Consider the following 144179-nt stretch of genomic DNA (forward strand, 5'->3'; position numbering starts at 1 on the left):
ACAATTGAATGCCAAGGATGATCCTGGATGGCATCTGAGGATGGAGGACAGGAGGCTCAAAGGGATGCAGTTGAAACATAAGGAAAAAAAAGAGGAAATATAGAATGTAAGCTTTGTATCAATGTTGAATTTCTTGAACTTCTTAGCTGTGCTTAATAGGATTGCATAAAAGAATGTTCTTGTTCATGGGAATTGTATACGTGAATTATAGTGTTTTTTCAAGGATGTGTGCAGCTTGCTCTCATATGTTCAGAAGACAGAACAATAGATGATGCATGATAGGGAGGGAGGGAGGGAAAGAAATAAATGGTGGTGTGACAGGATGTTAAATTTGGTGGATTGGGGTATCAGGGGAGGGGGGACAGGGTATGCTGGAATTCTGTGTAAGGGGTTTGTATCATTTTTGCAACTGTTCCTATAGCTTTGAATTTATTTCAAAATAAAATTAAAAAAATAAAAGGAGTGCTACATGCTGATAAGAAAAGCAGGAGAAAGAAGTTTGGAGGAAGAGTGTAGAAATGAAGATTATCAGGTAGGGTAAAAACAGAGAGAGGTAAAAATAAGACATGGCATATAAAATACAAAAGACAAAATGATAGAAGAAAGTACTGCCCTTACAGTAATAACATAAAATGCTAATGGATTAAACTCCTCAATAAAAAGACACAGACTAGCAGAATGGAGTAAAAAATAGGACCTATCTATGCTGTCTACAAGAAACCCATCTTAGACACAAGGACAAAAACCAGCTGAAAGTGAAATGTTGACAAAAGATATTTCATCCAAACAGCAACCTGAAAAAGCAGGAGTAGCTATATTAATATCAGACAATGTAGACTTCAAAAGTAAAACAATCAAAAGAGAACTTTGTCTATTAATAAAAGGGTCAATTCATCAAGAAAACATAGCAATCATAAACATTTATGCACCAAGTCAGGGTGCCTCCAAATTCATGGGGCAGACACTGGGAACACTGAAAGGAGAAGTAGATAATGCCACAATAATAATTGGAGACTTCAATACACAGCTTCCATCCATGGATAGAACACCTAGACAGAAGACCAACAAGGAAACAGAAATATTGAACTTTGTGATAAATGAACTAGACTTGACAGACATTTATAGAACACTAAAGCCCATAACAGAAGGATACACATTCTACTCAAGTGCTCATGAATGTTTTCTAGGATAGACCGCATGCTGGGTCACAAAGCAAGCCTCAACAAATCTAAAATACTGATATTATAAAAAACAAGATCATAATACAATGAAGTTTGAAAAAAATAACAGGCAGAAGACTGAAAAATTCACAAATGTATGGAGACTAAACAACACATTCTTAAAAAACAAGTGGGTAAAGGAAAAATTACAAGAGAAATTAGTAAATACATCAAGGCAACTGACACTGAAAACACAACATATCAAAACTTATGGGATGCAGCAAAGGCAGTACTGAAGGGGAAATTTATTGCCTTAAATGTCTATATTAAAAGAGAAGAGAGAGAGAAAAAATTGAGGAATTAACTGTCCACCTGGAAGAACTAGAGAAAGAACAGCAAGGTAACCCAAAGCAAACAGAAGGAAAGAAATAACAAAGATCAGAGCAGAAATAAATGAAACTGACATCAGGAAAACAATAGAGAGAATCAACAAAACCAGAAGCTGGTTCTTCTTGAAAATCAACAAAATTGATGGACCCCTAGCTAGGCTAACAACAACAACAACAACAACAACAACAACAACAAAAAAAAAAAAAAAAAAAAAAAGGAAGTGGATGCAAATAAATGCAATCAGAAATGGAAAAGGAAACATAACCACTGACCCTGCAGAAATAAGGAGATAATGAGAAGATACTATGAACAACTATATGCTAATAAAATGGACAACTTACATGAAGTGGACAACTTCCTAGAAAAACATAAACAACCAACATTGACCTGAGAAGAAATAGAGGACCTCCACAAACCAATCACAAACAAAGAGATTGAGTCAGTCACAAAATCTCCCAAAAAAGAAAAGCCCAGGACCAGATGTCTTCACACATGAATTTACCAAGCATACAAGAAAGAATTAATTCCAATCCTGCTCAAACTCTTCAAAAAAAATTGAAGAGGAGGGAAAACACCCAACAGATTCTATGAAGCCAACATCATCCTAATACCAAAATCATACTTACTACAAAAAAAAATAAAATTGTAGACCAATCTCTTTAATGAAGACAGATGCAAAAATCCTCAACAAAATATTCACAAATTCAATCCAGAAGGACAATAAAAGAATTATCCACCACAACCAAGTGGGGTTATTTCCAAGCATGCAATTCTTGTTCAACATAAGAAAATCAGTGAATATAATACACCACATCAATAAATCAAAACAAAAGAAACATGATCATTTCAATCAATGTGGAAAAGGCATTTGACAAAATTCAAAATCCTTTCTTTATGAAAACACTTCAAAGGATAGGAATAGAAAGGAATTTTCTCAAGATGATAAAGGCAGTATATGAAAAACCCACAACTAACATCATACTCAATGGGGAGAGACAGAAAGCTTTCCCTCTAAGATTTGGAACAAGACAGGGATGCCCACTGTCACCATTGTTATTCAACATTGTGCTGGAAGTTCTAGCTATAGCAATCAGACAAGAAAAAGAAATGAAAGACATCCAAATTGGAGAGGAAGAAGTAAATCTTTCACTGTTTGCAGATGACATGATTCCATACATTAAAAATCCAGAAAAATCTATAGCAAAGCTATTAGAGCTAATCAATGAATACAGTAAAGTGGCAGGCTACAAAATCAACATGGAAAAATCTGTAGTGTTCTTATGCACAAGTAATGTGCAACAAGAGGAAGAAATTTTTATAAAATCCATTTACAATAGCAACCAAAAGAATCAAGTATTAAGGAATAAACTTAACCAAGGACACAAGACACCTATAAAAAGAAAATTACAAGAAACTGCTAAAAGAAATTAAGGAGGACCTAAAAAATGGAAGAACATACTGTGTTCATGGGTTGGAAGACTAAATATAATTAAAATGTCAACTCTACCTAAACTGATTTATAGATTCAATGCAATACCAATTAAAATCTCAACAACTTACTTTGAAGGAATAGAAAAACCAATAAACAAATTTATTTGGCAAGACAAGGTGCCCTGAATAGCCAAAAGTATCTTGAGAAAAGGGAATGAAGAGGGAGGTCTCACACTACCTGACTTTGAAGCATATTACAAAGCTACAGTGCTCAAAACAGCATGGTACTTGCAATAAGGACAGAGATACCAACAAATGGAATTGAACTGAAAGTTCAGAAATAGACTCTCACATCTACAATTGATCTTTGATAAGGCAGTCAAGCCAAAGCAACTGGGAAAGAGCAGCCTCTTCAATAAATGGTGTTTAGAATTGGATATCCATTTCCAAAAGAACGAAAGAGGACTCCTACCTCACACCTTATACAAAAAGTAACTCTAATTGCATCAAAGACCTAAACATAAGCACTAAGACCATAAGACTCTTCGAAGAAAATGTAGGGCGCTATCTTAAAGATCTTGTGATACGAGATGGTTTCCTAGACCTTACACCTAAAGGGCAAGCAACCAAAGAACAAATAGACAAATGGGATCACTTCAAAATAAAACACTTTTGCACATAAAAGAACTTCATTAGAAAAGTAAAAAGGCAGCCTACACAGTGGGAGACAATATTTGGGAACCACATATCAAACAAGGGTTTAATATTCCAAATATATAAAGCAATCCTACAACTCAACAATGGGAAGACAAACAACCCAATTCAAATATGTGCAAAAGACATGGACACACACTTTTCCGAAGAGGAAATGCAAATGGCTCAAAAACATAGAAAAAATTCTCAATTTCACTGGCTATTAGGGAAATGCAAATCAAAACCACAATGAGGTACCATCTCACAACTACCAGAATAGCCATTATCCAAAAAACAGAAAATGACAAGTGCTGGAGAGGATGTGGAGAAAGAGCCACACTTTTTCATTGCTGATGGGAATGTGGAATGGTGCAACACCTCTGGAAAACAGTGTGGAATTTCCTCAGGATGCTAAGTATAGATTTGCCATGTGACCCAGCTACTCAATTGTTAGATATATAGTCAAAGGAACTGAAAGCTAAGACACAAATGGACATATTTAAACTGATGTTTTTGCAGCATTATTCACAATTGCCAAGAGATGGAAGCAGCCCAAATGTCTATCAGCAGACAGGTGGATAAACAAACTGTGGTATATAAACATGATGGAATATTATGCAGCTGTAAGACAGAACAAAGACAAGGAACATATAATAACATATATGAACCTTGAGGATTATGTTGAGTGAAGTTAGCCAGAAACAAAGGAAAAATACTATCAGTTTCCCTAATATGAACTAACATTAGTGAGTAAACTTGAGAGTTAAAAGCTGATAACACAGGCTACCAGGAGATAGAAAGTAGGTAGGGATCAGGCATTTGATGCTGAAGGACTACAGAAATGTTCAGCAGGATTGATGGTATAGATCCAGAAATAAATAGCATAATACTGTGTAATAGTAGCACAATATCATAAGTACATGGAACAAAGATGTTTGTGAGTAAGGCTAAAAGAGGTGGGATAGGGGAATGTATGACAGAGGTAAAGATAGATGGATGATGAAGCCTGGGACTGTATAACTGGGCAAAAACTGGAGTGGCCAATGACTGTTGCTAAATGTACAGATAAAAAAAACATTCTCACAAGTGGGAGAACACATGAATGTCAACCATGCAGAAGATTGAAAAAAGGATGGTATTTGGGAAAAAAATATAATCAGCACAAACTGGAGTCTATAGTTAACAGTAACATTCCAATATGCTTCCATTAAATGTAACAAAGGCAATAACACAAAGTTAAATGTGTGTGAGAGAGGGGTATAAGGGAGAGATATGGGATTCTTGGTAGTGGTATTGTTTTTTTTGTCCTTACTATTATATTGTATTGTGTGACACTTTTATTTTTCTTTTTATTATCCTTTTTATTATTCACACACAAAAAAAACGCTTTTTCATAATATGTTCAAGTGCTGACTGTGGTGATAAATGTACAACTATATTATGATGCTGTGAAGAACTGATTGTACATTTTGGATGACTGTATGTTATGTGAATATTTCTCTACATAAGATTGTAAGAAAAAATACAAATAGGGGTAAAAGTGCTGGAGAAAACATGGAGAGAGGGATGTACCTATTTACTGTTGAGGAGGCAGAATGGTGTAACCTTTCTGGAGGTCACTGTGGTGGCTCCACCAAAAGTTTAGTATGTGGGGCAATAAGGTACTACAACCTCATTATGGGGTATGTATTTGGAAGATCTGAGAGCAGAGACATGAATGGACACTTGCACACTGGTGTTTATGGAGACAGTACTCATGATTTGCAAAGGATAGAGGTCGCCTAAGGGTACACTGACTGAGGAACAGAATGGTGAACTGTGGTGTATGCATGCAATAGAATATTGAACAACTATGAGTAGGAGTGAAGCTGTGAGACAGGCAATGAGGTGAATGGATACCGTAGAGAGCATGTTGAGTGGCATATGCCAGAAACCAAGGGAAACACTATAATGTCTCAACAATATGGGCTAACTACAATGTGTAAACTCAGCTTAACAAGGAAATGATTATTGTAATGGTCCCTAGATTGCAAGCTCTTACAGCAGTCAAATCTAACCCTGAATTGTAATGGCTGTCTCCAAACTCTGAGATGTTGATCCCGTAATGTATAACCTGATTGGTCTCTGGAACACTAGGTATCTGTGTTTCACCTGAAACTCAGAGCTAGAGTTCAGCAAATATGAATATCAGTATTAATGCATACAGCAACTGTTAAAGAAAAAGCTGAAATGGATTCCAGACTTCAATTAGAGATATGAATAAAGCACATCTGGTTAAGACTAGAGCAAATTGGGCCAAAGGGTAAAGGTTGAAACTGACTGTACACACTTCAACTTTCATGTGAGACCAAGGGAAGAGATGTTTATTTGATGTAGGATCTATATCTTCTAAACAATATAAATTCTACAATCAGTTTGTTCAAACACTACAATTACAAAGTTATGGAACTTTGAATAGCAAGTGAGGTATGTTAGGTCTGTATAGATAAGAATGAAATAGCAACACACCCTAAAGTAATTTGGGTGGAGAATAAAATTATATATTTGGGGCCCCCTTGAAGAGCTGGGGGAGAATGCAGAGGTGTTGGACTTCATCACCTGGATTGCTGCTGATATTCTCACAAACATTGGGGACTGATGGCTTGATGTGCTCAGCCCTCTGTCTTGCGGGTGGCCCCTATGAACCTTGTTGCTGCAAGGAGAGGCTAAATCTGCTTATAATTGTGCCTAAGAGTCTGCCTCTGGGGGCCTCTTTGTTGCTCAGATGTGGCTCTCTCTCTAAGCCACCTTGGTGGGTGCTCTTTCTGCCCTCCCCCCTACCTGGGACCTGATTCCCAGGGGTGTAAATCTCCCTTGCAATGCAGGATATGACTCCTGGGGATGAATCCAGACCTGCCATCATGGGATTGAGAACATCTATTTGACCAAAGAGGGGGGGCATGTGAAATGAAATGAAATAAAGCTTCAGTGGCTGAGAGATTTCAAATGGAGTGGAGAGATCACTCTGGTTGACATTCTTATGCATTATATAGATAGCAATTTTTAGGTTTTAATATATTGGAATAGTTAGAAGCAAATACCTGAAAATTACTAAACTCCTACCCAGTAGCCTTGACTCTTGAAGATGATTGTATAACAATGTAGCTTACAAGGAGTGACAGTGTGATTGTGAAAACCTTGCAGATTGCACTCTCTTTATCCAGTGTATGGATGGATGAGTAGAAAATTGGGGAAAAGGCTAAATGAAAAATAGGGTGGGATAGTGGGGTCATTTGGGTGTTCTTTTAATTTTTTTTTTTTCTGATTCTAATTATTTATGGTGAAAGGAAAATGTTCAAAAATAGTTTGGGGTGGTACAATTCTACAGTCTATTTGTTCAAACACCACAGTTGAATGGAACTTTGAATAGGAAGTGAGATACGGTACGTTAGTATAGGCTGGAGTGAAATAGTGACACATCCCAGAGTAATTTGGGCAGATAATAAAAAATATATTTACAGCCTCCCCCTCCCCAGCCCCAAGGATCTGGGGGAAGGTGCAGATGTGTTGAACATCCTCACCTGGACTGGTGGTTTTTTTTTTTTTTTTTTTTAATCTTCATTTTATTGAGATATATTCACATACCACGCAGTCATACAAAACAAATCATACTTTCGATTGTTTACAGTACCATTACATAGTGGTACATTCATCACCCAAATCAATCCCTGGCACCTTAATTAGCACACACACAAAAATAACAAGAATAAAAATTAGAGTGAAAAAGAGCAATTGAAGTAAAAAAGAACACTGGGTACCTTTGTCTGTTTGTTTCCTTCCCCTATTTTTCTACTCATCCATCCATAAACTAGACAAAGTGGAGTGTGGTCCTTATGGCTTTCCCAATCCCATTGTCACCCCTCATAAGCTACATTTTTATACAACTGTCTTCGAGATTCATGGGTTCTGGGTTGTAGTTTGATAGTTTCAGGTATCCACCACCAGCTACCCCAATTCTTTAGAACCTAAAAAGGGTAGTCTAAAGTGTGCATAAGAGTGCCCACCAGAGTGACCTCTCGGCTCCTTTTGGAATCTCTCTGCCACTGAAGCTTATTTCATTTCCTTTCACATCCCCCTTTTGGTCAAGAAGATGTTCTCCGTCCCACGATGTCAGGTCTACATTCCTCCCCCGGAGTCATATTCCATGTTGCCAGGGAGATTCACTCCCCTGGGTGTCTGATCCCACGTAGGGGGGAGGGCAGTGATTTCACCTTTCAAGTTGGCTTAGCTAGAGAGACAGGGCCACATCTAAGCAACAAAGAGGCATTCAGGAGGAGGCTCTTAGGCACAACCATAGGGAGGCCTAGCCTCTCCTTTGCAGCAAAGTTCTTCCCAAGGGTAAAACCTGTGGTAGAGGGCTCAACCCAGCAAACCACCAGTCCCCTATGTCTGTGGTCATGTTAGCAACCATGGAGGTGGGGTAGGCGAATACCCCTGCATTCTCCACAGGCTCCTCAAGGGGGCACTACATCTTTTTTTTTTCCTTGTTTTTCTTTTTTTCTTTTTTTTTTTTTAACTTTCCCTTCTTTTTTAAATCAACTGTATGAAAAAAAAAGTTAAAAAGAAAACAAACATACAATAAAAGAACATTTCAAAGAGACCATAACAAGGCAGTAAGAAAAAGACAACTAACCTAAGATAACTGCTTAACTTCCAACATGTTCCTACTTTACCCCAAGAAAGTTCCCTAATATAGCAACATTTCTGTGAACTTGCTCCTACTATATCCATCAGAAATTAACAGACCATAGTCATTCCTGGGCATCCCCAGAATGTAAAATAGCTTATCTGTTCTTCTTGGATTATTGTTCCCCCTTCCTTAATTGCTCTCTATTGCTAGTTCCCCTACATTCTACATTATAAACCATTTGTTTTACATTTTTCAAAGTTCACATTAGCGGTAGCATATAATATTTCTCTTTTTGTGCCTGGCTTATTTCACTCAGCATTATGTCTTCAAGGTTCATCCATGTTGTCATATGTTTCACGAGATCGTTCCTTCTTACTGCCGTGTAGTATTCCATCGTGTGTATATACCACATTTTATTTATCCACTCATCTATTGAAGGACATTTGGGTTGTTTCCATCTCTTGGCAATTGTGAATAATGCTGCTATGAACATTGGCGTGCAGATATCTGTTCATGTCACTGCTTTCCGATCTTCCGGGTATATACCGAGAAGTGCAATCGCTGGATCGAATGGTAACTCTATATCTAGTTTTCTAAGGAACTGCCAGACTGACTTCCAGAGTGGCTGAACCATTATACAGTCCCACCAACAATGAAAAAGAGTTCCAATTTCTCCACATCCCCTCCAGCATTTGTAGTTTCCTGTTTGTTTAATGGCAGCCATTCTAACCAGTGTTAGATGGTATCTCATTGTGGTCTTAATTTGCATCTCTCTAATAGCTAGTGAAGCTGAACATTTTTTCATGTGTTTCTTGGCCATTTGTATTTCCTCTTCAGAGAACTGTCTTTTCATATCTTTTGCCCATTTTATAATTGGGCCGACTGTACTATTGTCATTGAGTTGTAGGATTTCTTTATATATGCAAGATATCAGTCTTTTGTCAGATACATGGTTTCCAAAAATTTTTTCCCATTGAGTTGGCTGCCTCTTTACCTTTTTGAGAAATTCCTTTGAGGTGCAGAAACTTCTAAGCTTGAGGAGTTCCCATTTATCTATTTTCTCTTTTGTTGCTTGTGCTTTGGGTGTAAAGTCTAGGAAGTGGCCGCCTAATACAAGGTCTTGAAGATGTTTTCCTACATTATCTTCTAGGAGTTTTATGGTACTTTCTTTTATATTGAGATCTTTGGTCCATTTTGAGTTAATTTTTGTGTAGGGGGTGAGGTAGGGGTCCTCTTTCATTCTTTTGGATATGGATATCCAACTCTCCCAGCCCCATTTGTTGAAAAGACCATTATGACTCAGTTCAGTGACTTTGGGGGCCTTATCAAAGATCAGTCGGCCATAGATCTGAGGGTCTATCTCTGAATTCTCAATTCAATTCCATTGATCTATATGTCTATCTTTGTGCCAGTACCATGCTGTTTTGGCAACTGTGACTTTATAGTAAGCTTCAAGGTCAGGGGGTGTAAGTCCTCCCACTTCGTTTTTCTTTTTTAGAGTGTCTTTAGCAATTCGAGGCATCTTCCCTTTCCAAATAAATTTGATAACTAGCTTTTCCAAGTCTGCAAAGTAGGTTGTTGAAATTTTGATTGGGATTGCATTGAATCTGTAGATGAGTTTGGGTAGAATTCACATCTTAATGACATTTAGCCTTCCTATGAACATGGAATATTTTTCCATCTTTTAAGGTCCCCTTCTATTTCTTTTAGTAGAGTTATGTAGTTTTCTTTGTATAGGTCTTTTACATCTTTGGTTAAGTTTATTCCTAGGTACTTGATTTTTTTAGTTGCTATTGAAAATGGTATCTTTTTCTTGAGTGTCTCTTCAGTTTGTTCATTTCTAGCATATAGAAACATTACTGACTTATGTGCATTAACCTTGTATCCCGCTACTTTGCTAAATTTGTTTATTAGCTCTAGTAGCTGTATCGTTGATTTCTCAGGGTTTTCCAGATATAAGATCATATCATCTGCAAACAATGACAGTTTTACTTCTTCTTTTCCAATTTGGATGCCTTTTATTTCTTTGTCTTGCCGGATTGCCCTGGCTAGCACTTCCAGCACAATGTTGAATAACAGTGGTGACAGCGGGCATCCTTGTCTTGTTCCTGATCTTAGAGGGAAGGCTTTCAGTCTCTCACCATTGAGTACTATGCTGGCTGTGGGTTGTTCATATATGCTCTTTATCATGTTGAGGAAGTTTCCTTCAATTCCTACCTTTTGAAGTGTTTTTATCAAAAACGGATTTTGGATTTTGTCAAATGCTTTTTCAGCATCTATTGAGATGATCAATTGATTTTTCCCTTTTGACTTGTTAATGTGTTGTAATACATTGATTGATTTTCTTATGTTAAACCATCCTTGCATGCCTGGAATAAACCCTACTTGGTCATGGTGTATGATTTTTTAATCTGTCTTTGGATTCAATTTGCAAGTATTTTGTTGAGGATTTTTGCATCTATATTCATTAGGGAGATTGGCCAGTAGTTTTCCTTTTTTGTAGCATCTTTGCCTGGTTTTGGTATTAGATTGATGTTAGCTTCATAGAATGAGTTAGGTAGTGTTCCATTTTCTTCAATGTTTTGAAAGAGTTTGAGTAAGATTGGTGTCAGTTCCTTGTGGAAAGTTTGGTAGAATTCCCCTGTGAAGCTATCTGTCCCTGGGCATTTATTTGTGGAAGATTTTTGATGACTGATTGGATCTCTTTGCTTGTGATGGGTTGGTTGAGGTCTTGTATTTCTTCTCTGGTCAGTCTAGGTTGTTCATATGTTTCCAGGAAATTGTCCATTTCTTCTACATTATCCAGTTTGTTGCCATACAGTTGTTCATAGTATCCTCTTATAATTTTTTTAATTTCTTCAGGATCTGCAGTTATGTCAACTTTTTCATTCATTATTTTGTTTATATGGGTCTTCTCTCTTTTTGATTTTGTCAGTCTAGCTAGGGGCTTGTCAATCTTGTTGATCTTCTCAAAGAACCAACTTTTGGTGATATTTATCCTCTCTATTGTTTTTTTGTTCTCTATGACATTTATTTCTGCTTTAATCCTTGTCATTTCTTTTCTTCTACTTGGTTTAGGATTGGTTTGCTGTTCATTTTCTAGCTTCCTCAGTTGGTCCATTAGTTCTTTGATTTTGGCTCTTTCTTCCTTTTTAATATATGCATTTAGTGCTATAAATTTCCCCCTTAGCACTGCTTTTGCTGCATCCCATAGGTTTTGGTATGTTGTGTTCTCATTTTCATTCGTCTCTATATATTTAGCAATTTCTCTTGCTATTTCTTCTTTAACCCACTGATTGTTTAGGAGTGTGTTGTTTAACCTCCAGGTATTTGTGAATTTTCTAAGTCTCTGATGGTTATTGACTTCTAATTGTATTCCATTGTGGTCAGAGAATGTGCTTTGAATAATTTCAATCGTTTTAAATTTATTGAGGCTTGTTTTATGTCCCAGCATATGATCTATTCTGGAGAAATTTCCATGAGCACTAGAAAAGTATGTGTATCCTGGTGATTTGGGATGTAATGTCCTGTATATGTCTGTTAAATCTAATTCATTTATTAGATTGTTTAGGTTTTCAATTTCCATATTGGTCTTCTGTCTGGTTGATCTATCTATAGGAGAGAGTGACGTGTTGAAGTCTCCCACAATTATTGTGGAAACATCAATTGCTTCCTTTATTTTTGCCAGTGTTTCTCTCATGTATTTTGTGGCACCTTGATTGGGTGCATAGACATTTATGATTGTTATTTCTTCTTGCTGAATTGCCCCTTTTATTAGTATGTAGTGGTCTTCTTTGTCTCTCAAAACATCCCTGCATTTAAAGTCTATTTTATCTGAGATTAATATTGCTACACCTGCTTTCTTTTGGCTGTAGCTTGCATGAAATATTTTTTTCCATCCTTTCACTTTCAGTTTCTTTGTGTCCCTGTGTCTAAGATGAGTCTCTTGTATGCAACATATTGATGGTTCATTGTTTTTGATCCATTCTGCGAATCTATATCTTTTAATTGGGGAGTTTAATCCATTTACATTCAACGTTATAACCATGAAGGCATTTCTTGAATCAGCCATCTTATCCTTTGGTTTATGTTTGTCATATTTTTCCCCTCTGTCTATTAATATCCTTTATTGTACCCATACTGAATCTCTTTAGTACTGAACCTTTCTCCAAGTCTCTCTGTTCTTTCTTTGTTTCTCTGTCTGTAGGGCTCCCTTTAGTATCTCCAGTAGGGCAGGTCTCTTGTTAGCAAATTCTCTCAGCATTTGTTTGTTTGTGAAAAAATTAAGCTCTCCCTCAAATTTGAAGGAGAGCTTTGCTGGATAAAGTATTCTTGGCTGGAAATTTTTCTCACTCAGAATTTTAAATATATCGTGCCACTGCCTTCTCGCCTCCATGGTGGCTGCTGAGTAGTCACTACTTAGTCTTATGCTGTTTCCTTTGTATGTGGTGAATTGCTTTTCTCTTGCTGCTTTCAGAACTTCCTCCTTCTCTTCTGTGTTTGACAGTGTGATCAGTATATGTCTCAGAGTGGGTTTATTTGGATTTATTCTATTTGGAGTTCGCTGAGCATTTATGATTTGTGTATTTATGTTGTTTAGAAGATTTGGGAAGTTTTCCCCAACAATTTCTTTGAATACTCTTCCTAGACCTTAACCTTTTCTTCCCCTTCTGGGACACCAATGAGTCTTATATTTGGACGTTTCATATTATCTATCATATCCCTGAGGTCCATTTTGATTTATTCAATTTTTTTCCTCATTCTTTCTTTTATGCTTTCATTTTCTATTCTGTCATCTTCTAGGTCACTGATTCGTTGTTCAACTTCCTCTAGTCTTGTACTATGAGTGTCCAGAATCTTTTTAATTTGGTCAACAGTTTCTTTAATTTCCATAAGATCATCCATTTTTTTTATTTAGTCTTGCAATGTCTTCTTTATGCTCTTCTAGGGTCTTCTTGATTTCCTTTGTCTCCTGTACTATGGTCTCATTGTTCATCTTTAGTTCTTTGAGTAGCTGCTCTAGGTGCTGTGTCTCTTCTGATCTTTTGATTTGGGTGCTTGGGCTTGGGTTATCCATATCGTCTGGTTTTTTCATATGTTTTATAATTTTCTGTTGTTTTTGGCCTCGTGGCATTTGCTGAACTTGATAGGGTTCTTTTAGGATTTGTAGACCAATTGAAGTCCTTATCTCTAATTTATCAGATCTACAGTTTCGTGGAGTACACTTTCTCTAACTAACCAGCAGGTGGCGTCCATGAGCCACCTGTTCTCCACAAGCCAGTTCTCCCCTGCTTAGCTTTTTTGGTGAGTGGGGGAGTGAGTCTTGTGGGGTCCAATTGGTGTACCAAGCTTGTGTGTGTAGTTGGTGTTGCCTGCCCTGTATATGGGGCGTGTTTCTGGGCAGTCAGGGAGGGGGGGTGGCTCTAACAATCAAATCTCCCTGGTGATCCTATAGTTTTAAGTCTGCTGCAATAGTCTAATCCTTCAGTTCAGTCCTGCCACAGTTTGTCTCTGCCTCTGACCCACAAGTCCTTGGTATTGGCGTATGGCTCCTGAGACTTGCAAGTGGGCCCCTCTTCCAGGCTGTGCACCCCCTGGTCCTCTGTTGAGGGATGACTGTGCTATGTCACAGGTGAGTGCCGTCCCCCCAGAGCAGTTCTGGGCTGCTGGGCTGTGTAGGGAGGCTCCCAGTCTGCTGAAATGATGGCTGATTGTGGCTTTGTTAATTCACACTGCTCTACCTTCCCAACTCTGGGACATTCATCTGAGGTTGCAGGGAAGGCTAATGTCCTTGCCCAGTTTTGTGGTGTGTGCCTGTTATTTGAAGCACTTCCGTCACACAGCGTTGTCTGGGGCAGTTCTGGGCTATGGGGCTGGCGATGGGCAGGAGTGTTTCCTGTCCACCAGGATGATGGCTGTGAGCGGACACCCCCCTTTTCTTGGGAAGTTGTGGTGTTTAGTGAATTTTCTCAGCCACTGGATTATTGTGTTCTGTCTCAGAGCTCTCCTAGTTCTGCTCTTGACTTGATGTGCCCAAATTGAAAGTCTCTGAAGCTTTCTGTATTGGGCTTCTTAGAGTAATTGTTTTAGAAAAAGAAAAAAAGGATTAAAAAAAAAAAACAAAAGGGCCCTCCTCAGAGATCTAATGTGTTATTGAAATGCTAAGAGACAAAGCAACCAGGGCCATTAAGGAAAGGTCCACAGGGCAGAGAGATCAGCTTTTCTTTGGGATTTGCATATGCGCCTCAGGGCCTGAGCTCCAGCCTGAGCTCTGCCCTTCCCCCTTCTATGTTCACCAGAACTCCAAAAATCCTCCGCTTTTATTTTGGAGTTTTTCGTATTGTTTTTTTTCTATGCCTGTCTCCTCTCTGCTGGGCTGTCTGCTCTCAGATTCTCTGGTGTCTGGTCTCAGTCCATCTATGGTTGGAGTTTGGATCAGTAGAATGAGTTTCCGATAAGGGCTGCCACTGCAGTTCTCCCTTCTCCTTCCCGGAGCTGACAGCCCCTCCTCCCACGGGACTGAGCCTGGCAGGGAGGGGCATGGGTCCCCTGGCCGCAAAAACTTACAGATTTCACTGATCTCAGCAGTTCCACGTTTTCATGAGTGTTGTATGAAGTATGCCCAAAGTCAGATTGCTCTGTGGTGTCCAGTCCACGCAGTTCCTGGCTTTGTACCTACTTTCCTGGAGGAGTAACTAAAACATACAGCTCACCAGTCTGCCATCTTGCCCTGCCTCTGGACTGGTGTTAATGTTGTCACAAACATTGGGACTGGTGGTTTGATGTGCTGAGCCCTCGAGCATTGGACTTGCCCTTATGAAGCTCGTTACCACAAAGGAGAGTCTAAACTTGCATGTAATTGTGCCTAAGAGTCTCCCCCTGAGTACCTCTTTGTTGCTCAGATGTGGCCCTCTCTCTCTCTAACTGAGCCATCTCAACAGGTGAACTCACTGCCTTCCCCTCTATGTGGGACCCGACTCCCTGGGCTGTAAATCTCCCTGGCAATGCAGAATATGACTCCCGGGGATGAATATGGACCCAGCATCATGGGACTGAGAGTATCTTCTTGACCAAAAGGGGGATGCAAAATGAGATGAAATAGTTTCAGTGGCTGAGAGATTTCAAACGGAGTTGAGAGGTCACTTTGGTGGACATTCTTATGCACTATATAGATAACACCTCTTAGGTTTTAATGTATTGGAATAGCTAGAAGTAAATACCTGAAACTACCAAACTCCAACCCAGCAGTCTGGACTCCTGAAGACAATTATATAATAATGTAGATTACAAGGGGGGACAGTGTGATTGTGAAGACCGTGTGGATCACACCCCCTTTATCTAGTGTATGGATGAGTAGAAAAATGGGGATAAAAACTAAAGGACAAATGGGGTGGGATGGGGGATGATTTGGGTGTTATTTTTTCACTTTTATTTTTTATTCTTGTTCTGGTTCTTTCTGATGTAAGAAAAATGTTCAGAGATAGATTGTGGTGATGAACGCATAACTATGTTATCCTAGTGTGGACAGTGGATTGTATACCATGGATGATTGTATGGTGTGTAAATGTATTTCAATAAAACTGAATTTAAAAAAGAAAAACAAAAAAAATAGATTGGGGTGATGAATGCACAATTATAAGATGGTACTGTGAACAGGTGATTGTACACCATGGATGATTGTATTGTAAGTGAATATATCTCAATAAAATTGAATTGAAAATAGGGAAGGGCTTGCCACAAGGAGAGAGAAGGAGATGGGGTGGGTTGGGGGTTCCATCATATCTGTCACCCATGCCTCACTCTGCAGGGTTTTCTGAGTCCCAAGCAGCAAACTGAAGTAAACATCCCAAACAGGCAAATGCCCTTCTCTCCATAATGCAGAGAAGCATGGTCTTCCACATTCTGTCTCTCCCATCATCTTAACTGCATTACTACTGATTAAAGGGCACCATGGAGCCTCACAAAGCCCCAGCTCTGAATTCAATTAGCTTAGGAATATATATTTGAATATGATGCAGAGGCCTGGGGTGCAACTGTATCTGCTAAGAAAGCTCAGCAGATGGAACCGTTCAGCTTCTTCTTCTCTCCTTGAATGCCAGTATCAATGTGTCCCACCATAGCCTGTACACAAACAGCAGACACACACATATGAATGAGATGATCACATTTTGTTCTGAGAGGGCAGTGGAGGACACCTCATGTGGTGGTGGGGTAAATCTTTCCCTGAGTTTTCTGGCTAGCCCATGATGGCACCAGGTTGACAGAACCTCACAGCTCCTGAGGGTCCCCAGCCTGGTATTGGGATGTTGTGTACCACTTCTGATGCTGCCAGGGACCCTGAAGGGCCATAAGCTCTGAGATCCCAGCCAATGAACAGACCTACCACAAGCTCCACCCGTATGTGCTGTGGTGGCATTCTGGAATCTGGTGGACATACAGACCCACCTAGGGGGCTTTGGAAAATGTGGAACCCTGAGCCATATCTTTGCCCAATTTGAGTCAGCAGAGTCTGCATGTTTAATAAGACACAGGTAGTCAGCCAGGACTTGGAAGACTTGGAAGTCATTTGTGAAGCACACCTATGCCTGATCTCACCCTTCATATCTCTCACAAACATTATGGTAGGCCAGGTCCCTGCCTGCATGGACAATGGTGGAGCTTGATGAGGTGAAAGGGTTTTCCTAAGGTGATGAGGCTGTCAGCACTGGAGCTGGGGTCTGGACCCATGAGGGCTCTTTGGAGGGTGGCAGGGAAGAATTTGGGAGAAATCTGTCAGCACTGGGGCCAGGGAGAGTGAGCTATTGTAGAGGAGGATATGGGAGGAATGGGCAGAGGGGGAAGCATTTGTCTGCCTGGGGGCCAGGGGTGGCTGGGGGCAGGGGATCCCCACATGGACTCTGGAAAGACCAAGGGGCTGGGAGAGAGCCTTCCTGGCAGAGGAAGCATGCAGTGGGTGTGAAGCTGATCTGGTGGACAAATAAATGGGTGTTGGCATCTATAGCCACTCTGACTTCCCAGGCTGCTGTGAGGGTGACATGAAATTCATGTCCAATGCTTAGGATATAGTGAATGTTCAGTAAATACCACCAGATATTACTACCATTTGCTAATAGGATTACAAAGGGCTATCTGACTTCTGGGCCCCAAAGTGCTGGGAAACTGCAGCTAAATATTGATGTCTGGGTGACCATGCCCTAAATTTATGAGGGTGGATCACCCTATACTTTGACCACTTTTAAAAACACAAGTTGGTCAGAACAATCTGAGAGTCCTCCTGTAAGATCCTCTCTGCTCCACCCTTGAACCACCTACAAATGATCTGGCTCCTACTTCAAAGAAGATTGGGATACATCCAAGCCCCACCTCCATTCCAGGGCCCTGCACATGGTTGCCTGCTGTAACCTCCTGGTTGGTCGACGCCAGCCACCTCAAGGTCTACAGTCTGTTCTAAATCTAGCAGTCACCATGGTCCTTTGTGACATCAAAAGCTCTTACCATGCCATGGCATAAAACTTGCTATTCCTGTCCCTTCCACACAGAGTAAAAATCAACACTGTGTACTGTCCTTCCAGGCTCACAGGCCATGTCTGACCCTTTTATCTTGTCACCTGCCTTCACTGGCTTGCCTAGGCCAGACTCATGGTCCTGACTGATGTTACTCCAGCTTCCAGGTTCAGGCAGAACTGGGACATGGCCTGTTCTCCAGGAACATGAATTGCTTCTCCCCTCTCCTGCTCCAAGTCTCTGCCCAAATGTCACTTTTGCATTGACCAGTCTAATGACCCCTATTTAATGCTGCAGCCACCTCTATGCTTGGCCCCTACCCAGGCACCCAGAACCTGCTGACAAAATGGATGCTCTCTCATTGGCTTTCTCCATTGTTCACTATCCATCTCTCCTTGCTCAAGCATCACTTCCCCTCCTCCTTGTGAGTCCATTGATGAATCCATGGCATTTACAGCAGTGCCTGGCCCCAAGAATGCATACCATTGACATTTGCTGGATGAGAAAAGGGAAAGGCAGGAGATGGTTAAAGTGACCACAGCTGAGGCCAATGCAAGTGTTTCTTTCCAGCAGGGTGGTGAGTCTGCCTTCTGACCTCAGGGTATACAGGACCAGGGCATGTCCCAGGAAGGCACTGTAAAGGCAAGTCCTGATAGCAACTGTTTGCTGTCTTTTGCCTTGCTCCACTGAGTGTCACCAACAGGGGGCAATTCTGAGATTCAGGCATTCCAAAGAGCTGACATGCTGGTGCCTGGCCAGAAGGCCAAAGGTTCAGCAGATATGTGAGGGGCAGAGCATTGGAGAACCAGCTCTCAAGATCCATCATTGGGGACCTTGAGTTTGATTTGGCTGCTGTGGAGATTTACTGTATTTGTACTGGAGGAACAAGGAACACTCTCTCAACAGCCCCTCAAAGATGAACCTACTCAGGCCACCATCAACACTCCCCAGCACCTTATTTTGTACTCTGGGAACCTGACCAATCCAGGGATGGGCTCTTTGCCCAGGGGTGGCACCCTCATTGGCTGTCCAGGACCAATCCCCAGACCTGATGTAAAGGGCACTGCCAAGCGTGTATCAGAAGTTCAGAGGCCACTAGCAGAGAAGAGCAGGGACAGCAAAGCAAGAGACAGGGAGAGCAAAGCTGTCCAGGACATCCTGGCTCTAAACCCCAGATCACACTGTCCTACAATAGTCCACTCTCCCACTTTCCACTTTTTAAAAGATGGCCACTATCTGTCACTGTTATTTCTTCCTAAGGACAGGCTTTTCCTCATATATGCATGCATGCATCTCTCCATGCATCCATCCATTCTTCCACCCATCTATCCCTTCATCCATCTTCCCTCTCTTCCTTGCTTTTCCCATCCACACATCCCTCCTTCTAAGCATCTATTGATCCTTCTATCTACCCATATATCTCCCTTTTCTCCTTCACTTCCTGCAATCCATCCATCCATTTATCCTTCCTTCCTTCCTTTCTGCTTTATTTCCAACCATCTATCCACCTAACCATCAATCAATCTCAACACAAATTCCTTGATGAGTTCATCCACCCATCTCACCATCCATCCCTCCATACTACTATCATGCCACCCAACTGTTCACCCAGCTACTATTCAAAATATTTTCTTGGGAGCAAGACAGATTCAACTCTGGCCTCAGCCTTTCTGAGGAAGTGTCCATCAACCATGAACAGTGCCCAAGAGAGAGCCAGGAAGGCTATGTCCCTGAAGCAAGAGAGCTGAAAGGTGAGTCAGCAGGGCAGACAAATAAGGCGGAGATTGAGTGAAGGGGGTGTGGAGCTCATCCTCAGTTGGAGCCTCTCAGGGAAGTTTCCAAAGCAGGGGCACACTGTGCTTTGTGTCTTAGTAAAGATCCCTGTAGGCTTAGGGTGGCAGGTGGCCTGGGAGGAGGCCCCTATAGGGTCATGTTCATTTGGAAGTGCAGTTGACCAAATGGCTTTGTCTTTTTTTTTAATATCAGGAGAAGTTTCATAAAGAATTGCTTTATTGAAACAAAAAATATACACAAACTATAAGGCCCTAAGAAAATTAAATATCTAAGTTAAAGCAAACAGGGGGCAATTCAACATCCAGGGCTGATAGAATGCTTGAAGGAGACTACAACAGAGTAGACTCCCACATCAGAGAGGGTATCTTCACAAGGGAAAATTGCCCCTGCTGTAGCAGATTTTCAAGTTCTCTTTTCTTATTGAGGATCATGAGAGCCCTCCACTCAAGTTGAGGTATGCAATTTGTGCTCTTCAGGCAGGTAAACTCTCAAAATCTAGAGGATTGGAGGGAAATAATTTTTATTTTTCTGTATAGATCTGAGGTCCAAACTGAGCTTTTGCTTTAACAGTATTGTCAGTCAGCTTTTTGGCAAAGAACATTGGCTGTTTCTGTTTGAAGCTGTTTCTGTCTTTACTGACTCTTCTGTAACTCTGTTGACAGTTCCCAATGGCTTTCTGAAATCTCTAGGTAAGGCTGGTGGAGCATCAAATATTTTACCAACAGTGTTAAAATCTGAAATCTCCCATCAAAGCCTTTGACCATTGCTTTGGCTCATTCTTAGGAACCACATGGGTGCCATGTTCTCTATTTTCCTTATCAACAAAGATCAGAGTAGCCATTCTGGATTACTCCAAGGTTCTGCCTGTCTTTCCTTGTCTTAAGACCAAGTTGGAGAAAACAGCTCAGATGGCCTGGACACAGCTGAACTGGTCACTCAGAAAAGGGCAGAGTTGAGCACAGACCTCAAAAAAGAGGCTAGCAGTGAGTGGCACAGGTAACAGGATACAGATTCTCCATATTTGGCAACTGGGTTTAAGCACTATCCCCATGGAAACTGATGGGCAGACAGGTAATAAGATATTGAAAAATTTGACAAAAAATTTCCTTCCTTTCATTAATTTCTCTCAAACTTTCTTCCAGTAGAATGATGAGGGAAGTGCTGTTTGTGTCCAGGGCTGAGAGTGAGAAGTGTTCTTCAGGTGCTTGCCACCCAGGATAGGTTGTCCTCAAATTCAGTTTTGGTTAAATCTTCTGATAATGCAGAAAGGTGAAGCCCTTGTTGTGGTTTGCTATAGCTGCCATTATGCAAAATATCAGAAATTGATTGGCTTTTATAAAGGGGATTTTTTAGTTTACAAATTTACAGTTCTAAGGTCATAAAATTCTCCAAGAGAGATACCTTCACTAATGAAAGGCTGATGGCATCAGGAACGCCTCTGTTAGCTTGTAAGACACATGGTTGTCATCAGCTGGTCTATTTTCCTGGGTTCTTGTTTTAAAATGGTTTTCTCCAAAATGTCTTTGAGCCTCTGTATCTCTTAATTACTCTCTCTCAGCTCCTGTGCATCTTTTCTTGTTCTCCCAGTGTGTTTCTAACTGTCTGGGGGTCCTCTATTAGCTTAACTAAAGCAAACTCAGTGCTTCATTTCTTAGCCTGGAGTCTCCAAACACCCTTCTATCTGCAACTACCAGTGCCTCCAATTGTCTATGCCTGTGTTTGCCCTTAGCTTCTCTCCAAAATGCCCCTCTTAAAGAACTCCAGTGAACTAATCAAGACCCCCCCAGAATGGGTGGGGTCACACCTCCATGAAAATGATCTAATCAAAAGTTCTCACCTATAGTTGGGTAGTCACATGTCCACAGAAACAACCTAATCAAAAGGTCCCACCCTAATCAAAAGATTAATTCTTACCCCACAATATTTCATTAAAGAGCATGATTTTTGTGGGGGGCATAATTGATTCAAACCAGTACAGCTGCTACCCCAAATATGACTCCCCTCCCCCCACCAGTGGCCAATACAGACATTTGTGTCTTTGTTAAGGCTATGACAAACAGCACACAACATTGGCTTCAACAACAGAGATTTATTGTTTAAGTCCAAAATCAAGCTCTCAACTTACTGTAAATTCTGTGGTGTTCTGGTTGTGACTCAACCTCTGCTTCCATCACATGGTCATCCATCTTTTTCTTTCTCCTGCTCACTCCTGCCTGGGATTCCTGGTGCTTTGGGTCCACTGGAAGGGGATAGCTGCCAGGACCCATCCTGAATGGGTGACAGGATGTGCAATGCCCTGAGTGCTGGCCATCTGATGCAGACAACAGGGTCTGGAGGGGCTCTCTTTGTAGGGCATTCAGTTCCTTGGCACTCTGTGCCTCCCTCCACCTTCCCTGGCCCTCACCTCTGCCTGTGGGAGACCAAGAATGGCTGTGGTTCACCCACCAGTGCTTCCCAGGAGAGGGCAGAGAAACCTACACTACCCTCAGATGCAAAGTTACTTTTCTTCATCTGTAAGATGGGTTATGACACACTCATCTTAAGAGATTGTACAGGATTGACATGAGTTGGTGCAGACAGTGTGGGGGCCCATTGCATCACCTCAGGTCCCCAGATTGCCTCTTGTGGGGCTAAAACCCCTGTGAATATGCCTGGAGCTGCCATAACTATCACAAAACAGGTTTAAACAACAGAAATTTGTGGTTTAACACATTTTTGGAGGTCAAAAGTTTGAAATTGAGTAATGGTGAACTGGTGACCAGACTTCAAGCAGCAGGCAGGTGGAAATGCTGGCTACAGTCTGGGTGGCTGATGTGCACAAAATCCTTCTGTTTTCCAGGCACAGGGAGAGAAAGAAGCAATTCCTGCAGGAGCATTGCAGACAGCTGAGGGGATTGCAGGGATTGCCGAAGTGGCAGCCACAATAGTCACTGCATATCCACAACATGCTCAGGCTGGTGTTCCTCAAACTCCAGTTGGCTTCCATGATGGGGGCAGATTTTTATGTCTGGTGCAGCCCTGTGTATCTCTGGAGTTCAGAAATATGGAGTTATTCTTGGAGCCTGTGCTGGTTTCAATGTATTATGTCATCAAAAATGCCATATCTTTGATGCAGTCTTCTGGGGGTGGATATATTAGTGTTGATGATGTTGGAAGCTTTGGATTAGATTATTTCCAATGATATGTGACCCACCCAACTGTGGATGATAACTGATTAGACAACTTCCATGGAGATGTGGCCATACCCATGAAGTATATGCCTTGATTAGTTTGCTAGAGCCCTTTATAAGAGCTCATACAGGAGATTTCTGCTGCAGCTTACAGACATTTTAAAGACAGCCGTTGAAAGCTGATGCTGATATTTGGAGAACAGCACTTTGAAACACAGCCTGGGAGCAAAAGATGCCAGCCACATGCATTCCCAGCTAACAGAGATTTTTGGGATGCCATTGGCCATCCTTCAGTGAAGGTACCCTATTGTTGATAACTTAGCTTGGACATGATTATGGCCTTAAGACAGTAATTTTGTAACCAAATAAACCCACTTTATAAGAGCCAAACCATTTCTGATATTTTGCATTCTGGCAGCATTGGCAAACCAGAATAGAGCCCATGGTTGGGAAATGTCATGGGGCAAGTCATGGCCAGAACTGCCCAAACACCCATCACCTCAGCCCCCTTAGAAATTTTCCCCTCATTGCCACTCCCTGAGCCACCCTCCTGGAGACAGATAATGGCAACACACTTTTAATGCATGGCATCAGCAAATGCCTGAGCAGGATTGTGGGGATTTTCCATTCCCATGTCCCCAAATAACCCAGGACTTACAATCTTATTATTCTAAGATTTAATTTTACTTACATTTTAAGTTGAAAGACCAATAAAAACATTTAAAAGGGAAAATGTCTGCATCACCAGAAATGACTTCCAAGTAATCTGTTCATTTACCTATGTTCTGTTCATTATTCCTCTGTACATACTTGTTAACAGTATATAAGAATTATGAAAGATCATCATTTCTTGTACATTTGTCAGTTAGCATTTAAAGATATTCTAATTTAACCTAGTTATCATAATTGTGTTTATAGAGTTGTAAGAAAAAATAGAAGTTGAAAATTAAAGTTTTCAGCCAGTTTTTACCTCATAAGTATGTGCATGTGCTAATCTGTTGAACACAATTCTGATTTCCCTGCTTACAACTCATTACAAAAGTCTGCATTCAGCAGTTCCAGATCACCTCACAATCCTACATTTTAATTTATTTTTCATTAACATGTCAAAAGGAAAACTGAATTCATGTTTGAATTTTTTGTAAAGCATTCTTGATTGTTAATTTTCCCAGTCTGATATTCCTGGTGTGAACTGCAGCTGAACACTTTTTCACCTTGATTTTAGTGTTGATGTTTCCTCAGTATGAGAAATTTAACATCAATGGGTAAATTAAAAACACCAAAGACTTTTCTTCATTCTACATATACATAGAATGTATTATACAATGTGAAACATCACAAGTATTCTACACACTGCTTTGTAAGTAAAGAATTTCTCACATTTTTTCATTGAGTAGCCACCCCATCAAATATTATAGCTTGTTCTCCTAGAATATCCTCCTCCTAGTAAGGATATTTCTGTCCATTTTTATGGTTTAGGAGTTATTCCTACTGTGAGCTATACTTGTATACTGAAGGATGGAGCTAAGCTGAAACTTAATATATGTAATTATGACTTTGAGTTCATCCTAAAATAGTAAATCATGTTATTTAAACATAGATTGTAAATAAAAGCATTTACCCATTTATTGCATTGAGAGAAATTTATTACACTCCTGTGTGAATTATTTTATTTTAAATGTTAAAGCTGTGGCTGAAGACTCTTCCATAAGCAAAACATATTTAATGAGTTCTCTGATGTCCAATAGCAGAATAATGCCTAAAGGTTTTCCTACTTAGATGGGAGAAATGTTTTCTCCCCAGTGGTAATTACCTTATGTCATCTGAGACTATCAGTGAAGCATTTCCCACATACATGACAGGTATATAGTTTCTTCTCACTGTGAGTTCTCTCACGTTGCATAAGTTTCCATGTAGATGGAAGGATTTCCCACATGGATGGCCAACTTATGGTTTCTCCCCAGTGTGAGTTTTCTCATTTTGCCTAAGTTTATCATGTACATAGAAGGATTTCCTGCATAGATGGTAGATGTGGCTGCTCTGCAGTGTGAATTCTTTCATGTCGCCTAAGGCTACCATGAAAACTGTAGGATTTCCCACATATATTGCAGACATTGGGTTTCTCCCCAGTGTGAATTCTTTCATGTTGCCTAAGGTTACCACAATAACTGAAGGATTTCCCACACATACTGCAGACATATGGTTTCTCCCCAGTGTGAATTCTTTCATGTTGCCTAAGGGTACCAGAATGACTGAAGGATTTCCCACACATACTGCAGACATATGGTTTCTCCCCAGTGTGAATTCTTTCATGTTGCCTAAGGGTACCAGAATGACTGAAGGATTTCCCACACATACTACAGACATATGGTTTCTCCCCAGCATGAATTCTTTCATGTTGCCTAAGGTTACTCCAATAACTGAAGGATTTCCCACATATATTACAGATATTGGGCTTCTCTCCAGTGTGAATTCTTTCATGTTGCCTAAGGTTACCACAATAACTGAAGGATTTCCCACACATGCTGCAGAGATGTGGTTTCTCCCCATTGTGAATTCTTTCATGTTGTCTAAGGGCACCACAACCTCTGAAGGATTTCCCACATATATTGCAGACATTGGGTTTCTCCCCAGTGTGAATTCTTTCATGTCGCCTAAGGTTACTCCAATAACTGAAGGATTTCCCACATGTACTGCAGATATTTGGCTTCTCCCCAGTGTGAATTCTTTCATGTTGCCTAAGTGTACTACAATGACTGAAGGATTTCCCACACATACTGCAGACATATGGTTTCTCCCCATTGTGAATTCTTTCATGTCGTCTAAGGGTACCACAACAATTGAAGGATTTCCCACACATATTGCAGACATATGGTTTCTCCCCAGTGTGAGTTCTCTCATGTTGTCTGAGTGTAGAACTATCAGTGAAGTCTTTCTCACATACATGGCAGACATATACTTTTACTTCAGTATGAGTTCTCTCACATTGTCTGAGTGTGGTACTATCCATGAAATCTTTCCCACATCTGTGGCAGGCATATAGTTTCTCCACATTGTGAATTCTTTCATGCTGCCTAAGTTTAAAACTTTGACTGAAGGAATTCCCACATACAAGGCAGACATATGGATTCTCCACAGTGTGAATTCCTTCATGTTCTCTGAGGGTAGAACTACCACTGAAGTCTTTCCCACATAGATGGTAGCCATGTGGCTTTTCTCCAGTGTGTATTTTCTCAAGTTGTCTAAGGCAAGAACTACTTCTGAAGACTTTTCCACATAGATGACAGTTATATGATTTACATCCAGTTTGAATTTTCTTATTTTGACCAATGAATGAATGATAATTGAGAACTCTTTGAAATTGTTTGTTTACATTGGGTTTCTTTCCCATGTCAGTCATTTTGGAGTGAGTAAAGTATTCTCCAAAATCATTACTTTCAAAGGGATCCTCTTCATTGTGAGAAATCTGCTGATATAAATGATGAGAGACTGTTAATAATGTGCCCATATATATTTATTAACATAATTCTCTAGTCTAATCATCCAGAGTCTCCAGTTAACCTTCATTATAATAGTTCCATGTACATGGGGTACCACATTCTTGTATGTACAGAATTTCTCTTTTGTATCATCTCAACTGCAGAGCTACATAATTAATTTTGAAAACTTCATTGTGTTTCAAAGAATAGGTATATGAACCATGTTTATGCAATTGTCCTTTTATAAGACTTCACGTTATGGTTTTGAGCTCAGGTTAATGTTTGGCTTAATTGAAACTATCCACAACTTTTTGATGGGAGAGTGAATAATACCATCTATAATTACTCAGGTGATTTTGATGATCTCCTAAATTATTCAATCCTATCTCTCTAATTGGGAGACAAATGCTCACAATCATGAAACTTACCTTTGTCTTGTTAGTATATGTGTCTGTCTTAGAGATATGCTGCATGGTTATCATTTCTTCTTTTCTATGGTCATTCTCCTTACCTGGAACAATTTTAAAAGCATTTTAGAAAGGCATAAACAGAATGAAATATTTGAAAACCCTCAAATATCATGTGATTATTTTTCAAATACTGTCATTTAGATTGGAAAACAATGTAAAATTAAGGTGTACTTTAGGAGGTAGAAAACTTTTCTGGGAATTGACAAATAAAATATTTTCAGCATTAAAGTAAGGGAAAATAAGAAGATGGGATATTCAGTGGTAAAGAAAGGGAAAATCCTCAAACAGGAGGACCAGAACACAGGCCATTATGGGAAAGTTTAACTCCTCTAAGTACAGAAATATCCTTTCCCTAATTGAAAGGCAATCACAGATGGATTCTTGAATAGAAATTGATACATGTATGGAAAAATTACACATTTAAGAAGAATTTCCCTCACATTCATAGCCTACATTTCAGAGACTATCATTCAGTTCAGGAAAGTTTATGTTGATACTTTTAAGGACTTGCTCATTCAGTGACAATGCCTCCCCCTCCTCATAATGAAGCACAGAGTCTTAGAACTCACCTGGATTCTGTACTTGCAGAAACCTTAATGCTTCTCTCCACAGTTCTCCTTGTTCTGACTGTGAAAGCACTTCTGATGTGCAGAACTGATACCCTATTTATGAGAAACAGAAGCACAGATTTTGAGATCTATAGTGATATAGGTTCATGATAATCAAGTCCAGGGCAGACTATGAGGAATAGAAAGTAAGCTCTTATGAACAGCACAAGGAAGTATAATTTAAATACAGTATACTGAAAATCCTTTTCCTGCAAATGATGATTCTTGACCTTCAGTGAAAAACACTAAGGGTATATTGATGCCCATGCCTAAATTCATGGACCACAGTATCCTCAATATTTTCATACCAGGAGAAATTATGATTCCAAAATGGTTGAAGTATATTTAATAAAAGCATCAAATAAACATAAGCTCAACCAAAACAATCTATGTTCCATGTGGAAAACAGTATGTCTTCTGTCTGCCAAAACTTCACTACAGTCCCTAGGGAATAATAATTACCTACAGAGTATTTATTTTGTCAATAGAAATAAAATTTATTGCATTCTCACATTGTTATTACTGTTAGAGATTGAGCAGCAAGAAAAACTTGGAATTTTAGAGCACAAAATCACATGCCACTGGTGGGACACATAAGACATAAGGAACAAACAAAAACACAAAGTTTCTTTTAAGTACCCATAAGAGTTATGAAAGAATCAGAGTAGAGATCAGTGTGGCACATGGGGCCATTGCCTTGATACTTGAACAACTTGATGCTGGATTAAGTGGATGGATGGATGAATAGATAGCTGTATATAGACAGAATATTTTGAGAAACTCACCCATGAACACAAGATGATTGATATTCTCTAGCATAACATCTCTGAACATCTTTCTCTGGTTCATGTCCAACATGGCCCACTCTTCCTTGGTAAAGTTGATAGCTACATCATTGAAGGTCACTGATTCCTAAAATGACATAAGGCATTTTGGTTCAGTCAATGCCATCCCTACCGATACCCAGAGTACATTGGATGAAATGAGAGTCCTGAGGAAGGGTGGTGGTTATGTACAAAATGCTCAAACTGTGTTTGGGATTCCAGTTAGATCATTCTTACTGCTTACCCAGCATTTATCAGATATACTCACAGAGACATATACACTCTGAATACATAAAACATCACCATAAGGCAATATTGCAAAACATGTGCAATGATATAACCTGAAAATTTGCCAAAAAACTCTGAAAATAACTTCCAAATGATGGTCATAAAATTTTCTCTTGAGAATTCATAACTCTTTCATCAAATTCAAGGAAATCCACAGACTCATCATAAGGGATATTTTGTGTTATGCCTCAGAATCCATCTTATTTTGGCCAAGACACTTGCCTCAACACTGACATTTGGGCTAGCTAACAATTTTCCATCCCTGCAGACATAACTCCCCAAGTTTCAAACCTAAATCTTTGGCCATCTGTCTCATCACTGACACGCTTCACCCAGAATATACAGGTGGTCCCAAACTGTAAGGTAATCACGCCCTCAAACCTGGGTCCATGAGTACCCTTCCCTTTTCACAGGCTTTTGCTTTAAACTAACCAACCACTGACTCCTGTGGAAAATCTACTAACTTACACTTTTGTCCCATATTAAAAGCACAATATCAAGGGTCCCTTTTGCTCAGTTGTGTGTTGCCCATACAGAACCAGGGCTGTTCATGTTTCTCACTGGCTCCACATGGCAACCCTCTCTCCCTAGGGTCTTGGAATAATGAACTACTTTTTCATGTATTATTATTATACTCCCCAATTATGTAATACCTGATGTGCAGTCAGATATAAATATAAAATCCAACTTCACCAATTTGAAGCATCTGCAATGACCTCTGTTTCCCTGTCTAGGAAATGGTTTAACAAAATGCAACAAAAATCCAATGAGCTAGACTCAGGCAAGATGGTGGCATAGAGAGGAGTGGAAGCTAAGTAGTCCCCCTGGAACAACTACAAAAAACCAGAAACAACTAGTAAATAATCCAGAATAACTGCAGGGGGACAAACGAGACCATCCACTCATCATACACCAACCTGAATTGGGAGGAATGCCCGAGAACACAGCATAAAATCTGTAAGTAAAACCTGCAGAACCAAGTCGTGAGACCTCCTCCCCCATAGCCCGAGCTGCAAAGCCTCATGGTGCCAGAGAGAAGCTCTCTCCCAGCAAGCGAATATAGCTCAGCTGAGCTCCAACTGGGGTTTCAAGTAGCGAGTGTGAACTGCTCACTACAGGTACACATCCCCAAAAACAGACAAAGGCTTTGGGTGATGACTGACCTGGGAGAGCCAGAGGGTCCCCTTGGACTGGGTATGAAGGGGACTATCTGTTTCTTTTTTGGCTCAGTGGAGAAAGCCCCAGTAATTTTCAGTTTCCAGGGCTGTGACTCGGGGAAGGGCGGAGACAGCACAAGCAGAGAGAAAGACCATTGAAATGCTAATGACCTCCACCTGGGGTGTCTGTCATCTCTAGGAGGAAAGGGGTGGGGCCCTTTCCATTCAGAACCAGACCCCAGAGCCTGAGGGAACACGGCCATACTGCCTCACAACAGTCAAGAATTATAGGCTGACAGGTGCCACCTGCTGGGCAGAAAAGCACAGTGACCCAAGGCATCAAAGGGTGGAGCAATTTTCTAAGACACACCTGCAGGGAAACCAGATACTGAATATTTCTTCCCTCTGGGACCTGAGCCTGTTCTGGTCTGGGAAAACCTGATTTGGATAACCAAGGAAACCATGCCTAGACAACAGAAAATTACAACCTACACTAAGAAAAACAAAGTTATGGCCCAGTCAAAGGAACAAACATACACTTCAACTGAGATACAGGAATTTAAACAACTAATGTTAAATCAGTTCAAAAAGTTTAGAGAAGATATTGCAAAAGAGATAGAGGCTGTAAAGGAAGTACTGGACATGTATATGGCAGAAATCAAAAGTTCAAAAAAACAACTAGAAGAATCTATGGAAATGAAAGGCACAACACAAGAGATGAAAGACACAATGGAAACATACAACAGCAGATCTCAAGAGGCAGAAGAAAACACCCAGGAACTGGAGAACAAAACACCTGAAAGCCTACACGCAAAGGAGCAGATGGAGAAAAGAATGAAAAAATATGAGCAACGTCTATGGGAACTCAAGGATGAAACAAAGTACAATAATGTACGTATCATTGGTGTCCCAGAAGGAGAAGAGAAGGAAAAGGGAGCAGAATCAATAATAGAGGAAATAATTAATGAAAATTTCCAATCTCTTATGAAAGACATAAAATTACAGATCCAAGAAGTGCAGCGTACTCCAAACAGAAGAGATATGAATAGGCCTATGCCAAGACACTTAATAATCAGATTATCAAATGTCAAAGACAAAGAGAGAATCCTGAAACCAGCAAGAGAAAAGCGATCCATTACATACAAAGGAAGCTTCATAAGACTATGTGCGGATCTCTCAGCAGAAACCATGGAGGCAAGAAGGAAGTGGTGTGATATATTTAAGATACTGAAAGAGAAAAACCGCCAACCAAGAATCCTGTATCCAGCAAAGCTGTCCTTCAAATATGAGGGAGAGCTCAAAATATTTTCTGACAAACAGACAATGAGAGACTTTGTAAACAAGACACCTGTCCTACAGGAAATACTAAAGGGAGAAATACAGGGTGATAGAAGACAAGACTGCGTGGTTTGGAACACAATTTGGGAGATGGTAGCACAACAATGTAAGTACACTGAACAAAGGTAACTATGAATACGGTTGAGAGAGGAAGGTGGGGAGCATGTGAGACACCACAAGAAAGGAGGAAAGATAAAGACTGGGACTGTGTAACTTGGTGAAATCTAGAGTATTCAACAATTGTGATAAAATGTACAAATATGTTCTTTTACGAGGGAGAACAAGCAAATGTCAACCTTGCAAGGTGTTAAAAATGGGGAGGCATTGGGGGAGGGATGCAATCAGCATAAACTAGAGACTGTAACTAATAGAATCATTGTATTATGCTTCCTTTAATGTAACAAAGGTGATATACCAAGGTGAATGCAGATAAGAGGTGGGGATAGGGGAGGCATGTTAGACACTTGACATTGGTGGTACTGTCTGATTCTTTATTCTACTTTGATTTAAGGTTATTTTTCCTTTTGCTGCTTCCTAGCTGTCATTTTTTTTTTCCTCTTTCTTTTGCCTCTCTACCTTCTTTGACTCTCCCTCCTGCCTTGTGGAAGAAATGTAGATGCTCTTATATAGATAGTGGTGAAGGTGGTGAACACATAAATGTATGACCATGCAGAAAACCATTGATTATTTACTTGGGATGGAATGTATGGTGAGTGAACAAAACCATATTAAAAAAAGATGGGTTGAATGACAAAACCTCGAGGGCAATATACTGAGTGAAATAAGCCAGACACATTAGGACAATTATTACAGGGTCTCACTGACAGGAACTAATTATGTAAACTCATAGACATGAACTATAAGGTACCAAGATATAGGACGAGGCTTAAGAATGGGGAGTGGTTGCTTAATATGAGGAGAATGTTGAATTAGGATGAACTCAAATGTTTGGAAATGAACAGGGGTGTTGGTAGCAAGATGTGAGAATAACTAACAGCACCGAATGGTGTGTGAATGAGGTGGAAAGGGAAAGCTCAGAGTCATATATGTCACCAGAAGGAAAGTTGGAGGTCAAAAGATGGGAATGTATAAAACCGAATCCTATGGTGGGCAATGTCCACGATCAACTGTACAAATACTAGAAATCACTTCCATGAACTAGAACAAATGTATGACAATAGAATTAGAAGTTAATAATAGAGGGGCATATAGGGAAGAACTATATACCTATTACAAACTATATACTACAGTTAGTAGTATCTCAACATTTTTTCATAAACAGTAACAAATGTACTATATCAATATCAATACTACGAGCCAACAATTGAGGGGGGTTGGTTAGGGATAGTGGAGGATTAGAGTTTCCTTTTCTTTTTTTCTTTTCTCATCTTTCACTTTATTTCTTGTCTGGAGTAATGAAAAGTTTCTAAAAATTGAACAAAAATTAAGTGTGATGGATGCACAGCTGTATGAGGGTACCCAGGGGCAAGTGATTGTACACTTTGGATCTTTGGATAATTGTATGGTATCTGAACAATCTCAATAAAAAAACAAAAACAAAAACAAAAACAAAAACAAAATCCAATGAGCTGATGATTCTTGTGTAATCAACATTTTTTAAGTAAAAGGGATAAATCTATTATTCATTATAATGGAAGATATAACTGAAGCAAAGTATATAATTCTGCAGAAGTGTACAGTCTTTATACAGAACTTCAGAACAGTATTATTCCTCTTTCAACTCTAAAAACTCAGGTTTTTATTATGGGATATGAGGGTAAGCTGTTTAGTAGGGAAAACCAGGGCCCCCTGAGACTACTATACTAAATGACAGTCCTAGGGTGACTTCCTATGGTAGAAGTCCTCCCATACTCAATAATTACTGGACCTCGAAACTGAAGCTTATATTGTGTCTCTTGTATACTCATCTTGATTCTGTTCAGTGAAAAATAAACTTGTTACTTGTTGCTCTCTTGATAGTTCTTCAAATATTTTCACTGGTCCTAAAATTTTACTATACATACAATACCCTTCCTGGGTGCACAGCTTAAAATAAGGAAACAATATTTCCTGTTCATTGCTTCCACTTACAAAGTTGTACACATGTTTTTTAAAAGAGAGAAAATGGTTAACTGGGGACAAGATGGTAACGAGAATTTCAAACATCTTTTCAAAATGTGAAAATATTCTCTCAAAACTGTAAGAAATATTGAACAAAATAAATATGTTCCTTTTCATTGCCTTTAACTGTCCTCTTTCTTGTGCTCTCTTGAACAGGACATAGTCCTGACCCCAGCATTCATAACACTGGACTCATTGAGCTCACCTGATGAACTATCTGCCTCCCTATTGGACTAAGTCGTGCAATTTCTCATCTCTATCCCTTATGTTCACCACAATCCTAAGCACAGCAATACCACTAAAATAGTGAATAAGTGTATTATTTCCACACTGATGACATAGGATTCATGAAGGAAATAAATCCTCTCATATTTCTTCTGTGAATACACAGCTTTAATAGAGACTGAACAAATTAGTATAAATGGTGGAGAGAAGATTATTTCTTACCCACTCCCTTGTCCACCATAATTATAGCAGAGTCCTGGGTATACACAGTGGATCTCAAATATGTGAGTATACCATGAGTGTACTTAGAATGTGCCAGACCAGTATGGGAAATCTGCATATCTTGAAAAGGGTTAAATTTCAGTAGAAATAGCAATTCCCACTACTCACCATTGGTTTCATTGTCAGTAGTTCTGCCACCAAGTATCTCCTCTGGGTTTTCACTCTCAGACAGTCCAAGCACTAAACATCCAAGCTGAGGATAAAGCAAGAAGCCATGAGAATCAAAACTTGCCCTATCATATATTCTCAATTCTTCACCTGGAAACATCCCCCCCACCAGTTCAACCAAGAGAAACATGTAGTCTACTCTAAAAGAAACAGAGGAAGGCCCTCATCTCCTAAACTCATGTATAAGAAGGCTATGGATTATGTTGCTACTAATGAAAATGTGACAACAGATATCTTATAAATAATAACATAAAAATCATTGTGTTTCATGTGTTAATTATCCCATGGTGCTCAAAGTCTTTCAATCTCTCCATGATTCAAAAATAGGTATCTTACTTGAAGAGTTAGCTGCTTTGCATCTACCCAGCATCTAGAACCAATTACAGCTTCTTAACTCAGCTGTGAATGAACTCCCATAGGTATTTGGTAGCCATGTAGCCAGTAGTTCAAGACTAGGAATCCCTGAAGTGGGTAAAAGTGCAGACTGTTATCTGGAGGTGTAATGTATGTTTTGGAGGGAGAGTTCATCTCATTCTGGGCACTGGGAGGCACAGTTAAGAAATCCCTAATCAAAATATTGTCATTATGAGAGCTGCTGATAATCTGAAAGTCATCATGCTGAAGCTGAAACATATGACCAGAATGTTCCACCAACATGCACAAACACAAAGTGCTTGCTGGTGTGCAGGGGTCAAGAGTGGCTTGCAATTTCCAAACTTTAATTTTCCCATCATAGACCCTGCTGACAATCCTCTTGTTATCAAAGTGGATGCAGTGGACCAATTCTTCATGTCCCTCTAGGACTCTTAAACACGTGCCACATTCAATATCCCATAGCGTAATGGTATTACCTGATGATCCACTAACAACTAGCTGAATCCTGCCTTACTTGTGCCCATTCAGAGCACAAACAAATTCATAGGTACTCATGCCTCACACTTTGTTGGTTCTGTCACCAGAGGAGCACATGATGTACTTATCATCAAAGTCTACCACATTGACAGAAGTGCAGTGGCCAACCAGGACATGGCATAATGTGATATCAGTGGCAGAAGCCATGTCCCACATGGTGGTGATGAAGTGGTCCTTGGAACAGGTCACCATGAGTCCATTTCTGAACTGTAAGAGTAATACAGTCTTATTGTGGTGGATCAGCATATGCAGAACTTCACCTTTGTTCACACCCCAGACTCTTACCGTAGAGACTGAAGAGCCAGTTACAATGACTTGTTCATCATACTGGAGACAAAGGACAGAGCCTCTGTGTCCCATTAACACTTTCAAATATACCAAACTGGTTTTATTCCAAATCTTAATAGAATTATCTCATAGGCCACTGATTTTTTTTTTCATCACCATACTGTAAACAGTAGACACCTTAACTATTTTCAGAGTGACACTGAATCCTCTGGAAGTTGTGTCATCCACACCACCAGTTAGATTCTATAGTCTCTATATCATGGATAATCTTTGGGTATAATGACATACAAAATGAACTGGGAGAGCCATCTGTGGGTCTGTTTTTAAAAAGGTACTGACCCTCTTTTTTCCAAATGTCTCTTCCGTAGAGGATCTGTGCATACAATTCATTCAATCATCTTCTTCCAAAGAATTCCTTCTGAGATCACTCATTGACATTCTTTACAAACCAGGTCTGTTGCACACAGAGACATGGAACCCAGGTAGGAAAGAATGTTTTCTGCTATGTGATGTAAGCCTTGCTCTGGTAAAGCAGTAATAAACTCCTGCTGCAACTTGGGCTTCAGGTAAGAGTTAATATATCTGTGCTGATAGTGAAAATGTTCTGCAAATTCCACTTGATCTGATTCAGAGTACTGATCAAAGTATTTAATACACAAGTCTTTAATCTTTCTGGAGATGATCATAGATGATGTTCCATTATCTGGAAAATATTTTGTACTTCAGATCCACCAATCCAGAATGAATGGGTGTATTCCCTTTCAGACTAGTCTGAGAGAAGATAGCAGTCAAGAATCCTCCAAGATTCTTTCTGTTTATGGTATCCAGCTTTCTTCAAAAAAAATGCCAAAAATACACTCTGGCAACATGAGCTCAATAGTCTTGTACTCATTCACTGAGTCAGGCTACATGGTGGTCCCAGCATCCCTGCCTCACTTTCCCCACACAGCAGTGAATGGCTCTGGTGGAGGAGGTGACAGCAGAGGCAGCAGAGGCCTAAAGTGTTCTAAATCAATGAGGGAAAAAGTGATAATCTGTAATAGAAAAATGGGGCAATGATATAAACGATTAATAGAAGAAAAAATACAAATGAGAAGTGGAAAAAAATTAGCTTTATTAATGAAATAAATGCAAATTAGGATAGTAAAAATGTAGGTATCTCTAAATCATACTGCATGTGGATTTTGGTCTTCTCATGCACATAAATATTGTGCAAATTCTCAGATTCATGAATTTTTCATTTATGATCCAGCATAGGTCCTCCAAGACCTATCTGTGCCCTCTGGACCCTCACTCCATTCCTGCTCTATCCTCCCCTGGCTTTTTGCATGCACTTGCTGTAAATCATCTTGCTTGAGCACCTTGAGGTTCTTCAAAGACTACTCTCTCAACCCCCTTGACACTGATTTTCAGAACTTTCCCTAGTGGATTTTGATACTGTGCAAGTTTGAAACTCTTTTGGACCCCAGAAGAGACACAATCTTTAATCCAGTCTTGTTGGGTGAGATTTTTTATTGTTTTTTTTTTCTCTGGAGGTGTGACCACATCCATTCAGGGTAGTCCTTAATTAGATCACCAGAGTTCTTTAGACAGCTGAGATCCCACACAGACCCAGAAACTTGAGTTGTTGGAGATGCAAATAAATGTATATTTGAAGATGCTAAAATGAGAGATGAAGCATAGAGTTTGCACCAAAGATGCTAAGAGAGCACCCCCGGATGCTTAGAGAGAAATGACCTGGAAGAGCAAGCAAGGATGCACAGGAGTTGAGAGACAGAAACTACAAGAGACAGAAGCCCAGAGACATTTTGGAGAAAGCTATTTTGAAACCAGAACCATGGAGAAAAGGAATAGCAGACTCCAGCCATGTCCCTTTCCAGCTGACAGAGATGTTCTGGACACCATCCACCCTTCTTTCTTGAAGGTATCATTTTTGATGCTTTAGTTTGGGCACTTTGTTGGCCTTAGAACTGTAAAGTTGTAACCTAATGAATCCCATTTATAAAATCGAATCCAGGGAGGCTTCTGGAAGATGGCAGTTAGGAGAGACAGGGCAAAAACATCCCCATGAAAAATACTAGATAAAAGACAGAATGTGACCCAGAACACCAGTTTCAGTGATGCACCAGCTGGACAAAGACTTCTAAATCCACAGGGACCATGCACTTGGTAAAACCAGGAATCTGCATTCTGAAATGAGTGAGCCTGCTGGATAACCAGCAGCCATGCTGCAGTATCAAGAAACGGGTTGGCATTTGGAGTTGGACTAGTTTTAAAAACCCAAAAGTAGCAGCAGGTTTGGCAGCAAGAACTGCAGAGTGAAGCACAGAGGTAACTGCATCCTCATGACCTGTGGACATGCATCAATATCTGGTGTGGACAATAGCTTTTCAGGCACCCACTGCTAATTGTCTCAGAGCTAGGAAGGCAGAAGTTAGCAAAAAGGGAAAAATAATCACACCCCATACAGCCATCTCGCCAGCAGGCTGGGAAAACTCCTGACCAGCCCCAGCAACACAGCTCAGATCTGTGCCAAACAACCTGGCACAATTGGAAGTGTTTCAAGCAACATGTGCACATGCCACAATATCTGGCATGGATGATAGGCTTTTGCACTCCCACAGATAATTGTCCCAGAGCTAGGAAGACAGAGTTGTGCAAAAAGGAGGACATTACCATGCTGCAAACAGCCATCCTTTCAGCAGGCTGGGAAAACACCTACATGGTCCTGTGGCCCAGGACTTCCCTTGGGGGATGTGCTCACTTGTGATGTACCATAATCCTCTCTCAGCAGAGGCCCTGGGAGGGCATGGCTTGGAAGAGGGACTCAGAAGTCTCAAGGACCATACATACCAAGGACTTCTGGGCAGTGGCAGAGACAAACCAAGGTAAGACTCAACTGAAGGTTTAGACTCTTACAACAGCTTTAAATCTCAAGGAACACTTAGGAGGTTTGATTATTAGAGCTGCCCTCCCTCCCTAACAACTCAGTCATGTGCCCCACATTCAGGGTGGGCAGAACCAACTACACATGCAAACTTGGTGCACCACTTGGACTCCCATAAGATACAGACCCCCACTCACCACAAAGACACAGCTGGGGAAAACTGGTTTGAGTGGAATAGGTGGCTCATGGATGCCACGTGCTGGTTAGTTAAAGGGTATGCCATCAAGCTGTAGATCTGAAAAATTAGGGATAACTGTTTGCATAAGCCCACATATCCTAAAATAACCCTATCAATTTAAGCAAATGCCAAGAGGCCAAAAACAACAAAATGTTTTTAAGCATATGAAGCAGATGATATGGATAACCCAAACCCAAACACCCAAATCAAAAGATCAGAGGTGAAACAGTACTTGGAGCAATAAACAAAGAACTAAAGACAAACAATGAGAGCATGGCACAGGATATAAAGGACATGAAGAAGACCCTAGAAGAGCATAAAAAGAAATTGCAAGAGTAAATAAAAAGGTAGACAATCTTATGGAAATAAAAGAAACTGTTGCCCAAATTAAAGATTCTGGATACTCACAACACAACAGTAGATGGAGCTGAACAGCAAATCAGTGACCTCAAAGAAGACAGAATGGAAAGTGAAAGAATGAAAGAAAGAATGGGGAAAAAATTGAAAAAATTGAAATGGACCTCAGGGGTATGATAGATAATATAAAACATCCAAATATAAGAGTCATTGGTTTTCCAGAAGGGGAAGAGAAGGGTAAAGGTCTGGAAACAGTATTCAAAGAAATTTTTGGGGTAAACTTCCCAAAACTTCTAAACATAAATACACAAATTATAAATGCCCAGCAAACTCCAAACAGAATAAATACAAATAAACCCACTCCCAGATATATTCTGATCAGATTGTTAATTACTGAAGAAAAGGAGCAAGTTCTGAAAGCAGTAAGAGAGAAGAAATTCACCACTTACAAAGTAAACAGCATAAGACTAGTGACCCCTCAGTGGGCACCATAGAGGTGAGAAGGCAGTGGCATGACATATTTAAAATTCTGAGAAAGAGAAATTGCTAACCAAAAATTCTTTACCCAGAAAAGCTCTCCTTCAAATTTGAGGGAGAGCTGAAACTTTTGACAGACAAACAAATGCTGAGGGAATTTGCTAAGAAGAGACCTGACCTCCTTGATATATTACTGACAGAGAAACAAAGGAAAGAGAGATATGGAGAAAGGTTCAGTATAAAGAGATTCATTATGGGTACATTAAGTGTGAGAGGGAAAAATATATCTGACAACATAAGACAAAGGAGATAATGGCTGATTCAAGAAATGCCTTCACAGTAATAATGTTGAATGCAAATTGGTTAAACTCCCCAATTAAAAGACATAGATTGTCAGAATTGATAAAAAAAAAATGAACCATCAATATGTTGCATACAAGAGACTCATCTTAGACATGGGGACACAAAGAATTTGAAGGTGAAAGGGTGGAAAAAAAAGAAACACATGAAAAAATGTTGAGGTTCACTAGCTATTAGAGAGATGTAAATTAAGACCACAATGAGATACCATCTCACACACAATTACAAGGGCTGCCATTAAACAAACAGGTAACTACAAATGCTGGAGAGGATGTGGAGAATTTGGAATTCTTATTCATCATTTGTGGGACTGTATAATGGTTCAGCTACTCTGGAAAACAGTCTGGCAGTTCCTCAGAAAACTAGATATAGAGTTACCCTTCAATCCAGCACTTGCACTTCTTGGTGTAGACCTGCAAGATCTGAAAGCAGTGATGTGAACAGACATCTGCATGCCAATGTTCACAGCAGCACTATTCACAATTGCCAAGAGACAGAAACAACCCAAATGCCCTTCAACAGATGAGTGGATAAATAAAATGTGGTATATACACATGAGGAAATACCCCAAGGCAGTAGGAAAGAACAATATCATGAATCATATGACAACATGGATGAACTTGGAAGACATAATGCTGAATGAAATAAGCCAGGGAGAAAAAGAGAAATATATGCTACCACTAATGTGAACATTGAGAAATATGAAACAAATGGTTTATAATGTAGAACGTAGGGGACCTAACAATAGAGAGCAATTAGTAAAGGAGTAATTATAACCTAATAAGAACAGATAAGTTATTTTGGGTAAATTTAACATTATGGGAATGCCCAGGAATGACTAAGGTTTGTTAATTTCTGGTGGGTATGGTAGGAACAAGTTCATGGAAATGTTGCTATCTCAGGTTATCTGTCTTTCTTATTCCTTTGCTGGGTTATAGTCTGTATGTTTTCTTGGCATAGAATAGTAACATGTTGGAAGTAATATAGTTATTTTAGGTTACTTGTCTTTTTCTTATTCCCTTGTTTTGGTTTCTTTTAAATGTTTTTACATTGTATGTTTTAAGATTTTTTGATATAGTTAATAGTTAATTTAAAAAAAAATGAAAAAGTATGTAGAGCCCCCTGAGGAGCTGGGGGAGAATGCAGAAGTTTTGGGTTTCCCCACCTTGAAGATTGCTGATGTGCTCACAGACACTGGGTACTGACAGTTTGATGTGCCAAGACCTCTATCACAGGACTTGCCCTTGGGAAGACTGTTACTGCAAAGAAGAGGCTAGGCCTGTTTATAACTGTGCCTAAGGGTCTCCTGAGTTCCTCTTTGTTGCTCAGATATGGCCCTCTTTCTCTAGCTAAGCCAACTTGGCAAGTGAAATCATTGCCCTCCCCTCTATGTGGGATCTGACACCTAGGAGTATACATCTCCCTGCCAACATGGAATTTGACTCCTGGGGAAGAATCTAGACCCAGAATTGTGGGAGGGAGAACATCTTCTTGACCAAAAGGGGGATGTGAAATGAAATGAAATAAGTTTCAGTGACTGAGAGATTCCAAAAGGAGGTGAGGTCTCTCTGGTGGGGACTCTTATGCACAGTGTAGATAACCCTTTTTAGGTTTTAATGAATTCAAATAGCTAGCAATAAATACCTGAAACTATCAAATTACAACCTGGAACCCTTGAATCTTGAAGATGATTATATAACAATGTAGCTTATGAGGGGTGACAATGTGATTGGGAAAGCTATGTAGATCACACTCCCCTCTGTATGGATGGATGAGTAGGAAAATGGGGGCAAGAAAACTGAAGGAGGAATGGGAGAGACAATTTGGGGGTTCTGTTTTTACTTGTTTTGTTTATTCTTGCTTTCACTTTTTCTGTTACAAGGAAAATGTTAAAAAAATTGATCAGGGTGATGAATAAACAACTACATTATGGTAGTGTGATCAACTGTTTATATACTTTGTATGATTGTATGGTATGTGAATAAATCTTAGTAATTTTTTTAAAAATCAAATATCTGTCATTCAACTTCAAAATGATTTCATGATGGGGTTAATAAATTCTAATACTACCTTCATTTGGAGGTGTCAGTGATGTCCATACACCAAATCAATTCTTCAAATCCCCTTTATAAGGAAGTAAGAGGAACACATGGTCATAATATTTATATCAACTCCCACAGTCCTCAGAAGTGAGGAGGCTTAGAAACTAAAGAATGAATGTGCTTGTCAGGATACCCAGTTGCTCCATCTGATAATTTCATAAAATGGTTGCTGTAGTACTGCTCCATATTAATCTTCATTTGTGGGAACATCCCTCCATTTCTCTTTCTCTTTTAATATGTGGTATGTGTGTTTGCATCTGTGTGTGTTTGTTTGTGTGTGTGAAAATATTACTCTTTATAGCCAGTAAATGTTTTCCTAAAACACTGCTAAGAATGTATTCCATGGACAAATGGTAATAATTTGTCATAATCATTTGCTAGCTCTCATTTTTACTGCCCAGTTTACTCCAGAGTTTGTAATTTCAACAGATACTACCAAGGCAAACATTATGTCCCTCTGACTGTTTATAACATTTACCAACTGAAACCTCAATATTCAGTGACTTCAAATACCTGTAATTATTCATGACCACATATTAATTACACGGGCTTAATTCAACAATTTGTATCCAAGGCTCAGAAAAAAAAAAAATCTGTATTATGTGTGATGTTACTGATGTTGAACTGTATTTTTTTATTTTATCTTCATAATAACTCCATTTACAGTTTATTTACAAAGTTAACAAATGACATGATCACAGATTCAGAAATTTCAGAAAATTATAATATTATGACAAAATTACATGGTAGAAAATTACACAGCTAGAATTAGAATTTTTCTCAGCTTTTCCCCATAAATTCCTGGAGTTTTACACATTATGCACAGGTTTTTACATAGAATGTCCCTCTCACATCAAACATCAGAGTTCCCACTCTGGGGCTACAACCTTCTCTCCTAGTTTCTCCACAAAAATACTCTCTATACCAAGATTCTCATACTACATGGAAATGTATACTGCATTGGCCCCTCTCAACAAACGTCATTTGCTAGCTCTCATTTTTACTGCCCAGTTTACTCCAGAGTTTGTAATTTCAACAGATACTACCAAGGCAAACATTATGTCCCTCTGACTGTTTACAACATTTACCAACCGAAACCTCAATATTCAATGACTTCAAATACCTGTAATTATTCATGACCACATCTTACACAATACATGAGTAAGATATTTATCTGGGAATAAGCACAGATTCACAAGTTCTAGAGGTTTTCAAATATACCTGGGAACTGTATTATGTCTTGCTAATTAGATCACTCCTGCGTACTCCATAACTGCTCCAAACTTTCTCCATACCTTTGGAATCTCATGAACTCTATCATTTACCCTCATTTTAAACAGATGAAATTACCTCCCCCTAAGCAGATGGAAAATGTAATTTTTGCCAAATTACACTATAATACCATAATATTTTTAAATATCCCTGAATGCATATACATTATTAGTCACTCCATCTCTCCTATTAAATAGAAAATTCATGGTACCTCTGGCCAAGTCCAATGTCTCCAATTGATCTCAATCTCATGTTTTGTTGTACACTGTATTATTGATTATAAATTAAATTGCCTTTATTAGAAAACTCTTCCTCTCTTCACAAACTCCTCATTTAAGCTCACTTTTGACTCTTCCATTTTGAAAAAAATAAAAACAAGACAAATCTACTGTGTATGCATTATCTATCAAGTTCTAACCCTACAGATCTTCCCTTGACAAACCGAAAGTGCACCTATCATGGCCTCAAAGTCACCTCACTTTTTGATTCATAAAAGTCAAGTCTGATGTCCTCACTAATCACTAGTGATCTACCCATAAATACTCACTTGGAACAACATTATTGGACCACATATCCTTTTTAGAACTTCCTTTTTCCTTTCTTTTTCTGAGATCACATCTCCTGATTGTATTCATACTACTCTAGACACTTTCCCATGTCTGCTGCAAATAACTCCTCAAAGAACACTATTAGAACATCTTGAAACTAAATCCTAACCCTCTTATCTCCCCACTTTATATGCTGTACTGGTCTGTTCTCACATTTATTCAATTTTGTTAATTTCTTCCATTGATATTTCCAAACCAAAAGGCAGAAAACAATTTTCTGGATTCCATTTCAGAGCTATCATGTCTACTTGCTTAATTGTGTGCACCTAAAATGAAATGTATCACAAGATATTATCTTCTTAATAGCCAAAATGTAAATATTACTCCTTCCCCTTTCTCTAATCTTTGTTAAATTCTCCAACAGGCATTCAGTGGCTCATCTTTTACAGGTCATCTAGAAATCACCAAGCCTAATTAAACATTGCTATTATCTCTACTGAGGACTATTTTCACCCTACATTTGAACTTCAATCCACAAGCATACCATCTCATACTACACTCATTTCTTTTCAATTTTAGTTTCAATGAAAATTCCTCAGAAATTCCTTCAATGAACAACAACCAAAGTTAGCTTTGCCCTCCCTCTCCCACTTAATTACTATCCTAATACTCCTTTAGGCAAGTCACCCATTTGCCAGTATGAAAACAATCTATCAATGTATACCTCCATCCAACTACCTATCTATGGTTTCTCTCCCCTACTGGTCTAAATGCAGAAAAATTAAAGTGCTCAATGTTAAGATCTGGCAAGATTCATTTAGACCACTAGGGATACATTTTAAATACAGAGAAATATCAAGTTACAACTCCTAACTTACCCTCAGAATGTCTGCCCAAAACACCTAAGTCAGATTAAATGATGATCTTCTGACTAAATTTTAATTTATGAAAAAAGGGAGGTCTGATCATCTGGGCAAAAATTCTCCCCAATAGTCACCAGATTTCAAATTAAATTGGGAAAGAAAAACAATCAAATTCTTTGTTTCTGTTTGTTAATGCTGCCATTATGCCAAATACCAGAAATGGATTGGCTTTTATATATAAGGTTAATTTGGTGACAAATTTCCAGTTCAAAAGTTAAAAATGTATCCATGCAAGGACATCAAAAAGTGGGTACCTTCACTGAAAAAGGCTGTTACCATTGGGAAAACTCTGTTACCTCTGAAGGCATGTGGATGGCACCTGCTCACTCCCAGGTTGCTTTTCAAAATGGCATTCTCCAAAATGTCTCTTGGCTTAGATTCTCAAGGCAAACTCTGCGCTAACATCTCTGAAGCATCAGCAAAATCTGTATTCAGTGGCTGTCTCTAAAATGTCTCTCTCAGCTACAGCACTGAGATCCTTCTTTCTTAGCTCTTATAGGGCTCCAGTAAGCTATTCAAGACCTGTGCTATATGGGTGGGGACAAACCTCCATGGAAATAATCTAAACAGGGTTATCACCTAGATTTTTGTGCATCACATTTCCATGGAAGCAACCAAATCCAAAATTTCCCAATGAATCAACACTAATACATCAACCCCCAAAAATTGCATTAAACATAGCTTCTCTGGGGACATAATGTATCCACACTGACAGACTCCACACCCTGGAACCAAGCAAAGCATGACCTTTCCTTACACAAAGTACATTCATCCCACCATATCACAGAAACTTAAATCCTTTGAGTAACAATAGGTAAGTACAAGATCCCATTAAAATCAATCACAGGTGTTGTCATGTCCTAAAGCAAAATTCCCCTCTAGCTGTGGACCTGTGAACCTTAGAACAAGTTATCTGCTGCCAATATAAGAAGGAGGAACACCCATAGCATAAAGGTTTCTATTGCAATAGGAAGAAACTGAAAGGAGAATAGGGTCCACAGGACCCAACCAGTTTCTAAAACCCTCAGGAAAACATCATTAGAATTCAAAGTCTGTGAGTCACTTATATAATAATGTTGTATCCTTGGGGCTTCAGAGACCAGGAGCACAAACTTTTCCAAAGGTTTATGCAGAAGCCCCTTTTTCTCCAAATGCTAGGATGAGTGTTTAAACATATCCACACATTGGGAAGACCACCTTCTACTTGGCCCATCTTCCTCCAACATCAATCTGCAGCATGAAATCTGTCTCTCCAGGGCCAATGCTCTGCCATCTCCAAATAGTGGGGAGGTGACCAGGTTCTCCCCCAATCCAGGTGGAATGTGCTTCCCCAACTATGAAACTTAGGTGGCAGCCCAGTTCCTGAGCACCAAGGCAGAGGGCCTACTTCCTAATTCTTGGTCACACTGACCCTTTCCATATGCATTGTTTGCTCTACTCTCCTTGTCTGAGATTTCTTGATGCCAGACCACAATTTCCATGATTTTTTCTTCAAGAATATTTTCCTTCAATTTGTCCCAAATCCATTCCCTCCAGTACAGACTGCCAGTGATTACAATTATAGAGAGCCACAAAAATTGTTGGCTTGGCATGAAGCATGCAAGGGTCAAAAGCATTAGACAATATGACTTTCCACAAATCCTATCTGACAACCACAACTCCAATCCTGGTTTGTACTGAAATAGTGGTTGGGTTCCATGTTTGGTTAAATCCTCATGTAGGGCTGTAGCTTCTGAGATCTGTTTGGAAGCCAGAATTTTCCAAACTATGAGTTTCTGTTTTCTTTCTACCTAGGAGTACTTTCTCAGCTTACCCCCTCCTCTTGCATTTTAGTATATGCTGCAAAGATAAAGTGGGCTACATCTTCCTCATGTAGTTTGGAGATCTCTGGAGCTAAGTATTCCATGTTGTCACTTTCAAATTCTGTTTTCCTTTGGACACCAGGACCCAATCTTGCCAAATTCTCTGCCACTTTGGAACAAGATTCACCTTTCTGCCAGAATGCAACATCATAGTCAACATTTCTGTTCAAAGTCTCATCAGAGCTATCTCTAGAGTCCATACTCCTACCATCAGTTTCTTCAAAGCCTACTAGGCCTTTTCTATCAAGCTCCTCACAATTCTTCAAGTGTCTTCCCCTTATCCATGTAGAAAGTCATTCCAAAAGGTTTGGTATTTGCAAAGGCAGCAAAATTCCTCTCATCTGGTAAAAAAAAAAAAAAAAAAAAATCTATTTCAGTATGCTAAACCTGTTGTTTGGCAAAATGCCAGAAATAGATTGGCTTTTATAAAGGGGGTTTATTTGGCTATAAAGTTCCAATTCAAAAGCCAAAAATGTACCTATGCAATGGTATCAACAAGGTTGTACCTTCACTGAACAAAGGCTGTTAACATCCAAAAATCTGTTACTTCCAAAGACACATGGATGGCAACTGATCACTCCCAGGTTGCATTTTTAAATGACATTCTCCAAAATGTCTCTTCACTTAACTTCTCAAAGAAAACTCTGGGCTATTATCTCCAAAGCATTAGCAAAAGTCTACTTTTATCAGCTGTGCCTAAAATTCTCTCATCAGCAACACTGAGTTCCTTCTGCCTGAGCTCTTATAGGGAGGGCTCCAGGAAACTAATCAAGTGCAGTGCTATATGGATGAGCCCACACCCCCAAGAAAATATCTAAAGAGAATTATCAGCAAAGCTGGGTGGGTCACATTTCCATGGAAAAAACCAAAGCCAAATTTTCCCACTGAATCAACATTAATAGTTCAGCCCCAGCAAGATTGCATTGAACATGGCTTCTCTGGGGGACATAATGTATCCAAACTGGCACATTCCACACCCTGGAACCCAGAAATTCATCATCTATCCCTACACAAAATACATTCATCCCATCACATCACAGGAATTTAATCCTTTCTGTAATAATAGGCAAGTACAAGATCCCATCAAATTCAGTCACAGGTGTTGTCTTCTCCTAAAGCAAAATTCCCCTCTAGCTGTGAATCTGTGAAACTTCAAACAAGTTATCTGCTGCCAATATACAAAGGAGGAACAGTCATAGGAAAAAGGTTCACATTGCCATTGGAAGAAACTGAAGGGAAAACAGGGTTCACAGGAACAAAATAGTCTCTAAAACCCTCAGGGAAATCTTCATTAGATTGCAGTCTGCGGGTCATTTAAGTAATGATGTTGTACCTTTGGGGCTTGAGAGAACAGGAGTCCAACCTATTCCAAAGACTTATGCAGAAGTCTTATTTCTCCAAACACAAGGAAGAGTGCTCAAACATACCCATACTCTGGAAAGACCACCTTCTACATGTCCCCACCTTCCAAAAACATCAAGGTGCAGCATGGAGTTGGCCTCTCCAGGGCAAATATTCTGCCCTCTCCAGATAGTGTGGTGGTGGCCAGTTTCTCCAAAATCCCTGCAGAATATGGTCCCCCCTTTTTGAGACCTTAGGTGGCAGTGAATTTCCTGAGCACTGAGGTGGAAAACCTTCACACTAATTCTTGGGCACACTTACCCTTTCCATATGAATTGGTTACCCTACTCTCCACCTTGCATGTGATTTCTTGACTCCATACCTCAACTTCCATGATTTTCCTTAAGGAATATTTTCCCTCAATTTTTCCCAACTATATCCTCTCCAGGGAAGACTGGCAGTGATTCCAGTAACACAGTTCTCACAAAAAAAGTGTAGGCTGGGCATGAAGCATACAAGGGTAAAAACAATTCAACAATAGGATTTTCCACAAATCTTATCTGGATAACAACATCTCCAATCCTGGATTGTACTGAAATGGTGGTTGGGTTCCATGTTTGGTTAAATCCTTATGTAGGGCTGCTGTGGTTAAATACTTATGTAGGGCTGCTGATTCTATGATCTAACTTTTTGAAACCAGAATATTCCAAGCTATCAGTTTCTGCTTTCTATGTACCAAAGAGTTCAGTTTTTCAGTGTATTGTTCTCCTCCTGCATTTTACTATAAGCTGCAAGAAGAAATCAGTCTACATCTTAAAAAAGTAGTTTGAGATCTCTTGTGCATTGCATCCCAGGTTGCCACTTTCAAATTCTGCTTTCCATCTGACACCAGGCCTCAATCTTGCCAAATTCTCTGCCACTTTGAAACAAGGATCACCTTTCTGCCAGAATGCAACATAATAGTCAACATTTCTGTTCAAATTCTCATCAGAGCTATCTTCAGAGTCTATATTCCTATGATCAGTTTCTTTGAAGCCATCTAGGCCTTTTTTTATCAAGTTCCTCACAATTCTTCCAGAATCTTCCCCTTATGCATGTAAAAAGCCATTTCAAAAAGTTTGGTATTTGCAAAGTCAGCATAACCCCTCTTCTCTGGCAACAAATTCTGTTCCAGTTTGCTAATGCTGCTGTTACACAAAATATCAGAAATGGATTGGCTTTTTTAAAGGGGGCTTATTTGGCTGCAAATTACTAGTTCTAAGGCCATGACAGTGTCCTTGCAAATGTATCCACAAGGGTATACCTTCTCTGAAGAGAGGCTGCTGGCATCCATAAAACCTGTCTTTTTTTCAGAAGACATGTGGTTGGCATGTGTTTGATCCAATTTTCCACTTAAAAAGGGGTTCTCCAAAATGTCCCTGGTCTTAGGTTCTTGGTACAAACTTTGGGCTGCTATCTTCTAAGCATCAGCAAAATCTGCTGTCAGCAGTTGTCTCTAAAATGTCTCTCTCAGCTGCAGCACAGAGCTCCTTCTCTCTGAACTCTTATATGGCTCCAGGAAACTAATCAAGACTGGTGGTATATGGGTGGGACCACACATTCATGGAAATAATCTATTCAGAGTTATCACCTAGAGTTGGGTGGGTCACACCTCCATGGAAACAATCAAATCCATATTTTCCCACTTTATCAACATTAATAGATCAACCCCCACAATATTGCATTAAACATGGCTTCCTGGGGACATAATGTATCCAAACTCTGACATTCCACACTGTGGACCTCAGAAATATATGATCTTTCCAGACAACAAATGCATTCATCCCACCACATCACAGAAACTTACATATTTCAGTAAAAATATGCAAGTACAGGAGGGGCAAGATGGCAGAGTGGTAAGGTGTGTTTTAGTTCTTCTCCAGAACAGTGGGTAGAAAGCCAGGAACTACCTGGAACAGACACCACAGAGGAACTTGAGCTTGGGCATGCTTCATTCAACACTCACAGATGTGCAGAGTAGCTGTGATCAGCAAAATCTGTGAGTTCTTGTGGCCAGGATGCCTGCACCCCACCTGGGCAGGCACAGTCCCAAGGGAGGAGGGGCCTTTGATGCTGGGAACCAGGAGGGAGAAGTGTAATGGCAGCTCTAATTGAAAAGCTCAGGCTCCTGAAAAAATATCTCCAATCATAGAAAGACAGAGACCAGACCCTGGAGCAATCAGCCTGGTGGAGAATCAAGTATTTAAGAATAAACTTACCCAAGGACACAAAAGACCTGTTTAAAGAAAACTACAAGAAACTGCTAAAAGAAATTGAACAGGACCTAAAAAATGGAAGAACATACCATGTTTATGGATTGGAACTCTAAATTAATTAAAATGTCAACTCTACCTAAACTGATTTAAAGATTCAATGCAATACCAATTAAAATCTCAACAACTTACTTTGAAGAAATAGAAAAAAATAACCAAATTTATTTGGAAAGGCAAGGTTCCCTGAATAGCCAAAAATATCTTGAGAAAGAGGAATGAAGTGGGTGGTGTCACACTACCTGACTCTGAAGCATATTACAAAGCTACAGTGCTCAAAACAGCATGGTACTGGCATAAAGACAGAGATACTAACAAATGGAATCAAACTCAGTGTTCAGAAATAGAACCTGACATCTACAGACAATTGATCTTTGATGAGGCAGCCAAATCAAAGCAAATGGGACAGAGCTGTCTCTTCAATAAATAGTGTTTGGAGAATTGGATATCCATTTCCAAAAGAATGGAAATTATATGAAAATTAACTCCAATTGAATCAAAGACCTAAACATAAGTGCTATGAACATAAGACCCTTAGAAGGAAGTGTAGGAGAATAACTTAAAGATCATGTGAAAGAAGGTGGTTTACTAAACCTTACACCTAAAAGGCAAGCAACCAAAGAACAAATAGACAAATGGGATCTCCTCAAAATCAAACACTTTTGTACATCAAAGGACTTTGTTAGAAAAGTAAAAAGGCAGCGTACACAACAGTAGACAATATTTGGAAATCACATACCAGATAAGGGTTTAATATCCAGAATATCTAAAGCAGTCCTAGAACTCAACAACAGAAAGGCAAACAACCCAATTAAAAAATGGGCAAAAGATATGGACATTTTTCCAAAGAGAAAATACAAATGGCTCAAAAACATGAAAAAATGGTCAACTTCACCGGCTATTAGGGAAATGCAATTCAAAACCACAATGAAATATCATCTCATACTTACCAGAGTGGCCATTACCCAAACAACAGAGAATTACAAGTGCTGGAAAGGATGTGTAGAAAGAGGCACACTTATTCATTGGTGGTGGGAATGTAGAATGGTGCAACCACTCTGGAAGACAGTTTGGGGTTTCCTTAGGAAGCTAAGTATAGATCTGGCATATGACCCAGCTATTCCATTACTAGGTATATACTCAAAGGAACAGAAAGTTAAGCACAAATGGACATTTGTAAACTGGTGTTTATTGTGGCATTATTCATGATTGCCAAAGATGGAAACAGCCCAAATGTCTGTCAGCAGATGAGTGGATAAACACACTGTGGTATATACACATGATGGACTATTATGCAGCTGTAAGATAGAACAAAGACATGAAACATATAATAAGGTGGATGAACCTTTAGGACATTATGTTGAGTGAAGTTAGCCAGAAACAAAAGGACAAATACTGTATGGTGTCACTAATATGAACTAACATTAAGGAGAAAATTTTGAGAGTTAAAAGCTGATAACACAGGCTACCAGAAACTAGAAAGAGGGTAGAGATGGGGCATTTGATGATGAAGGACTACAGAATATTCAGCAAGATTGATTGTATAGGTCCAAAAATAGATATCATAATACTGTGTGAAGGTAGCACAATTTTTTAAGTACACTGAACAAAAATATCTGTGAGTGAAGTTGAAGGGGATAGGATAGGGAAGTGTATGACACCAGAGGTAATGTTGGATGATGGAGATGGACTGTGTAACTTGGCAAAAATTGGAGTGGCCAATGACTATTGCTAAATGTAGAAATATAAAAATGTATTTACCTGTGGTAGAACAAATGAAAGTCAACCTTGCAGAGTGTTGTAAAAGGTATGGTATTTGGGAAAAAAAACATAGCCAAAGCACACTGGAATCTGTGGTTGGCAGTGACATTGTAATGTGCTTCCACTGGATGTGGCAAAGGCAATGTATCAAAGTTGAGTGGATATGAGAGAGGGATGTGGGGGAGGTACATGGGATTCTTGGTCATGGTGTTGTTTTTTGTCCTTATTATATTTTATTGTATGATGTTATATTTTTTCTTTTTACTATCTTTTTAATATTCACCAAAAAAGAGCTTTTTCTTAGTAATCAATATGTTCAAGTACTGATTGTGGTGATAAATGTACAAATATATGATGATATCATGAACAACTGACTGTACACTGTGGATAACTGTATGGTATGTGAATATATCTCCATAAAATTATAGGAAAAATATAAATATGGGTAAAAGTGCTGGAGAAAACATGGAAGGAGGGATGTGTCTATTTACTCTTGATGGGGATGTGGAGTGGTGTAGCCTTTCTGGAGGTCAGTGTGTGGTTCCACAGGAAGCTGGGTGTGTGGGGGCCATGAGGTCCTAAAGCCTCATTATGAGGTGTGTACTTTTAGGAACTGAGAGCATGGATGGATGGAGATTTGCACACTGGTATTTTACCATTCTTTCATCAACAGTAACAAATGTACTGTACCAATAATATGAGTCAGTAATGGAGGGGGATATTTAGGGGTATGGGAGGATTTGAATTTTCATTTTTTGTGTCTTTATTTCTTTTCTGGAGTAATGAAAATTTACTAAAAATTGAAAAAAATATAATTGTGATGGATGCACAGCTATATGATGATATTATGGGCAATTGATTGTGCACTTTGGCTCTTTGGATAATTGTATGGTATGTGAACAATCTCACTAAAATTAAATTAAAAATGAAAAAGAAGAGTCACATAGGCCATGATGCTAGCTGCATCTGAGATATGCATTTTGAAGATGGCCACTGGGATCTTACACTGACATTTTGGGGAATGCCATATTGAAATGTAACTGGGAGCAAGCAGATGCCAGTCACATGCCTTCCCAGCTAACAGGTTTTCAGACACCATGGTCAATCTTCAGTGAAGTCACCCTGTTGTTGATGCCTTACTCTGGATAATTTATGGACTTTAGGCTGTAACTTTGTAACCAAATAAACCTCCTTTATAGAAGCCAAAATAAAAGAATATGACATTATGAAATGTTCTGAATTGTTTTAAATGGATATTGTAAAACTTAGACAATTCTTCATTTGCAGATTGGCAGGTAGCAGGAGGATCTCTGCACAGTAAAGTTTTCCTGGGGTAACTAGAATATTGCATAGGTGCTCTCATCCCACACAATATAAAATCAAATTTTATTCACTTTAATGCAAAAAACTGAAGATGGCAATTTTCAAACTGAAGAATTATTATGGTAATTTTTCATTTTGTATCCATACTTCCATATAATATTTAAAATAAAGTTAATCAATGTTTCAAAATATTCAGATGTGAAGTATATGGTGTGTGGATGAATCATGAACAAATGCTTATATACTCTTTCATTAATGCTATGAGAAATCACTGGAATTATACCCAAAGTTTAAGGGGATCATGTACATATTTTATTTTAATGACAAGGATTTGTTTACTCACTTTGTATCACTTGAATATATAGCACAGAAGTTAGCAAAGAGAAGATAATAGGTAGATATTTGTTCTGATTATTAATAAATATCAACAGATAATAAAATATCCAATTCTTAAGATAAACAGAATTGATCATAATTAGATTATTTAAATCATTTAAATTACTATTCAGTATATTGAAAATTTTTTCTGAAAGGAGAGCCCTCCAGTCCCTCCCTGTTTAGCTGGCACCAGTTTCACTAAATGCTGTCATCCAATCAGTCTGCAGTTTCATTAACAATTGTCCATTCTGCTTCTGGGAGTGAGTTTTTCAATTCAATTAATAATAAAGAATACATTGGTCTCATTTTTTGAATACCATCCCATCAGTGTTTTCTATTCCAATTTTATAAAAAAAAATAGAGCAGGAGAGAAGTGGGGTGATTCATGGAGGGGGATGAAGAGTAGGAAAAGAAGAAAAGAATGACATAAAACACTCACAAAACTTTTTTTTCTTACACTGGAAAGGCAAGGCAGGACTTCTGTTAAAAATCCAGTCATGTTTTAGGTGCAGACAAGGAGGAGGCACCTGGGTTGATGAAGACCATGGCAGGAATCATTCTGTCTTACAACCAGGCCATCTTTGTTCAGTTTTAGTTTAAAATGTATGGAAGCAATGACACTAGAGAAAACCCCTGGGTATACAACCCTTGGCATAAAAAAAATACACAAAAACAGGTCAAATTTCAAATAGACAATTGGCTCCAGATGGCTCCAGGAAATCAAAAGCTCTTCCACCATTCTTAGAAATGCCACTTAAATTTCTGTCATTGATTTCTAGATTTATTCAACTGTGCTAAGACAACAGTCATTATGAGTTTAAGGCAGATCAAAAATCATTATCTCAGGCAAAGGAAGGAAGGAAGGAAGGAAGGAAGGAAGGAAGCTGGAAATGGAGCCTGTTAATGCTTTCTTTGTAGCAACAGGATTCTGTTTTTCAGCAACTTCACTGTCAAGTCAATTGCAAAGAATAATAGAACTACAAATTTACAATGATATATTAAAAATTACACTTGGTGAGACTCCATATATCTAGAAATAATCAGATGTTTATAAATTAAATCTTATTTACTTATCACTTACAAAGTTGTCTTGAATATCACTATGCAACAAATGAACACAGAATGATATAGTTTAGAGATTACATAAAATGTTTTCTGTGATAGTGAATCACATCCTGAACCTAAGTACTTTCTGGAAAATAATATGTACTTACATGTCCCTTAAACAGAGAGAGGTATTTTTTTTTTTTTTTTTACAATTTTTATATATTTTATTTTATTTTATTTTATTTTTTTTAATCTTCATTTTATTGAGATATATTCACATACCACGCAGCCATACAAAACAAATCGTACTTTCGATTGTTTACAGTACCATTACATAGTTGTACATTCATCACCTAAATCAATCCCTGACACCTTCATTAGCACACACACAAAAATAACAAGAATAACAATTAGAGGGAAAAAGAGCAATTGAAGTAAAAAAGAACACTGGGTACCTTTGTCTGTTTGTTTCCTTCCCCTATTTTTCTACTTATCCATCCATAAACTAGACAAAGTGGAGTGTGGTCCTTATGGCTTTCCCAATCCCATTGTCACCCCTCATAAGCTACATTTTTATACAACTGTCTTCAAGATTCATGGGTTCTGGGTTGTAGTTTGATAGCTTCAGGTATCCACCACCAGCTACCCCAATTCTTTAGAACCTAAAAAGGGTTGTCTAAAGTGTGCATAAGAGTGCCCACCAGAGTGACCTCTAGGCTCCTTTTGGAATCTCTCTGCCACTGAAGCTTATTTCATTTCCTTTCACATCCCTCTTTTGGTCAAGAAGATGTTCTCCATCCCACGATGCCGGGTCTACATTCCTCCCCGGGAGTCATATTCCACGTTGCCAGGGAGATTCACTCCCCTGGGTGTCTGATCCCACGTAGGGGGGAGGGCAGTGATTTCACCTTTCAAGTTGGCTTAGCCAGAGAGAGAGGGCCACATCTGAGCAGCAAAGAGGCATTCGGGAGGAGGCTCTTAGGCACAACCATAGGGAGGCCTAGCCTCTCCTTTGCAGCAACTGTCTTCCCAAGGGTAAAACCTGTGGTAGAGGGCTCAACCCATCAAACCACCAGTCCCCTATGTCTGTGGTCATGTTAGCAACCATGGAGGTGGGGTAGGCGAATACCCCTGCATTCTCCACAGGCTCCGAGAGAGGTATTTTTGTATAAAGTGGACACAAACATTTAATGATTGCAATTGTAATTTTTCTTCTAAATGAAAATATGGTAAAACATATTTGAATCACTCTATCTTCCTCCCTAACATGACAACATATACAAAAATAACAAAAATAACCCCAAGAGGTCAACTTGTTCTTGAAGTTAATTTGTCTATAACAGCTAGAATAATCCAATGAAGATTACACAAAGGTGAACCAATAATTCATCTTTATATATTTACACAGTTGAAATGGTATAAAGTACTATAAAACACAGCTGTTTAACAATAAACTCAAAAAGTCAACTTACAGAGCTCTTAAACATAAATATTTTCATAAATTAAATATTTCAAACATTTTGTGTAACATGTTTACAAAACATATGCATATCTGCAATCTCTATAAACCAAGAAAGAATATAAAGGAAAAGCACTCGATATTAATAGACATAAAATCATAAAATACCCAATATGTCCATTTACCTCCTGAGAACCCAGTAAAAACAGAAGGAAACCAATGAAGATATATCAGTAATATCATATCTATACATCTAAAAAGAACTGATGTTTTAGGGAAATAATGCTTATATACACAGTCACCTAAAAATCTCACTCAGTCTAGAGTGGTCTACATTTCCACAAGAAAAAAAAAGAAAGAAAAAAACTTCCTACCTATAATTTTAAGTAAAAGATATTACAATATAAGACAGCAATTTCTACAAATCTACAATGACTCAAGGTATAAAAATCAGAAAATCTGACTACTACACACAAAATTATCTAATAACTCTCCCCACACAGACACCAAGTAAACACATGTAGGGATTTTTTCACCACAGTTTACAATTAAGATATTTACAATGTGTGTGTGGGGGGGAAGGGAGAGCAGTTATTTCTATACACTTAGAAAGTTCAGATGTGTACAAGAAACTTGCCTATAATAAGTAAAACAGTTAAATGCTTTCTGCTCAGTCCTATCCTCCAACAACCTACTGAATTCAGGGAGAGACAAACCAACAATTACATTAAGAAATATTTTACACATTATAGTTAGCTCATATTAGTGATACATTATAATGTTTGTCTTCTTGTTTCTGGAGAAATGAACTGATTGTACACTTTGAATAACTGTATGTTATGTGATCATGTCTCAATAAAAGTGTATTAAAAAGAAACATTTTACAAATCTACATATTTATAAATATGAATGGTTGTGATTTCTTTACATTGAAAAATATGTAATTTAAAAACCTCAAAACACCTAAAAGAAAAATCAAAATGCCTCAAAACCATCCAACTTACCAATATACTCCAGTAATACAATCCAGCAATCAAATAAATCCAAATATGTGTGGTCTACCAATTTGACTGGACACACTAAATGATACTATTTGATACATGAATACATATGTATGCATGTACATACACATACACATATGTTCAAATCTGAAATGCTTTTAATGTTTAAGAATGTAATTTAAAAGTTCATTGTCTTTAATTTCCTTAGATTTTTAACTTATGTTGTTTCCAATTTTTTAAACATCATTTAGATAACTCGAGCAAAGCAGAACAAAAGAAAACACAGAACAAAACTTAACCAAACCACAAATAAAACAAGTCTAAGATTTAAAGCTAAGTACTAGCAACCAAGTCTCAATGGCTATTCCTCAATGCCTGGGGCTGCATCCTCCAAAAATAGCTTTGGCATAAATTTATCTGCCACTGAGCACCCAAACAACTGAAACCTAGGCACCCAAAATCAGTGACTTCCCTTAATGCTAGGGACTGCTCCCTCCCTTTCAAACTAAGTCTTAATGTCTCTTTCTATGTGCCATTGAGTGCCCAACCAAGTGTAGTTTCCCACTTACAGCTTCAGCAGGAGTTTGTGAGTCACTGAAAAAGAAACCAAATGGAACCAATATATAAAAAGACAAGATCAAGAAAATAAAGCCAAGTCCTAGGTGACCAAGTCCCAAAGGTTATTCCTCTGTACCAGGGGCAGTACCCTCCAAAAACAGCTTTGACATAAATTTATATGCCACTTGAAATGGGCCCCCTCCCCTTAATCTGTAACAGGAGAGTCCCCTTCCCCCTCAACCGACAACAACTGCAAAGTAAGCATTAAGCCCTGAGAAGAAGGGAGTGAAACTGTACCGTTTTAGGGAGTGAGACTTGCGGTTGTACGCATTAACCAAGCATAACCATTTCAGCAATTAACCATTGTGCCGACCTTGAGAAAATTTCTCAAGCTTGCTAAAGATCTTAAGCAACCATTAATTAACCACCAACTCTGCTTCTGTCAAAATAGCTTGCTTGCATTTTCAGGATGAGGTTTCTGCCTATGTAAGTCTCAAGCACACTCAGGTGTGCAGAGTGACAGAGAGCAGTCGCTGGCCAGCTAATAAAGGCTCTTTAAATTCTGTTTGGCTGTCTCATACTTTAACTCGTGGGCACCGTAACACCACTGAGAACTCAAATAAACCTAGGCACCAAATTCAGTGACCTCCCTTAATGCCAGGGGCTCCTTCATTCCAAACCAAGTCTCAATGGCTATTACTTTATGTGTGGGGCTGCACACTCCAGAAACAGCTTTGGCATGAACTTAGGCCAACTGGTGCCCAATGAATTGGTTTCCCACTTACAGCTCCAGCAGGAGTTTGTTTCACTGAAGAAGAAACAAACAGGCCCACAAACAAAAGAAAACAAGCCCTGTGCATGCTCCCAACACATCCACACTCATTTGCCAACCACACTCACTCACCAAACATGTTTTCCTCCATGGCCAGCAACCATTGGGGTGCTGGATGCTGAAGCATGAAGCACTCTCATCCAGCTCTCAGGAAAAGTGTCTCTGTTGACAATAGAACTGAGGCTTATGAATGTCTTACCTCAGGAGTCCAGGAGCCCACTGGGCAGCATGTCATTCAGATGTTTTCATCCCTTCATGGCCACCAAACTGAAGAAGGAGCAGTTCCCAAATATGGTTCTGTTGCTCAATGCAGCTAATAGAAGTCACACTGAACCCAGCTGAAGAGGAAAGATAGTTTATTATGCTGGAAGAAAGCAGGGGAAATTTCCACAAATCTGCTTCCCTGAAGCATTTCTCCAATTTGGTTTTATACCCAGGTGCAGGGACAAAAAGATAATTATTCAGCTAACAGGCAACAAGAAAGACAAAAGGCCCATTTATCTGGGAGTTTTGGGGCAGTCTCCCAGTGATTCTTTAATTGGCTAAAACCATTAGGGACAAAGGGAGTCAACTATTTTAGTCAACATGTGACAGGTTTGGAGAACTTCAGTAATTTATCTCCTGTTTCCTAGGTGACACCTGGGAAACATGAAAATTTCACATTTACATATGCTTGCACACTTTACATTTACAAATTTCTCCTTGGTGAGAACAGGTGCTTCCACTGTTTCCTGTTTGCAGCTTAGAAGGTTACATTTTACAATTTTCTGTTTGCTTACAGTTTTAAAGTTATATTTAAAAAGTTACTATTGCACTGGGAATAATGCAAGTGTGTTTTGGGGCTGGGAATTCAACGGACAGGATTTAAGGCAGTGGAAGAAGAAAAACTCACCCTCACATTATAGGCAGCTCCCCTGCCAGACTTATGAGACCCCTGCTTCTCACTAAGCCATGATCTGGGAAACTGGGTGGGATCTGCCCTGATTTGAGATGGAAGTTTGATCCTGTATGAGTCACTGGCCCTGATCCTCAATAAATTCACTAATAAACTGGGCATCTCAGGCTGGACAGGGGCAGAGTGTGTGTGGCATGGAGGAGGGGAGGACCCTCAGTAGGCGGGCCTCTGCAGAGAGAGTAAGTCAACTTGTGTGTGTGGGTGGTCAGCAGGATGTCACAGACATCCCAGTGAGAGGCACCTGGAGCCTGGCTAATGGACAGGTTCCTGCTGTGGACAGAGGGGACTGGGGCAGGGATCAGTCTCCCTGGCTCCTGTTCTTTCTGCTGGTCCCTCCTTCCTGTTGTCTTTGATGTTAGCTCTGCTTAGGAGTCCCCTTCACCTGGGCTCATTCTCTTGGAATTGAATGATATGAACAAAATTACAGTGATTATTCCTCATGTCCAGGAGGGCCACAGACACCAATACTCAGTGAACATCAAGCTTCCCACATTGAGCTCTGCCACACAGGGGGGTGTTTTCTTTATAAAGAGGCCTCCAGTAATCTGGATAAAGTCCAAACCTCTGTGCATTGGGCCACCCCTTAGCAAAATCAAAGTTCCTATTTACAATTGGTTCTACACCCAGAGCAATGTAGATTAAGACTGACACATCTAAAACTGGGGTACATAATTTGATTTACCACACCAGTCAATCCCCACCTCTATTCCCACAAAGACACCAATGTCCAATTGTTTTTGTTCAACCTGTATAAGTTTTGCCTGTTCTAAAATTTCATATTAATGGAAGCAAACAACATGTGCTCTGTTAAGAAAGGCTTCTTTCATTCAGAATAAGGATGTTATTTCTGTAAGTAGCAAAGTGTATTTATTTCTTAGTAATCCTCTAATATATGAATTAGCATAAATTGTTTATCTAATTTCCTATTAATGGGATATTCGTTAATGGTGTATTAATCAGGGTTCTCCAGGGAAACAGATCCAACAAAACATATATCAGGATTGTAAGAAAGGGTTAAGTTTAGCTTTCACATAGAGGCAGCATGGAATAGGGAAATGGCAGCAGAACCAGCTTAAACAAGCCCTGTGGTAAAGGGAAGAGAGAGAGAGCCATGATGTAAGCCTAGAATCTACATGACTTCCTTATATGGAGAAGTAAACAGGGTTACTGGAATGTAAAGGGATATGGGGTATTATCAGAGGCAGGAAATCCCAGCAGGAAATTTAAAATGAATGAACCATCTCAGATAGGCTGTACAATTCAAAATCTCAAAGATGGGCTAGTTAGCTCTCTTGGATAGGCTGTAACCTCTGTAGAACCCAGCCAATGGAGAAATGGGAGGGACTTGCACATTAGGAATAGGAGTTTAAAAGATCACCATGTTCTTTCTCCTGTGCACAAGCCCACCATGTTTCTTCCTCTCTGCCCTATCTTGCAAGATTGTAAATAAATTCTTTTTTCCTCCAGAATTGAGTGAGCATTTATTCCCTTACAGGTACTGCTTTATTTCTGACAACTTGGGAGCTTATCTGGGATCCAGAGCTTCAGAGGGGGACCCCTGAGATGGACAAAAGGAAGGCATGCCCCACTGATTGAGCAGTCTCAGACTCCACCATTGGAGGTCCATCTCCAACAGCTGAAGGGCCCAAGACCAGATGCTTGGATCTGCCAATTGTGGATGAGAAAAAGGGGAAAAGGGAAAGCCTGCCTCTGGTTGAGCAGGCAACTCTGTGCATGGACCAAGGTAAGGAAAGAGGACTATTAAATATTATATTACCTTGGTGGTTGGGAATTCTTGATAAGTCTGAAGCTGATTGTGTGTGACTGAGATGTGCAACATGCTGTACAAAGCAAGTGCAGAGTCCAGATTTCCTGTTCCCTTCTCCTGAGAGGGAAAGGGCCAGAGACAGATGAAGTGAAAGGAACTGAAAGAAGCTCAGACAAGACTCAGATTGGGGAACAGAGGCCATTGGCTGGCCAGGGAGGAAGAAAAGGAGGCAACTATAGAGTCCCTCAGGGACATCCCTCCAGATAGTCCACTAGGTAGAATGTTAAAATTTTGGACCAATAGCAATCAGACCAAGGGAAAAGACAAAAAGAAAATGATTAAATATTGTTGTTACATTTGGACCAAAGAAAGCATTTCACCACCTGATGTATTCAGCCAAAGTATGAGACAGAGGAGGATTGGCTCTGTGCCAACCTTGTAATTTATGTTAATGAGAAGAAACCCTTTTCTAAGGAGGAGTCTGATTACACCATGTGCTGGCTAAAGAACAAAAAACTTCCCTCTATCCTGTGAAAGATAAAAATCCAAACTCAGAAGCTGAGTTGGTAGAATCTAAACCCTGGGACCACTTATTAAGCCTTCCTCCTCCCTACTATTCCCTTCCTCTCCTGGGGCAGAAATTGTTAGAGTCTGAGGACCTAATAAAATCCTCACAGGTTCCAGGGGAACCAGGAGGCCCATCAGTGCCAACTGCCCCACCAGATATGACCCATCAATTGTTGAGGAAAGAATTAGCACAGTGCAAAAAGGATATTTAGAATTTTCCATTTCTGAAAACTCTTGATGGAAAGAGAGTAAGGGAACATCACCCCATTGAATCAATTTACCCCTTGACAGAGGTGCCTATGGGGCTGAAAGAAGTCGGGTAAGTAGATGCGCCATTAACAAGTGCAGAAGTAAGGAATTTTAAGGAGATGAAATCACTAATAGAAGACCCAATGGGGCTGGCTGAGCAAATAGATCAATTCCTAGGCTCTAGCGTATAAACGTGGTCTGAACTTATGTCCATATTAAACATCTCTTTACAAAAGAGAGAGGAATGGTGAGAGGGGTGACTATGAAAGAATGGGAAAGGTAACACCCACCAGGGCAAAGGGTGATGGCAGCAGAGCAAAAATTTCCAAGTACTGAGCCCAATTGGGGTAATAACAAGGAGGATAGAGCACAAATGAAGGATCTCAGAGACCTCATTATAGAGGGGATAAAATTGGCCATACCCAAATCTCAAAATTTGGATAAGGCTTTTGAGGTGAATCAAGAGAAAGATGAGTCTCCCTCTGCTTATCTGCAAAGATTGAGAGATCAAGTGAGGAAATATTCAGGTATGGACCTTGATGACCCTGTAGCCCAGGGAATGTTAAAGTTCACCTATGTGAAGGGGTCTTGGCCTGATATTCAGAAAAAGATCCAGAAAATAGATGGATGGATGAATAAGCCATTTGGAGGAGTTATTAAGGGAAGCACAGAAAGTATTTGTAAGAAGGGATGATGAAAATCAAAAGCAACAGGCTAAAGTCATGATGACCACTGTCAACAACTTGGTCAAGAAAAGATTAGAAGCAGGGAATGGAAAAAGCAGACAGAGGTGAGATAAGGGAGTGGGCCAGTCTGACTCAAATAAAGGAGCAAGGAGAATGCAGAACTCCACAGGGTGTTATCACTGTGGAAAACCTGGTCATTTCAAAAGGGAGCACCCAGACTTACAGAAGGAGGGCTGAGTTATACACCTAATGAATTTTGAGGACTGGGAGAGTCAGAAGCTCCTCATCTCAGATGCCCACTGGGAGCTTTTAGTAAACTTAAAGGTGGGCCCATATCAAGAGGAAATTACATCCTTGGTAGACACTGGAGCAGCTCAATCATCTGTAAATCATCTGCAAAAGGGGGCCAAGCTCTCTGGCAGTTCTCTCACCACCTCAAGGGTAAAAGGGGAGGGGTTTAAAGTTCCCATTCTTGAGCCTACTAACATTTGTTGGGAAAACAATCAAATTATATCTCCCTTGTTGCACATCCCAGAAGCTGGGAGTAATTTATTAGGAAGAGATGTAATAATACCTATGGGGCTGGATTTAAAGGTGAGGAATGGATAAATTGAGGTTTTGGCCCTGCTCACTGAAGAAGATGAAAAGGACATTAAGGAGGAGGTATGGGTAAAAGAAGGAAACAGGGGAGGGTTGTGAATTCCCCCAATTAAAATCAAGTTAAAGAAGGAAGGGGAGGTTGTGTGCCAGAAACAGTATCCTATTACCCTTAAAGGAAGACAGAGACTCCAACCCATCACTGAGGGTCTCCTTCAAGATTGACTCTTAGAGACCTGTATGCCCCCTTTTAATACTCCCATTCTACCATCCAGAAACCAGATGGTAGCTGGAGAATGGTACAGGACCTAAGGGCCATTAATCAAATTGTCCAGATTTGACACCCTGTAGTTCCTAATCCTTACACTCTCCTGAGTAAAATCCCCTACCATCATAAGTGGTTTAATATAGTAGATTTCAAGGTTGCCTTCTGGGCCTATCCCCTTGATCCAGAAAGCAGAGACCCATTTGCCTTTGAGTGGGAAGATCCCTTCAATGGGTGAAAGTGGCAGTGCAGATGGACAGTCTTACTTCAGGGTTTTACAGAGTCCCCCAATCTCTTTGGGGAAGAGTTAGAAAGGGTACTGGAAAAATTTCCAATCTCACCTGAGATCACTCTTCTGCAACATGTAGATGACCTATTAATATCAGGTAAAGAAAGGCAAGTGGTGGCTCAAGCTATGAAGAATCTACTGAACTTTTTAGGGGATAAAGGATTAAGTGTATCTAAAAGTAAACTGCAATTTGTAGCAAGTGAAGTTAAGTACCTAGGCCACCTTATAAGTGAAGGAAAAAGAAAAATCCATCCAGAAAGGATCCAGGCCATAGTTGAGTTGCCTCTTCCTCAAAAAGGGAACTAAGGAAATTCCTGGGATTGGTAGGGTACTGTAGATTGTGGATGGATTCTTTTGCATCTCAAACTAAGGGGCTATACCAAAAATTACTAGAGGAAGAGCCTGACAATATACAATGGGAGGAAGTGGAAATGGAGGCTTTAAATGAGCTCAAGCAGGCACTGGTGCAAGCTCCTGTTCAAGCTCTTCCTTCCCTTGAGAAATGCTTTTACCTGTTTGTTACAGTAGATAAAGGAATGGCCTTATGGTCCTAACCCAAATCTGGGAGGCCACAGAAGGCCCATAGATTTCCTTTCAAAGGTTTTAGATCCAGGCTTTAGGAGGTGGCCAGGGTGTGTTCAGGCCATTGCAGCAACCATCCTTTTAGTAGAAGAAAGCAGGAAGTTGACCTTTGGAGGGGCATTAGCAGTTAGTACCCCTCATCAAGTGAGGACTATTCTGTCTCAAAGGGCAGGGAGATGGTTGACTGATTCCTGAATCCTGAAATATGAGGCAATCCTAATGGAAAAAGATGATTTGGTCTTGACAACAGATCACAGCCTAAACCCAGTCTCCTTCCTCTGGAAGGGGCCTGAACAAGTAGAGACCCCTGAGAATGACTGTTTAGACCTAATTGAATACCAAACCTGAGTGTTCTAGTTTGCTAATGCTGCTGGAATACAAAACACCAGAGATGGACTGACTTTTATAAAAAGTGGTCTATTTGGTTGCAGAGTTACAGTCTTAAGGCCATAAAGTGTCCAGTGTAAGACATCAGCAATCAGGTACCTTCACTGGAAGATGGGCAATGGTGTGCAGAAAATCTCTGTTAGCTGGGAAGGCATGTGGCTGGCATCTTCTCCAAAGTTCTGGTTTTGAAATGGCTTTCTCCCAGGATGTTCCTCTCTAGGCTTCAGTTCCTCAAAAATGTAACTTTTAGGTATACTTGGGGTATTTGTCCTCTCTTAGCTTCTCCAGAGCAAAAGTCTGCTTTCAACAGCTGTCTTCAAACTGTCTCTCATCTGCAGCTCCTGTGCTTTCTTCAAAGTGTCCCTCTTGGCTGTAGCTCCTCTTCAAAATGTCACTCACAGATGCACTGAGTTCCTTCTGTCTCAGCTTATATACTGCTCCAGCAATCAAGGCCCATACTGAATGGGCAGGGCCACACCTCCATGGAAATTATCTCATCAGAGTTATCACCTACAGTTGGGTGGAGCACAGCTCCATGGAAACACTCAAAGAATTCCAATCTAATCAGCACTAAAATGTCTGCTCCACAAGATTACATCAAAGAATATGGCTTTTTCTGCAGAATATAATACATTCAAACTGGCACACTGAGTCTGACCTGACTGAATGGATCTTCCCCTGCACTCAGGGGAAAGATTGTTCACAGATGGAGCCTCTAAAGACCTAGAAGGAGACAGGCACAATGGCTATGCATTTGTAGCTGGGGTAACTTGTGAAGTGAAAGAAGCTAGCCAATTGCCCAATAAGTGGTGAGCTCAAACTTGTGAGTTGTATGCACTAAATCAACCCCTCAAATTATTAGAGGGAAAGAATGGTACAATCTACACTGACTCTAAGTTTGCCTTTGGGGTAGTCCACACCTTTGGAAAGACCTGGGAAGAAAGGGGATTAATCAACAGCAAAGAAAAAGAACTAGTTCATGGGGAATTGGTGAAACAAGTATTAACCAATCTACCCTTAGCTAGAGAAATATCAGTGGTTCATATAAATGGACATCAGAAGGGCCCTACTTTTGAGGCAAAAGGCAATAGGTTAGCTGATGAGAAGGCTAAGGAGGCCTCTCTCTGACCCCTTTAAAACTAATGGTCCTGCTACCCTCTATCCCTGAAGAGTTTGGGGTCCCTACATTCTCTGCCAAAGAAGTAAAAGAGCTGGAACAGTTAGGAGCAATCTTTAATGATCAGGGGAAATGGTTTCTCCCAGATGGCAGACAATTGTTGAATAAACAAATAATGAGGGATGTATTAGCAGTCTTACATAAGGAGAGTCATTGGGGGGTACAAGCCATGTGTGATTTAGTACTTAGACAATTTGGATGTGTGGGCCTTTATACAGTTGCTAAACAAATGTGTGAACAGTGCACAGTTTGTCAGAAGATTAATAAAAAGGTCTTGAGAAAACAGGTAAAAGGGGAAAGAGAGCCAGACCTCGGACCATTCCAGAGCATTCAAGTTGATTACACTGAAGTGCCCCCAATAGGTCATTTAAAGTACATTTTTTGTAATTGTAGACCACCTCACCAGATGGGTGGAAGCCTACCCTCTATCCTCAGCTATGGCATTGGGAACTTCTAAAGTTATCCTTGAACAAATCATTCCCTGTTATGGGTTAGTGGAAAATACAGACTCTGACAATGGCAGTCACTTTACCTCCTGTGTGTTGCAGAATGTCATGAGAAGCCTGGGTGTCACTTGGGACTTCCACACTCCCTGGCATCTGCCATCCTCTGGGAGAGTGGAAAGAATGAATCAAACCATAAAGAAACATCTTTCTAAATTGGTTTTAGAAACAAAGTTACCCTGGATCAAGTGCTTACCTATAGCTCTACTAAGAATCAGGACTGCCCCTAGAAAAGAACTGGGAATTTTCCCATATGAAATGCTTTTTGGTTTGACTTTCCCCAGGAGGACTGGAGAGCTCCCCTCCCTAGAAACAAAGGATCTTTTCCTTAAGAATTATATACTGGCCTTGTCTTCTACTCTATCATGTCTCAGGCACTGTGGATTGCTGGCTCAGACACTGTCTCTTGAATTTGCTGCCCTGGCAGCTGGGTTCTGATCTAGTCATGGAGAGAATCCAAACTTCAACCAAACTGAGAGGGATCCTATCAAGTCTTGCTGATGACTGAGATGGCAGTCCAAACAGCAGAAAGAGGCTGGACTCATTACACATGAGTAAAGGGACCAGTGCCTGAACCAGACAATAAGTTTCCAGCAACTCATCCCAAATCCTGGAGAGTGACTCCCACCCCAGATCCCCTAAGGATCACTCTAAAAAGACAATGGTTGAAAGAACATACTAGGTGGGAGGAAGGGCTGGATTAGACCCTGTGTTTGCATTGTGCTCTGTGTATAGCTTAATCATGAAATTGCTTGTACTGATCATAATGTTCCATATTCAAGGAGTAACAGGTTCTGCTAAACTGGTTATAAGTATAGTCAAGGGCATAGAGTCCCAAACTGTACAATTTGACATTTTTCAAGTAATTAGCTGTAGAAATCTAAAACATCAGTGTCAACTGAGGGAGGAATATAAGTATTTATGTAAGCAGACTGTTCAAATAGAGAGCAAGATTGTTCAGGGGTCAAACATTTGAGAGTATAATTTATGAGTCACCTGACCCCTGTTATTCTTGGAACAATGTTTGGTGGACAAGACAGTATAAGGGATGGGTCTCATCCAGGTTGGAGGGAAAACCATTAAGGAAAACTTGGCTGGAGTCTAACTCTCCAGTTCAAATTGCCCCCAAGGTCATTAGAACACTTAAGGCCAGAGACTTAAAGCAGACCATAAAAATAGAGACAGGTTATGGAAATACAAATGTCTGGCTAGAATGGGTCAAATATACCAACCAGATTCTAAACAGAAGGAACAGTTATGCTTGTGCAACCAGCCAAGTGACTGCTCAGATTGTGCCCTTCCCCTTGGGGATGAAAAAGCATAAAAAGGAGTTTAAATGTATAACAGTCCTCTTTCAAAATGCTACTCCTGGTGAAAGTTATAGTACATTGTCCTCCCTTTTCCCTCCAGTCCAGAAGGAAAGTGTTAAGGCCACATCAGCTTCTCACCTTGGTCCCAGAAACCACTCTGCCTGTCTCTCCAGATGGGAAGAAGTGTTCCAGGATCTTAGTACTATGGCTTAGGCTTTGTGTACACAAGTGTGGAATGTGAGCAAGGATAGTACTGGCAACTTCTCCAGCCTAAATATACACTGAGCAAACCTCTGGTGGAACTGCAGGAAGGGTGTCCTCCAGCCAACACTACCTGAAAAGTGCTCTGGTTCAATTGGCTATCTCATTCACCCTGGCATATGAAAGTAAAGAAAAGTTACCAACCCAAGGCAAAGGAGAAAAGAGAAATGTACAAAATGTACCTGGTTCCTTCAATGGAAGAATCTATGTAGATAGTATAGGGGTTCCCCAGGAAGATCCTAGTGAGTTTAAAACTAGAAATCAAGTAGCTGCAGGATTTGAATCATTCTTATTCTGGTGGGTCACCAACAATGAAAATGTGGATCATCAGCTGAGATTTATCAACTATACCAGGGATATCATTAAGGGAATAGCAGAACAGTTAGATGCCACTAGCCACATGGCATGGGAGAATAGAATGGCCCTAGACATGATGTTAGCTGAAAAACGAGGTGTCTGTGCTATAGTTGGGGGAAGTTGTTGCATGTTCATCCCCAATAACATGGCACCCAATGAAACTATCACCAAAGCTCTACAAGGCTTAACAGCCTTATTTCAGGAACTAGCAAAAAATTCTGGCATTAACAACCCACTCATAGAATGGTTGAAAAATTGGTTCAGGAAATGGAAAGGAATTGGAGCGTCTATTTTAACTTTCCTTATCATTTCAGCTGGAATATTTGCAGCAGCCAGGTGCTACATCATCCTGTGTGCCCAAAGGCTAGTTCAGAGACCCATCAAAAACACTTTAATCAAGAATATCAGCAGAACAATCTGTACCTCCGTTAAGAAGAAAGATTATGATGAGGAATGTGAAAAAGCTCTTAGCAAATTTGAGAAACTAAAATGTGAAAAATAAAAAGGTTTAAAAAAAAAAGAAAGGAGGGAATCCATAAGAAAGGGTTAAGTTTAGTTTTTCACATAAAGGCAGCATGGAATAGGGGAAACGGCAGCAGAACTGGCTTAAACAGGCATTGTGGTAAAGGGAAGAGAGAGCAAGCCATAATGTAAGCCTAGAATCTGTGCCAGCTCCTTATATGGAAAAATAACCAGGGTAACTGAAATGTAAAGGGATATGGGGTACAATCAGAGGCAGGAACTCCCAGCAGGAGATTTAAAGTGAATGAACTCACTCAGATAAGCTGTACAATTCAAAATTTCAAAGATGGGCTAGTTAGCTCTCTCAGATAGGCTGTAACCTCTGTAGTACCCAGCCAATGGGGAAACAGGAGAGGGACTTGCACATTAGGAATAGGAGATTAAAAGACCACCAAGTTCTTTTTGCCATGCACCAGCTCACCACATTTCTGGCTGTGCACCCTACCTTGCAAGATCATAAATAAATTCTTTTCTCCTCCAGAACTGAGTGAACATTTATTCCCTTACAGGTACCACTTTATTTCCAACACTTCCTAAATACCACATATACTACTTATTCCTTATCGGAAGGAGATTGTGGACATTTTCAAAAGAATGCAAGAAGCATATATTACCTGAATGTGTTAACTTAATTAAAAATAAGAATATTCATCCTTATACATGTCAATTCTGGAGACAATTCCCTGACCCAAACAATATACAAGAACAAGTTGAATGTCAATATGAATCACAGTCTTCTCCAAGTGAATTCTGCCTTTATTATGCAAAATAGACTGCCTCTGAAATTAAAAGGGATTGGAGACAATTACCATACTCTAAAAAGTTCCCTGCACCAGTATGTAAACAGGAAAGGAAAATTGTAGTGCCCAAATATAAGGTAAAATCACTATACCAGAAATGCATAGCAAAAGCTAAAAAACATCATGTAGCAAGGGTGTAGCTAATTAAATGAAATTTTATAACTCAAATAGAGAGTAATACTATTAATATTAAAGAACTTCCAACTGAAGATAAGAGATGGGGGTTAGTTAATGAAGTCAATATGTCTAATATATAAATTAAGAGTAAACAAAAGGAAGTAAATCCTTGTCCCTTAAAATGAGGATGAAAAAGCCGAACACTCAAAGACTTGAGAAAGTAAGCCTTATGATGGCTATTTCAACAGCAACAGTATTAAACTTTCTGACTTAAATGAGTATCTGCTGATGGATTACATATATTAAAAGACCATGTGGTGACTCTCTTGGAAGCCAACATGAAGGACACTCAGCATATAGCTGAATTAACTAGAACCATGTTGATACTATCTTACACACAAAATTTCAGAATACCCTCCACAGAAGGGAGAATTGACTGAAGAATATTAAATGGAACATGGATTAATGAAGGTCCTGATATTCCTCATCATGGCATGCAAATAGTTAAGTGAATATCATGCAGCAATATATATGATATAAAGAAAACTTACACATCTCCAATTAACAGTATCTGGGAAATAGGGATTTATTATCAAATAATTCTATCTAACAAAGTGTTCTATACTAACTGGCAAGTATTAAACATTGGACATTTAGTAAAAACAGGAACTCAGCTCACTTTAACAAAGATACATCAACCTTATACACATATTAGTCAATAATGTTCTGAGTTATATTCTTTAGAGCCTAAAAGATGTGAACAAAGAGATTAGCTTATTTGTGAAGAAATTAATCTACATCAAACTTGTGGCAATAAAACTGAAAGTAAATGTCCAGTAACTGGAAAAGCAGTTTCATCTCCTTACTTAGAATTTATTCCTTTAAAGAATGACCATTATGTAGTTATGTCATATGCTATAGACTGTGATATACCTCCATATCAATCCTCAATTCTCACTATCAATGATACAGTAACATGCTTTGAAAAAATTAAAGAAACATTTGTCTAAAGAGCAAACTGTTGTTTTTGGTAACTTTCATATACCAAAAATACAACTGAGGTTACCACACCTGGTTGGAATCTTAGCTAAGGTGAAGAAGATTGAAGTCAAGGCCACTGATACATGGGCTAGCATTCAAGAGCAGATAGAAGATACAAAGTCTTACCTTCTCACACTGGAATTACATAAAGGGGACACTCTAGAGTGGATAAAGCAATGAGGAGAAGCATTGGAGGATGTCTGGCCTGCTGCTGCCTCAGCCACTAAAACAATTGCCAGCTTTGTGAGTTCTGCTACCAAAGGCATCTTTGGTGGAATAATTGATATATTAACTTATACTAAGCCCACAGTCACCCTAATAATTATTACCATACTTATAGTATTGATTTTCAGGATTCTGAAATGGCTTCCAAATAAATTCTGAGAAAAAGAAGGAACAGTAAGTGACAATGGAGAGAGAAAAGGCAATACTGCTGTTTTACAGCATCTTCATAAAATCTTACTACAAGGTGTTTGTAGTGAAGAATGTAAGTAGAAACTTCAATATGCTCTATTAACTCTGTACACTTTCATACTGTTAGGAATGTAATGCATAATTTTGACATTATCTTTTTGTAGCTAAGACTAACTAATTTAGCCTGAAATATATGTGTAAAATATGTGCAGAAAAGTTCCTGGATAGGAAATATTTGTTTTATGATACCAATCCAAATTGAGTGCTTCATTCCAATAAAAACAGAATATAGCACCCACATTACAATTCAAGAGTTAACATACACTTTGCCTTGCCATCACCTATTCCTTCTAGTAAGAAGTATAGGAAATACAAGAACAGCCAACCAGGCACAGAGCTTTGCAAATGAGCATGACTGGCACCTGATATGGAGCATGTATATTCCAGCAACAATTCTGTTTCCACTGCTGAGCAAGTTTCCATGTGTGCTGAGCATTCTGATCTGCCAGAAGACCCAAGCAGCAAGGAAGAAGATCCTGTACCCATCACCATGGAGGAGATCTTTCAGGATGGCAGCCTCAATAACCTTCAACTCACCAGAACTTGGGGATGTGGTTATGATTTTGAGTCCACATGGAACTCTGATTTATATTTGCTATAAAAACACCACTTGGTGTGGTGGAAAGTTTAAATGTAATCCTAAACAATGTTTTGCTGTATACTATAATTACTAGTTTTGGAACTTCCCCAAAGAGGGGAACAAAATAATTATATGGCATTTGGACTTTAATCACTGAATTAAATAAACCAGTAACAGAATACTGTAAATATCCTTTAGAATTTAATCCGGGTATAAGAATTGTACAGTCAGAATGTATGGATAATGAAAGCCTATATTTTGAATAAATGGGATACTGACCCTAATTGAATACATCCTACCCATGGGTATGGCCAATTTCTGAAAGGGCAAGAATTTTGGAGAGCAATGCTGATTGGCCCTTATGTAATGAACATTGGAGAACAAGGAGAGCCAGGTATTAATGAAAATAATGATGGTATGAGTTATATAGAATTTGGAGAGAGAAATCAGTGGGAGAGGGTATCACAGGATCTAAGAAATCTGATCATGAGAATGCTGATTCCTCCTATTCATGCTGCTCTCATATACCACCTGATGTTTTCTGTCCTGATAGTAAAGAACCAGTTATTACTCATGATGTAGAAGCATATTTAACAGAACTGTTACCTAAAAACACTCAAATACAATTTCCAAATGACAGAAAGTGGAAAGGCCTTCCTACATTAACTGGGACAGATGATTCATATCCTTCAAGTCCCATATTAGAACTTGAAGGAAAAGCTAAACAGTTAAAAAACCTGTGAATATTTTCAAGAAAGCAGAAAGGCCCTCTCAACCTTCTTACATATAGATACCATGTAATCACCTAGTCCTCTGCGAAAACAGGGTGGAGCTGCAGCTGTTACTTTAACCATAAATATGTCATAAATAATGTAGCAAGTTTAAGTACAGTCCTAATCAAATATATGTTTATCAGTATGATGAAATGGCTAATCATAGAATGAAATGAAAAAACTATATTAATAAGTTAGAAACAAGTAACAGTAATCTCTTTTCCAATTTTTAGTCTTTATGAAAGTAAAAGTATATTATATTGCTCTTACAGAAATCATAGCTTAATTAGTAAAAGTATTATCAGTAGAGTTTTACAGGTATTCAAGGCTAAGTCTCTGACAATGTGGATACCCCCCTTTGATCTTGACACTCATGGATCAAGATGCTTCAAATGAGATATTCATGTTCATGAAGCATCCTTTAATGTAAAAATAGACCATAACTTAAAGTTACTCTAAATCAAGATGCTATAAATTGTCTGTAACAAACAAAAAGGAGGTCTCTCTAGTCTCAAACCAGCTGTATCTGGAGGAGAGGGGGCTCCCTCTTAGTAATATATCAATTAATTTTTACATTGTAAACTTGTTTCTTTTAGCTTAAGTGCTCCTTTAGTAAAAATGTGTTAAAGGTGAATTCTTTTCTTAAGTGCTCTTTAATTTTAAACTATTGCCTGTCCCTATACTCTTAAATGAGGGGGAGATAACTTGAAGCCCAAACCTATTAAATCAGGACCTGATTAGGCTCAGGCCTTTTATAATGGAGATCATAGGCATGAGGGGTAAAGAAGTGAACCCCTGACACTAGACAGAGACACAGATGACTGAGCAGCAGAATTAGAAGCTGGAGGTAGAGACAGAGCAGGACAGACTGCCATGTGACATCGTTCAGGGGCTGGTTATGTCTGTGAGTCATCATCAGGACTCTACAGACATCAGAGAAGGCAGGGCCTGCCAATACCTTGCTTTTTGACTGCTAGCCTCCCAAACTGCCAACAATAAATTGTTGGTGAAGCCAACCAGTCTATGGTATTTATTATAGCAGCCTGGCAACCTAACACAACATTTATTACTCTGTATGGTAGCCTTTTTATATGAACTCAACTCCTTCAATGGATTAATGAGTTTAGCGACACTTGTATGTTGTTCAGTGAGGCACTGTCCTCAGAGTGTAAGGTATAAAGAAGAGCACTATGCAGTGAATAAAATAGGCAATGAAATACTTCTGAAGAAATGTCTGAAATTTAATCATAAGATGCTTTCTAAAACAGTGATAGGGAATCAGTGAGATTTTAGATGCATTAATATCCAAGTATCAAATTTTTACCTGAGCTTCTTCTCACACTAGAAATCTCTTCTTTACATGTCAGAAATTCCAAAGTTGTAGACATACATTTTGTAGAGTCCAGTATACTTATTATATGGTTTGATGCACATCAGTATCATACTTATGGGAATAACAACAGTCAAAGCTAGCTGAGCCTAAAACACAGAAGAAAGTGTGAGATATTACATCCTTATATTTTTTTCTCCTATCTCGTTATTCCCCAAACATTGAAACATTGAATCCACAACCTGTGCCTATTCTCCCATCTTTAGCCAATACTGGTTCAAATATGATTGCGTTGAATTCTTCCTTATCTTTAGGCAAATTTATGAACCTTCTTTAACATCAGTTTCCTCATCTATCTAATAAGATTATTAAAAAGATTAAATTATATTTTCTATGTAAACATAGCACAGTGACTGGAATATAAAAAGAATCCAAGGAACATAAGCTAAACCACAAAATAGGACCACTTAGCTGTGGATGCACAATTATTTATTTTAACCTATTTATTCTCTAAATCATCCCCTTAAATCTTTTTCCTTTTTATCTGAATCTTATTACTTTTTTTCTTTTGTTTTATTAGAGAAGTAGTAGATTTACAGAAAAGCTCATGCATAAAGTACAGTTGTTCCCACATACCACCCTATTATTTAAATTATACATTACTGAGGTGTATCTATTACAATTCAAGAAAGAACCTTTTATAATTGTGCTATTCACTATTGTCTATCATTTGTATTAAGGTTCACTGTGTTGTATTCTCCTCTTTCTATTTTTACATTTTTGTTCTAGTAACACATATAAACCTAAACATCCCCCTTTTAATCACATTCAACTGTAACATTCATTACTGTTGATTGCATTCACAATGTTGTGCTATCACAACCACCATCCATTACTAAACCTTTCCATCAACACAAATAGAGACTAGTTCCAATAAGTCACCTCCTCTCTCTTCCTCCCAATATCTATCTTTCTCTTGTCTCTCTCTAGTTTTCTCTCTCTACTTTTAATAAATACACCTGCCTGCTTTACTCTGAAGCTACATTTTCTTAAACTCTGGGAAAATGACTGGAGTTTGTGAGGAACCTGGGATTTACATCTACAAAAACAAAACTGGTGATGCTTTAGTACTTGGAGCTTCATAAAACTTAAATGCTATAAATATTCTAGTTTGTGTTATCTGTTAAATGAACAAATAAATGAAAATTAAAAAGCAATATTCATAATATTTATGACATTTAGAAACTACAAAATCAGTACCCTATTTCCCAAAATCTAACTTAAAAATCAAAAAATTACAATAACAAGGGGAAAAATCACAGTTTATGCCCACAAAGAAACTTATTTAAAGATTGCATTGAAGATATAATATTAAAAGAACTGGGTTAAGTGAGAGTTGCTACACATGTGGAGGAAAAGATAGTAAAATAACAAGAAAAAACTGAGAAAAAAACAGCAAGGAAATAATGAGACCATGATATTAGGATATTGTTTAGAAACTAGGTATATAATTGATAAATCTACATAAAATAAGATTCTTTAAATAGAACAAAGATGTAGATCCATTTAATTTCTTTAAATAATCAATTTGGGGTGGGGCAAGATGGCAGACTGGTGAGCTGTATGTTTTAGTTACTCCTCCAGGAAAGTAGGTAGAAAGCCAGGAACTGCGTGGACTGGACACCACAGAGCAATCTGACTTTGGGCATACTTCATACAACACTCATGAAAACGTGGAACTGCTGAGATCAGTGAAATCTGTAAGTTTTTGCGGCCAGGGGACCCACGCCCCTCCCTGCCAGGCTCAGTCCCTTGGGAGGAGGGGCTATCAGCTCCGGGAAGGAGAAGGGAGAACAGCAGTGGCAGCCCTTATCGTAAACTCATTCTACTGATCCAAACTCCAAACATAGATAGACTGAGACCAGACACCAGAGAATCTGAGAGCAGCCAGCCCAGCAGAGAGGAGACAGACATAGAAAAAAAACAACACGAAAAACTCCAAAATAAAAGCAGAGGATTTTTGGAGTTCTGGTGAACATAGAAAGGGGAAGGGCAGAGTTCAGGCCCTGAGGCGCATATGCAAATCCCGAAGAAAAGCTGATCTCTCTGCCCTGTGGACCTTTCCTTAATGGCTCTGGTTGCTTTATCTCTTAGAATTTCAATAACCCAGTAGATCTCTGAGGAGGGCTCTTTTTTTTTTTTTTTTTTAAATCCTTTTTTCTTTTTCTAAAACAATTACTCTAAGAAGCCCAATACAGAAAGCTTCAAAGACTTCCAATTTGGGCAGGTCAAGTCAAGAGCAGAACTAAGAGAGCTCTGAGACAAAAGGCAATAATCCAGTGGCTGAGAAAATTCACTAAACACCACAACTTCCCAAGAAAAGGGGGGTATCCGCTCACAGCCATCATCCTGGTGGACAGGAAACACTCCTGCCCATCACCAGCCACATAGCCCAGAGCTGCCTTAGAAAACCCAGTGTGACGGAAGTGCTTCAAATAACAGGCACACACCACAAAACTGGGCGTGGAAAATTAGCCTTCCCGGCAACCTCAGCTGATTGTCCCAGAGTTGGGAAGGTAGAGCAGTGTGAATTAACAAAGCCCCATTCAGCCATCATTTCAGCAGACTGGGAGCCTCCCTACACAGTCCAGCAGCCCAGAACTGCCCTGGGGGGACAGCACTCACCTGTGACATAGCACAGTCATCCCTCAACAGAGGACCCGGGGTGCACGGCCTGGAAGAGGGGCCCACTTGCAAGTCTCAGGAGCCATACGCCAATACCAAGGACTTGTGGGTCAGTGGCAGAGACAAACTGTGGCAGGACTGAACTGAAGGATTAGACTATTGCAGCAGCTTTAAAACTCTAGGATCACCAGGGAGATTTCATTGTTAGGGACACCTCCCCCTCCCTGACTGCCCAGAAACACACCCCATATATAGGGCAAGCAACACCAACTACACACGCAAGCTTGGTACACCAATTGGACCACACAAGACTCACTCCCCCACTCACCAAAAAGGCTAAGCAGGGGAGAACTGGCTTGTGGAGAACAGGTGGCTCGTGGACGCCACCTGCTGGTTAGTTAGAGAAACTGTACTCCACAAAGCTGTAGATCTGATAAATTAGAGATAAGGATTTCAATTGGTCTACAAATCCTAAAAGAACCCTATCAAGTTCAGCAAATGCCACGAGGCCAAAAACAACAGAAAATTATAAAGCATATGAAAAAAACAGACGATATGGATAACCCAAGCCCAAGCACCCAAATCAAAAGATCAGAAGAGACACAGCACCTAGAGCAGCTACTTAAAGAACTAAAGATGAACAATGAGACCATAGTATGGGATACAAAGGAAATCAAGAAGACCCTAGAAGAGCATAAAGAAGACATTGCAAGACTAAATAAAAAAACAGATGATCTTATGGAAATTAAACAAACTGTTGACTAAATTAAAAAGATTCTGGACACTCATAGTACAAGACTAGAGAAAGTTGAACAACGAATCAGTGACCTGGAAGATGACAGAATGGAAAATGAAAGCATAAAAGAAAGAATGTGGAAAAAAATTGAAAAAATTGAAATGGAACTCAGGGATATGAGAGATAATATGAAACGTCCGAATATAAGACTCATTGGTGTCCCAGAAGGGGAAGAAAAGGGTAAAGGTCTAGGAAGAGTATTCAAAGAAATTGTTGGGGAAAACTTCCCAAATCTTCTAAACAACATAAATACACAAATCATAAATGCTCAGCGAACTCCAAATAGAATAAATCCAAATAAACCCATTCCGAGACATATACTGATCACACTGTCAAACACAGAAGAGAAGGAGCAAGTTCTGAAAGCAGCAAGAGAAAAGCAATTCACCACATACAAAGGAAACAGCATAAGACTAAGTAGTGACTACTCAGCAGCCACCATGGAGGCGAGAAGGCAGTGGCACGATATATTTAAAATTCTGAGTGAGAAAAATTTCCAGCCAAGAATACTTTATCCAGCAAAGCTCTCCTTCAAATTAGAGGGAGAGCTTAAATTTTTCACAGACAAACAAATGCTGAGAGAATTTGCTAACAAGAGACCTGCCCTACTGGAGATACTAAAGGGAGCCCTACAGACAGAGAAACAAAGAAAGGACAGAGAGACTTGGAGAAAGGTTCAGTACTAAAGAGATTCGGTATGGGTACAATAAAGGATATTAATAGAGAGAGGGGAAAAATATGACAAACATAAACCAAAGGATAAGATGGCTGATTCAAGAAATGCCTTCACGGTTATAACGTTGAATGTAAATGGATTAAACTCCCCAATTAAAACATATAGATTTGCAGAATGGATCAAAAACAATGAACCATCAATATGTTGCATACAAGAGAATCATCTTAGACACTAGAGGATCTTATGGAAATTAAACAAACTGTTGACCAAATTAAAAAGATTCTGGACACTCATAGTACAAGACTAGAGGAAGTTGAACAACGAATCAGTGACCTGGAAGATGACAGAATGGAAAATGAAAGCATAAAAGAAAGAATGCGGAAAAAAATTGAAAAAAATGATTTTTTTACAGAGAAACTGAAAGTGAAAGGATGGAAAAAAATATTTCATGCAAGCTACAGCCAAAAGAAAGCAGGTGTAGCAATATTAATCTCAGATAAAATAAACTTCAAATGCAGGGATGTTTTGAGAGACAAAGAAGTCCCCTACATACTAATAAAAGGGGCAATTCAGCAAGAAGAAATAACAATCATAAATGTCTATGCACCCAATCAAGGTGCCACAAAATACATGAGAGAAACACTGGCAAAAATAAAGGAAGCAATTGATGTTTCCACAATAATTGTGGGAGACTTCAACACATCACTCTCTCCTATAGATAGATCAACCAGACAGAAGACCAATAAGGAAATTGAAAACCTAAACAATCTGATAAATGAATTAGATTTAACAGACATATACAGGACATTACATCCCAAATCACCAGGATACACATACTTTTCTAGTGCTCACAGAACTTCCTCCAGAATAGATCATATGCCGGGACATAAAATAAGCCTCAATAAATTTAAAAAGATTGAAATTATTCAAAGCACATTCTCTGACCACAATGGAATACAATTAGAAGTCAATAACCATCAGAGACTTAGAAAATTCACAAATACCTGGAGGTTAAACAACACACTCCTAAACAATCAGTGGGTTAAAGAAGAAATACCAAGAGAAATTGCTAAATATATAGAGACGAATGAAAATGAGAACACAACATACCAAAACCTATGGGATGCAGCAAAAGCTGTGCTAAGGGGGAAATGTATAGCACTAAACGCACATATTAAAAAGGAAGAAAGAGCCAAAATCAAAGAACTAATGGATCAACTGAAGAAGCTAGAAAATGAACAGCAAACCAATCCTAAACCAAGTAGAAGAAAAGAAATAACAAGGATTAAAGCAGAAACAAATAACATAGAGAACAAAAAAACAATAGAGAGGATAAATATCACCAAAAGTTGGTTCTTTGAGAAGATCAACAAGATTGACAAGCCCCTAGCTAGACTGACAAAATCAAAAAGAGAGAAGACCCATATAAACAAAATAATGAATGAAAAAGGTGACATAACTGCAGATCCTGAAGAAATTAAAAAAATTATAAGAGGATATTATGAACAACTGTATGGCATCAAACTGGACAATCTAGAAGAAATGGACAATTTCCTGGAAACATATGAACAACCTAGACTGACCACAGGAGAAATAGAAGACCTCAATCAACCCATCAGAAGCAGAGATCCAATCAGTCATCAAAAATCTTCCCACAAATAAATGCCCAGGGCCAGATGGCTTCACAGGGGAATTCTACCAAACTTTCCAGAAAGAACTGACACCAATCTTACTCAAACTCTTTCAAAACATTGAAGAAAATGGAACACTACCTAACTCATTTTATGAAGCTAACATCAATCTAATACCAAAACCAGGCAAAGATGCTACAAAAAAGGAAAACTACCGGCCAATCTCCCTAATGAATATAGATGCAAAAATCCTCAACAAAATACTTGCAAATCGAATCCAAAGACACATTAAAAAAATCATACACCATGACCAAGTGGAGTTCATTCCAGGCATGCAAGGATGGTTCAACATAAGAAAATCAATCAATGTATTACAACACATTAACAAGTCAAAAGGGAAAAATCAATTGATCATCTCAATAGATGCTGAAAAAGCATTTGACAAAATCCAACATCCGTTTTTGATAAAAACACTTCAAAAGGTAGGAATTGATGGAAACTTCCTCAACATGATAAAGAGCATATATGAACAACCCACAGCCAGCATAGTACTCAATGGTGAGAGACTGAAAGCCTTCCCTCTAAGATCAGGAACAAGACAAGGATGCCCGCTGTCACCACTGATGTTCAACATTTTGCTGAAAGTGCTAGCCAGGGCAATCCGGCAAGACAAAGAAATAAAAGACATCCAAATTGGAAAAGAAGAAGTAAAACTGTCATTGTTTCCAGATGATATGAACTTATATCTGGAAAACCCTGAGAAATCGACGATACAGCTACTAGAGCTAATAAACAAATTTAGCAAAGTAACGGGATACAAGATTAATGCACATAAGTCAGTAATGTTTCTATATGCTAGAAATGAACAAACTGAAGAGACACTCAAGAAAAAGATACCATTTTCAATAGCAACTAAAAAAATCAAGTACCTAGGAATAAACTTAACCAAAGATTTAAAAGACCTATACAAAGAATACTACATAACTCTACTAAAAGAAATAGAAGGGGACCTTAAAAGATGGAAAAATATTCCATGTTCATGGATAGGAAGGCTAAATGTCATTAAGACGTCAATTCTACCCAAACTCATCTACAGATTCAATGCAATCCCAATCAAAATTCCAACAACCTACTTTGGAGACTTGGAAAAGCTAGTTATCAAATTTATTTGGAAAGGGAAGATGCCTCGAATTGCTAAAGACACTCTAAAAAAGAAAAACGAAGTGGGAGGACTTACACTCCCTGACTTTGAAGCTTATTATAAAGCCACAGTTGCCAAAACAGCATGGTACTGGCAGAAAGATAGATATATAGATGAATGGAATCGAATTGAGAATTCAGAGATAGACCCTCAGATCTATGGCTGACTGATCTTTGATAAGGCCCTCAAAGTCACTGAACTGAGCCATAATGGTCTTTTCAACAAATGGGGCTGGGAGAGTTGGATATCCATATCCAAAAGAATGAAAGAGGACCCCTACCTCACCCCCTACACAAAAATTAACTCAAAATGGACCAAAGATCTCAATATAAAAGAAAGTACCATAAAACTCCTAGAAGATAATGTAAGAAAACATCTTCAAGACCTTATATTAGGCGGCCACTTCCTAGACTTTACACCCAAAGCACAAGCAACAAAAGAGAAAATAGATAAATGGGAACTCCTCAAGCTTAGAAGTTTCTGCACCTCAAAGGAATTTCTCAAAAAGGTAAAGAGGCAGCCAACTCAATGGGAAAAAATTTTTGGAAACCATGTATCTGACAAAACACTGATATCTTGCATATATAAAGAAATCCTACAACTCAGTGACAGTAGTACAGACAGCCCAATTATAAAATGGGCAAAAGACATGAAAAGACAGTTCTCTGAAGAGGAAATACAAATGGCCAAGAAACACATGAAAAAATGTTCAGCTTCACTAGCTATTAGAGAGATGCAAATTAAGACCACAATGAGATACCATCTAACACCGGTTAGAATGGCTGCCATTAAACAAACAGGAAACTACAAATGCTGGAGGGGATGTGGAGAAACTGGGACTCTTATTCATTGTTGGTGGGACTGTATAATGGTTCAGCCACTCTGGAAGTCAGTCTGGCAGTTCCTTAGAAAACTAGATATAGAGTTACCATTCGATCCAGCGATTGCACTTCTCAGTATATACCTGGAAGATCGGAAAGCAGTGACACGAACAGATATCTGCATGCCAATGTTCATAGCAGCATTATTCACAATTGCCAAGAGATGGAAACAACCCAAATGTCCTTCAACAGATGAGTGGATAAATAAAATGTGGTATATACACACGATGGAATACTACGCGGCAGTAAGAAGGAACGATCTCGTGAAACATATGACAACATTGAAGACATAATGCTGAGCGAAATAAGCCAGGCACAAAAGGAGAAATATTATGTGCTACCACTAATGTGAACTTTGAAAAATGTAAAACAAATGGTTTATAATGTAGAATGTAGGGGAACTAGCAGTAGAGAGCAATTAAGGAAGGGGGAACAATAATCCAAGGAGAACAGATAAGCTATTTAACGTTCTGGGGATGCCCAGGAATGACTATGGTCTGTTAATCTCTGATGGATATAGTAGGAACAAGTTCACAGAAATATTGCTATATTATGTAACTTTCTTGGGGTAAAGTAGGAACATGTTGGAAGTTAAGCAGTTATCTTAGGTTAGTTGTCTTTTTCTTACTCCCTTGTTATGGTCTCTTTGAAATGTTCTTTTATTGTATGTTTGTTTTCTTTTTAACTTTTTTTTTCATACAGTTGATTTAAAAAAGAAGGGAAAGTTAAAAAAAAAAAAAAAAGAAAAAAAAGGAAAAAAAAGATGTAGTGCCCCCTTGAGGAGCCTGTGGAGAATGCAGGGGTATTCGCCTACCCCACCTCGATGGTTGCTAACATGACCACAGACATAGGGGACTGGTGGTTTGATGGGTTGAGCCCTCTACCATAAGTTTTACCCTTGGGAAGACGGTTGCTGCAAAGGAGAGGCTAGGCCTCCCTATGGTTGTGCCTAAGCGCCTCCTCCCGAATGCCTCTTTGTTGCTCAGATGTGGCCCTCTCTCTCTGGCTAAGCCAACTTGAAAGGTGAAATCACTGCCCTCCCCCCTACGTGGGATCAGACACCCAGGGGAGTGAATCTCCCTGGCAACGTGGAATATGACTCCCGGGGAGGAATGTATACCTGGCATCATGGGATGGAGAACATCTTCTTGACCAAAAGGGGGATGTGAAAGGAAATGAAATAAGCTTCAGTGGCAGAGAGATTCCAAAAGGAGCCGAGAGGTCACTCTGGTGGGCACTCTTACGCATACTTTAGACAACCCTTTTCAGGTTCTAAAGAATTGGGGTAGCTGGTGGTGGATACCTGAAACTATCAAACTACAACCCAGAACCCATGAATCTCGAAGACAGTTGTATAAAAATGTAGCTTATGAGGGGTGACAATGGCATTGGGAAAGCCGTAAAAACCACACTCCACTTTGTCTAGTTTTTGGATGGATGAGTAGAAAAATAGGGGAAGGAAACAAACAGACAAAGGTACCCAGTGTTCTTTTTTACTTCAATTGCTCTTTTTCACTCTAGTTATTATTCTTGTTATTTTTGTGCGTGTGCTAATGAAGGTGTCAAGGATTGATTTAGGTGATGAATGTACAACTATGTAATGGTACTGTAAACAATCGAAAGTACGATTTATTTTGTATGACTGCGTGGTATGTGAATATATCTCAATAAAATGAAGATAAAAAAAATAATCAATTTATCCCAATGTACATCGAGAGAAAAAGAAGGAAGAAACACATATGTAGTACATTGTGAATGATGCATAACCTCAGATTCAGAAGAGATTTAAAAAGTACAGTGAATGTGAGACCAATAAACGAAATGGATGTTAGATCTAGAAGAAAACAATTTGTAAGCAAAACTTCTTGTGAGACAACAGGCTAATGCTGCTGCTTCTTTCTGGTTAACTTTTCTTTTTTTCTATTTGATTATTCTACAATGACTAAATTTTGATTGAACAACAAAAAGATAAGACAAAACATTCTAATTGAGTAGAAAACCTTGATATTATCAGTTTTGTAAATACATATCTTTGCAAATCTCATCCAAACATATATGAAGATAGTTATCTCCTCCTTGGAGGGAGTTTATGATATTTGCATGAATTCAAAAAAATTCATGTATTTTGGACTAGCCTATTTGGATTTAATAAAATTATACCATTGAATTGTTTGCATATTCAAGAATAAATTAGATTTTCTGTATGTGTGCATGAATGTGTATATATGTGTATAATATGTATATTTATAAATACTTAAACTATATACTTGCATATATACATTTCTATATATATCAATTATATATTTTTATATATACTAAATTATCCAGATACATATCTGAATTGATAAATCCCCAGGAAGATGAAACTTATGCATACATGAAATGATAAAAAATAAAGATAATTATCTTGCTTATACTCCATAGCCATCACTGCATTGTATGATGTTTACTTCCATTATAGTGTCTATGCTAGATAATCAGATGGAATAGGATACCTACAACAAATTTGAATGTTTGGAGCATGTTCAAGATTACATCCCTAAAATATGGAGCTCAAAGTTTAATTATATCATATTGTAGCCAATAAAGGATGTTAGAACACTTTAGAACAAAGTTAATTTTTTCTTAATTTTCCAACATAGATTCAAATACTCTATAAATATTTTGGAATGACTTAATATTATAAATCCAAGTCCTTTCTGCTTAAACAAGAAAGCTGCTTAAAATAGTTTTAACTGCATGGCTAATTAACTTTTTTCATTTCAGGAATATTTTTAAAGTGGTTTTCTTTTCAACAGTATGGTTTGTTGATATTTTGAGTGCTAATTAAAATATGGTGCATTCTGGAAAATTGCTGAAATGTGTTTTCTCAGCTCACTAGATCATAGCAGTATCAGTTTTTGCATCCAATGCTTCAAAGGGTCATTTCAGAGTAGAGTAGGGAGATCAGGGTTAAAGACTTCCAGAGTTGTTCTGGGGCTAGGCCTTCTCAAGTTGGAGAGCAGAATTGTAAAGTGGTCATCAGTATTCCAGGGACTAAGCCAAGGTGTAGGGCCCCATTCCCAGCAAAGAAATGAGAGTAAAGTAGGAAATTATGGGTATCATCTGCCAGGATCCTCAAGAGATGCCTTTTCAAAATCCCTTTTACATATGAAGCTTGATTTGCATCAGGTTTTTACTTTATCTTTTCTTTTCTTTGACAGAAAGCATGCTATTTTTGTTATGTTCTCAAATACATTGAATTTATGAAAGTTTCTAAACAGTTTCTAATAAGCACTTCAAGGATGCTTTTAAAAGAGCGTAATGTACCTCAAACAAATATTTTTAAATGGATAAGAATATATTTTGTGTCATCTTACTATTATTTTCCTCAATAAAATTCAATATTTCATAACTAAATTATAAGTAAGAGGATGCTTCCTAGTTAAAACATTTAAAAACTTCAAAATTTTGAGAATCAATTTTCAAATAAGGATATCAAAACCTTTTAAAATGCATATCTATCTTTGTATGCCTGATTGTCATTCAGAGTATGCTGATTACTGACCTCTAGAAAATTATTTTGAGTTTAGAATAAAGGTACCCTCCTGGAAAGAGGATTTCAATTGTTTCTGCTTTCAGGAAGGTACCAGTCCCTCTCTGAAAGGCTTTTACTTTATTAACTCTGGTTAACCCAATGCAATCCCACTTTTGAGTTAAACAAAATTACTGATCTGGGACCTTAATTCCATCTGCAAAATTACTTCACCTTTGCCATATTCTATGGGTTACAAGTAAGTCACCCACACTCTAGGGGAGGGAATAGAAAGGTCATGAAAAGCATCAGGAGGGAATCATTCCAGCCTCCTGCAGTCTGTCCACCATACTAATTCACCAGCCTCCTCATATCCACAGTGCAAATATGCAGAGAACACATATGCCTTGGTTCTCAATAGTAGCCTATTTTTCTTGTTCTCCCTTCTGCTATTCTCACAGCCAAAGCAGCTTTTACTCTAGTCTGCTGGTGTTTATGTGAGGGGAGATGGGTTTACTAAATGACTACTGAATCATTATACATATATTTCTTTTTTAGTTTCTAGTGTATTAGAACAGCCAGAAGAAACTACCTGAAATTGTGGAACTGTAACCCATACTATACTTTGAAATTTTCCATATAACTACCTGTTAACTACATTTTGAAATTTATCACTTTTCTTGTATATATATTCCTCAATTAAAAGTGTTTTAAAAAATATTTGAGGGAGGTATACAAGGCATTCACCATATAACCTGCACCACTGCAGCATCACCTGGGCCAGCAGCCCCTAGTCAACCCCACACTTATTTATGTCATGAATCATCAGATAAGTGGGTAAATAGAGACCATCAATAGCATCACACCAGCACAGGTCAAGTTTGCTGCCAAGTGAAGACAGGGCCTTGGGACCTGGGATGAGCTACATAGACACATTGTGGACCCTTTGGCCTGCACTCAGGGCACCCCTGCTCTCCTCTGCCCTCCTCCATCCAGCCCAGACCTACCTCTAGGAGCCTGCAAGCAGCCTGGGGCTGCTTCTGCCAAGCCAGCATGCATGTGCACACTGGCAAAATATCCACACTGTCCACCAGGTGCAGACAGGTTTGGCTCTCCAGCAGAGCCTCCACCAATGGCTCCACCTTGACCAGGTCATCCTGCAGGTCCAAGCACAACCTTCCCACAAGTGCCACCAGCTCCAGGGCTGGTGGACAGGCCTCTCTGCTCTCCCATAGCAGTGCCAGGAAGCTCTGCATCATGTCTCAGGCCAAGGTCCCATGCTGCCAACATGGTGAGTCTCAGCAGCACCAGTCAGATCACCACACCATGTACATGGCACCAGCCACACCCTCTGCATCCTCAGACCATTTCCACATGTTGCCTCAGAGTCACAGGAGTCCACCTGAGAAAAGATAGGGGTGAGGGGTACCAGATGCCCTGGAGAATTTCCTCCCAATCCTCTGAAGAATGCAGTCTTCTAGAAACTCAGCACCACACAGGTGACCAGGGCCACCTTCCATAGCTCACCTCTGTCTCTGAACCTCTCCTTTGCCCCTGTTGGCCATGCTGACCCTGATGTCCTAACCACACAGCTCCACTTGGACAATTTTTGCACTTCACATCCTCCACCCTCATCCTACAGTTTGCAATTGGGTTTCTCTCTGACTCCTTCTCTGGGCTCTCAGTTCAATGGGGGCTGCTGTCTGCCTCACCAGGATTTTCCTGGCATCTGCCACAGATGTCACATGCCTTCCCATATACTTAGGAGTCACCCTGGCTAGGGTTGGCAGATGCCATTTACAATTCAGCAAAGAAATAAGTAAAGCTGCAAGGCTACTGTCACCATCTGCATATAAGCATTTTGATTTTGAAAAAAGAAACAAAAAAATTTTACTTGACAAATACTGGAAAACATGAAGAAGTAAAGGCTGCCCTGGTCCAACCAATGAAAAATGCCAAGGAAAGCCCCAGTTAGTGGTGCTGCTTGTGGATCCTGGGAGGGACAGGTCCTGCATGGGAGCTTTGACCCAGTTTCCTTCACAGGAGCATGTGGGGTCACTCCTAGAGCTTCCCCACTTGGCAGGTGAGGACATCCAGCTCAGAGAGTTATGGAAACATCCAAAGGTTGCAAGGTGATGACCCTGGTAGGCTGGCCTCCATGCCCAAGCACACACCTCACCTAAACACAGAAGGCTATACTGCCACCTAGGGAGTTATGTGTTCTCCCCCACGGACCCTCTACTTGGCTTCTTCAGAGCTAAGCCCTGGTTGGTTGGATTCCCAGGATTTCTGAATCTTCCTAAGTTTACACAAATCTATGTGCACATACACCCATTTTAACCTCAGAGACAGGCCATTGCCTGTGCCACCCTCAGTCTGCCTGAACAATGGCAAATGAGTCTTTGCCCATAAACACAGTCCCACCATGTGTTTCTTCAATGGAGGACTAGAGGTGGTTGAAGCAAGTCCCCCCACCCCATGGACATGTAGGTGGCATCCTGGTGCCTGCCTTTTCAAACACAACACCTCTGTTTACAACTGAGCTATTTCCACAGAAGACCTGTAGAACCGAAATTAAAGTGGAAAATTAACAAAATTAATATGGACATCAACAGTTTTCACTGATAATGCCAAACTGCATTCCAAAAGGCAGCAAGAACCTACATGTCCAAAGAGGACAGGTGGTAGGCCCTGTCTGTCCTGCTGCCATGGGTGGTCTGCTCTTTCTCATTCTCTCCAAACTGGCTGTCCTTGAACACTGCCCTTGGAATTCCCAGGCTGGTTCTTTCCAGGCCCTGCTGTTGCTCCTCCTTATCTCTCCATGTCACCCCCACAAGGGAGACTTGCTAGTCTCCAGATCCCCTGCTTCCCAGATTTTACTGGCCCAACAGTTCCCGGACCCTGACTAGGGTTTTTAGAAGCCACTGTTGGGCAGCCATGCAGGCCCACACATTGTAAACAAGAAGTTAAGATTTAAGGACTGATGATGATTACTGAATCATTACATAGATATTGCTTTTTACTTTCTGGTATAGTGGAGTAGACAGAAGGAAATACCTGAAACCTGAATTGTAATCCAGCTCTCTTGATCTCTGATAATGAATGTATAGCCTTTATCTTGTGCCCTGATGATTGTAAAAACCTTGTGACTTTCACTTGCACCCGTTTATTTTTTTAACTCCAAAGTCTTATGACCACAAGAGACAGTCCCTAGTGTTTATTAATGAAGGGTCTTGGGTCAGCAAGAACCAACCCACCACAAGTTCAAAGTTATCTTGGTAATTGAAGTTGGATCTAACCAAAATGAGCCTGCCTGACATGCACAGTAGCTTAGACTTTAACCTACAAGTCACCTATACCTCATTATAATACTAAAAATCACACCCATCATCATATTAAGGGTGCCATGTTCTTACATTTGTTCTGTGACTAAGCATGTAATCAATTCTGTACAAGCTCAATAATTAGATCACCTCCAATTATATAATCTGGGGGCCACTGTACTCATTATCCTAAAACCTGCCCATCTTTTCATGCTTTAAAACTATTTGAATTACTGCAGTTTCAGGAGACAGATTTTGGATTGACAGGCCATCTGTTCTGCTTCCTGCCTAGCAATAAAAGTCTTTCTCTCTCTGAAACCCCAGTGTCTCAGGAATTGGTCATTGAGCGCATAGGATAAAAGAATCCATTGCCTTGGTCTGGTAACAGCATCCCACCGACTGCAGAAGGCTCTGGACTTCAGGTAAGGGGGCAAAGACCCCAGGTCCCCTCCTCAAAAGAGCAAAGTTTCCAGGGCCTCCCACTGCAGGGAGGGCTCCTCAGGACCCTGTTTCCTTCAGCACAGACTCCTCTCCACCAGACACTTGGGAGCCGCTAGAGGGAGGGATGACGACACAAAGCTGGAGGCCAGGCCTGCACTGCACATGGGCAGTCTGACCAGGAACCAGTAATTTAAGATCAAAAATGGATTAGTCCGGGGCCGCCCTGGTTTTGACTTGGGTATTTATGGGGGGGGGGAGGGGATAAAGTAGAGGAAACTTGCTGGGAGCGTTCACAGAGAGGACTCCACACGTCCGGTACCCAATAAGTTTCGGGGCTCGCCCGCGGCTCAGCAGGCCCGTGCACTCCCTGCTACACCCGGCCTGGGCGCTCCCACCTCTGGGTGCTACGTCGGCCGCCCCCTCAACACACACACACACGCACGCACACACACACGCACACACACAGCTGCCTGTGTCCATACTCACCCGGGTCTCCCGGGCTTGGCTACTCCCCACCATCATTTCCGCAGCCTAGGGGCCTTTATCTGCGCAGTCGGTGGAGGCCGGGGCGCCAAAGTGATGCCACCAGCGGGGTCGCGGGGTCGCAGGCGATACCGTGTGGGCCGCGCCTGCGCTCCCGTCCCGCGGGAGATGGCCGGCCCCGCCCCTCGGCTCGGGTCACAGGGCTTCCGGTGCTGGGAGGGGCTGGGGTGCCGCCGATTCACTTGGCAATTTGTCGAGCTGGTGGAGTTAGGTTTCGGTCTGGAAGGGGTCGGCTACTTCCCGCCGGAGCCCCTGGACACCGCGCCCTCTCTGCGTCCCCACCCTGCGAACCCCTGAGTCCTCCGAGGTCAGGATCCTGCGGGTGGAAGCTGCGTCCTTAGTGCCCTGAGTTGAACAGAAGTGCCCACATCCTAACCCGCGATAAGGGGAGCGGGGAGCGCCGGAACCCCCATCCCAGCAGCCGGTGCCTAGAGAAAGTGATGAGCCTTGGACAACCCCCACTCCCTTGGCCCCAAGTTACTCTGGGAGCCGAGGCTGGCTCTGTAGTCGCTAGTTGGAGAGGGGCCTGCGGTAGGTAATCCTCTGACCTTTGCCCCTGGCACCCACTGCTCTCTACCCCCGCCCCCACCTCTGGCTTCCAGGACCTGGATGGGCCGGGGACCGGGGGACACCTCGTAAACCCAGACCCCAAGGATGCGGCTGGATGGGTCTAAGCAGAGGCCCTTCTGGGGATGCTTGTTCTTCCACCTCAGTGATCCCTGATCAAAGAGTTGGAGGGCACCAGGTGGCAGCGACTTCCTAATCCGGGGAACTGCAGGGCAGTCCTTAGAGCTTTTGACCTTTGCCTTGACCCCCTGCAGGCCCGACCTCACCGTGACCCTGGGCCTGCAGGCAAAACTGCGCAGTAGAGAGGAAAGGAGTGAGGCTTGAGGATCCTGAGGGTGCATTGGCGGTTCTCCATTACCAGGGTTAAATAATGGTTGGGTAATTACCAAACTGCTCAAATCCTGGCTTGAGATATCTAGTGAATATGTGAATGGTGAGCCTTGTAGTGAATTCCACCCTCTCTTGTGGAGCTTGCAGTTTGGGGTTGCAAATCAAAGGCTGGTTGTTAGCCATAGGAAGCAGGGAAGAGGTTCTCAGGTTGAGAGATGGAGATTTTGCATTGGCTTCTGAAGTATGCAAGAAAGACTTCTGACTTCATGGCTTAATTTATTCCAAAGAATTAGGTAGGAAAATACACATTTCAACATTAGTTCAAGGAACATCTGGAAGCACTCCATGGGGCACGGCCCATGGAAGATTTGCCAAGTAAACCAGGACTGTGGGAGGGGTGGGTCGAATGCACAGTCACAGGCCTGAAGGAAGTCCCTGATACATTGTACAGGAGAATGCCATGCTGCAATACACTTTCCAAGATAGGAGCCATCCTGGAGTGCTAGAGGTAAGATGATAGTTGCCACATTACTCAACCCGGGTTGCTCCTGGAGTGATAGATAAAATAATAAGGCATGTTAATTTTCTTCTTTGTGTTTATCCATAGTTCCTAATTTTTATTAAATGATAATATAAAGGTTTTCTATTTTTAAAGAGTGGAAAGATAAAACAGAGGTGTTAATAGGGTGGGGTTAGTGCGATGGTGACCAAATCTACTGAGGCTGGAGTGATTGTGATGGGGGGGGAATGAATGAAAATTAGAGAATTGAAGTCTGCATTTGAGCATCTATTTGCTGCAGCAAATTTCCCATTTACAGTGAAACATTTCTGGGAATTCAGTCATGGGCCCTTTAGGACACACTGGATGCTCAGTGAATATATTCCTGATCACCCATAAAACACTAATAAATTATAACATACAACATAACATGTCAAAAATATCAAGTAAAATATGGTGTACTATTAAATTAAACCTTAAAGTAATTCAACAAATTCTGATTCTAAATTTTCATTGTTTTAAAATCAGTTACTTTTTGTGTTGCTTTGGACTCAGTAAGTCCCAGGTAAGATGTTTCATTTTACAAACAGTGCCTTAGTTGTCCCTTTGAGCTGGGCTTGCTGTTGTGTTTTTACTATCAGGGAACAGGTCCAGTGAATTCTAAAACACTTCCAAAAGCCCCCTGCCATTAAGTGGCAACTCAGATTTTGAACCCATGTCTGTCAGACTCTAAAGCCTACACTCTTAACCTTAGCACTTCACTGTTTAAATAGTATTTTTTATTGTAGAGTATAACATATTTACATAGTAGTGATTACATTCCAAGTGCAACTAAGAAAAAGAAAATTATATAGAGATTCAGTATTCCTGATCCTTTGTTAAATTCCATCTTGTCTGTTGCTACCCCTTCCTCTAGTTTAATCACTTTCCCAATCTTTACGGATGTCTAGGCAGACTAACTTGTTCATGTTGACAAGGGGTGTTGACATTATGGGAAAAGGGGACAAAACTGGTTGATGTTTTTGAAGAAACTGTTGTCTCTAGGTTTTGGGACTTAGCCAGAATAGGAGCTCTCTGGGTGATTTAAGTTTCTGAAGAATAAATTTAGTGAATGAAACTTTTATAGTCTCAGGTAGGGACCCAGGTATTCTATAGGGTTTGTGGGACAATTGTTGACTTGGGCTTATCATACTGTGGACATTTAGGATATTGAGTTGAAGCTTCCATAGGAGTAACCTCCAGAGCAGCCTCTTGACTATGTTTAAAATCTCTTAGCCACCAAAACCTTATTTTATTGTCTTTCTTTTCCTGCTTTTGGTCAGAAAGGCATTCTCAAGCCCTTAATGCCAGGGTCAGGCTCATTTCTGGATTCTGGGTTCCCCATCACCATGGAGACTCTTTCACCTGCGGGGGGGGGGTCCTGTCCCATGTCAGGGGCAGGGTGATGGATTTATTTGTAGAGTTGGGGCTTAGAGAGAGAAAGTCTGCATCTGAGCAAAACAGCAAAAGAGGTTCTCTGGGGGTGACTCATAGGCATAATTATAGGTGGACTTAACCTCCCCTTTACAACCGTAAGTTTCACAAGAGCAAGCCTAAAAATTGAGGGCTTGACTATATTATAAAGTAGGGGATTCCTATTTCACATGGGATATGTTTGGAGCACAATAATTAATCACTATCTCACATTATCATCCCTTAGTTGTACAATCCTCATCACTCACCATTTTAAATGATTCTCATGACTCAAAACATCCCATAGCTCTTTTTAGCCCTTAATTATTTGTCACTAGTATTTGTATGGTATTAGTAAGGTATTCCTATCAATTAGAGTTCCTAGTATGCAATAGGTAGATTTTTCCCATATACCACTCTGTTCTCAACTCTCTGTACCTGTGTCATACCTTAGAAGTATATCATGCAAGCATCTATCTAAGTTTATAGTCCTGATCTGCAGGATACATGTCTTCAAACAATCCCTTTCAATCCTGTTTGCCTTCAATGCAGCTCTGATACTTATAATCACATTAACTATCATCATTCCTATCCATTCCCATACTTTTAAATTCACCCTCACTAACATATCTGAACATATTCGGTTATTATTCCCCCTTTATTAATGTCTGTTCATGTCACTGCTTTCAGACCCTCTGGGAATATACCAGAAGTGGAATTGCTGGATCATAGGGTAATTCAATATCAGTTTTCTGAGAAACCACCAACTTGTCTTCACAGCAGCTATATCATTATACAGTCCCACCAGCAGTGAAAAAGAGTTCCAATTTCTCCACATCCTCTCTAGTACTTGTTTCCTATTTATTTAATGGCAACCATTCTTTTTGGTGTGAGATGGTATCTCATTGTGGTTTAGATTTGCATTTCCCTAATAGCTAGTGAAGATGAATTATTTTTCATGGTTTTTTTTTTTTAGCCATTTGTATTTCCTCTTTGGAAAAATGTTATTTCATGTTTTTTGCCCATTTTAAAATTGCACTGTCTGTACTATTGTTGTTGAGTTGTAGGATTTCTTTTATATGCAGGATATCAGTCTCTTATCAGATATATGTTTTTCAAACATTTTTTCCCAGTCAGTTGGTTGCCTCTTCAACCTTTTGATAAAGTCTTTTGAGACACAGGGCTTTAAATTTTGAGGAGTTCCCATTTATCTGTTTTTTTTCTTATGTTGCTTGTGCTTTGGGTGTAAGTAAGAAGCCACCTCTTATTACTATGCCTTGAAAATGTTTCCGTATATTATCTTTTAAGAGTTTGTTGTGCAAGGTAAATCATGGGAGGAGGGAAGAGACACAAACTGAATATTATAACTTTACTGAAGAAAATTTATTGAATTACAAGACTACAAGTATTTATCATTAAGGACACAATAGTTGAAGGTAAAGCAGTCTGTCCAGCAAAGGAAAAGAAAAGAAAAAATTCACTAAACTGATTGTTGAAAGTAAAGCAGTCTGTCCAGCAGACAAAGGAAAAGAAAAGAAAAACTCACCAAACCAGGGAAAGCCCCCACATCCAATACTACTGGCTGAGGAGGTCCCAATTTTCAGCCGATCAGAATCCTAGTTGGCACATGGTCCCAGGCACAGCATCCCCTCCTGGGTGAGACCTCCAACTTTTCCTGGGGCTCAGGCCAGTATTTATGGCAATTTATCCAGAAGTAGAAGTATTTTGCTGCACATCTCAAGAAAGGGCTAATTCCTTAGGATGATTACAAAGACTTCCTTATCTTAGTTTCATCAGCATGTCTGCAGTGGGGGAGCGTACCCCTTGGTGGAGGTACAGGTGATCTATTAACTATTATCAAACCTCCTGGGTAAACTCTATTAGGCTTCAGTGACTTCCTTTTTTATATGTATCTTTGGTCCTCACTCCCTTGTAGACAGAACAGCACCTGCTACTGTGCAGGGCAGTTATCTGCTTCATGTTGGTTTGATCCACACATTACATTTTTTTACAATTCCTAACACAGAGTTTTATTGTGCTGTCACTTGTATTGAGGTCTTTGTATAGGGTGTGAGGTAGGGGTCTTCTTTTATTTTTTTGAACAGCATCATTTGTTGACTGTTCTGTCCCAGCTCAAATATACTGCACTCCCTACCTGCCATGTGCCTACAAGTGCAGCTCTGATACTTATAATTCCATTAATAAACAGTCATCACCCCTATCCATTACCATACCTTTAAATTCACCCTCACTAACATATCTGAACATATTAGGTTATTATTTCCCCTTTACTAACTTCTGTCTTTCTCTAGGTTCCCAATATTCTATGTTATAAGGCATTGATTTTACATTTTTCAGGAAGTTCATAGTAGTGGTAACTTACAATATTTCTGCTTTTGTGCCTGACTTATTTCACTCAGCATTATATCTTCAAGGTTCATACATGTTGTCATCTGTTTCATGACCATTTTCCTTATTGCTGCATAGCTTTCCATCATATGTAGATACCACATTTTGTTTATCTCCTCAACTGTTCATGGACACTTGGACTGTTTCCATCTCTTGGCAATTGTGAACAATGCCACTATGAACATCACTGTGCAAATGTCTGTTCATGGCACTGCTTTCAAAACCTCTGGGTATATACCAAAAAGTGGAATTGCTGGATTGCAGGGTAATTCAATATACAGTTTTCTGAGAAACTGCCAAACTGTCTTCCATAGTAGCTGTACCATTATACATCCCCACCAACAATTAATAAGGGCTCCAATTTCTCAACACCCTCTCCAGCATTTGTTATTTCCTATTTGTTTAATGGCAGCCATTCTTATTGGTGTGAGATGGTATCTCATTATGGCTTTGATTTGCATTTCACTAATAGTGAAGATGAACATTTTTTCCATGTGTTTTTTAGCCATTTGTATTTCCTCTTTAGGAAAATGCCTTTTCATATCTTTTGCCCATTTAAAATTGGGCTGTTTGAACTCTTGTCATTGAGTTGTAAGAATTCTCTTTTTACCCCCACTTTTCTACTTATCCATCCACACACTGAACAAAGGGGAATGTGGTCCATATGGCTTTTCCAATTGCATTTTCACCCCCTCATAAGCTACATTTTTATACAATTGTCTTCAAGACTGGAGGGTTCTGGGTTGTAGTTTGACAGTTACAGACATTTATGGCTAGCTATTCCAATTCATTAGACCCTAAAATGGGTTGTCTAGATTGTGCATAAGGGTGCCCAACAGAGTGACCTCTCAGCTTCTCTTGGAATCTCTCTGCCAGTGAAGGGTAATCATTTCCTTTCATATCCCCCTTTTAGTCAAGATGTTCTCCATCCCATGATGTCAGGTCTAGATTCCTCCCCAAGAGTCATATTCCATGTTGCTAGGGAGATTCACTCCCCTGGGTGTCAGATCCCATGTAGTGGGTAGGGTAGTGATTTCATCTGCCAAGTTGGCTTAGCTAGAGAGAGAGGACCACATCTGAGCAACAAAGAGGCATTCAGGAAGAGACACTTAGGCACAATTATAGGCAGGCCTATCCTATCTTTTACAGCAACAGTCTTGCCCAGGTCAAGTCCCATGGTAGAGGGCTCAGCCCATCAAACCACCAGTCCCCAATGTCTGTGAGTACATCAGACCATTGAGGTAGGGAGGCCCAACACCCTTGCATTCTCCACCAACTCCTCAGGGGGGTTCTGCATATTTTTTATTTTTTTAATTAACTGTATAAAAAATAAAAAAAACATACAATAAAAAACATTTCAAGCAAACCATAACAAGGGAGTAAGAAAAAGGCAACTAACCTAAAATAACCACTTTACTTCCAACAAGTTCATACTGTACCCCAAGAAAACAACCTAATGCAGCAACATTTCTGTGAACTTGTTCCTACCATATCCACCAGAAATTAACAAACCATAATCATTCCTGGACATTCCCAGAATGTTAAATTTTCACACAATAGCTTATCTGTTCTTATTGGGTTATATTCCCCCTTCATTAATTGCTTTCTATTAGTAGTTCCCCTACATTCTACATTACTAATCATTTATTTTACATTTTTTCAATGTTCACATTAGTGGTAGCATATATTTCTCTTTTTGTAACTGGCATATTTTGTTCAGCATTATGTCTTCATGATTCATCCATGTTGTCATATGTTTCACATTTTTCCATCTTAGTGTCATGTAGTATTCCATAGTGTGTTTATACCACATTTTATTCATCCACTCATTTGTTGAAGGACATTTGGGTTGTTTCCAACTCTTGGCAATTGTGACTAATGCTACTATTAACATTGTTGTGCAGATATCTGTTTGTGTCACTGCTTTCAGATCTTCTGGGTATATGCCAAGAAGTGCAACTGCTGGATCAAAGGGTAAATCTATATCTAGTTTTCTAAGGAACTGCCCAACTGAATTCCAGAGTGGCTGAACCATTATACAGTCCCAACAGTGAATAAGAGTTCCAATTTCTCTACATCCTTTCTAGCACTTGTAGTTTTCTGTTTGTTTAATGGCAGCCATTCTAATTGGTGTGAGATGGGATCTCATTGTGGTCTTAATTTGCGTCCAATAGCTAGTGAAGCTGAACATTTTTTCATGTGTTTCTCAGCCATTTGTATTTCCTCTTCAGAGAACTGTCTTTCATATCTTTTGTCCATTTTATAATTGGGCTGTCTGTACTAGTCTCATTGAGTTGTAGGATTTCTTTATATATGAAAGATATCAGTGTTTTGTCAGATACATGGATTCCAAAATTTTTTTCCCATTAAGTTGGCTGCCTCTTTACTGTTTTGACAAATTCCTTTGAGGTACATAAACTTCTAAGCTTGAGGAGTTCCCATGTATCTATTTTTTATTTTGTTGTTTGTGCTTTGGGTGTAAGGTCTAGGAAGTGGCCACCTAATACAAGGTCTAGAATATGTTTCCCTACATTATCTTCTAGGAGTTTTATGGTACTGTCTTTTATATTGAAGTCTTTGATCCACTTTGAGTTAAATTTTGTGTAGGGTGTGAGGTAGGGGTCCTCTTTCATTCTTTTGAGTATGTATATCCAACTCTCCCCATCGCATTTGTTGAAAAGACTTATGTCCCAGTTCAGTGTCTTTGGGTGCCTTATCAAAGATCAGTCAGCTGTCGATCTGGTGGTCTATCTCCAAATTCTCAATTCAGTTCCATTGATCAATATGTCTATCTTTCTGCCAGTATCATGCTGTTTTTAATACTGTGGCTTTATCATGAGTTTCAAAGTCAAGAAGTATAAGTCCTCCCAATTCATTTTTCTTTTGTAGAGTGTTTTTAGCAATTTGAGGCATCTCCCCTTTCCAAATAATTTTGATAATCCATTTCCCAAGTCTGCAAAGTATGTTGTTGGAATTTTGATTGGGATTGCATTGAATCTGTAGGTTAGTTTGGGTAGAATTGATATCTTAATGACATTTAGCCTTCCTATCCATGAACATGGAACATTTTTTGATCTTTTAAGCTCCTTTTCTATTTCTTTTAGTATAGTTATGTAGTTTTCTTTGTATAGGTCATTTACATCTTTGGTTAAGCTTATTCCTAGGTACTTGATTTGTTTAGTTGTTTTTGAAAATGGTGTCTTTTTCTTGAGTGTCTCTTCACTTTGTTCGTTTCTAGCATATGGAAACATTACTAACTTATGTGGATTCATCTTGTATCCTGCTACTTTGCTAAATTTGTTTATTAATGCTAGTAGCCATATCACTGATTTCTCAGGGTTTTCCAGATATAAGATCATATCATCTGCAAATAATGACAGTTTTACTTCTGCCTTTCCAATTTGAATTCCTTTTATTTCTCTGTCTTTCCAGATTATCCTGGCTAGAACTTCTAGCACAATGTTGAATAACAGTGGTGAGAGCAGCCATCCTTGTCTTCTTCCTGATCTTAGAGTGAAGGCTTTCAGTCTCTCACCATTGAGTACTATGCCAGCTGTGGGTTTTTCATATATACTCTTTATCATATTGAGGAAGTTTCCTTTAATTCCTACCTTTTGAAGTGTTTTTATCAAAAAAGGATGTTGGATTTTGTTGAATGCTTTTTCAGCATCTATTGAGATGATCAGATGATTTTTCTCTTTTGATTTGTTAATGTGTTGTAATACATTGATTTTCTTATGTTGAAGCATCCTTGCATGCCTGGAATGAACCCCACTTTGTCATGGTGTATGATTTTTTTAATGTGTCTTTGGAATGAATTTGCAAGCATTTTCTTGAAGATTTTTGTCTCTATATTTATTAAGGAGATTGGCCTATAGTTTTCCTTTTCTGTAGCATCTTTGCCTGGTTTGGTATTAGATTGATGTTAGCTTCATAAAATATGTTAGGTAGTATGCCACTTTGAATGTATTATATGCCCCCAAACACCATTATCTCTGATGTAATCTTGTGTGGGTGGATGTATCAGTGTTGAATAGATTATAATTCTTTGAGAGTTTCCATGGAGATGCACCCCACCCAGCTGTGGGTTATGACTCTGATTGGCTAATTTCCATGGTGGTGTTACCCTACCCATTCAGGGTGAGTCTAAATTAAATCACTGGAGCCATATAAATGAGCTGAAAAACAGAAGGAACTCAGTGCATCTCAGAGTGACATTTCACAGAGGCACTACAGCCAAAAGGGACACTTTGTAGAATGCACTGGAACTGAGAGAGTAGCTTCAGCTTACAAAGACATTTTGGACATGGCCTTTGAAAGCAGACTTTGGCTCCAGAGAAGCTAAGAGAGGACAAATGCCCCAAGAGCAACTGAATGACATTTTTGAGGAGCTGAAGCCTAGAGAGGAACATCCTGGGAGAAAGCCATTTTGAGACCAGAACTTCAAACAGATGCTGGCCACATGCCTTCCCTGCTAACAGGTTTTCCAAACACCATTGGCCATTTTCCAGGGAAGGTACCAAATTTTTGATGCATTACCCTGGACACTTTATGGCCTTAAGACTGTAACTGTGAAATCAAATAGCCCTCCTTTTATAAAATCCAATCCATTTCTGGTGTTTTGCATTCTGGAAGCATTAGCAAACCAGAAGAGATAGTACTCCATTTTCTTCAATGTTTTGAAAAAGTTTAAGTAAATTGCTGTCAGTTCTTTTTGGAAAGTTTGGTAGGATTCCCCTGTGAAGCCATCTGGTCCTGGGCATTTATTTGTGGGAAGATTTTTGATGACAGATTAGCTCTCTTTGCTTGTGATTGGTTGGTTGAGGTCTTCTATTTCTTCTCTAGCCACTCTAAGTTTTTCATATGTTTCCAGAAAAATATCCATTTCTCCTACATTATCCAGTTTTTTGGCATACAGTTGTTCATGGTATCCACTTATAATTTTTTAAATATCTTTGGGATCTGCAGTAATGTCACCTTTCTCATTCATTATTTTGTTTATATGGCTCTTTTCTATTTTTGATTTTGTCAGTCTAGCTAGGGGCTTGTCAATCTTGTTGATCTTCTCAAAGAACCTACTTTTGGTGTTATTTATTCTCTCTGTATTTTTTTGTTGTTGTTGTTGTTGTTGTTCTTTATGTCATTTCTTTCTGCTTTAATCCTTGTTATTTCTTTTTTCCTACTTGGTTTTGGATTGGTTTGCTGTTCCTTTTTTAGCTTCTTCAGTTGCTCATTAGTTCTTTGATTTTAGCTCTTCCTTCCTTTTTGATGTATGCATTTAGTGCTATAAATTTCCCCCTCAGTACTTTTGCTGCATCCCCAGGTTTTGTTAGGTTGTGTTCTCATTTTCATTCATCTCTATATATTTAGAAATTTCTCTTGTTATTTCTTCTTTAACCCACTGATTGTTTAGGAGTGCATTGTTTAAGCTACAGATATTTGTGAATTTTCTATGTCTCTGATGCTTATTGAATTCTAATTTTATTCCATTGTGGTCAGAGAATGTGCTTTGAATAATTTCAATTTTTTAAAATTTGTTGAGGCTTGTTTTCTGTCCAAGCATATGATCTATTCTGGAGAAAGTTCCATGAGCACTAGAGAAGAATATGTATCCTCGTGATTTAGGATGTAATGTTCTATACATGTCTGTTAAATCCAATTCATTTATCAGATTGTTTAGGTTTCCAATTTCCTTATTAGTCTTCTGTCTGATTGATCTATGTATAGGAGAGAATGATGTGTTGAAGTCTCCCACAGAAACATCAATTATTTTCCTTTAGTTTTGCCAGTGTTTGTCTCATATATTTTGTGGCCCCTTGATTGGGTGCAAAAGCATTTATGATTGTTATTTCTTCTTGTTGAGTTGTCCATTTTATTAGTATGTAGTGGCCTTCTTTGTCTCTCATAATATTCTTGCATTTAAAGTCTATTTTATTTGTGATTCATACTGATACTCCTGCTCTGTTTTGGCTGTAGCTTGAATGAAATATTTTTTCCATCCTTTCACTTTCTATTCCTTTGTGTCTCTGTGTCTAAGATGAGTCTCTTGTATGCAACATATTGATGGTTCATATTTTTTGATAGATGCTGCCCATCTATATCTTTTAATTGGGGAGTCTAATTCATTTACATTCAGTGTTATTACTGTGAAGGCATTTTTTGAATTAGGCAAACTATCCTTTGGTTTATGTTTGTCAGATATAATTTTTCCCTCTATCTATTAATGTCATTTAATTTACATGTACTGCAACTGTTTAATACTGACCTTTCTCCATATCTCTCTCTCCTTTCATTGTTTCTCTGTCAGTAGGACTCCTGTTAGTATGTCAAGTAGAGCAGGTCTCTTGCAAGCAAATTCTCTCAGCATTTGTTTGTCTATGAAAAATTTAAGCTCTCCCTCAAGTTTGAAAGAGAGCTTTCCTGGATAAAGAATTCTTGGTTGGCAATTTTTCTCTCTCAGAATTTTAAATAGGTCACACCACTGCCTTCTCACCTCCATGGTGGCCACTGAGTAGTCACTACTTAGTTTTATGCTGTTTCCTTTGTAAGTGATGAATTGCTTTTCTCTTGCTGCTTTCAGAACTTGTTCCTTGTCTTCAGTATTTGACAATCTGATCAGAACATGTGTCAGAGTGGGTTTATTTGGATTTATTCAATTTGAAGTTCACTGGGCATTTATGATTTGTGTATTTATGTTGTTTAGAAGGTTGGGGGAGTTTTCCCCAACAATTTCTTTGAATACTCTTCTTAGACCTTTTACCTTCTCTTCCCCTTCTGGAACACCAATGAGTCTTATACTTGGACATTTTATATTAGTTATCATATCCCTGAGGTCCATTTCAATTTTTTCAATTTTTCCCCCTTTCTCTCTTTTGTTCCTTCATTTTTCACTTTGTCATCCTTGAGGTCACTGATTCACTGTTCAGCTTCCTCTAGTCTTGTTCTATGAGTATCCAGAACTTTTTTAATTTGTTCAACACTTTCTATTTCCATAGATCATCTATTTTTTAATTTACTCTTGCAATTTCTTCATGTTCTTCTAGGGTCTTCTTCATGTCATTTATATCCTGTGCCATGCTCTCATTGTTTGTCTTTAGTTCTTTGATTAATTGCTCCCAGTACTGTGTCTCCTCTCATCTTTTCATTTGAGTGTTTGGGTTTGAGTTATCCATATCATCTGGTTTTTTCATATGGTTTAAAATTTTCTGTTGCTTTCACCTCTTGGCATTTGCTTAACTTGATATACTTTTTTTATTGACATTGTTCACATATCATACAACTATCCAAAGATCCGAAGTGTACAATCAGTTGCCCACAGCACCACCATACAGCTGTGCATCCATCATCACAATTATTTCTTTCAATTTTTAGAACATTTTCACTACTCCAGGAAAGAAATAAAGACAAAAAATGAAACTCAGATCCTCCCATACCCCAAACCATGCCCCCCCTTCATTATTGATTCATAGTTTTGGTATAGTATGTTTGTTACTGTTGATGAAAGAATGTTAAGATACTACTAACTGTAGTATGTAGTTTGCAATAGGTTTATATTTTTCCCTATATACCTCTCTATTATTAGCTTCTAGTTATAGTAACATGCATTTGTTCTAGTTTGTGAGAGAGATTTCTAATATTTGTATAGTTAATCACAGACATTGTCCACCACAAGATTCACTATTTTATACATTTCCATCTTTTAACCTCCAGCTTTCCTTCTGGTGACATGCATGACTCTGAGCTTCACACACCTTTCAGCACTGTTAATTATTCTCACAACATGCTGCCATCACCACTGTCCATTTCAAAACATTTAAGTTCACTCTAGTTGAACATTCTGCTCATAATAAGCAAATGCTCCCCTTTAGCCTCATTTCTATATTCTGGTAACCTACACTTCATGTCTATGAGTTTAAATAGTATAATTAGTTCATATCATTGAGATCCTGCAATATTTGCCTGTATGTGTCTGTCTTATTTCACTCAATATACTGCCCTGAAGTTTTCTTCACCAACCCATTTCTTTTAAAATGGTTTTGTTCACATACCATACATTCTATCCTAAGTAAACAATTGTTGGTTCCCTGTGTAGTCATGTATTTATGTATTGAGCACCATCACAACTCATATATAAGGACATTTCCATTTCTTCCACAAAGACAGAGGAAGAGTCAAAGATGGTAGAGACACAAAAGAAAAAGTAAAGAGGAGAAAAAGAGAAAAGAAAGCATGACAGCTAGAAAGCAACAAAAGGAAAGATAGCATTAACCTAAAGTAGAATAAAAAGTCAGGCAACATCACCAAAGCCAGTAATACTATACCCTTCCCCTATTCCCCACCCCTCATATGCATTTAGCTTTGGTATATTGCCTTTGTTGTATTAATGGAAGCATAATACAATGTTTCTGTTAATTATAGTCTCTAGTTTGCATTGATTGTATTTTCTCCCAATCCCACCCTATTTTTAAAACCTTGCAATGTTGACATTCATGTGTTCTACCTCATGTAAAAACACATTTGTACCTTTTATTACAACCATTGAGCACCCTAGGTTTTCCTGAGTTATTCAGTCCCAGTCTTTATTATTTGTCTTTTGTTATGGTGTCCCACATGAACCAAGCCTTCTTCTTTCAACCATATTCTCAGTCATCTTTGTTCAGTGTACTTACGTTGCTATGCTACTATCTCCCAAAATTGTTTTCCAAACATCTCACTCTTTTCTTTTCTGTCTGCAGTGCTTCCTTTAGTGTTTCCTGTAGAACAGGCATCTTGTCCACAATCTTAGTCATTTTCTGTTTGTCAGAGAATATTTTAAGCTCTTCCTCATATCTGAAGGATAGCTTTGCCAGATATAGGATTCTTGGTTGGTGGTTTTTCTCTTTCAGTATCTTAAATATATCACCCCACTTCCTTCTTTCCTCCATGGTTTCTATTGAGAAATCCTCACGGTCTTCTCAAGCTTCCTTTGTAGGTGATAGATCATTTTTCCTTTGCTGTTTTCAAGATTCTCTCTTTATCTTTGATGTTTGGTAATCTGATTATTAAGTGTCTTGGCATAGGCCTATTCATATCTATTGTTTGAGGTATGCTGCACTTCTTGGATCCATAATTTTATGTCTTTTGTAAGAGATGGGAAATTTTCATTGATTATTTCCTCTATTATTGATTCTGTGCCACTTTTCCCTTCTCTTCTTCTGGGACACCAGTGAAACATACATTCTTGCTTTTTGTTTTGTTCTTAAGTTCCCAGACACATTGCTCATATATTTCCATTGTTTTCTCTTTCTCTATCTGTTCTTTTGTGTGTAGGCTTTCGGGTGCTTTGTTCTCCAGTTCCTGAGTGTTTTCTTCTGCCTCTTGAGATCTGCTGCTTTCTATTTCCATTGTGTCTTTCATCTCTTGTGTTGTGTCTTTCATTTCCATACATTTTGTCTGTTGATTTTTCAATCTTTCATTTTCTACCTTAAGTACATCCAGTGTTTTCATTATATGGTTCCTGTCTTTTGCCATATCTTCCCTAAACTTTTTGAATTGACTTATTATTAGTTGCTTCAATTCCTGTATCTCAGTTGAAGTGTAAGTTTGTTCCTTTGACTGGGACATAACTTCATTTTTCTTAGTGTATATTGCAGTTTTCTGTTGTCTAGACATGGTTTCCTTGGCTACCCCAATCAGATTTTCCCAGACCAGAATGGGCTCAGGCCCCAGAAGGAAGAAATATTCCATATCTGGTTTCCCTTAGGGTGTGTTGTGCCAGTTTGAATGTATTATGTCCCCCAAAATGTCATTATCTTTGATGTAATCTTGTGTGGGCAGATGTATAAGTTTTGATTAGATTGATTCTTTGAGTGTTTCCATGGAGATGTGCCCCACCCAACTGTGGGTGATGAATCTAATTGGATAATTTCCATGGGAGTGTTGCCCCACCCATTCAGGTTGGGTCTGAATTAATTTACTGGAGCACTATATAAGCTCAGACAGAAAGAGCAAGCTTGCTACAGCTAAGAGGGACACTTTGAAGAATGCAGTGGAACTGACAGAGGAGCTTCAGCTTACAGAGATGTTTTGGAGATGGCCTTTTGAAAGCAGACATTCATTCTGGAGAAGCTAAGAGAGAACAAACACCCCAAGAGCAACTGAGAGTGATATTTTGGAGAGAAGCTGAAGCATAGAGAGGAACATCCTGGGAGCAAGCCATTTTGAAACCAGAACTTGGAACAGACACCAGGCATGTGCCTTCCCATTTAATGGAGGTTTTCTGGATACCATTGGCCATCCTCCAGTGAACGTACCCAATTGTTGATGTGTTACCTTCGACACTTGGTGGTCTTAGGATTGTAACTGTGTAAGCAAATAAATCCCCTTTATAAAATCCAATCCATTTCTGGTGTTTTGCATTCCAGCAGCATTAGCAAACTAGAACAGCTTTTGGTACTAGAGAAGTGGGGTGCTGGTGCTGCTGAGTTTGCAAATACCAAACATGTTGGAATGACTTTTTAAATGGATAAGGGAAGATTCTGGAAGAATTGTGAGACGCTTGATAGAAAAGGCATAACTGATTTGAAGAGACCGTTTGTAGAAATATGGATTCTAAGGATACTTCTGATGAGGCCTCAAGCAAAAATGATGAATGTGTTCTTGCAAGCTGAAAAGAAGACAAAACTTGTTTTAAAGTGGCAGAGAATTTGGCAAAGTTGAGTCCTGGTGTTGGATGGAAAGCAGAATTTGAAAGCAATCACCTGGAGTATTTAGCTGATGAGCTCTCCAAGAAAGATACAGAAGTAGTAGCCTGGCTTCTACTTGCAGCTTATGGTAAAATGCAACAAGACAGAGATAAACTTAGAACTGAACTCTTGTGCTTAAAGAAACCAGAAACTGATGGTTTGGAAAATTCCAGGCTTCCAGTGATTGGAACTCCAGAAGCTACAACCCAATGTGAGGATGTAACCAAACATGGAACCCAGCTGCCATTTCAGGACAAGCCAAGATTGGAGAAGGAGTTAAGCAGAAAGGATCTGTGGAAAGTCCTGTTGTCTGATGGCTTTGATCCCTGTATGCTTCATGTGAAGCCAACAGAATTTCTGTGAGGTCTTTATAGATGGAGCCACTGCCAGTCTGGGCTGGAGGAGACAGACAAGGAAGAAATTGAAGAAAAGATTTCTTCAAAGACAGAGCCATGGATCTTGAGGTCTGCAGTCAAGAGGTCTTGGGCTGGGAAAGTGGAGTGGCCCACACACATGAATAGGCTGAGTTTGCCCCAGAGGTCAAGGGTGGGCCTTCTGCCTTGATGCTCAGGAAATGTTCTGCCACCTCAAGCCCCAAAGGGAGTGGAGCACATTTCCAGGGAATTGGGGAGAGCCTGGCTGCCACCCCACCATTCTGAAGGGGTTGAACATGTGCCCCAGAGATGGAAGGGAATCTGGGTGCTGCCCTGGTGTTTGAGGAGGGTGGGGCTGAGAAGGTGGTCTCCCCAGTGTTTGGCTATGTTGGAACATTCACTCCACCATTTGGAGAGGAAAGGGCTGCCAAAAAGGCCCTTAGGATGGGATAGACCCCTGGTCTCTCAAGCCCAAAGGATGCAACATCATTCTGTTAATGACTCTCAGATTTTGAAATCTAATGGAGTTTGTCCTGCAGGTTTTAGGAACTGTTTTGGTCCTGTTAAACCTGTTTTCCTTACTGTTTCTACTTATGGCAATGGGAATGTTTATTTTATCAATATCCCTTCTTTGTATATTGGAAGCACATAACTTGTTCTTAGTTCACAGATCCACACCTAAAGGACAATTATGCCTTAGGATTGACCACACCTATAATTGATTTTGAATGGGATCTTGTACTTAACTATAGTTACTGAAATGATGTAAGTTTCTGTGATACTGTTGTGGGATGAATGTGTTTTGCATATGGAAAGAAATGTCATTTTGGGGTCCAAAGAATGGAGTGTGCCATTTGAATGTATAATGTCCCCCAAAATGTCACTATCTTTGATGTAATCTTGTGTGGGCAGATGTATAAATTTTGATTAGACTTTGCTTATTTGAGTGTTTCCATGGAGATGCATCCCACACAAAAGTGGGTGATGACTCTAATTTGATAATTTCCATTGAGATGTTGCTCCACCCATTCAGGGTGGGTATGAATTAAATTACTGGAGCATTACATAAGCTCAGACAGAAGGAGGAAGCTTCCTACAGCCAAGAGGGAGACTTTGAAGAATGCACTGGAACTGAGAGAGGAACTTCAGCTTACAGAGACATTTTGAAGATGGCCTTTTGAAAGCAGACTTTTGTTCTGGAGAAGCTAAGAGAGGACAAACACCCCAAGAGCAACTGAGAGTGACATTTTAGAGAGACGCTGAAGCATGGAGAGGAACATCCTGGGAGCAAGCCATTTTGAAACCAGAACTTGGAACAGACAGCAGCCATGTGCCTTTCCAGCTAATGGAGGTTTTCTGGATACCATTGGCCATCCTCCAGTGAAGGTACTGAATTGTTGATGTGTTACCTTGGAGACTTTATGGCATTAGGACTGTAACTTTGTAACCAAATAAACCCCCTTTTATAAAAGCCAGTTCATTTCTGGTGTTTTGCATTCCAGCAGCATTAGCAAACTAGAACATGAATCTTAAAAAATTGGTTCACCCTGTGATACCTCAGATCACTGTGATTTTCTGCTGAAGAGGTGGTGCCTAACATCCTGTAATTCCAGACTGGTGTAAGGTGTGGTCTGTGGTCGTTTTCCCCAAGCTCTGGGTTCTGGTTCTGAATGGAAGGTGGGTAATAGAGCTGGGACACACCCCTTCCCTCTTAGAAAAGATAGACTACATAGGGTAAGATCATTAACATTTCAATGGTCCATCAGGAAGAACTGAAAAAAACACACCGAGGAATATACTTTAAAAGGATGGTTCAGAAGATATCTAATATGTCCGGAAGGAAATGATTGAGATATATTCAGATGAAAGAGAATAAATATACCTGAGAAAGAAATACCATGTTTGATATGAGACTGGACACTATATTTGTTTTGTGACTTTCTACATTTCTATCATTATTAATATTAACATTTTGCTTGGCCACTAGGACATGATTGGGTAATTCTTGAGGTGGGAACCAGGACCCTAGATGAGATATTGGTAGTACAACCAGGTTAACTTAATGATTGTGGCAATGTTCCTATGAATACTTAAGGGAATATCTCTGTTCTTATGCAAAATACTACAAGAATAATTAAAGAAACTGACATTTTTTTTAACAAATTTCCTATTGTTAAAGAAAACTTTATTATAGAAGGAATATGAAACATTGTTAACTTGGTGAAAAAACAAATTAAATAAATGCACTTCACATGTGTGGGTTTCCCTCCTCATGAAGGCACAAGGTCAGATCAGGGTGAGATTACACTGACCAGATTTCATGGGATATGAGAAGAATGGTCACAGTCAGTTCCACTTGGGCCTACTCCCTTGTGCTTCAGCAAATTTGGAAATGGAGAGGTTGGGGAAGCCTTCTTCTTTTGCTAATAAACTTGCTTTCAGATATGGAAAAACATATGTGCCACATTTGTGATTAATCTACCCCAAGTCCAGCACCATGTTAAAGGAGGACATGGGGTGGGCATTCACAATTACCTGTGGATCATTCTCACTGATAGAGCCAGGGTATATTGGCTCCCAGAACATGGATTTCCCTCAGGGCAATGATAATTCCTGCACAAAGGAACAAACAATATTCTGTGTGCACCATCAAGCCAGCCCTTTGAGAGTCTCCATCTCTGTCCCCAGCCATGCCTCCAACACACTCAAAACAAAAAATATCAGCCTTTCCACATATCATGTGGTCTCTGCATCACAGGACCACCCTGACTGTCACTTAGCATTTAGGCCCAGAATGACACTTCTGGCAAGCACAAATAGAGCAAGAATTCCCACCACTAAGACAGCCATGAGCCAATCCTGTCAGCTATAAACAGTGGACAGGGCAGACACATCAAAGTTGTCCAAATTTCCCTGACTTCTAGTTGGTTCATTGAATGCACATGGACATGCCCCATGGCAGGCTCTGCTAAGTGAGCACCCAGGATGGTTAGCTGTGTGTCTTAGAGCCAGTAGTAATTTCTGTTCCATTGGAAAAGCACAGCAGGCCCAAGGTTGGCCAGGGGCACTTCATTAAAACCCTGGCTATCCCACACCCAATTGGAATTTGCCCTTGGGCATTCCAGTATAGAATGATCCAGGGAGAGTCAAACCCTCACCATCCATCAGGGCTGCAGGTGATCCTCAGGGCTACAGAATCATCATCATATAGCTAAAACAATGCACAGGCCACAACACCTCCACCATACCTTCACAGTTGGGGATCCCCTTACATTTTCAGACCACATGGCATCCATGGGGATAGAGGCCTGTGGCTTTCCATCCTGATGTCTACTTTGTGGCAGGTGAGGGTGAGCATAAATTGCATTCCAAACACCCACCAGAATTCAAGGCTGCTTTGGGACCTTGGCTCACTCTGTCTCCTCCACAGTTTCAAGCCCCAGTGAGACTTCTTCCCTGAGGTTTCTTAACTTAGGATTTCCTGCTGTATATTTGGCACACCTGGATACAGTTATTCCTTTCTGGAGTAATGGGAAAGATTCAGAAACACTATGTGTTGTGCAGCTGATTCTGCACAAAAGGCTCAGCAGAGAAGCCTCTCTTTGAAAGTGGAAGTGAGGAATGTGAAGTCATGTAACTGCAACTAGGTGACAAGCAGTGAAAAAGGTAACCTAGGACTGTGCAGTAATAAAAAATACCTCAAGAAAAATACATGGACTGTATGAAGAGTACTGTTTATATTTGAAATCTTTAATCAAATGCCTGGTAGATAACCAATTAATGCAAACTTGTGCAATGTGGGAAACAAAGTAGTTATTTTAGGTTACTTGCTTTCCTGAAACTTTGTTTTTTTATAAACTGGTGATTTTTTGATATTTTTCTGTTGTAGCTTATAGATAATATTTAAAATGAATTCAATACGATGAAAGAAACAAAAATTAAACTTCTCATTTAAAACATAATCACCATGGGGTTACAATAATTTTCTGCCAACCCAGCCTAAAATTCATACACTCAAATTCATCAGGAAGAACTTTTAAAAAGTAACACAATTTGAGGCATATTCTTTATACTGATGGTTCAGCAGTTTTCTAATGTGTCCAGATGAAGGAAATAATTGAGATATATTCAGATGAAAGAGAAAAAAATATACCTGGAAAAGAAATGCCAGGTTTGGTATGAGACTGGACACTGATTTTGTTTTGTGCCTTTCTACAATTCTATCATTATTATTACTATTAACAATTTCCTTGATGTCTAGGACAAGATTGGGTAGTTTTGAGGTGGGGACCTGGCCTCTAGATGAGATATTTGTACTACAACCAGGTTAATTTAATGATTGTGGCAATGTCCCTGTTATTATATCAGAGAATGTCTCTGTTCTTAAATGAAAAACTACAAGGATAATTAAAGAAACTGACTTTTTTTAAACATAAATTTCCTATTGTAAAAGAAAACCTTATTATACAAGGAATAGGAAACAATGTTAACTCAGTGAAAAATTAAATTACATAAATGCCCTTCACATATGTTGGTTTCCCTCCTCATGAAGACACATGGTCAGATCAGGGTGAGATTACACTGGCCTGCTTTCATGGGATATGAGAAGAATGGTCACAGTCAGTGCCACTTGGGTCTATTCCCTTGGGCTTCAGCAAATTTGGGAAAAAGAGTTCAGGGAAGCCTTCTTCCTTTGCTAATAAACATTCTTTCGGATCTGGAATAAATTATGTGCCACATTTTTGGTTAATCTCTTTTGGTTAATTTCTTCCAAGTCCAGCACCATGTATAAGTGCTGTGGTGTCATTCACACTTACCTGTGGATAATTTCCACTGACAGAGCCAGGATGTGTTTCCCAGAACAGGGATTTTCCTCAGGGCACTGATAAACCCTGGACCAAAGAACAAATGATATTCAGTGTACACCATCATGCCTGTCCTCTGGGAGTCTCAATCCCTGTTCCCAATCATGCCTCCAACTCACTCAACACAAAAAATATCAGCCTGTCCACATATTATGTGGCCTCTGCATCACAGGACAACCTTGACTGTCACTCAGCATTTAGGCCACAAATTAGACATCTCACAAGCACAAATAGAGCAAGAATTCCCACCACTAAGAGAGCCATGAGCCAGTCCTCATGACAGCTATAAATAGTGGAAAGGGCAGACACATCAAAATTGTCCAAATTTCCCTGTCTTCAATTGAGTTCATTGAATGCACATGGGCATGCCTCATGGTGAGCTGTGCTAAGTGAACATCCAGGATGCTGAGCTGCATGTATTAGATCCAGCAGTAATTTCTGTGCCATTGGAAAAGAAAGGTAGCCCCAAGCTTGGCCAGGGGCACTTCATTAAAGCCCTGCCTACCACACACTCAATTGGAATTTGCTCTTGGGCTTTCACTTCTAACATCCTCCAGGGAGAGTCAAAACCTCACCATCCACTGGGATTGCAGGTGATCCTTGGGGCTCCAAAATCATCCCCACATTCCCAATACAAACTGCACAGGCCACAACACCTCCACCATCCCCTGCACAATTGGGGAGCCCCTTATTTTTCAAGAACAAAGGGCAGCCTTGTGGATAGTGGCCTGTTGCTTAGCATCCTGATGCCAACTGCGAAGCAGGTGAGGGTCAGCATAATTTGTGCATGCACATTCAAGAACCAGCCAGAATTCTAGGCTGCTTTGGAACCTCAGCTGACTCAATCTCCTTCACAAGTTTCACCCCAGTGGGATTTTTTCCATGAGGATTCTTAACTTGGGATTTCCTGCTGTATAATTGACACTCCTGGGGAAGGAGATTCCTATTTGGAGTTATGGGAAAGACTCAGAAACACATTGTGTGGTTTGTAGCTCATTATGCATGGAAGACTCAGCAGGGAAGCCTCTATTTAAAAGTGTATATGAGGGATGTGTACTCATGTAACTGGAAATAGATGACAAGAGGGAAAACAGGAAAACTAGGACTGTGCAGCAATAAACAATACCCTAAGAAAGATACATGGACTGTATAAAGAGTACTGTGTAGAATATTAGAAATTTTAATCAATTACCTTGAAGATAACCCATTAATGCAGACTTGTGCAATGTCAGAAGCAAAGAAGTAATTTCAGGTTACTAGCTTTCCTGAGACTTTGTTTTGCTTTATTATAAAGTGGTGATTTGTTACTTGTGGGTTGTTGTAGCTTATAGATAATGTTTAAAATGTATTCAATACAATGAAAGAAACAAAAAATTTAACTTAACATTAAAAAAAAAAAAAGATCACCATGAGGGCACAATAATTTTCTGCCAATACAGCCTAAATTTCATAAACTCAATTTCATCAGGAAGAACCTCTGCAAAAAAAAAACACAATTTGAGTAACATTCTTTAAAAGGGTGGTTCAGCAGTTTTCTAATATGTCCAGATGAAGGAAATAATTGAGATATGTACAGTTGAAAGAGAATAAGTGTACCTGCAAAAGAAATGCCATGTTTGATATGAGACTGGACCCTATTTTTCTTTTGTGCCTTTCTGCATTTCTATCATTATTATCAGTATTAATGTTTTGCTTGTTTGATAGGACATGATTGGGTAATTTTTGAGGTTGGGTCCAGGCCCCTTGATGAGATATTTTTACTACAACCAGGTTAATTTAATGATTGTGATAATGTTCCTGTGCATACATAAGGGACTGTGTCTGTTCTTAAGGGAAATACTACAAGAATAATTAAAGAAACTGACAGTTTTTTAAAACATAAATTTAAAATTGTTAAAGAAAACCTTATTATACAAGGAATATGAAACAATGTTAAATCGGTGATTAAAGAAATTAAGTGAAGAAAATTCACTTGTCTTGGTTTCCCTCATGAAAGTGCAAGGTCAGATTAGGGTGAGATTACACAGACCTCCTTTCAAGGGATATGAGAAGTATGATCACAGTCAGTGCCACTTGGGCCTACACCCTTGGGCATCACGTATTTGGGAATGGAGATGTTGGGGAAGTCTTCTTCCTTTGCTAATATACTTGCTTTCAGAACTGGAACAAAATATTTGCCACATTTGTGGTTATTCTCTCCCAAGCCCAGAACCATTAACAGGGGTCATGGGATGGGCATTCACAGTTACATGTGTATCATTTTAACTGATAGAGCCAGGGTATGTTGGCTCCCAGGATAGGAATATCACTCAGGGCAATTATAATTCATGGACCAAGGAACAAACAATATTCAGGGTACACCATCATGCCTGACCAGGAATCTCTATCCCTGACCCTAATCATACCTCCAAATGACTCAACACAAAAAATATCAGCCTCTCCACATATCATGTGTTCTCTTCATCACAGGACCACCTTGACTGTCACTCAGCATTTAGGCGCAGAATGAGACTTAGGGAAAGCATAAATAGAGCATGAAATCCCACCACTAAGACAGCCATTAGCCAATCCTCATGTCAGCTATAAACAGTGGACAGGGCAGACACATCAAAGTTGTTCAAATTTCCCAGACTTAAAGTGGGTTCATTGATGGCATATTGGCATGCCTCATGATAGTCTCTGCTAAGTGAGTACCCAAGATGGTAAGCTGTATGTCTTAGATCCAGTGGTAATTTCTGTACCATTGAAAAGAAAAGGCAGGCCCAACCTTGGCCATGGACACTTCATTAAACTTCCACCTTCCCCACACCGAATTGGAATTTGCCCTCTGGCATTTGTGTATAGCAGCCTCCAGGGAGACACAAGTCCTCATCATACATTGGGACTGCAGTTGATCCTTGGGGCTGCAGGATCATCCTCATATACCTATAACATTCTGCACAGGCCCCAAAACCTCCATCACCTGCACACTTGGGGAGCCCAATATATTTTCAGACCACAGGGCCGACATTGGGATAGTGCTTTGTGGCTTAGCAACCTGATACCTATTGTGAGGCATGAAAGAGCCAGTGTAATTTGTGCATGCACATTCTATGCATCCTCCAGAATTCTAGGCCTACTTGGAACCTGGGCTGACTCTGTCTCCTCAACAGGTTTGAGCCCCAGTGAGATTTCTTCCCTGAGGTTTTTTAACTTTGGGTTTCCTGCTGTATATTAGGCACACCTGGGTACAGGGATTCCTATTTTGAAAAATGGGAAAGATTCAGAAAAACTTGGTGTGGTGTATAGCTGATTCTGTACACAAGGCTCAGCAGAGAAGCCCCTATTTGAAAGTAGATATGAGTGATGTGAAGTTGTGTAACTGGAACTAGAAGACAGGAGTGGGAAACAGGAATCCTAGGACTGTGCAGCAATAAAAAGTACCCCAAGAAACTCACATGGACTGTATGAAGATTACTGATTATAATATTAGAAATTTTAATCAAATGACTTGAAGATAACCCATTAATGCAAACTTCTGCGATGCAGGAAGCAAAGAAGTTATTTCAGGTTACTAGCTTTCCTGAGACTATTTTGCTTTATTATCGAGTGGTTTTTGATACTTGTGTGTTGTTGTAGCTTATAGATAATGTTTAAAATGTATTCAGGCTGCTGCAGCGTAAGGAGACATTTTGAAGACTGCTGTTGAAAGCTGATGCTGACATTTTGGGGAATGCCATTTTGAAACACGACGTGGAATCAGCAGATGCCAGCTACGTGCCTTCCCAGCTAACAGAAGTTTTCTGGATGCCATTGGCCTTTCTCCAGTGAAGTGACTAAAAGATGTTTGGAGAGAGGCAGGGCAAGATGGTGGACTGGTGAGCTGTATGTTTTAGTTACTCCTCCAGGAAAGTAGGTACAAAGCCAGGAACTGTGTGGACTGGACACCACAGAGCAATCTGACTTTGGGCATACTTCATACAACAATCATGAAAACGTGGAACTGCTGAGATCAGCGAAATCTGTAAGTTTTTGTGGCCAGGGGACCTGCACCCCTCCCTGCCAGGCTCAGTCCTGTGGTAGGAGGGGCTGTCAGCTCCGGGAAGGAGAAGGGAGAACTGCAGTGGCAGCCCTTATCAGAAACTCATTCTACTGATCCAAACTCCAACCATAGATAGACTGAGACCAGACACCAGAGAATCTGAGAGCAGCCAGCCCAGCAGAGAGGAGACAGGCATAGAAAAAAACAACATGAAAAACTCCAAAATAAAAGCAGAGGATTTTTAGAGTTCTGGTGAACATAGAAAGGGGAAGGGCAGAGCTCAGGCCCTGAGGCTCATATGCAAATGCTGAAGAAAAGCTGATCTCTCTGCCCTGTGGACCTTTCCTTAACGGCTCTAACTGCTTTGTCTCTTAGCATTTCAATAGCCTGTTAGATCTGTGAGGAAGGCCTTTTTTTTTTTTAATCCTTTTTTCTTTTTCTAAAACAATTACTCTAAGAAGCCCAATACAGAAAGCTTCAAAGACTTGTAATTTGGGCAGGTCAAGACAAGAGCAGAACTAAGAGAGCTCTGAGACAAAAGGCAATAACCCAATGGCTGAGAAAATTCACTAAACACCACAACTTCCCAAGAAAAGGGAGGTGTCTGCTCACAGCCAGCATCCTGGTGGACAGGAAACACTCCTGCCCATCACCAGCCCCATAGCCCAGAGCTTCCCCAGACAACCCAGTGTGAGGGAAGTGCTTCAAATAACAAGCACACACCACAAATCTGGGTGTGGACATTAGCCTTCCCTGCAACCTCAGCTGATTGTCCCAGAGTTGGGAAGGTGGAGCAGTGTAAATTAACAAAGCCCCATTCAGCCATCATTTCAGCAGACTGGGAGCCTCCCTACACAGCCCAGCAGCCCAGAACTGCCCTGGGGGGATGGCACTCACCTGTGACATAGCACAGTCATCCCTCAACAGAGGACCAGGAGGTGCACAGCCTGGAAGAGGGGCCCACTTGCAAGTCTCAGGAGCCATACACCAATACCAAGGACTTGTGGGTCAGTGGCAGAGACAAACTGTGGCAGGACTGAACTGAAGGGTTAGACTATTGCAGCAGCTTTAAAACTCTAGGATCACCAGGGAGATTTTATTGTTAGAGCCACCCCCCCTCCCTGACTGTCCAGAAACACGCCCCATATACAGGGCGGGCAACACCAACTACACACGCAAGCTTGGTACACCAGTTGGACCCCACAAGGCTCACTCACCCACTCACCACAAAGGCTAAGCAGGAGAAAACTGGCTTGTGGAGAATAGGTGGCTTGTGGATGCCACCTGCTGGTTAGTTAGAGAAAGTGTACTCCATGAAGCTGTAGATCTGATAAATTAGAAATAAGGACTTCAATTGGTCTACAAATCCTAAAAGAACCCTATTAAGTTCAGCAAATGCCAAGAGGCCAAAAACAATAGAAAATTCTAAAGCATATGAAAAAACCAGACGATATGGATAAACCAAGCCCAAGCACCCAAATCAAAAGATCTGAAGAGACACAACACCTAGAGCAGCTACTCAAAGAACTAAAGATGAACAATGAGACCATAGTACGGGATACAAAGGATATCAAGAAGACACTAGAAGAGCATAAAGAAGACATTGCAAGACTAAATAAAAAAATAGATGATCTTATGGAAATTAAAGAAACTGTTGACCAAATTAAAAAGATTCTGGACACTCATAGTACAAGACTAGAGGAAGCTGAACAATGAATCATTGACCTGGAAGATGACAGAATGGAAAATGAAAGCATAAAAGAAAGAATGGGGAAAAAATAGAAAAAATCAAAATGGACCTCAGGGATATGATAGATAATATAAAACGTCCAAATATAAGACTCATTGGTGTTCCAGAAGGGGAAGAAAAGGGTAAAGGTCTAGGAAGAGTATTCAAAGAAATTGTTGGGGAAAACTTCCCAAATCTTCTAAACAACATAAATACACAAATCATAAATGCTCAGCGATCTCCAAATAGAATAAATCCAAATAAACCCACTCCGAGACATATTCTGATCACACTGTCAAACATGGATGAGAAGGAGCAAGTTCTGAAAGCAGCAAGAGAAAATGTATTCAATACAATGAAAGAAACAAAAATTAAACTTATCATTAAAAAAATCAACATGAGAGCAGAATAATTTTGTGCCAATACAGCCTAAAATTCATAAACTCAATTTCATCAGGAAGAACCTCTGGGGAAAAAAAAACAATTTGAGGAATATTCTTTAAAAGGATGGTTCAGCAGTTTTCTAATATGTCCAGATGAAGGAAATAACTGAGATATATTCAGATGAAAGATAATAAATATACCTGAAACAAAATGCCATGTTTGATATGGGACTGGACACTATTTTTTTTGTGTGCCTATCTACATTACTATCATTATTATTACTATTAGCATTTTGCTTGTTTGATAGGACATGGTTGGGTAACTGATGAGGTGGGGTCCAGGCCTTAGATGATATATTTTCACTACAACCAGGTTAACTTAATGATTGTGGCAATGTTCCTGTGAATACATAAGAAACTGTCTCTGTTCTTAAGTGAAATACTACAAGAATAGTTAAAGAAACTGACATTTTTTATAACATAAATTTAAAATTGTTAAATAAAACCGTATTATACAAGGAATATGAAACAATGTTAAATTGGTGATAAAAGAAATCAAAGAAAGACACTTCACATGTGTTGGTTATTTCTTGGGCTATTGGTTTGAGTGTGTGCTTCATCTCTCCCATGAGCCAGTGAGTATATCAAGAGGAGTTCCTGGGTCTCCAAATTGTTGAGTGCCCTGTAGAACTCAAGAGTTTTCTAGTGATTAAATGATCTCCAGGATGGAAGTTAAATTAACTTCAGAAAGATCAAGAATCATATGTTGTCCATTTAATAGAGGGGATTTTTTCTGAGACTGCTTTCACTGTTCATGGAGTTTATTGTTTGGCTCCATATACTTGTATAATAGCTCAGGTTTCCCTCTGTGCTCACTCCTGATAGGGCTTAGGTTTGGATGTGCACACAGTCTTCAACAATGTCAAGAATAAGTGTGACTCTATATAATCCTGGCTTTCTGAAGCTACCTTTGGGTGAAGAAGGCCTGTTATTAGCATTTCACTGGAAGCAGTTCTTATGTCCCTTACACAAGTGACACTTCTGCCCTTTTTTTTGGTGGATCTGTAGATGTGGGGATTTTTTTTTGTATGTGTATTTTTTTATTATGGTAACATATATACAATTCAAACTTTCTCCTATTCACCATATTTTAGCAAAAAAAATCTGTGGTAATAATTACATTCACAATGTTATACTGCCATCACACTATCCATTTCTGTATATATAATCTGTGAAATTAAGAATTTACAATATTAGATCCAAGGGCTGTTGTAATATATTATTACCTTACTTGTGGCTTAAAGCACAAATTTATTCTCTTACATATCTGGAGGTCAGAATTGCAAAATTAATCTTAAGGGACAAAAGTTAAGTTGTCAGTAAAACTGGTTCTTTCTGGCTGTTCTGAGTGAAGAATATATTTATTTGCTTTTCCAGCTTAGCATGGTTGTCATATTCCTTTGTTTGTAACCTTGTCCTCAATTGTCAAAGCACATGACACCAATCTCTGCTTCTGTTCTCATATTGCCTCCCCCTACCTGACTCTGGTACCCCTACCTCCCTTTTGTAAGGACCCTTATAATTACACAGGACCCAACTTGATAACCCAGGGTAATCTCCCCACCTCGAGATCTTTAACCATGTCATACCTGCAACATCCCTCTTCCCATGTAAGATAATATAGTCACAAGTTCTCAGAATTAGGACATATGTGGGGCTGGGGAGAGAGCCTCTCACCTAGATGCAGGGACAGGGCTGGTGCCAGAGAGGGTTCAGGGAAGAGAAAGCCTCCCATCTAGACATGGGGTGCTGCTGGGAGTTAGTGCAAGTAACCAGGAAGGGATCCATGGAGACAAGCAGGGCTACACAGGAGATAAGAGTTCAGCATAAACAAACCTTTTAAGTTTGGAAATTTTCAAACATACACAAAATTAGAGAAAATAGCATGATGAACCCCTATGTACTCATTATACATCAATAAATTATTAATATATGTTCTATATCTTTGTGTCTATACCTCTTCTCTTTCCACTCCCCTGCTGGTTTATCTTAAAGAAAATTCAATACATACTATGATTTTATCCATAGAGCACTTAAGAGACAGAGATACTTTAAAAAACATAACCCCAAGGTTATTATACATAAAAATAGCTGCCCTCAGTTTTGATAAAATTTTATAGGAGAAAACCTGGGAATCCCTCAGAGCCAAACTAAATGAAGCCCTTTTGAGCTTCCTCTTCATCTTTTGGAATTTGAAATCCCCTCCAAGGCAAGTCAAACCCAGATAGCCAAACAAGCCCCTAGTTTATTACCTCTGACACAATGAAAAACAAAGTCCACCCTAAACACACCTGTGTAAGTTAGCCAAACCCTCATCCAATCAATAGGAGTAAAGCTAACTTTCTTTTTATGTCTATAAAAACACTTTGCCATCCCTAGAACCCTGGCACTAGTTGTGTCCAGCTTCCTTTGCTGCCGAAAAAGATTTTGGTGTCCTGAATAAAATGCTGTGGTATGCAAACTTGACTCTGATTGATTTTTCTTTCACAGTCTGATCACACATCATTAGTGTTCATGTTTCCACAATCTCAGGATTGTCTTTGTGGTTGGATGATTTTATTAAAGTTCAAAGATGATCCACATGCACAGAACAGGGTGGCCCCGCATTTATCATGTAGTTTTCAGCCATGAATATGAATGTTGGAGGAGCTGGTGGGAGACTGGCAGGTGAATGGGGTGGGGGGCTGTGGGAATGTGCCCAGTGAGATCAGGGTTCCTGGCAGGGACCTCACAGAGCAGTAAATGAAGTGGGTGTGTGGGTACTGTCCTCACTTAAAAATTGTGGTCTTCTTGCTTGGGGTTTCTGAGCTTCCCAAGTTGCCTCAAAGCAGCTGGAAGGACAGAGAGGCTGCCCACCTGCAGGCTGCATGCCCCCTATTTCCTCTGAAGCAGATGCTTCCTCCCTGGAAAGGAGGGCTCTGGGTGCACCTTGGGCTTCCCTTGGCTGGTTTTCATGCCTTAGAACCTCAGCCTTCCCTATCCAATTTGGCCTGCATTCTTGGCAGTGACTTGGATAATTTTCATCTGAAAGAAGCTGAGGTTGAAGGTCATGACCTGTGATTGCCAAAGCCACATCTGTTTCCTTTGGACTGCTCCTTGACACATCCCAGATGCTCATGCAGCAACAGCTGGCATCCTCTTCTCTTGCATCTTCTGTGACCTGCCCCTTTTAAGAAGTGGCCAGTGTGGCATAAAGAATGACTTGCTGAGCCCTGTTTCTGAGAAAATGTTTGCTTCCGCACACAACTGGGGAATAGTTCACAAACCTCTTGATTCCAAACAAATTTCCATTTTACAAATATTTAAGTCAAATTTGATGGGAAAAGATTTTGGTGCTGGAAGACCTATGTGCTGCTTTCACCAGGATGTCATTAGAAAGAGAGTGGAGTGGTCTGACAGAGGCTGAGCAGCAGAGCCTTGGGAGGTTCCTGGACAGGCTCCTCATCCATTAAAAATTTGGGTGGTTACGTCTCAGCCAGCAGTGAGACACAGGGCAGGGAGGGGGTCCAGAAACCTGGAGGCTTACCTTGAATGCCCAGGCCCTGGTCTACTGTAGAACCTTGTGTAGTCAGTTAATAACCCATGAAATTCACCAAGGACTCAGCTGGAGAAGTCAATTTCAAACAAGCAATTAGGTCTGAGGGCTGGGACATCTGCAGCTGAGACAAGAAGCAAGGAGACAGTGACAATTGTGCATCTTGAGCTGGGCTTCCTCATTTTAAAATTAGACTCAGGGGAGGGGGATGAGGCATTTTGAGCCTTTCGCTGCCTCAGCAGACACCTGAAATTTTGGTATCTGTGAAGTTTTCCTGCAAAGAGCTGGCTGCCCCTACTCGGTCCTGGCAGTGTCTGCAGTTTCACCAGAGCACACTTCAAAGTCTGCTTATTCTTGTCACATAACAAAAACCTGTAAATACCCCAGATACAGCCAGGATATCAGTATTTCCTCTGCCTAGAGGGCCACACCTACAACCTGGACACATTTAAGTCTCTGGAAGTCTTGACTGGATCTTGTCTGTCTTTGACCTTTTATTTCTTAATGCAATTTTATTGATATATATTCATACACCATATAATGCATACAAAATACACAATCAAAGGCTCACAGTATCATCATATAATTGTGCATTCATCACCACAATCAATTTTACATTTTCATTACTCCAAAAAATTAATTATACTAATAATAATAAATAAGAACACCAAAAACATCCCATACTTCTTATCACCCCCATAATTTATTTTTATTTGTTGTCTTTATTTTATTCCTCATCTGCTCATATGCTGGATAAAGGGAGTGTCTGTCACAAGGTTTCCACAATCACATGGTCACATGATAAAAGTTATATGGTTATACAATTATTATCAAGGATCAAGTCTACTAGATTACAGTCTGTGGTTTCAGGTATTTCCTTCTAGCTATTCTAATACACAAGAAACTAAAAAGGAATATCTACATAATGTGTAAAAAAAACCTCCAGGATGACCTCACAACTCTACTTGAAATGTCTTAGCCACTGAATCTCTACTTTGCTTCATTTCTTTTCCCCCTTTTGGTCAAAAGGGCATTCTCAATCCCATGATGCCAGGGCCATGCTTATCCCTGGGAGTCATGTTTCACATTGCCAGAGAGAATTATACCCCTGGGAAATACGTCCCACATAGAGGGGAGAGTAGTGAGATTATTTGCAGAGTTGCCTACCTTTAATCTTAACCCTACCTTTGTGATGCATTAATTTTCAGCCCTTTCAGCATTCTCCCACTCTCCACTTTAAAGGGAGTAGACATTTTTATGTCTGTAAATTTTATTGAAGTGTAGAAAATGTCCAAAGAATTAAGTATGCAATTTGATGAATTTTCAGGAACACACCCTTCATCAAGAAGCAGATACCACCAGAATACCAGAAGCCCCCAATGCTCCATTAACCCACCACCCCAGACCCTGACCACAATCTCCACCACCTAACTCCAGAGGGTAGTTTGGCCTGTTTCATTTACCTCCATATAAATGGAACCAAATAGCATGTGCCATTTCATGTTCTCCTTTGGTTCACTCAATATTATGTTTGGAAAAGGGAATATGCTTCCAAAGACAATGAGTGATAATATATGACAAAGATTAAATTGTCACAGCTACTAAATGACAGAGCAGTGTTTGAACATAGACTATCTGGTTCCTGAACTCTAAACCACTCTTTTATATTGTCTCTTTTTGACACAGAAGTTCCAAGGGTTTCACAGGTTAAAAATAGCACAAAGCTGCACAGCACTTTGTAGTTTGCAAAGTGTTCTTCATGTCCATATCATTTTGGCCCAGGGATGTAGATGCTATTATTGTTATTCCCATTTTATATATCAGGCAAACTGTGGTTCACTGGAATTTAATGATCTTCATAGTTATGAAGTTATGGACAGTAATAAAATGACAAGGGTAGACAATGAACATTGTCAAATCCTTCCACATGCCAGACACTTCCAAATATACAGAATTTAATCCTCACAGCTGCCTGCACATCTCCAAATACTGCATCAAGAAGAGTGAGGGGAAAGTGCTGTCTCCATCACTGGGGACTCTGGTGGATATTGCCTGGGGTGACAGTTGGAGCTGAGTAGTCAGTGCTGCTTCCAGCTAGCAGGGTGGCCTTGGTGCTGTCCAAGGTTCTGATACACGGATGGCCCATTCCTCTGTTCCCTCCTCACCAGGGGTCTGTATCTTAGCGCTTTCATTTCAACATTAAAAACAGAATTTCAAATAAATGTTAAAAACACATAAAGGGATACCCTGGGCTTCTGCTTTGAGCGAATCACTCAGATTAAGCCTGCATCTGAGAAAACCAAAAGAACTGAATAACAACAAAACCCCATTTGTTTGAAGGCACTGAGAGCTGGCAAGACAGTAAGTACTGAAAGGCCAACATCCAAGACACAGGGAAGCCCAGAAAGGTAATCATGATATTTGGGGCTCTTTAGAGCCAGAGGTTTCTGCTGTTTCTGGTGGAGGCAGCTGAAAATGTAAACACTGAATTGGAAAATTATTTAAAGGAATGACTGGAGCATACTCTGGTGGTATCTTTCTTTAGAAGGAATTTTTTTCTTTTCATTTCTCTCTGTCTTGTGGCTTAACATGAATCAAAGTCCAAAGCCTGCATTTTTTGTTATAGTTTGATGATTCAGTCTTCCTGGTCCATGGGTGGACTGGATCTTCTGGTTCAGGCTCATTCCTAGGGTGCAGCCCTTTGGCATCCTATGCCAGGCAAGTTGTGTGTTTTCAGGGTCACTATATTGGCAGGCTTTGGAGGCTGATGATGACCCTGCCCTTTGTGAGGCCTCAGCCAGCTCAAGGGCCCCAAGTGCTGGGCTCACCCCACAGGATACCAGAACTTTCCTGTCCCTCCATGGAGGGAGGGTGTCCAGTCAGTAGGAATTGTGAGCTTCCTGGAGGGATGGGGTGCAGGCAGAGGGAATTGTGAAACCCCTGGACGGAGGGGTTCTGGTTAGAGGGATATCTGAGCTCCCAGGAGGAATAAGGTCTGGACAGAGATATGTGAGCCACTGGAGAGACAGAGTCAGGGCAGAGGGACCTGTGATCTCCCAGGTAGTCTGACCCTGCTTAGGGTGATTTCATAGGCTCTTCTGTGTCCTTTTGACTGTTTCCTTGAAGGTTTTTCTCGGGGCTGGCTCCCTTGAGGATCTCTTATCTTTCTGCCCTTTCCACTCTAGGCCTCCTGACTTGTGTTCCTGCTTTTGATTATCTTGGGTATTTATTTCTAGACCAGCTTTCTCTCTAGATTTCTAGGTCCAATTATGTTCTGGACATTTCCAAGTCTTCCTCACATACCTTCCCCTGGTTCCCATCTGGGTGGATGGTCCCCATCCACATGAAATGTGGTCCTTATCCTCAATGCTTCTCTTTTCCTTTCTTAATGAGCCAGCAATAAAGTGGCTATAATGCCTGGACATCCCTTTAAATTTTTTGGTTATTGTTTCCCTACTCTCCTGAACAAGTTTGAGGCATCAGAATCCTTGTCAGGTCTTCTCTATCAGCTTCCTAATTGGATCTTTTGCTTTTGCTGATAGGCCCCAACATACAGTGTCCACTCTGAGGTTAGAACAATCTTATAAAAACACAAATATGTTTTTATGACCTGCATGCTCAAGTTCTTTCATGTCTTTCCAGTGACACTGTGATAAACTCCAAGAGCCTCACCAGGGCCTGCCAGTCCTCTCCATTAGGCCCCTGGTGGCCTCCCCACCAACCACCTCTGTTCCAGAGACCTTGGTCTTTCTCCTGTCTTCAGATGGGGCTGCCTGCCCAGGAACCCCAGTCAGAATTCAGTGCTACCTATTGAAGCTAATGTTCACCTTCTCCCACCATCCCCCAGTGGTCTGATCTGCTTCTTTCAACTGACCACTCTCTTCCCATTAGTTCTTGAGCCTATTCCCTCTGGACTCTTCAGTAACTTGTCCACAGTCCCCTGACTTTCCTCAGGCACACTGTGGTTACACCAGTCAAGCATTCAGAGGTGAGATGGTTAAATCCCCAACACTGACACTGACTCTCTGACCTAACCTTATTTGACCAAACACCCTCCTCTTACCTGAACCCCTGAATCCTCTTATCTGACACCCTGCCCTTCCCTTATCTGACCCCCTAAATTTCTATTACCTGACTCTCTTCCTTCCCCTTATCTGACCCTGCCCATCTCTTACCTGACCATCTGCTGTCCCCATCAGACCATCTGCTTTCTCCCTACCTGACCCTCTGCTGTCCCTTTGCCTGACACACTGCTTTCCTCTCCATCCCTCAGCTGAAACCCCTGGACTTATGGGAACTTGGCAGGAGAAGACAGAGCTAAGGCCTGGTGAGCAATAGACCTGCATGATGCCATGTACACTCAGTGCTGGGCTGCTGATACCTCCCAGTACTAAGGGTTGTCCTGGGGGGGGTGGTGGAGAGAGAAAGTCCTGGCAGGAGTCAGATATCTGGTTATCCATTCTATCATCTGTGTCATGCTGCTCATGGCCAGCCCTGCAAAGGAGCCTCAATGGACTCAAGGCACTGGCTAACTGGTTGGTCTATATTCAGGACTTGGAGAAAACCAGCCAGACAGCTGGAGGCTGGAAGGATCTGTGAGGTTGTTGGCAGAGGGTCCAGATCAAGATCAAATGGAGCAAAAGCATCTGACCCAGACTTCTCTCTTTTCCTGCCTTTCAGCACATACCTCTGTCCTATTTCCGGCTGCAAGCCTTTGGTCTTGCTGTCCCTTGCCCCCAACCTCCTTTCCCAAGCTGTCTCTTCCCCTCTGTCTGAGTATCCAAAACCCCCACAGCACAATGGCCACCAGCTCCCTTCTGTGCAGCTGTTTGGGATGTTTTGCTAAGAGCCTTAAAATACCATCAGTGTGGTTTGAACAAATTCATTTGCCATCTTGTGGGAGGACTTATTCTGGGACCCCAGGAGAGGAGTCCTTATGGGCCATTCCTGAGGTGGGGTATGGGAGTGCTGTGGACTGACAAGCATCTCCTACTGTGTTGGGGGTCCATCTTTGTCTCTTGAGAGCCTCTGGGCCTTCCTTTCTGACTTGTACAGCCTCAACATGCCTGCATGTAGGGCTGACAGCCCAGGTGCTTCTCCCTATAACATTTCATCTGGCACATCCAGAGCCAGCATCATCATCCACCTGCTCAGAAGGACCCACACTCCACAGTTGCCATCTCAAAATTCTTAATCTTTGTCAAGAGCTTGGCATTTCCATTTGCATTGAGCCCTGTAAATTAGGTACCCAGCCCTGGGTGCATTTTGATACATTGCAATTATTCTCTTTAGAAGAGTATTCCATGTTCATTTTAGATTATGTAGAAAGTAAGATAATGCACACAAGGAAACTGAAAAAGCATCTAACATTCTGGGTCCCAGAAATGAACTGTTCTGATGATATGGTGTATGTCCAATGAGCACTTTCCTTTGCAGAGATACACAAGTGAGAGTATCCTTCACATATGGCATGCTTTCTACTGGTTTGCTGTGTTTTTCTCTTAGCCAATTGTTCATATTGGCTTGCCTACACTCAACTCAATTATACCATCTTTTTAAATGACCTCCTCATGTTCCAATGTGTGCATGTTCCATGATTTATTTAAGCCACTCTCCTTGAATACTGGCTGATTTCCTGAGGATGTAATCCCCCCAGAAAGAGGAGAGTGAGTCCTTTTTGGTGACCATAGAACCCATTCCTAGAGAAAAATTAGGAGTCTGAATTAGATTGCTACATTCAGCTATTCATGACACACATGAGCTTGGAGCAATCCCAGGTCTTCAGTCAAATCTTCCACATGAGTGTAGACTAGAGCCCTCCTTCTGCAACCAGAGAGCTCATGCCTCACTGAGAACATGCCCACAGCATCTCACACAAGCCTACAAAAAGGTTATGGCCCTTGCTACCCTCCTGATGATGTCCGGGGAAGAGATTTCACCCATGTGGCAGATGAGGTCTCAGACTGCATGCCCCTTTCCCTGAGTTTGCTTGTTGGGTGACTCCAGAAGAGTTACCAGAGATGGCACTGTCCTCTCCATGGTGTGGCCCCCTTCTTTTCTGCTGGACCCTCCCTCCAGGTGAGTGTCTGCTACACCCCACAGGTCTCCAGACTCCAGGGACAGCACAAGCATTAGTTGCCAACTGCCTCTCCAACAGCTGATTGCTTTGAGGGGGAGATGCTCACATACTGCTAACTTCATTTCATTAAAGCAACTGAGTTCACCAAAATGAGGTGTAATAATGATAGGGACATTTGATATAAAGTTGGGGATTTGCATTAAAGTGAGGCTTAACATCTTTTAATCCTCAAAAATTTTTAAGGGAAGTTTTCTACATGTTTGCCTTCTTTGTTTTGTTCTTGCTCTGAAGGCCTGGCCAGAGAGGAGTCCCTGAGTCTACTTGGGGGTATGCAGGTCAGGCACTTTTGGGGCAGGGGCCCATGTATGGGGACTGCTGTGGCCTGGCAGAAGCTTCTGTGATCTGCAGACAGCTCCAATGAGGCACTGTCCTGGGACCCTACCTACATGCTGAGACAGCAGGAGATGGGAACTCCCTGGATACAGGTGCTGAGCTGCCGGGGTATGGAGGACTTACTGTGGGAATGCTCCCTGGGGACCTGAGAGCCACTGAGCTGCTGTGCATTCAGGTGAATGGCAGCAATGACCTGCTCACATAGCCCAGCCAGAAACCTAGCAGCCTCTTCCCTGCAAGGTCCTGTGTCTGTGATGCCAGGTGTGCTGAGGCAGCCCCCCAGAGAGGAGGGAGGGCTCAGGCCCAGGAGTCAGGGCCAGGTAACTTTGGGGTGCATGTGTTACCCAGGACCCTCTTAAGGCCTGTCACTTTTTGGGCCTTAGAGTTTCCATCCGTCTGTGAGAGAAGCAGAAGAGCATTCCTCCCCATCCTGCTGGAGCATGTACCTCACCCATCAACCCATTTCTCAGCCTGAATCCTCGTTTATTTTAATTTGGCATTTGGATTTTTCAGCTCAGTTCCAAAGCTGTCCTTTTCTTGTTGCAGCCCCACCAGGTCCTGAGGGACACCTCAGGGCACTCTCTGGGTGTCTCCATCACACCCCAGCTGTATAAAACCTGGATAATGTCATTGTGAGAATTACCCACCTGGCTCAGGCATGAAAGCTGGCCCTGAGAAGGTCACAATCCCAGCAGCGGGATTCCGCAGCCACTGGTGCTGAGTGGCTGAGCCAGTGTCTTTGTGCCAGTACCATGCTGTTTTGACAACTGTGGCTTTATAATAAGCTTCAAAGTCAGGGAGTGTAAGTCCTCCCACTTCGTTTTTCTTTTTTAGAGTGTCTTTAGCAATTCGAGGCATCTTCCCTTTCCAAATAAATTTGATAACTAGCTTCTCCAAGTCTGCAAAGAAGGTTGTTGTAATTTTGATTGGGTTTGCATTGAATCTGTAGATAAGTTTGGGTAGAATTGACATGTTGATGACATTGAGCCTTCCTATCCATGAACATGGAATATTTTTTCATCTTTTAATGTTCCCATCTGTTTCTTTTAGTAGAGTTATGTAGTTTTCTTTGTATAGGTCTTTTACATCTTTGGTTAAGTTTATTCCTAGGTACTTGATTTTTTTTTAGATGCTATTGAAAATGGTATCTTTTTCTTGAGTGTCTGTTCAGTTTGTTCATTTCTAGCATATAGAAACATTAGTGACTTATGTGCATTTATCTTGTATCCCGCTACTTTGCTAAATTTGTTTATTAGCTCTAGTAGCTGTATTGATTTCTCAGGGTTTTCCAGGTATAAGATCATATCATCTGCAAACAGTGACAGTTTTATTCCTTCCTTTCCAATTTGGATGTCTTTTGTTTCTTTGCCTTGCCATATTGCCCTGGCTAGCACTTACAGCACAATGCTGAATAACAGTGGTGATAGCAGGCATCCTCGTCTTGTTCCTGATCTTACAGGGAAGGCTTTCAGTCTCTCACCATTGAGTACTATGCTGGCTGTGGGTTTTTCACATATGCTTTTTATCATATTGAGGAAGTTTCCTTCAATTCCTACCTTTTGAAGTGTTTTTATCAAAAAGGGGATGTTGGATTTTGTCAAATACTTTTTCAGCATCTATTGAGATGATCATTTGCTTTTTCCCTTTTGATTTGTTAATGTGTTGTAATACATTAATTGATTTTCTTATGTTGAACCATCCTTCCATGCCTGGAATGAACCCCACTTGGTCATGGTGCATGATTATTTTTTTTTTTTCTTAGTGGGTATCTTTTTTTTTGAATCTTCATTTTATTGAGATATATTCACATAACAAACAGTCATACAAAACAAATCGTACATTTGATTGTTCACAGTACCATTACATAGTTGTACATTCATCACCTAAATCAATCCCTGACACCTTCATTAGCACACACACAAAAATAACAAGAATAATAATTAAAGTGAAAAGAGCAATTGAAGCAAAAAAGAACACTGGGTACCTTTGTCTGTTTGTTTGTTTGTTTCCTTCCCCTATTTTTCTACTCATCCATCCATAAACTAGACAAAGTGGAGTGTGGTCCTTATGGCTTTCCCAATCCCATTGTCACCCCTCATAAGCTACATTTTTTATACAATTGTCTTTGAGATTCATGGGTTCTGGGTTGTAGTTTCATAGTTTCAGGTATCCACCACCAGCTACCCCAATTCTTTAGAACCTAAAAAGGGTTGTCTAAGTTGTACATAAGAGTGCCCACCAAAGTGACCTCTCGGCTCCTTTTGGAATCTCTCTGCCACTGAAGCTTATTTCATTTCCTTTCACATCCCCCTTTTGGTCAGGAAGATGGTCTCCATCCCACGATGCTGGGTCTACATTCCTCCCCGGGAGTCATATTCCACGTTGCCAGGGAGATTCACTCCCCTGGGTGTCTGATCTCACATAGGGGGGAGGGCAGGGATTTCACCTTTCAAGTTGGTTTAGCTAGAGAGAGAGGACCACATCTGAGCAACAAAGAGGCATTCCAGAGGAGCTCTTAGGCACAATTATAGGGAGGCATAGACTCTCCTTTACAGCAACCATTTTCCCAAGGGTAAATCCTGTGGTAGAGGGCTCAGCCCATCAAACCACCAGTCCCCTAAGTCTGTGGTCATGTTAACAACCATCAAGGTGGGGTAGGCCAATACCCCTGCATTCTCCACAGGCTCCTCAAGAGGGCAGTACATATTTTTTTCCTTGGTTTTCTTTTTTTAACTTTTCTTTCTTTTTTAAATCAACTGTATGAAAAAAAAATTAAAAAAAAAAACATACGATAAAAGAACATTTCAAAGAGACCATAACAAGGGATTAAGAAAAAGACAATTAACCTAAGATAACTGCTTTACTCCCAACCTGTTCCTAGTTTACCCCAAGAAAGTTACCTAATATAGCAACATTTCTGTGAACTTGTTCCTACTATATCCATCAGAAATTAACAGACCATAGTCATTCCTGGGCATCACCAGAATGTTAAATAGCTTATCTATTCTTCTTGGATTATTGTTCCCCTTCTTTAATTGCTCTCTATTGCTAGTTCCCCTACATTCCACATTATAAACCATTTGTTTTACATTTTTCAAAGTTCACATTAGTGGTAGCATATAATATTTCTCTTTTTGTGCCTGGCTTATTTCGCTCAGCATTATGTCTTCAAGGTTCATCCACGTTGACATATGTTTCATGAGATCGTTCCTTCTTACTGCCGTGTAGTATTCCATCGTGTGTATATACCACATTTTATTTATCCACTCATCTGTTGAAGGACATTTGGGTTGTTTCCATCTCTTGGCAATTGTGAATAATGCTGCTATGAACATTGGCATGCAGATATCTGTTCCTGTCACTGCTTTCTGATCTTCCGGGTATAAACTGAGAAGTGCAATCGCTGGATTGAATGGTAATTCTATATCTAGTTTTCTAAGGAATGGCCAGAACAACTTCCAGAGTGGCTGAACCATTATACAGTCCCACCAACAATGAATAAGAGTTCCAATTTCTCCACATCCCCTCCAGCATTTGTAGTTTCCTGTTTGTTTAATGGCAGCCACTCTAATCGGTGTTAGATGGTATCTCATTGTGGTCTTAACTTGCATCTCTCTAATAGCTAGTGAAGCTGAAAATTTTTTGTGTGTGTTTCTTGGCCATTTGTATTTCCTCTTCAGAGAACTGTCTTTTCATATCTTTTGCCCATTTTATAATTGGGCTGTCTGTACTATTGTCATTGAGTTGTAGGATTTCTTTATATATGCAAGATATCAGTATTTTGTCAGATACATGGTTTCCAAAAAATTTTCGCATTGATTTGGCTGCCTCTTTACCATTTTGAGAAATTCCTTTGAGGTGCAGAAACTTCTGAGCTTGAGGAGTTCCCATTTATCTATTTTTTCTTCTGTTGCTTGTGCTTTGGGTGTAAAGTCTAGGAAGTGGCCGCCTAATACAAGGTCTTGAAGATGTTTTCCTACATTACCTTCTAGGAGTTTTATGGTACTTTCTTTATATTGAGATCTTTCATCCATTTTGAGTTAATTTTTGTGTAGGGGGTGAGGTAGGGGTCCTCTTTCATTCTTTTGGATATGAATATCCAACTCTCCCAGCCCCATTTGTTGAAAGGACCATTATGACTCATTTCAGTGACTTTGGGGGCCTCATCAAAGATCAGTCGGCCATAGATCTGAGGGTCTATCTCTGAATTCTCAATTCGATTCCGTTGATCTATATGTCTATCTTTGTGCCAGTGCCATGCTGTTTTGACAACTGTGGCTTTATATTAAGCTTCAAAGTCAGGGAGTGTAAGTCCTCCCACTTCATTTTTCTTTTTTAGAGTGTCTTTAGCAATTCGAGGCATCTTCCCTTTCCAAATAAATTTGATAACTAGCTTTTCCAAGTCTGCAAAGTAGGTTGTTGGAATTTTGATTGGGTTTGCATTGAATCTGTAGATAAGTTTGGGTAGAATTGACATGTTAATGACATTTAGCCTTCCTATCCATGAACATGAAATATTTTTCCATCTTTTAAGGTCCCCTTCTATTTCTTTTAGTAGAATTATGTAGTTTTTTTTTGTATAGATCCTTTACATCTTTGGTTAAGTTTATTCCTAGGTACTTGATTTTTTTAGTTGCTATTGAAAATGGTATCTTTTTCTTGAGTGTCACTTCAGTTTGTTCATTTCTAGCATATAGAAACATTGCTGACTTATGTGCATTAATCTTGTATTGCACTACTTTGCTAGATTTGTTTATTAGCTCTAGTAGCTGTATCGTCAATTTCTCAGGGTTTTCCAGATATAAGATCATATCATCTACAAACAATGACAGTTTTATTTCTTCCTTTCCAATTTGGATGCTTTTTATTTCTTTGTCTTGCTGGATTGTCCTGACTAGCACTTACAGCACAATGTTGAATAACAGTGGTGACAGCGGGCATCCTTGTCTTGTTCCTAATCTTAGAGGGAAGGCTTTCAGTCTCTCACCATTGAGTACTATGCTGGCTGTGGGTTTTTCATATATGGTCTTTATCATATTGAGGAAGTTTCCTTCAATTCCTACCTTTTGAAATGTTTTTATCAAAAAGGGATGTTGTATTTTGTCAAATGCTTTTTCAGCATCTATTGAGATGATCATTTGATTTTTCCATTTCAAATTTTTAATGTGTTGTAATACATTGATTGATTTTCTTATGTTGAACCATCCTTGCATGCCTGGAATGAAACCCACTTGGTAATGGTGTATGATTTTTTTAATGTGTCTTTGGATTTGATTTGCAAGGATTTTATTGAGGATTTTTGCATCTATATTTATTAGGAAGATTGACTTGGTAGATTTCCTTTTTTGTAACCTCTTTGCCTGGTTTTGGTATTAGTTCGATGTTAGCTTCATAAAATGAGTTAAGTAGTGTTCCATTTTCTTCAATGTTTTGAAAGAGTTTAAGTAAGATTTCTGTCAGTTCTTTTTAGACAGTTTGGGAGAATTCCCCTGTGAAGCCATCTAGCCCTGGGCATTTATTTGTGGGAAGCTCTTTGATGACTGATTGGATCCCTTTGCATGTGATTGGTTGGTTGAGGTCTTCTGTTTCTTCCATGGTCAGTCTAGGTTGTTCATATGTTTCCAGGAAATTGTCCATTTCCTCTACATTATCTAGTTTGTTGGCATACAGTTGTTCATAGTATCCTCTTATAATTTTTTTAATTTCTTCAGGATCTGCAGTAATGTCACCTCTCTCATTCATTATTTTGTTTATATGGGTCTTCTCTCTTTTTGATTTTTTCAGTCTAGCTAGGGGCTTGTCAATCTTGTTGATCATCTCAAAGAACCAAATTTTGGTGTTATTTATCCTCCATATTGTTTTTTGTCTCTATGTCATTTATTTCTGCTTTAATCCTTGTTATTTCTTTTCTTCTCCTTGGTTTAGGATTGGTTTGCTATTCATTTTCTTGCTTCTTCATTTAATCCATCAGTTCTTTGATTTTGACTCTTTCTTCCTTTTTAATATATGCATTTAGTGCTATAAATTTCCCCCTCAGTACCACTTTTCCTGCATCCTGTATGTTATTTTATGTTGTGTTCTCATTTTCATTCATCTCTATATATTTAGCAATTGTTCTTGCTATTTCTTCTTTAACCCACTGATTGTTTAGGAGTGTGTGGTTTAACCTCCAGGTATTTGTGAATTTTCTAAGTCTCTGGTGGTTATTGTATTCCATTGTGGTCAGAGAATGTGCTTTGAATAATTTCAATCTTTTTAAATTTTTTGAGCCTTGTTTTATGACCCAGCATATGATCTATTCTGGAGAAAGTTCCATGAGCACTAGAGAAGAATGTGTATCCTGGTATTTTGGGATGTAATGTTCTATATATGTCTGTTAAATCCAATTCATTTATCTGACTGTTTATGTTTTCAGTTTCCTTATTGGTCTTCTCTCTGGTTGATCTATCTATAGCAGAGAGTGATGCATTGAAGTCTCCCACAATTATTGTCAAAACATCAATTGCTTCCTTTACTTTTGCAGTGTTTCTCTCATGTATTTTGTGGCACTGTGATTGGGTGCATAAACATTTATACTTTTTATTTCATCTTATTGAGTTGCCCCTTTTATTAGTATGTATTGGCCTTCTTTGTCTCTCATAACATCCATGCCTTTAAAGTCTATTTCATCTGAGATTAATATTGCTGCACCTGCTTTCTTTTGGCTGTAGCTTGCATGAAATATTTTTTTCTATCCTTTCACTTTCAATTTCCTTGTGTTCCTGTGTCTAAGATGAGTCTTTTATATGCAACGTATTGATGGTTCTTTTTTTGGATCCATTCTGCAAATCTGTATCTTTAAATTGGGGAGTTTAATCCATTTACATTCAATGTTATAACCATGAAGGCATTTCTTGAATCAACCTTCTTATCCTTTTGTTTATGTTTGTCATATATATTTTTCCCTCTCTCCATTAATATCCTTTAATGTACCCATACTGAATCTCTTTAGTACTGAACCTTTCTCCATATCTCTCTCTCCTTTCTTTGTTTCTCTGTTGGTAGGGCTCCCTTTAGTATCTGAAGTAGCCCAGGTCTCTCATTAGCAAATTCTCTCAGCATTTGTTTGTCTGTGAAAAATTTAAGCTCTCCCTCAAATTTGAAGGAGAGCATTGCTGGATAAAGTATTGTTGGTTGGAAATTTTTCTCTCTCAGAATTTTAAATATGTCATGCCACTGCCTTCTCGCCTCCATGGTGGCTGCTGAGTAGTCACTACTTAGTCTTATGCTGTTTCCTTTGTACGTGGGGAATTTTTTTTTCTCTTGCTGCTTTCAGAACTTGTTCCTTCTCTTCTGTATTTGACATTGTGATCAGATTATGTCTCACAGTGGTTTATTTTGATTTATTCTATTTGGAGTTTGCTGGGCATTTATGATTTGTGTATTTATGATGTTTAGAAGATTTGGGAAGTTTTCCCCAACAATGTCTTTGAACACTCTTCCTAGACCTTTATCCTTCTCTTCCCCTTCTTGAACACCAATAAGTCTTATATTTGGACATTTTATATTATCTATCATATCCCTGAAGTACATTTCAATTTTTTTTTATTTTTTCCCCATTCTTTCTTTTATTCTTTCATTTTCTGTTCTTCCATCTTCCATGTCACTGCTTTGTTGTTCACTTTCCTCTAGTCTTGTACTATGAGTACCCAGAATCTTTTAAATTTGGTCAACAGTTTCTTTAATTTCCATAAGATCTTCTTTTTTTTATTTAGTCTTGCAATGTCTTCTTTGTGCTCTTCTAGGGTCTTCTTTATGTCCTTTATATCCTGTGCCATGCTCTTCTTCATGTCCTTTCTATCTTGTGCCATGTTCTCATCATTCATCTTTAGTTATTTGATTAATTGCTCCATGTGCTGTGTCTCCTCTGATCTTTTGATTTGGGTGCTTGGGCTTGGGTTATCCATATTATCTGGTTTTCTCATATGCTTTAAAATTTTCTGTTGTTTTTGGCCTCTTGGCATTTGCTTAAGTTGTTACAGTTTTTTTAGGATTTGTAGACCAATTGAACTCATTATCTCTAATTTGTCAGATCTACAGCTTCATGGAGTACACTCTAACCAGCAGGTGGTGTCCATGAGCCACCTGTTCCCTTAAAGCCAGTTCTCTCTTGCTTTGTCTTTGTGGTGAGTGGGGGAGTGAGTCTTGTGGGGTCCAGTTGGTGTACCAAGCTTGCATGTGTAGTTGGTGTTGCCCACCCTGTATATGAGGCATGTGTCTTGGTGGTCAGGGAGGGGGGCAGCTCTAACAATCAAATCTCCCTGGTATTCCTGGAGTTTTAATGCTGTTGCAATAGTCTAATCCTTCAATTTAGTCCTGACACAGTTTTTCTCTGCCACTGAGACACAAGTCCTTGGTATTGGTGTATGGCCCCTGAGACTTGCAAGTGGGTCACTCTTCCAGGCTTTGCACCCCCTTGTCCTCTGTTGAGAGATGACTGTGCTATGTCACAGGTGAATGTGATCCCCCAGGGTGGTTCTGGGCTGCAGCACTGTGTAGGGCGGCTCCCAGACTGCTGAAAATATGGCTGAATGGGGCATGATAATTCACACTGCTCTGCCATCCTAGCTGTGGGACAACCAGCTCAGGGTGCAGGAAAGGCTAATGTCCATGCCCAATTTTGTGATGTGTGCATGTTATTGGAAGCACTTCTGTCACACTGGGTTGTCTGGGGCATCTCTGGGCTATGGGGCCATCAATGGGCAGTAGTGTTCCCTGTCCACCAGGATGATGGTGTTGCGGTGCCCGTGAGTTAAAGTTTAAGACAGCCAAATAGAATTTGAAGAGCCTTTATTAGCCAGCTGGTGACTGCTCAGCATCACTCCCTCCACACAGGGAATTCAGCGAGCAGCCCTGACCTGAGGGTGCTGGGGACTTATATAGGCAGAAACTAAATCCTGGAAATGGAAGCAAGCTATTTTGACAGAAGCAGAGTTGGCGGTTAGTTATTGGTTGCTTAGGACATTTTAGCAAGTTTGGCCCAGAGGTTGGTACAGAAAAATTTCACAAAGTTTCACTTGGAATTGGTACAATTGTTGATTGTGAAAAGGGTTACAATTGGCTAATGCGTACAACTGCAGTTTCACTTCCTTCAAATGGTAGTTTTACTTCCTTCTTCTCATGGCTTAATGCTGCTTACACAACATTTTTTACTTTGCAGTCATTGCTGGTTGAGGGGAAGGGGACCCTCCTGTTACAGATTAAGGGGAGGGGGCCCACTTCAATGGCTGTGAGAGGATACCCCCCTTTTCTTTGAAAGTTGTGATGTTTAGTGAATTTTCTCTGCCACTGGATTATTGCCTTTTGCCTCAGGGCTCTCTTAGTTCTGCTCTTGCATTGACTTCCCCAAATTGCAAGACTTTGAGGCTCTCTGTATTGTGCTTCTTATAGTAATTGTTTTAGAAAAAGAAAAAAAAAAGATAAGAAAAGGGCCCTCCTCACAGATCTAATGGGTTATTGAAATGCTAAGAGACAAAACAATTAGGGCCATTAAGGAAAGGTCCAGGGGGCAGAGGGATGTTTTTCTTTTCTGGATTTGCATATGAGCTTCAGGGCCTGAGCTGTGCCCTTACCCTTTCTATATTCACGAGAACTCCAAAAAGCCTCTGCTTTTACTTTGGGTTTTTGCTACTGTTTTTTCTATCCCTATCTCTTCTTCACAGGGCTGGCTGCTCCCAGATTTTCGGGTGTCTGGTCTCAGTCTATCTATGATTGGAGTTTGGATCAGTAGGATGAGTTTCCAATAAGAGCCACCACTGAAGTTCTCCCTCCTCATTACCAGTGCTGATAACCTCTCCTCCCATGGGACTGAGCCTGGCAGGGAGGGGCATGGTTCCCCTTGCTGCAAAAACTTACAGATTTTGCTGATCTCAGCAGTTCCACATGTTCATGAATGTTGTATGAAGTATGCCTAAAGTCAAATTGCTCTATGATGTACAGCCTGTGCAGTTCCTGGCTTTCTACCTACTTCCCTGGAGGAGTAACTAAAACATACACCTCACCACTCCACCCCACTGTTTTATTTTTAAGCTCCTCCCTGTCTTTTGATTTTATTATTTCATCTCTCTTCTCTCTTGGGGTATCCAATAAGAGGAAAATAAATAGAGGCTAAAAATGACAAGATAGGTAGGAGATGGATAACATACAGATAGATGCCTTAGCAGCATGGGGCCTGATTTTGGTTTATTGAATATGCTAAACCTACTTTGCCTTGGGGTCTTTGCATAAGCATTTTCTCCACCTACAATACTCTTTCCCCATATTCTCACAGCTGGTTGCTTCTGTGCTATTTTGTGCTTCATCAAAATAGCACAATTTTATAAATGCCTTTCATGAAGATCAATTTTAAAGTTGTCTTCCAGGTCCTGTTTAATACATTGCATCATATTACTTATCTTCATAGTTTTTTCCCCTTGTTTATGTATAAATTTTTTGTTGAAGTATGACATGAATAAAAGTATAAAGTCACAATTATAGAAATTACTTGGAAACTTTTTGCCTCTTTTTTTGCATAACAAGTTCTATAAAAGCAAGGACTTTTTCTTCCTGTGCCTATATTGGCACCTGTGTGATTTGTTATTTTCTAGTTTGAGAAGGAAACAATGCCTAGCATGCTTTTTTTGTAAAGAAAGTTTTCTCCTAAACCAGCTACACCCACTTGTTTACATAATGCCTATAGCTGCTTTCTCCCTAGAACAGCAGATTTAAGTAGTTGCAACTGAGATAATATCCTGCAAATCTAAATGACCATCTGGCCATTTAAGAAAAAGTTCCCAACCTGTTTTAGGTGATCAAGAAGCATTTGTTGAATTCAAAAGACATACTAGAGAAAAACAATATATTAGTAATTTTAGCTTTTTATTTGCTTGCTCCTGAGAACCATCAAGCAATTAGGACATAGCTTTAAGAAATAAGCTTACTGTTAAATTCCAACAATAATATCAACTATTATATGGGTAGTATAGTACATGAAAGTATGACAATGCCAAATCTTACAATGCTTTCATTTTGTAGTCAGATTTTAAAAAATGCTTAGAAGAATATGATTTTGATTCTAATTCAACAAATTCATCAAATATTAAAAAGGCAGTGCAGTTGGCAAGAAAACTGTCAATCTGAGGTCTTAAATTATCAGATTGTTCAGTCAGTGTCAGTGTTCAGTATTGAATCATCAAGGTGACATGGAAACAGTTCAGATAAAACCTGTTGGTATAGGATCTCTCACACCATCCCACAGGTAAATGATTCAAAAGTAAAAGAAAAAATAGTACTTGAAATATTAGTCCTTAATTATTTCCTCAGTTTTAAGAGCAATAAAACTGGCAATCTTGTAGAAACCATGAGGCAAAATTAATGAGCATAACAAAGGTGGAAATATCCCATTTGATTCTGAATTCTATCTTAAAAAGTCAAGCTTTGGTTTAGGAACTTTTGTCTTTCCATTAAGTGTGCTTCTATTTGTAAAGATCCAGAAGTGTTTTATTGATTTGTTAGAGAATCATGGAGAAACAGGGAGTTAGGTGTTATATTTTGTTACATGGAAACATATAAGCTGCAGACTGATGATGGAGAGAGAGAATCAGTCAAATGCAATGGAAATTTAAATGCAAGATTCTTGATCACATATTAAGTCATTGAAAAATAGCTTAAGACAGAAAATTGCTTGTTATTTGGACATTGTTGGGGATGTGTTTTTCTATGTCAAATATATCCTTTCATAGAGTACTAATTTTCTTTAGCAGAATTGTCATTTTTTCACTGAAAGATGCCCTCAGTTATACACTGCAAAAATCTGCATATACCTTATTTTGCGATCCTGTGTCTCTCAAGTTTTCAGTTCTCCTATTTTGTCTTTCTGACACTCTATGTCCTCTCAATCTAATCAACTAACTATAAATTCCAGGGCCCATGCTGAAAGCCTGACAGTGCTAACCTGCCACTTGTTCACTCCATAAATGTGAGATTCCATGAGTAATAGCCCTTTACCAGAAGTATTATGTTTCCAATGATTCCTTTTAAATGAAATAATATACTTGATTGGTATTGGAAAATGCATATTTAGCAATAGTTCTTAAGCTGAAAAACTAGAGGAAAACCTCAATTTACCAGTCTAACTGCCCAAAGCAGAACCTACTTTGCAATAAAGTCAGTGTGTATCTATCTAAGTTGTTCCTTGAAATTAAACACTATTAATCAGTTAGAGTTTCTGAGAGTTTGAATTTGTAAGCCTTAGTACCCTAAACACAGACTTAAAAAGGTTCTCAAAATTATAATGTAAAAGAGTAAAGCAGTGTTTTAATTTCTTGACAATCTCTATAACACTGCTGGGTAAGAAACTTCATCTCAAATGCTCCAGAACAAGTTGTGCATACCTTAATATTATATTTATTGCTTCTAATATTTACTCTATGTTAGGTTGTAATCATTCAAGAATCCACACAATGCAGTAAGTCAAAGTTTTAAGTAGAAAGTTTAAGATTTATTAAAGGAAGAAAGCAGGTGGGAGCCAGCAAAAAGAAAATGGCTCCAGCTCCCCATCTGAGAGCAGCATTTTTTAAAGGAAAAAACACATTTGGAGGGAAGAGTGTTGGGAGGGAAGGGTGTCTGCTGAGTGGTGACCTGTGTCCTGATTGGGTGTGGGCTTATCAACTCTTGGGCTAATTGGTTGCTAGGGTTCTAACTCACTATTCTTCTTTGAAGTGCAGATGTACTATCTATGTGGAGGGAGCAGGCCTTTTCTGAATGCTTATGGTCTTTTATCTTATGGACATATCCGATCTTGTTTTATCTGCCTTTTGAGGGTTGAGGCACCACCATGACTGGAATTTCTAAAACAGCCTTCAACCCATATATTATGGTGCATCTGGTTTCTAGGAGATAAGCTGTGGGGCCCCTGGGTCAGAAATTCCTTCTATATGTTAGAATTTTTCTGGGATCTGACATTTCTTACTTTTACTTTTAATAAAATTGGCAGAAGTGTCGGTTGAATTTGGGTTAATGCTTTAATGAGCTCAAGGCAAACTTTAGAGGGAGCAGGGGCATTGTGTTCTTTCTTTAGCTACTTCTGGCTGTGTAAGGATGCAATTGGGGGAAAGTTGCCTTGAACTAAGCTTTAGCATTATTAAATTGATGTTTGGGCATCTTCTGCTAGAACAGGCTGATAGTGATGCTTTTGCTGTGAAAGGAGCAAATTTTTGAATTTTTGTTGCAACAGGAGTATGTTTTCAGAATTTTGCTGGTTAGTTATGGCTGCTGTTGACCTATTGATAAATTTAATTAGACATTGTAAGAGGCAAGGAACAAAAAGGAAAATTAATGTAAGGATAATTAATGGCCTAATAAGGGGGAGAAGAATAGCTCATATAGGCATAGAAAAGAATGAAAGAAAATTTGAGAGAAAGTTTTTAACTAAGATCCATCTACATTTGCTAGACTATCTTTTATTATGTTTATATTTTGTTATAGTACTTATAAGTTTTGTTTGACTTGTCCTGTATTATTGATGCAAAAACAACAGGTTTCATTTATTATTGCACAAGTTCTTCTTGCTGTTGTGGTTAGAATGTCTAGTGCTCTTTTATTTTGTATAACTACTTTAGCTAAACTATTTAAAGACTGTTTTTGTTTTTCTAATGCCTTGATAGGGCTTTTATAACCCCAAACAGACAAAGAAATGGCCAGAAGCCAGAAGAAAGCAGAAAGAAAAAAAATAGAAGAGAGAAAGCTGTTTGGTTAGCATCTTCTTGTTATTTTCAGGTCCTCCCCTCATGTAGGCTTGCTTTTCAAGGTCTTGATTATGAGATCATATGGTTAAACCCCTCATCTCTTACCACAGGCAATGCTGGGAAAGTTTCTGGGAATACAGAATAAGTTTTTGTTGTTCAAAGTAGAGCAACAGCAAGTTATTTTAACAAGGGATTTTCATGGTCAGAATAACTTTAAGCTGCTTGAGTGAAGTGATCTTAATAAATTTTTTCCCTCTATTGGCTATTGAGGACTATATTAATTTTCTAGCTAAAGAATTATATTGAATATTTTGTACTGATCCAGCTATCAAATCCCCACTTTTTATGAGACTTTTTTGGAATTTTTAAGAAAGAGTATCTAGTGAACATCTATAAAAGGGAAAATGGGTGGAGGTCTTTCTTCTTGTAAGTGCTTCTTGCTGAGCAATAGTGAAGAGGTTCTTATATTAATCTGGAAGATGCTCTGGACATAAACTCACAGAAACAATACAGGCAACAACAAGACAAATAAATGACAAACAGAATAAAAACCATTGTAATAAAGGCTATTTTCTATTTCATAGTAAATTCATTAACCACTTAAAAATGCATCTAGTTTACTATAATTTTAGCATGATGATTATTATCTTGCATATGATTTAATATTGAAGAGACATTGTTATATTCATTTGATAGATATTTGTAGCAGTTAGTGCTAATGAATGCTCAAGTTTTTTTCTTGAGCTGCATTGGGCATTAAGTTTACAATACCATACATGCTGCCTCCTCATAGGAGCAGGCCATAATGTTAATTATGTTTTTAGGTTTCAACCACATCACACTGGCAATTATAGCTTTGGGAGGTATCTTCTATGTACAGTCATTGTAGTGCAGCATCATTGGTCCTCTGGGAAACAGGATGGTGGACTTTAGGGTTTCATTGGACTGTTTCACAGCACCCTCTGGCACCATGCAGCAGAGCCAGTTTGGAGGCAATGTTCACTGAAAAGCTAAAGTGATTGAGACCTTTCTGGCAGGCAGAGGCAAAGGTGTTTGTAGTAAAAGGTGTTTTTAGTAACAGCATGTTCTCATCTACTTTTGGAGCATGTCTATGAGATGTGTTTGATCCTTTATAGTTCTAGGGACCACAGAAATGGGTCTCACCAATAACTCTTATGGGGAGAGAGCCTGCAGGCACAGTACTAGGAGCTTGATGTAAGCATACATTCCAACTTTCATCATTACATCATCAGATTTTTCATAAATGCCCTTAATTGTGTTGAGTAAGTTCTCTCCTTTTCCTCATTTTCTTTGTGTGTTTATCTTGAAAGAGTTGAGTATTTCTTCAAATGCTTTGTATTGTCAACTGAGATACCCATATGTTTTGTCCTTCATTCTGTTAATATGGTACATACATTAATGTATTTTATTTTTTGAAACTTGCTTGCATTACTGGGATAAATCCTACTTGGTCATGTTGATTAATACTTTTAATTGGTTTGGTGGATTCTATTGCCAGTATTTTTTTGAGTATTTTTGCATCTATGTTCACTTGGAAAATTGGGCTGTAATTTTCATTTCTTGTGCTATCTTTATCTGGCTTTAGTAACAGGGTAACTTTGGCCTCAGAAATTGAGTTGCAAAGTGTTTCTTCTTCCATTTTTTTTGAATGGTTTGAGGATTGGTGAAAATGCTTCCCAGAGTTGTGGGTACACATCCTCAGTAAAACCATTTTGTCCTAGACTTTTCATTTATGATAGTTTTGATTACTGACTCAAACTTGTTACTTGTTTACATACGTTGAGATTTTCTCTTTCTTCTTGAGTCAGTTTAGGTAATTTGTGTTCTTCTAGAAATTTGTCCATTTCATCTGTGTTATCTAATTATTTGTTCTTTAATAGATAATAGAATTCTTTTATAATCCTCTTTATTTCTTTATAATCAGCATGTCCCCACTTTCATTTCTGAATTTCATTATTTATGTCTTCTCTTTTTTTTTTCTTCACCAGTATATTTTGGTTTTGGCTATTTTATTACACTTTTCAAAGATCCAATCTTTGGTTTTGTTAGCTCTCTATTATTTTTCTCTTTTATAATTCATTTATATCCATATTATTATTTTCTTCTTTCTGCTAACTTTAGGTTTTGTTTGTACTTCTTTTTTTTTTCTCAAAATATCGAGTTAGGTAATTCATTTGAGATTTTTCTTTTGTAATATAAGCTTTTTTTGCTATTGACTATCTTATCAAAACTCAAAAGGTGGAAACAGCATAAATTTACATTAACCCATGGTTTGAGTGACAAAATGTGATATATAAATACATGCAAAAGTTTTTCAGTCATATAAAGAAGAAAGTTTTGATACATGCTACATCACAGATGAGACTTGAAAACATCTTGAGTGCAATGAGACAGACATAAAAGGAAAAATATAATATTCCATTTATATGATGAATTCTGTCTCTGTTTTCACAGGGTCTTTTCCCCTTTGTCTGTGTCTCTTTTCAAGGTGGAGGTATACTCACCCTACCAGATATTAACTCTTATTATTAAACAGCATGACTTTGAATCAGGAAAAGACAAAGAACACATTGAAACAGAATACAGAGCCCATCAACAACCCCTGCATAAATTAAACTTGGTATATGTCTTAAGTTTTATTACTATCAACAGAAATCATGGAGTATCAAATAAATGGTCTTGAGAATGTTGGCTATTTTTATTGAAAAAAGAATCATGTTATTACTTTATACCATACCCCACCAAAAACTATTTCAGGGGATTAAAGTCTTACAAATGAAAAGTGAGGCTTAAACATATTTAAAAGGAAAATAGAAAAATATCTATTGCCTTGAGATATGAATGCCTACACAAAATGTAAAAAATATAGCTAATTTCAAATCTTTTCCAAACTACATACCTTATACAAAATAAAAATATAAACTACAGATTTGGAGTATGTTTTTTCCTTCAGATGTAACAGTTTAAAATTTAGTTTCCAAAATACATAAAGTATTTCTACAAACCAATTAGTTAAAGAACACTGACTCCACCTGGGCAAGCATTATATACAGGCAATTATAGAATTAGAAACTCAAATAACCAACTAGAATTGGAAAAGTTCCAAAATGTCACTTTTAATCAGCAAAACAAAACAAAAAACAAATTAAAACAATTATTGTGTACTATCAAACTGTCAAAAAAATCTCCAAAGTCTGACAAAACTAAGTGGTACTGAGGTTGTAAAAGAAGGGCAACTCTCAAACCCTGATCTATATAGTCTTTGAGTGATCAAGGCTGATGGAGTTTCTAGTATCTTCTAATACAACCATTTCAATACATGGCACCCAGGGTCTCTGCAACATGAGAAGAGACCACAGACAGCTTCCTTGTGCTTATATGATAGACCCAGGAAGTGTGATGCACCACTTCTGCTTATAACCCATTAACAGATCTGGTCTCATAGTACCAACAGAGCTGTAAATTAAAACATTTAAATTATACAATGCATATTCTTCAACCACAATGTAATACAGCTAGAAATCAGTGACAAAAGGATAAGTGGAAAATTCACAAACATGTGGAAATTAAAATCTCCCTTAAACAACCAATGGGCCAAATAAGAAATCTTACAGAGGATAAGAAAATTCTTAGAGCTGAATGCAAATGAAAATATAACATATCAAAATCTTTGAGATGCAGCAAATCC

At 39.5% G+C, this 144179-nt stretch overlaps 1 protein-coding gene, 1 long non-coding RNA gene and 2 pseudogenes across 2 annotated transcripts; all 4 read right to left on the reverse strand.

Moving 5' to 3' along the window:
* Positions 1-19901: 19901 nt before the first annotated feature.
* Positions 19902-22819, reverse strand: LOC119525800 (annotated as a pseudogene).
* Positions 22569-88363, reverse strand: LOC119525804 (zinc finger protein 596-like). Its single transcript, XM_037824585.1, has 9 exons — positions 85988-88363; positions 73591-73745; positions 58206-58344; positions 33712-33796; positions 28154-28280; positions 27330-27422; positions 26719-26801; positions 25476-26280; positions 22569-22669 (listed from the first exon to the last, which is right to left on the reverse strand). The coding sequence occupies exons 4-9, from the start codon at positions 33721-33723 to the stop codon at positions 22569-22571; spliced, it is 1221 nt and encodes a 406-aa protein (XP_037680513.1). The 5' UTR covers positions 33724-33796; positions 58206-58344; positions 73591-73745; positions 85988-88363.
* Positions 33968-35130, reverse strand: LOC119525802 (annotated as a pseudogene).
* Positions 88364-90440: 2077 nt separating the features above from the next.
* On the reverse strand, positions 90441-110539 carry LOC119525801. Its single transcript, XR_005215018.1, has 2 exons — positions 110460-110539; positions 90441-90732 (listed from the first exon to the last, which is right to left on the reverse strand). It is a non-coding gene; the product is annotated as an uncharacterized LOC119525801 (long non-coding RNA).
* Between the last annotated feature and the right edge of the window lie 33640 nt (positions 110540-144179).

Source organism: Choloepus didactylus (assembly GCF_015220235.1).
Source record: "Choloepus didactylus isolate mChoDid1 chromosome 26 unlocalized genomic scaffold, mChoDid1.pri SUPER_26_unloc4, whole genome shotgun sequence".
NCBI classification, from domain to species: Eukaryota; Metazoa; Chordata; class Mammalia; order Pilosa; family Megalonychidae; genus Choloepus; species Choloepus didactylus.

Bases quoted from the DNA above. Each gene is read 5' to 3' on its own strand.
- LOC119525804 (XM_037824585.1), bottom strand. The intron at 27,423-28,153 runs GTGAGTTTCTCA...TCTCATAAATAG, and splicing joins CAATCATCTTGTGTTCATGG to GGTATCAGTTCTGCACATCA. The intron at 26,802-27,329 runs GTGAGTTCTAAG...AAATTGTTCCAG, and splicing joins TCTGCAAGTACAGAATCCAG to GTAAGGAGAATGACCATAGA.